Source organism: Syngnathus acus, chromosome 9 (genome assembly GCF_901709675.1).
Source record: "Syngnathus acus chromosome 9, fSynAcu1.2, whole genome shotgun sequence".
In the NCBI taxonomy this organism is placed as follows: domain Eukaryota; kingdom Metazoa; phylum Chordata; class Actinopteri; order Syngnathiformes; family Syngnathidae; genus Syngnathus; species Syngnathus acus.
Genome location: NC_051094.1, coordinates 11,716,357 through 11,823,745, shown reverse-complemented (window position 1 = coordinate 11,823,745; position 107,389 = coordinate 11,716,357). Strand labels below are relative to the sequence as shown.

Here is a 107,389-nt window from a genome sequence, read left to right as displayed (position 1 = left end):
AGGCCTATACCAATTTAGTTATAATAGCTACATCAAATCTTGACAAAGAAGCTACAGTAATTTTGCTTTCTGAACGCCCCCCCCTTTAAAAGAGCCATGTTAGGCTTGCATTATGTGATTTGGTTGTTAAACTGGATCATCATCACAGATGATTGCTTTTGTTGTCCACACACACAACAACAACTGACCACGCTTGGAACACACTGCGGTATGCTATTGATCACGCATATCATGGGTGTGAGTGTGGACTCGCTGGTACCAATTTAGATTGCTGAAATTTATTTTACCAGGGCAGGACTAGAATGTTCATAGGTTGTGGTGATTTAAATTCCACTTAAGGGGGTTGTGAATTAGTTGTGGAAAGGGGTGGCAAAACACCCTGTGGAGTGCTGCTGTTTTAAGAGAATTTTTCCAGAATAAATAGACGTGTCAGCCTAACGACGCAAGGTTGTGTAAATCTGTGCGCAAGTGTAGGTGGCAGAATGAATAGCGAGGTGTTGGCAACAGATTGATGGGTTCCTACCGACAGAAGGTTACTGACCGAGATGACATTTCTATGACCATGTGGTAAAGATGTAAATAATATAGCCACAAAACCCTAATAGATCATTATTAATGTGCATCTGGAATGAGTGCGATTTTGGTTATGTTAGCTCTGGGTCACACGCTTCATAAAATCTATCAGTTTCTCAGCTGAGCTTCATTTATGGGGCAGTTAATGTTGAGCCAGATTGGCCGAAAGACCTTTTTTTTTTCTTCTTGTCTTTCATAAACACATCATTTGAATGGTGAGCTAAAAAAATAGCACAAAACATCCTCGTGGCCACAGATTAAAAAAAAAAAAAAAACTAATGACACAAAGCTTAGGTATTAAGTACAGTCAGGAATTGGACAGTTTGTATTGTGGCTGTTTTTTTTTTTTCCCCATAGTTTGTTAGATTTTAGCATATTGAGTCCTCTTAGCTCTTAAGGTGGAAACGTTTCGGCTCATTTCCATGGCTTCAGGCATAATGGTGTTCAGTAAACAGCTTCCTGGGTGAACTGTTCTGAGTTTTACTGAGCCGCAGTGCCCTGAAGATAAATGAGGAACATTAATCGCAGTCTGGGGGTCTGATTACACCTCCCTGCTCGACTTTACTAAAGCTGTCCCTTGAGCATTAACATGGAGATGGAACTACTGGTCCGGCATCACACGCCTTGATGCTGTCACTCTATCTCCAGCTGCTCATCCTGGAAAAGTCAGCTTGTGTGGAGTGTTGCATTTAAAAGTTCCAGTCTCAAAAGTGTCTTTCCATCATGTTGGAAAAGCTGCAATTCCCTGTTTGATGTCGTTGGCAGGTGTGTTTACAAAGAAACAAGCAGTCATTTTGCTGACAGTTTGGATTCATGGATGACTAGATAACTTGCGTTTAAATTTGTTGAAGTACATTCCACGAACACACATGTCAACCAAAACAGTTTGCATAGCAAGAAGATAGAGGTTAAATCTTCAAAGCATATAATGTTTTAAATTAAAATAGATTATTAGATAGATTCAGGAAAATATCTTCAGCTGACTTCATTCTACCTGTGTTCAATAATTGAGTAGCATAGAGAAGTAATATATTTTATGATGATTTAATCAATGCTAAAGTTTGAGCTCTGAAGATTATCTCCCTGAATGTGGACCGGTGTTTTAAATAGGGCATCACAGTACTTACCTGGTCCACAAACCACCCACACATTATGGCAGCTGGCACAATATTCAATCAAGGCTTTAGAAGATTTTTTCCCATACAAAGATGAAAACACTGGTCAACATTTTTTTTTATACGTTTCTTTAATCAGAAATGAAAGTTCATCAAAATCAACCCTTGTTTTTTCTCTCTCACACTTTGTGTTTTTATGAGTATATAAATGATGACAATAACAATCATTAATCATAATCAGAATAATATAAAATAACATAATATGTAGTAGTAATATATTATACTACTGTACTGTCCTATTCATGAATTAAGGCAGTGGTCCCAATTTTTTGAGGGGGGCAGAATTCTTTGGCGAGTAAATTGTTATTACTATCACAAGCATAATATCATTTTCTCTATTTGATTTAAAATTCTTTTATGTGGCTAAATGTATTTTAGAGTGAGTTCTTTTCTGAACTGTTCTAGTCCCATGATGACAAATGAGCTTCAAGTTGTCCGAATCTAATATCAGATGTCCAGGACTTTTGAAGATATTATGAGCAGATGCCATTCGCACATCCCACTGAAGCAATTTAGGGTCACATTGAGTGAAATGTCAGCATTTTAATGGAGGTCTTTTATATAACAATAGGCTTACTTACCATGGGCTCTAACTTGCAGTACGAACAGAAAACATATAGCTGAAACAACGATCTGATTGATTTCCCCTCAAACCTTTGACGAATGTACAGAATATGAGTTAAGACTATTAATTAAGACTGCAGCTGTATGACTCTTGACTTTATAATCTTTTAAATTAGTTTATTGGATTTGGATGACAATCCAAGTGTGTTCGTAGTGCCCCCATTTTGCTTCATCTCTCATCTGTGAACCACATTGTTTCCCGCTTTATGAATTATTTACACAGCTTTTTGGTATTTTGGTCCACCTGTCATAGTGTAAACATTTGACCAGATCAAGATGATGACAGACTCAACATGGCATACGACAGATTATTGTCTCTGCGTGTTGTCTTTTATGAATGCTGTGGCACAACATCACAGTCATTCACCAGTGCTCATCAAAGATCAACACTGTTGTGTTGAAGGCGCATCAACAGACGTCTCAGTTGTGTACGTTGCATCCTGTCATCCCAGTGATTCTTTTCTCGATTGAATGTCTAATTACCAAACGGCTGTGCACACAACAGAGACTTATAAAAAAAAACTTGTGCAAGCACATTGCCATGTTGTGACGCTCTACTGAGTGTGACAGATCACGTAAATCTCAAAGATGTTTCATACGAGTTAATCCTGTTGTTTGATCAGCAGGAAAGAACAAGGCGTTAAATCATGTACAAGAACATGAGGGGTTTTGTGTTAGCACAGAATCTCTTATGACATCATGCCTCCGATGTGGGGAAGTGAATATGCCTGCTGCAATGGTGGAAATTGTGCTATGTAGTGCTTGTTGACAACAGCAAATCGATTGGCAAATCCTTGCACGACACATTTCCATGCCTATGGAATGGCTTGCTGTGATTGTGCTGCTTATGCAGCTGTTTGCTAAAATCGTTTGAACATTTATACACATAATGTAAGTGACCTACGTACAGTATGGTAATAAAATTAATATGAAACAAAAAATAAATCACAATGAGTATGTTTAATGCAAATTTTGATTCTATTTTGGTCATAAGGACACCATTTCACTACAGAACATGCTGTAAACAATTTGTTTCTGTTGAGGAATAACTATGATTGCATCAAGAGTGCCATACTATGTACCATAACGGTACATTTAAGAATTTGCCGATCGTAAGCTACTTGGACCTCCCAGTTCAAAGGGGCATTCTAATGAACTTTTCCTCGGGAGAAAAGTCTGATTTCCAACTTTGCTTGAATGCAACATTTCACTGTACTTTTGATGTAAGGTTTGATGGGTTTTTTAACCATAGGTGAGTTCCACAAATTAATGTGTTGTATTTTATTTTTATTTTAATATTTTTTTTATTTATCTATTTTTTAAGACTTTTATTTTAAGTACTTTGTTGTGTCCCATTCCCAGGGGAAAACAAGTTTCAATTTCTTTTAATAGGTATCAAAGACACCCACGTTGATCTGTATGTTCTGATTCTTCACTCATTACTTTGTTTTTGTAGCTCCAAAATGGGAGATCAACCGTATTTGTTTTTGAAAAGTGAGTTGAAATGTAAGAAGGCAGCTTGCTGAATGGTTTCTCCTGACAGTTTTGTCTTGGCTGAGACCCTCGGTACAAAACAGGATGTTGTTTGTCAAAAAAATTAACAACCTGTTGTTACGCAGCACGTCTGCAGTATTCTTTTACAACATGTAGAGTAGGGACATTGCAAGATGGCCTCTTTTGATCCTCATTTACTTTACTTGTGTCATTTTGTCAGTCATCCACTCTGTGAAAAACTATCACATACCTGAACTTGCAACAGAAGTGAAAAATAAAGACTGTCCTGTTTTCTCTCTCTGTCTCTCTAGGAAACATCAATGACTGCTCCCTGCACTACTACTTCTTTCTCCTGGCTGGGATTCAGGGTGTCACTCTTCTCATCTTCCTTATCGTCACTTTTAAATATGACAAGCAGAGGGGCCGAGCAGGAAGCCAAAGGCAAAGACACATCTCATCCTGATCCTGGTACACATGGCCTGTAATGCTCACATCCTACCAGTCCAATTACGAGTCATCTGGATGTACATACGGTACTTACTAGTCAGATCCTAAAGTTCCCCACTCACTGTTTATATTATGTTTTAAGTGTTCTGGTTTCCTTTAAAAATGTTTTTCAAAGACCGCATGGCTTGAAACACACCTCGGGAAAAATGTTGTGCCTAATGCAGGAGTTCCGTCACACATCTACTCCTATTATCTAAATATGTTGCCTTTATTTGCTCTAGACCTGCAATGGTGTCAGAAGATTTCAGTTAAATAAGTATACATACCTTTTTCAGATGCAAGTTTTGATTATGAAAATATAATCTTTTATGAATGTTATTAAAATAATGAGATGTATAATACGTAAACCTAAAAAAAAAAATACATTTTGAGAGGTTAAGTACAAATGAAAGATATAGTGTGGGTGAACAAATGTGGACATCATCGTCTTCTAAGTAGGCATGCGGGTGCTGTTAGAATTAACCAATCACATGGAATTTGGCGCATACTGCCACCATTTAAAAATGCTTTTGATTAACCCCCAAGTAAAGTTCAGATAATCTAATAGACTATTCGGGACATTTTTTACAATCTTCTTCAGATGTTGGGACTATGTGGTAGAGAGGCAAGAAGGAAGCTTCATCATACACAGAAGAAAAAGACACTCCCAAATATGTGGCAAAAAATAAACTTATATACAGTGGATTGAAAATAGTACTGATGGAATTCCCACCAAGTCAGAAGAAGCCGACTAGAATTTTGCATTGCGAGGCACTCTAAATTTTAGAATTTTAAAAATGTGTCAACAACTGTTATGATTTTGAAAGTGACAGGGTTTGCTCGCTTCTGCAGCCAGATGACCTCCGTTTTTTAAATTACTATTTTCTCAATTGAGTTCTGCAGGTTGAAGGTCACATTAATGTGGAAGAAACATTGAAGTAATTTATCTCAGTCTCATTTTTATATATCATAGAAATCTTGCTTTTTAAAAGGCACAGTTTTTGTTATTCAGTCAGCACTGCACTATTTTGTTTATCTACTTTCACCCCTGACCATGGGTTAAGCATCAACATTGTGTCAAATATTTACAATGATTTTTTATTTTTATTTTTTTTTAAATTGTAAATGTACTTTTTCTTAAACACGCTTGTATTTAGAGGGGTTATTAGAAGAGTGTCAGTTCCTGACAATATGCAGAAATGGGAGCGGATTAAAATGCAAATTCTGTTGTGCATTTTGTAATTGAGGACCTCATAAATGTTTATATTATTAAGGTTCTTGTTGGAGGAGTCACAGGAGTATAAATTGTGTTTTTAGCATTTCATTTTTATAAAAAATATTCAATCCACTGAGAGTTACATGTTGAAATGTTGATCACTCCACATGATGCCAATGAAGCCTCAATAATTATTTTTATTTTAGGTGGCGAAACTGTAATAGTCAAGGTAAAGTTTGATAAAAAGCTGGAAATACATATTGAAACTGGAAGAAAACTACTCCACCATATTGAAAGGATGCATGGCAAATGTTGGATCCAAAAATGTATCCACAAGAATTGACTGTTTTGACTCTGGTTTTTTTATGAATAGGAATGCTGTGTTGTCACTCAAAATCTGGAAAACCCGGTTCGATAGATTAAGAAAAAGTGTTTACAAACCATGTATTTAAAACTGCCTTGTGAGAACTTTGATCAGAGTTCATTGTGCCGCTAATGTGTTATATTTGTAAAATCATGGATCATTTTTATTTGTGTTTGATCCATTAAACAAGTACTCCTTGTTAGATTGCATTACCTTTTTTGCCTCAATTCTCCATTTTGGGATGCGGCATTTTTCCATTAAAATGTTTCAAATTAAATCAGTTTTGCTTAATAATTTCAAAGCTGCTTCCATGCATGATGGATGGATGGATAAATGGGTTACTTTTGGGTTATAGGAATGTAACATTTTATAAGAGCAAACATGTCAACTTGAGTAGCTATCATCATACCATTATAGGGACGAGACTTTATTGGAATTCATTTGTTTTTTTATATGACAAAAATACCCCTTGGGCAGGCTATGTCTTGGCTAAGGTTGCAACAACTGCAGCTGTAGCAAGCCCTCACATTGTGCTTGATCTGAGAATGAAAGCTATACTTGTTTTCATCAGATACAAATTGAAATAAACAGTCACAACAAATCATTCTGAAATGCAAAGCGTTACAGTGACAAGTCTCGGAGAGGGCTGTTTCCCGTTTAATACGGCCTATAAGTAGCTGTGACTGAACAGACAACCTGTTTGAAAGTCACGTTAATGCCTCAGGCTCAGAATTCAAGTGTGACAGTGTTTCTCAATGTTGAGGTGAATAACTGGACACATTGATAGTATCCTAGGCGCAGAATTGGATGAAAATATCACCCCTGTTATTCTTATTAGGAGTAGTTATGGGCTTTGTCTTCAACGCAACATTTGAACCCCTGATGGAATTCTCAGGGCATTTACTGCACCAACTATATACTTTTAAATGTTATACCAACTCTCGCCTGCCTTATGAGCGACGTACCTTCAGTAATTAGGGGATCAGTTTCACAATAAGTAAGACTACTGCAGGAGGCAGTGCTTAAGAATATAGCTGAGGAGACGTAACCATTATATGTGCTAATGACTTGCATTTACGGAGAGGCCTAATTATCTTATCAGAGTTGTCTTTGTTCATCTGCATCTCGGTGGCATTTCTGTGAGATGCATCGATCCGAGCGCTCTCTCACAGATTGATTGATTGTAGTGGTTATAAACTCCTTCATTGAGCAAATGTGCTACTTTTGTTGGCTGAAAGAGCGTTCAGATTAGAGACATGTCGTACTCCATATTTCATCTCAAAAGCCAACGTGATACGTCTCTTGATAGACTTCAATGACACAACACAGTCAACATGAAGCAGCTCCTGATTAAATATGACCCAGTTCACTCCAATTATGATATAATTTGACAGAATTTACAAATGAAAAAGTCCTCTGTAAACGTAGAGACATGATCCTTGCAATAAAGACACTGCTGGAGCTATAATTAAAGATGAATACATAAAGGAGACATTTTCTCCATATGTTATATTTCTTGAAAATTACATGAGTGTTTTCTAATTTGCTTTCCTCCTTTGGTAAATGACATGATTGGATGCAAATCGTTGTCAGGCAACGGTAATAAACATGTCTACCACACAGTTGAGAGATTCTGAGTTTGAATCTCGGTTCAGGGCTACGGTCAGTTTTTATTTTTTATTAGTTTTAGTATTTGTTTTTGTCGAATACAAGATTTAACAAATAAAAAAGAACACTAAGTATTACTTTATAATAAAGTTAACTACACTTTTTTCTTCCTCAATGAAATCCAAACGTTCATATATATAATATAATAATTATAGTTTAATAAATGTAATATATACTTTCAGTTAGTTTTTGTTACGTCATTGTTATTTTTACTTTACTTTGTTAACAAAAATGCATTTTTTCCCCCCAAGATTAGCTTTTGTTAACTATAATAAACCTGATTGAAAAACAAGTGCCCTGGGGACATAAAACATAAATATGTACTTGAAGTTTGGATGTAGTTAAACTATACACTACATATCAATAATGTTGCAAAAGACTATTTTTCTTACACCTCTACTCTGCTCTGCAGTCAGACCAGTCACCCCCTGACCCATGCTTATCATTTAAATATTCTTCCGGTGGTAAAGGACGTATTGACCGATACGTTGAAGGGGCTAAGAAAATAATTTAAATAATATATTCATTTTGCAGGCCCAGTTACACAGTAACATTTTCATAGTGGAGCTTGACCTCCATAAGAAGGTACAGGTATCAGGATAAATATATCTCATCCTCTTACCGTATCCGTGCCAGGTGACTCTTGACAACCCCCTGAACTTCTGTAGTGTTCCACTAGGCAAAAACACCCTGATTTGTCTCGGTTGATATGTTGCTACATGCACGGAGCCCTACCGATGCTTCAGGACTGATAGTGACAAAGTGGATAGTGTTCTTACCTCAGCTTCAAGAAGGGTTTGAACAACAAATGCAATTGTTTTTTTGCCTTTGGCTTTTAGAGTCAGGCCTGATATATATTTGTGGTAAGTTGTCTGCTCTTAAGCAGTCAACAGGAAAAGTTTGCGAGTCATTTGAAATATTTTCCTGGTCTGATGATATGTCCAAATCTTTTTTAGATAGTTTCTCCACTGTTCATTTCAGTCTTACTGAGCCATACAATTAAATATGTAATGTAGCAGATGCTTCGCATCTTTCGTTAATCTCTATTTGAGTCCGAACCGCATAATTCCACTCTGCTCCATTTGGCACCATTCCCTCATTGCTGCGATCATTAGTTCTATAATAGAAGGAATCTCAAATACTAAGAGCACTCACTAAAGCTGTTTTTTGCAGAGTGCGCGTTTTAATATCTTTGTAAAATATTTACCTTCAAACAAGTTTCAGGCAACTCATCAACCTTTGAGAATCCATTTTGAAATAAGTCTCTTAAGTTTGTTTTTCCAAAATAAAGTAGCTCCCTTTTGTTGTAACCTTACATAAGAAAAACAAACTGCATCAATCTAAAAATGGGACTTTGCCACCCAGAATACATCGATCCATCCATTTTCTGTACCACTATCCCAGCAGTCATCGGGGGACACCCTGAAATGGTTGCCAGCCAATCGCAGGGTACACAGGCGAACAACCATTCGCACTCACATCTATGGGCAATTTGAGTACTCAAGGCAATTTTTGGGATGTGGGAGGAAACCGGAGTGCCTGGAAAAAGCCCGCGTAGGCAAGGGGAGACTCCACACAGGGAGGTCCGGAGGTGGAATCGAACCCACACCCTCTGAACTGTGAGGCGGATGTGCTAACAAGTGCATCACCGTGCTGCCCCTAGAATACATCAATCCAGTTAATATGCCATATTTTCATAATTTATTTTGCAGATATTTAGAAATTCATAATCAATAGGCATCAAGCAATTGGCAGCACACTCTTCTCACATTTTCGCGGTTGGGGGTTTGAATCATGGCTGCGGCTTTCCTCTGATGGAATTTCCATTTTCTCCCTGTGCTCATATGGGATTTCTCATGTGTGATTCTTGCATTTGGTGTGAATGTGTTTTTGTGCTCTGTGATTGGCTGGCAACCAGTTCAAAGTGCCTGTGCATACAAATTCAACTGGGGCAGGCTGCAGCACACCCACAAACATAGTGACGGTAAGTGTTATAGAAAATACCGTAGATGGATGGATATAATTAATCATAAAGTTTATAGTCACTTTCCAGAAAAGGCATTACATCGGTGAAGAAAATGTGGACTGAAGTCTTTTTCTTTCTTTGATAAAATTGTGTTGTTGATTTTCAGTGACTTTGCCATGTTTCTGTGTAATTCCAAGTTATATTAAAGCTGCGGTGCACTTATTTAAAAAAACGTCTCTAGAGGAAAAAAAAAACTAATCAGGCTGTGAATCATTTGGAAATTGCAAACACGGACCACAGGGAGAACTGCCAAGCATTAGTGAGAGCTTGTTGTGCTCACATCATTAATTTCATTAAAAGTCCATTTAAGATGAAGGCCTCGGGGAAATCCTGCTCACTTTTATTCCAGGGTAGTCTAGACTTAGCTGAGCAAGTGTTCAGTTTCCATCCTCCAAGAATGGAATCATTATTCTCCAGTGCTGTTTTAAAGCAGAACCTGAGGGGGTAAAGATGCTGGAATGCTTTTTTTCTTACCTGAAGATGTTAACGCCACTGATTGTGGTCAGAGGAAGTCGTAGTGGGGCTTTAATTGCAGCGGGCCCCCCATCCATCACCCACTTGCGGCCAACACTTAAATCGTCCCAAACCTCACAGCGGCGCTCCTCGTCCTTCACAGTCTACTGGCTTAGCACAGCAGTCACCATCTCAACACGGCACATTTACCTCATGGGTGCTAAATTTGTGCTTCAAAGCCTCTAGTGGGGCCACAAACAGAACACGTCACATCATCTACATACCAAAGTACAAAAAGTAAAAAAAAAAGAAGCTGTATGTGTGTGATCGAGTGCAACTAATATTCTTATATGGTGATGCTTTAACTCCAAATATTTCTTTTAGCATTTTCTGTACTTAAACTTTGTTTTATCAAGTTATTCCTAATTTATCTTTTTTTTTTTTTTTTTTATGATAATGTGTTTAATTGCAAGAACACTAAATGAGATAAGCGAGAGCCAACAAGCTGCTTGAACTAATTAAACAAGTGCACAAAAGCCGCAAAACTTTCTTACAAGTGTGTTTGTGTGTGTATAGATGTGTGTGCATGCATGCATGCATGTGTGTGTGTTTATTCACAATTACACTCGAACTAATGGCTGCTGAAGTACCTCAGGTCTCCCGTCATCCGAACTATAATATTGTGAGTGTTGCTGATTAACAATCAGAGCCACACTCCAGTAACGGTTAAGAAAATGAGAACATTTCTCGGCTTGATGGAAAATAATAACACACACTCAGAACCCCCACCCCTCAGCCGCCACCCCTAAAAAAACAGTTGACACCACTGTGGCAATAATAATGTTCAGTGAGAAAACACAATTATTCAGACGATTGCCTTTGTTTGGGACATTTTTAAAAGATGATTATTTGTGCATTTGTGAAAAACAACCTTGCTCCTAACTATACCTCATTTCCTTTCAAGTGAAAGCTTGCGAACACACCCCATTTGGTCCATCAGTATGCTCTCCTGGCAGCTATGGGCAGAGGTTAACAAGACCTTAATTGGTATTTTCTTCAAAGATCCCAAAACTCAAGGGCAGCATAAGAAATGTCACATTACCACATTGTCCAGCCATTTAAAAGCCCTTCGATGCTCTCGCTGTCCTGTGAGGACTGATTTTTAAGACAGGCATGCTTTAATGGCAACTGTTTTCCTTCATTGGTCAGCAATAAAGGACTAAAGCTCTCCCCGTGTGGCTAAATTGCATCACATAAAATACTCTTAACACCAGCATTAATGTGTAATTTGGTCCCCATTCTCAACCCCTCTGCTTACAAAATAGCAGCAGTTATCCAGACAAATGAGATGTTTGAAGACGCGGCACTCAATAAAAAGCTGATACAAGCTCTTGACATCGCTGTATATTCCTTAAATGTTCTGAAAATACAATATACAGAGCAACAATACAATGCTTCATATGAGGTTGTACACTTGGCCTTGTTTGGGAGGATGATGAGGAACAAAACATTGTGCCTGTTTCTTTCCAACGACATGCACACATTTCGTTTGGTCTTTTATTTTCCTGAAACAGTTACAACTTGGTGGGAGAAATTGAGAATCAAAATGTTACACAATTCTCCCAAACATTTGTGCCTACACATTCAGAACATCCTTTTTTAAATAAAAAAAAAATCTACATGCCATCTGAATTTCACAGCTTTGTCGGCAGCAGATCACTACTGGGAAAATAACTAATCCTGTAATAATACAACAAAAACTGAGGAACAAAAGAAGAAATATATATACCACCGAGTCCTCGTTGAATAATGTCATTTTTATGTCGAATTACATTTGTGGCAAAGTAACAAGCCTTGATGTCATTGCGCCTTTGGCAGGTTGGATATGATTTTCACTCAAATGTCCGAGTTCACTTTAAATCCAAACCCACTTTTCCCTGAAAGGCAAAAGGGTGAGTTGTTACGAGTGCATCAGTGTGCAGTACTATGCCACTTCTTTTAAAGCACTGTCATTTAACCGTTCCATGTAATTGCGTAACTCCTTGGAGTCTGCGAGCGCTACGTCCTGGCACACCCACTTAATGTCCTGCTTGTGGCATCGGGTCAACGTGCTAACAGTCGGGTAGCCACTGTCCGGGGGCATGGTGTTGAATGTGGTGAACTGTACTCGCTTCCTCTTAGTTGTCGGCGATTCCCCCTTGCCTTCCTTGGCCAGGCAGCCGGCGTCGGCTGCCCGGTGCACTTGGCTCTGAACGTTCTTCTGGGCCGAGCCCCCGTTCAACAAGTGGCTGCCTTCCTCCAGTCCGCTGCCCGAGTCTATCATGGAGGTCTGCTCCTCCTGCTGGGGTGACAAGCTGATTTCGCTCTCCAGTAGCTCGACTTCGTTTCCCAGCCACACCCAGTCGTGGGCGTGGTTCATGTTCTCTTGGCCCTCGATGGACAGCTCTTTGTGGCGGTATTTCAATGTGTAGGAGATGCAGTTTATTAGAAAAACGAGGATAGCAAGGCAGAAGACCCCCAGGAGGGCGTACATGCCAATCTCCAGATCTGTCAGACCACGAGCAGTCTGTATGAGGTCGTCTTCCACGTTGCGCCCACGGGGCAGATCCACTTGAGCAGGGAAGTCAGAAAAGTCTATTGGCATTCTCTCACTCCCATCACCAGAGAGTTTGTCCCCATTGGGTCTGCGCACGATTGCACTACCAGTAGTAGTGGCCCCATTCGACACCCCTTGCTCCATGTCGGATATTGAGCTGCCATAGTAGTGGGCGTCCAGCCCAGTCCTGTCGGGTGAGGGCATCCTTCCTCTGTTCTCCATCTCCTCACCATCGGTGCCGTAATCGTTGCTGCCTCCTCTGGAACTGTCACTATAACCAAACTTCACCTTCACATTACAATTGCCCGTGGCCAGGATACTACGCCGTTTGAATTTCTGGCAAATCTCACAAACACTCATTTCCACCCTGACCAGCAGGCCTTGGCCCTCTGCCTCTGTCACAATAACAGGCCATTTCCACGAGGGGTTCTGTTGCACCGTCACCACGTCCTCATCCAGGGATGTGGCTGTCAGGATAAAAACGTCTGAGTTGTACAGGTCTAAAGGAGTCACAGAACCATCGCTGAACTGCAACCAGGCACTGATCAAGGCCTCCTGTGAAAACACCAACACACAACAAACAGTACAGAGAAAGAATTTAAGACTACTACACAATACAGTGCGGAACCTAAGCTTCATTTCAACAAACTGGGACATCATTCTCAATGTAAAAAAACAATATTAGTTGATGTCACTGCTTCTCATCAGTTTTATTTCGACTTCAAACCAGAGGACTTTGCACGTGGTGAAGAAAATATATGGTCTTTCGATATTCTCTGAAGCGGCGAGAAACGTGAAGAAGTAGTTCAGAGATGATGTTTGATGGGGAGATCAAAGCGCCCACAATGACAGTAGCTTGGGGAAATGAGAAGTGGAAGCAAAATATGATTTGAGGTCCAAGTTGGGGATATAAATCATATTTGGGTACAGAGACTGTGCTGTTGCAATCGCATGCACTAAGATTAAGCTGCTACTTCTATTAGCTGCCCAAGGAAACATATTTGGTCACACTTTCAGGTTTTGACTGAAGTGACTTAGTGATATCTGGAACAAATAAACAGACATCACTTGGTTGTTTAAAAACATTTATAGACACTTCAATTTAATTCTGCGCGATTAGAAAGGTCAAGTATGGTTTAGCTGTCAGATAAAGGCTTTGCATTTAAAGGCATCCTAACCATGATCCGTATCAAAAACAGCCTTTGAAAATATAATATTGTTCTGACAGGGCAGTTTTACTTCTAACTTTGTTCAAGTTTATTGTATCAGTGAATATTAGTCACTGGAACTATTCTTGAGAAAAAAAATCTGTCCGTCCATCCAACTGTCCATCTAACCGTCACAATGAGCCACTGGCATGAATCATTTGGCACAATCTTTAGACTGGATGCAAAATTTTGAGACAGGATGCCTTGACCCATTTTATTCATCAGGGCTTGGGATCGGCAGTGGTTGGACATTGGGGTACTGTGTGGGGAATCCAGTCCAGGTTATTCACATAAAAGGCAGCAGGATTTAACATTACCACTCTATTGTGCGTAGTATGTATTTTATGATATTACTTGTTGTGGAACTTTATCAGGACTATGTTCACTTTCTTTAGTTGTTCTGACCTGTTTGGGGCTCTGCAGAACCTCTTGTGCGGTGGTGGTAGCCAGGATGGCTCTGTTGCTTCCTGGACTGAGCTCCATGCTCATTGATAGTCCTGTGACCAACTGCACCCCCAACTCTGTGATGGTGACTTTGTCATCCACCACTGTGACGGTCCTCTCTGCCAGGATTGAGTCTGACAGAGGAGACAGCACCTGCCACGAGACAGAGACATAGTACAGCGAGTTCAAAAAATATTGGTTTTTTTGGCGTTTATTGTATATTAGTTCTCAATATATCATGAAAGTGACACGGCAAAATGGACTCAGTCTATTTTACAGCTTCTTCATGAAATCTTTTTAATTTCCTGTTGCAAACATTGTGGCTTGTGTAGGTCGTAGGAGATATAACCAGAAAGAACAAAAGCAAAAAAAAAAAGAATCCGGACAGAAATAAACCACTGTTTGATTGACGGGATTCTTTGCAATGGAATGGAATCACCAATGATCACTGTGAAAATGTCTCCGTCTTGAAAACAGCAGATTAGCGTGAGTTATCAGTGATTTAAGAAAATGTCTCTCCAAGTGTTTCATCTCACATAAAAGGCTCGCAAGCCCCTGTGCAAAATCCAAAATGATACCCCAAAACTACTTTTTATTCCATTCGCTTTCACAAGCCACATAGATCAAACGACAACTTCGCTCGGCTGCTATCCATACTCTAAAGCGCCTGCAGGTAGGAATCAATTTCTTTGATTCATACTAGTAATCTGGAGAGGAGACATAGTTTAACCCCAAAACAGAGGCAGGCAGTCACACTTTGTTTATGATGAATGCTGTGCGACTGAAGTGTAACTTTTATTTCCCCCATGCATATTGACATGCAAAAAACTCAATCTGAAGTGTGACACAGGTAATCTGTTGCGTGAACTCATCCTGCTCATTGATTGTGTCAAAAGTGGACCAAAGATAAAATCAGAAATGAGGAAGCAGATTTTATGCAGATTTTGTTTGGAGATGTAAAACAGTATCAATATGCAGGAGCCAAACGGGAAGCCAGCAAGTACTGACTACCTGTATTTGTCTATCTATCCAACTAAGTCCAAGCGAGCACAGCCCCTTTACCTTGTCCTGATTCCTTACCTTGGGTTACGAGAGCTTTGTGCTGAAACTATGACGGAATATCCAGCTCCACAAAAAAAATATATTCCCTGCGAGACTGGCAAACAGAAGCAGAGTGAAGAGACCTCAAGTAGTTCAGTAGATTAAAAAACAACGTAGAATTAGCAAACTTTATAAATGGTACCTAACTTTAGCACATTGTGGTAAATTTAATTTATCAATTCATACGTGTGTGTATGCTATTTTCCCAAATGATTGACCTGTCTAAAGTGTTGAAAATAGCTTACTCTCTTGACGATGCTATGTTAATGGTTGAAAGAACATGACATTTTTTGATATCCTGAAAAGTGATCAGCAATGGTTTTAATTTGTGTGTTGTTCCTGAAAGCTAACTAAAATGGAAATCTCACTTGTAACATTGTATGATGACTCATAGCCAACGGGACGGAGAGTTTCTTTTCTCTGTAGTACATGCCTAGTCCGTTACCAATTGAAGACAAGTATGAGGTGAAAAACAAGCATCAGGGAGCCAAAACATACCCACATTGTGCCTATGAGCAAGGAGGCAATTATTAATAACTAGTGAAGGGGGATATTGCATTGACATGTGCAGTACCTTCCTTGAGCTTTGCACATGGAAGAAGTCAAAACAATATTGATGTTAGCCATGAAGTGTACCCAACCTTGGCAAGAATTTCCAGTTAGTGGCAGAATCATTAGTATGAAACCAAGTTCCTAGTTTTGAGTTACCCATCATTTTCCATACAAATATCCCACTGCAATGAGTGAATTTGTATGTTATAGTTTACAGTATTTTATCATTCATATAACACTGCTATAATACTACATGACGTACCTGGATGGTGGTCATGCCCACACCTCGTCCCATAAGTATCCGTCTGTTCAGCAGTTTTACGATCTGAGGGTTCTCCACCTTGATAAATTCCCACACTAACTCTGTGATGTCCACTTGCCAATCGGTGCCCAACATGTAGCTGGTCTGGCTTCTGGGATCAGCAGAGTCAGCAACAAAATGAGTCAGGACTCTGACCATGGCGTGCTGGTACTGCAGAGTGCAGCCTCGTCCCCGTCTGTCTTCATCATCATCATCCTCGCTGTCCCGTGTGGACCTAGCAATTACAAAACAAGACTCAGACTCTGAAGTTGGGGTGCCAAGTTTAACTTGGACATGGTGTTGCCCTGAGATTGATGTAAACATTGACATGCTAACTTCAAATCAATTAGATAAAATTCAGTTCAATTCAATAAAAAAAACTGTATTCGTCCCTGGAGGGCAATTGAAGGCACAATTAAAAGACAGTGAACAAATACAATCAATAATAATAAAAAAACAATGAGGCTAAATTGTAAAGTACTAAAGCAGGTACAAATTAACATTAGATAGATGTGCGTGTGCAAAAACATTCAAAAAAATATTTTAGGAAAGTTACAAATTCAGGTGCTTGAGATTAACTTTTCTCATTACACGTGAATTTGAGGGTGACATTCTAGAATGATACTGTTTGATAATAAGGTGGGCGCAAAAGGAAATAAACCTGCTTCACTGCATTGCTTTTTAGACACATTTTTAATGACTACTGGCAAATATTCACGCACACAACATGCAAACAGCAGGATGATGAAGATCAAGAAATGTTTTCGAAACTGTAGGAGGATCAATGCGGTGCGCACATAGCATTGTTCTTTCATTATATCTTTCATTCACCTCTTCTTCATTGATGTTTATTCTTCGATTTTCTGGCCTTTATTTTCTCAAAAATAAAACAATGAGCTGACAGAATAACAGTTGTCACAGATCTTCAGTCTTGATTGAAAATGTTTGTGGACCTTTGTAATCCCGAAACTGCTTTGTCATTAATTTAGGAGGTCCAACATTCCCACCACTTTGAGTTTTATCAATATTGTATCTTTTGCCTCAAACGTATTTGGACAGGAACATCCATATAGACATTCACATTATGATTAAGTGAAAAAAAAAGACCTAAAATCCCGTTTTGCTGTGTGTATTATCCGCTCTGAGGCAAAGCAGGAAACTTGGTGTGGTTTGGAATTAAAGACGGAAAAGCTACACTGGACATATTTTATGTGCAAATGGATAACAGACATCCACCATGGATAATGGGAGTCGGAATAATGGCACAACCACTAAGGTTCAAGAGCAACAATACCTTCAGTAAAAAGGCAGGACGATTCACACAATGAATATAGCGGTAATTTTTATGTAGTGCAGAGATCAAGCGATTTTGAGATGAAAACCAAAAACTAATTTGACCCTAGGTTTGAAAAGAGCTTCCATGGCTGCCTGGAGTGGGAGAGCAAGGCCATAAACGGATTACCTTTTCAAGCAAAACAAGACATCTTTGTGCAATGAAATGGGATTTGCTCTGTAGTATCAATAAAACTATCAATAGAACATGAAGCAAAGGAGAAATGTATGGTCCTTAGCTATGGAGCGGCGTTGTGTTGGTGCAGTAAATTGGTTTGCAGAGCAGCTGTTTCTTCTTTGCAAAACACTTTTGAGTTGTCAGGGTAGCAATTTCTTGCACGGAATTAGGGATGCTTGTTGCTTTAGCTTAAAATAGCAGATCTGTTGTCTCTAAGCTGGCCCTGCATGACACGTTTATTGCATATTCATGAAAGGAACTCTCCTACTCATGACTTTTTCTCAAAAAATAGGAATACATTTATCCTAAATTTGAGGCAGCAGTGTCATTTGTTTTTGTCCTTTCATTACATCACATTTGGTTTTTCAACTGCAAGGGACTTTTTTAAACGAATTTACTGAATTTGGAAATAGACAACATTGGTCATTAATTTATGTCCATTTATTCTACGAACACTATCATGAGTGTTCACTCATAGATAGAAAGGGGAGACAATTTGCCATCTTAAACTAATAGAAAAACAAAACACGAAGTCTGTCCTGGTTCTTACTCATTTTCTCCTTTTAAATTCAGAGGATACTTTAAATAATAATGTAAAGGTCATCTGTTTTTCATTTTGCTCTGTCTGACAAATCAGATGTGAAGACAAGATCTAAAAAAGATTATTTGTATTGGTATAAAGGAAGGGAAAGAAACTCTATATAATAATTTGAAAGAAGTGCTATGCCTTATGCCTGAGTGCTACTCCTACACAAGTTTGTCGTTCGTGAGGGCTTATCTTGTCTCCATTTTGACAAGGATTAGGGAGGGAAGGGGTGAGGCATGCACGCAGTGCCAGTCATCAACTAAGAGAGGAGAGCTTTTGCAACAATCCGACTAACGTGCTTGATGGTGCTTATTTTCCCGCAGTGCAGCTGCAACTTCGCCAGCCTAGCTGAGAGAAGAAGTTGTCTCGAATTAGTACCGGAGCTCCTTGGCTCACTCCCGTCTAGGCTTACGGAAAGTGGACCATTGGCCTTTCACGCAAAGAGACAGAGTGCTACTTTAAAAGGTCATGTCTGCTAGCCCCTGATAAACAAAGACAGGCAAAGGACAAAGAAAACAAGCAGTTATGTTGGCATCAACAATTACAACACACCCGGGCTGTCCCTATTGATAAAGTCATCCAGTACACCTCTGGGAGTTTTTCACTTTCATTCCTCCATTCATTTTTTATATATGGGTGAGCTGAAGCCTGTCCCAGCTGATTTTGGATGAACGGCAGTGATCACACTGGACTGGTTGCCAGTCAATTGAAGGGCTTGCTCTTCATCTCACTAGAAGGGGGCACATGTAAATAGCACAACAGTGCACAGGAAGACTACAAGTTCAACACTTTCCAAATGTAATTACAGTCAAGGTAGGCTCATAGTTTTTCCATCAATTGATGCAATTTGTCAATGTTAGAGTGGAGATGTTGGCAGATGCTGCTGGTGATGAGCCCCCAGGGGAGTAATCTGACCTCGATACAGCTCTAATAATGTCTGATGACTGAGAGATGCGATGGCAGGCCACCTTAAGCCGGCTGTAATGACAAGCTGTATTGCACTGGTCAGCCATTTTCTGATCAACCTCCAAGTGTTAGTGGGCATGAAGGTGGAAAGAGGCAGCCATCATCAGTCATCCGCACCTGTCATAATTCAAACTACAGTAGAAATATCACACTTCACAAGTGATAAAAGCAATCATCACTGAAATTAAACTAGTTTTCCCACAGAGGACAATTATCCAGTGACGTGCATTGAATTTGGACGTGGGAATTTAGTGACCTAATGGTTTGTGAAACATTTGTCCATGGCCTGGTACTGGTCTGCAGTGAGAGTTTTTTTTTTCTATTTGCAGCGGAATGTACATCAGTATCCCTAAACCTCATCGTCAGTTAGCTTCCAAAAAAGCAAGATACGTCATGCTGCCCACGGCCTACGCAATGAGCCCCGCAATGGGGAACAATAGGAAATATACTGTACTGAAATATACCCGTACATCGTACCAATCTGGATATGCCACCCCAAACTACCCCCCAACATACCCTTCAACACAATGACTGGAAGCTGCACAGTCAAGACACGAGATGTGAAATGAAGATATTAAACGGGTGGAAATAAATTCATACAATTCATTCAAGTTGTAAATGTAGGTCAGAGCTTCTGATAGTGTTTGGGAAAGCAGAGAAGGTCTTGAAGGCCCAACTGCACGCTACTGCAATTACTGTGACATAAGTCTGCAAGACATAGCAGGACAGTTATTTGATTATTTTAAGGATTAGGCACAAATTCTACATAGAAAAATGTCACGGACCAAATAAAAACTGATTGGAATTGGTAAGGCTTAGACAAATAAAACTATTTTGTCCTATCCGCAAATTCTGAGGTCGTACAGCACATTAGTGTAATCTTTCAATGTCACTTCCTGTTAGTGCGGTGACTAAAATAGGCTTTTGCCTATACATTGTAGCTTCACATCATTTGTCATGCAAACAGTGATAAATGCTTAATAAATACCCCAGTGAGTACCAATAAAATAATTTTACATAATCTCTGTATAAGTGTAGTTTGCCATATATGCCTATAATGGGCATAGATCTTCATTAATTGATTAATTTATTTATTCGTTCATTCAACTTTTGAACCGCTTATGAGGGCCCGTTGGTTTATGAAAACTGTATAAATCGTTTCTTTCGACTGTTGCTGCAATAAATTTGACCAGTCATAATCTCTGTTTAACTTTTAAAAGGTGCAAACTCTTCAGTGTTAGAACGGGTGATTTTTTTTTTTAATTATTAGTGGTGACTTGCTTCATTTTTTTTTTCCACAGTAACTTGGGTCTTGCTTGGTACAACTTAAGACTTACTTGTGACTTGCGTGTACTTTACCGCTTTTGAGCACGACTAAAAAAAAAATCCATGCAGCCCACTCAGTAAGATAGAAGACACACCACGCCAAGTTTGTTTAAGGAAGGGATGTGAGCATTTGTGGGCACACACGTGTCAATTAATAAGAGCATCATGCAACACCTTACCTAGGACTGTTGGCCATGATGGGCACCCGCCACCCTTTGATCTGGCTCAGTTCTGTGTCAGTCACTTCGATTTGGAGGGGAAGCCGAGGGATCCACACGTTGAGCTCCAGCTGAGCACTCAGGTAGGTGTAGGTAAAATTCACCGCCATCTTCACTTTGCCCTTCATCTCTTTGCCATTCACAAAAACATAATCACACCTTTCGGACACCTGCAGAGGAAGAGGAGTAGGGTTTAAGAAGGATGGCGGTTATAAAGTTCAGCTTTTGCACTATTTTGAAGGATAGTCTGAGCACTGTGGTCATTCCACCCTCCAAGTTGATTGTAAGACTTTACACTGCTGAGCAATCCTGAGTGTAGCTACTTTGATCAAGATGAAAGGTACTCAATCTGCTCCACTCGTAATATAAAAAAAGCAAGATAGGAAGGACATCTTTTGAACCACAAGGGAAAAGAAATAGACTCTTCTTTTAAAGTTCAGCTTACGGCTAAAAGAGGTACCAACAGATGGGAACTGGTAAAAGGAGAGAAGTTGTCTCTTGATAAAATGACCAAACTCAAAGCCATCTGTTGTATAAATTACGAAGCAAAAAGAATGACCCGTCCAATTTTGTGCTATAGAAAGATTCAACTCTTTATCTTTTTGGCATATTATCTTTGAAAACACTATCTTGGCTTGTTTTTCACTTGCATCAGTTTAAAGGATGTCCAAAATCCCGCATACCCTCTCTTTAAAAGCTTTATGATTAAGCATTGAGCATCTATTTCTATTATATATATATTTTTTGTTTTTTTTAAGGCATGCACCCTTCGAGATATAAATCAACAAGGCAAAACCAGAATTTGCTTGTTTTCAGATTTGGATGTTTTCTCTCATCAACCTCAGCCTATGAAATGGCAAACTTCTCTGACTTGGAATTTGATGGCCGTTCCTCTCCTGTGAGGTACTGCACATAAACAGCTATTCATCACCAGATTTTTGCAAGAGCAACAGCTGTGCACATCTCTGTGACAGAGAAACAACATTTGTATTTGGAGGCTTGCTGCTTCAGACACAGACTTAGACTTAGACTTAGACAGAACTTTATTGTCATTTTGTCAACACTAGGTGTGTACAAAACGAAATTTCGTTGCATACGGCTTTCAGCAATGTAGAGGTATTTCGGCTGGTTAAAAAAAAGTGACATTCTATATAAAAATATGAGATAAGATAATTATAAAGTACAAAGTGCAGCAGTGATAAAGTATGTGAACAGTGCAGGAGACAAAAACAGTATTTACAAGTGTGCAGAGGAATGCTACGTTTGAATGTTCAGCAGTCTGACGACAGCAGGGAAAAAACTATTGCAGAACCTGGTGGACCTGCAGCGGATGCTGCGAAACCTCTTCCCAGAGGGCAGCAGGGAGAACAGTCCATGGTGGGGGTGTGATGGGTCACTGATAATATTTCGGGCTCGGGACACGCAGCGCTGGGATGACAAGTCCTGAATGGAGGGAAGAGGAGCCCCGATGATCCTCTCTGCTGTCCTCACCACTCTCCTCAGGTTCTTCCAATCGGAGGCGCTGCAACCTCCACACCACACCGAGAGACAGCTTGTCAGAATGCTCTCTATGGTGCTTCGGTAGAACGTCCTCATGATGGGTGGGGGCAGGTGGGCTCTCCTCATCCTCCGCAGGAAGTACAAGCGCTTCTGTGCCCTCTTGACCAGTGTTGTGGTGTTCACAGTCCAGGTGAGGTCGTCTGTGATGTGGACTCCCAGGAATTTAGTGCTGCTAAACAGTCACATCAGTCACAGCACCTTTACTGCAAACTGTGCCTGTCTTTGGGCGGAATACACCCTGAACTGGTTGGTACTGATCTCTAATTATATATTACATGTCTCACCGCCATCTTTCTGCTACGGATCCCCAAAAGGTACAAAGTTACATACAAAGCGGATTGCAAATTTTCTGGATCAGTGACGACAGCACGTGTAACAAATACAATGCACTTATTTCATCACTTATGGAAATACAAGAAGTTGTTTGTGACAACATTTTGCTCGCACCTCAACTGAAGACATTGGGGTACCTCAATGTATTTATTTAAAAGAAAGCAATAAGTACATAGGTCTGAGGAAATAGGACATCAACAGTAAAATGAAAGAGCCAGTTGCACTTTTTTTTTTATCTATTCCTGCCGGGCATCAATCATCTAAGCAGAAAATGTAAGAAACATGTCACCTAATACGCATTTCATAACACTTCCTACTTATATATAACTCCAAAACAGACTATCATTATATAAATATGTGGTGCCTGTTTAACTCCTCCTCAAAGCAAAGTGTGAATTAGACAGTCGCTGCCAGTCCAATTCAGAAAGAACCGTAAATGTCTGGGAGGATCCACTGGCACATTAATCAGACACATTAGGCAGCGAACGGGAGAATACTTAGAGCGCACATTAGGGCTGTCTCTGGATCCAGCCCAGGAAATTAACAACTTACCAGACAGAGACAATCCATGGCAGATATGAAACAACGGGACCAGACAGCATGAAGGTGGGCTGAGGCTGTCTTTGCCTTGACAAGCAATTAACCATTCAGCCACGTCTACGCTGACAACACTGCTCACTTGAATGCATTAGTTGTATGTTAAGTCCATGGAAATCTCTTCACACAGAACAATGGCAAATGGCCAAGTTCTTAAACAGCTAATAACAAAGGCCCTCGTGAGGAAAAGTGGGGGAGAAAATGGATGGATGAATGGAGTACAGTATTGCACCATAAACATAAAAATGTCTAAGTAAAAAAGTAGAGTTAATAAATACAAATAAGCAAAAATAATGTCAGTTGACGAAACCCGTCAGGATGGATGGATGGATGGATGGATGGATGGATGGATGGATGGATGGATGGATGGACTGACAGACGGAAAGTCACAATCAAAAGCAGTGAAATATAATTGTTAGTACCGCATACTATCACTTATCAGTAAGAGGTTAAATTAACCCCACTTGTTTCCCATAACATGACCATTATAATCCCCATTTTTCGCATGTTTATCATAATTTTCATTTCAGTTTTTATTTGAATTACCTTCCCTGTCCTGATGTCCTGTTTAACACTACATTAGAGACATCTAATGGCACTTCATCAAACAAAATTGGAAGGTAAGAAGAGAAACGTAAACATGCTGTGTCAAGTACGGTAGGCTTGAAACTAACCATCACTGTGGTGATCCATTTCAAACGTCAGACAAAAATTTTAACATGAATGTTAACATGGCAAATGTTTAATAGAGATAAATGCAAAGTCATCATTTACTTATTTGTTGTTTGTCCCTGCTTGAACACTTTTTTGCATTGTCAGCCTTGCTGTTTGATGCCTTCCACGTACTAATGTGGTCAGAGTTGAGAAGTGTGGGTCTTCTCAAACAAAAGTGCTTCTGCTCAAACAAAAGTAAAAGTCTGCTCAAACAAGAAGAAGGTGGAGTAGTGGAAAGTGGAAACTGTGAAGAAAAGAACTCAACATTCTGATCAGTGAGGTGAAAAGTTCTTCTTTTGTGCCATGAAGATCGGTTGAGAGTTCATTGTTAGAAGTTATAATAGCTACAAAACTATATTACATTAGAAATTGTCACTGTATGCAGGTCGATCTTGTGCAGCTCTGGCCACAAATTACCGATCTTTTGCCTGCGGCGTATGACATACTAATGAAAACAAACTGAAAAGATATGAAGTAAAATATGAGACTTTTGAGGCACCCGGCAAAAGCACCAGAGTACCATCTTACTGTAGATATAGGGCTGTTTATGCGAGGCACAGGCTGGATGCAGTAGTTTATACAGTCGGCCCTTGAGCTGCCAAAACTATAAATTTGGAAAGAGGAATGTTCGTGCAAAATAATGAGGCTAGAGAATTATTATTGTCTTCACGTCAGACAAGATTTGTGGAAGCAAAGCGAAACTCTACAGAGGTTAAAAGGAAAGAAAATGTGACCTTGGGTGACCTTTTCTTTTTCGAATTCACTATCATCACAAGGCCACCAGTGAGTGCATCATTTTATGGGCACAGTGATTCATTATTCAGGTTTAATGTCACTCTGTGTTTCCATTCACTGAGAGCAATGAGAGTGCAGGATGAATGCTCTGACCAAAGGTCCCACGGGTGGAGCTGTGACTTTTTCCTCTCTAACATCTTAGCCGACAGTTTAATTTCCCTGCGGAACGCCCCTTAACAATCCATATTCCCATATCAGGCAAGATGAGGTGGATCTAAGTCACAAAATAGCCGTCTTTTTGACTTTGTGTGATCATAGCTTTACTTGAACTTGACCTGTCTCAGGCTGCCCATTCTCGGACTGATAGTTTCAACTAAAGTGGAAGCAGCTTTTTGCACAGCAGGGGTGGCACATCAAGATGTTACGGTGAAACTAAGTCCCAGCACGGTTTCGGATAGATTATTTAGGAGTTTGTGGGAATCTACAGGAACAAAGTTGCTGATTCAACGCTCAACTTTCCTCAGTTATAAGGGATGCGTTGTGTTGTGTCTTGTGACCCGGGTTTGAGAGACTCTCTAAAAATATGAGACAACTGGAACAAGCTGTCAGCTGTGAATAAATATCAAACACTCTTTCATGTAGGTGCCTGGTGTTTGTTTATACTTTCCGAAAAAATTTATACTGACTTGCTAAACATAGAAATCATTGTATCTGCAACATATTTATTGATGTCAAATCATGTTCATTTCTCTGCCTTAATGCATCATCGTTGGTACTTTTAAGACAGTGAACATGTTTGTTTTTGACACTTTCTGAGTTGACTATAATCGTGACAAGCTACTTAATGTAATGTAACTAACCAGCATATTTATTCAAATAAAACCTATCGACTTATAAAAATATTGAAGCAGCTACGCCTCCTCTGCCATCATGAAAAGGTGAAAAACAAATTCAATTGTTTTTATCATAAAGTCATTTTCCTTTTAATTTCAATCGTTTTGTATCATTTTGAACCAAAATCGCTGAATTTTTATAGTCATTTTAAAACCGAAGACGATTCGCTCGGAGGAGCCAACTTCCTGCCTAATCACACGGCTGCCTATGTTGACAGGCTATGCAGTTAGACAGAACTGCTCTCTGTCTTTATGTCCCTGTTTAAGTGTGCAAACAGTGTGGCTATATTAACAAATTTCCGTAGTTAAACTGATGTATTGGGGTCAGTGCCTCCCCAGTCATGAACCTCACAGCATGTCACTTGTATTCTTATATTGTGAATGTGCAATTATTGCAATAATATTCAAAATAAGGGATGACCGATTTGAATTTAATTTTGGTTAACCCTAATCCTAATTTTAAAAAAAAATAGCAGAATTAAATCCCCCCAAAAAACTACCTAAAAAAATTAAATAAACCTACCAACCTAAATTCAATCAGACGCAATGCTAGGGATAACCATCAGGTGGTGCCCGGACGGCGTGGCGGCCATTTTGGAAAGATCATGGTACCGTGAGTGTAAGGGACACCCAAAATAAGGATCTTCAGGTAAAATAGGATACAAATAACAGATGCTGTGGAGATTGCAGGGATCCAAAGAGATCACAGCAAATGGGACACCCTGCCAATGGGATCCCCAGATGTCAAAACTAAAGTACAGTAATAAATTAAAATGATAGTTAGGTGTTAAAATAGAAGTACAATACCAATCAACAGTAATTGATAAAATGAACAGCTGAACATTAAAATCAATGAGATCAAAAGTGTAGTGGATAAAAAAAGAAGTAAGATAGTGGATGGTATGAAATGGATAAGCAACTTCTGTACTCAACAGGGACAAAGGACGCAGTCATTTTTGAAGAAACACCACTCAGGGTTGAGAATATTAAAATAGATTTTGACTAATAATCGGAAATCCAATAAAGCCACGCCCAGGGCCGCTTGAAAGTATATCCAAATTACCTGGAGTAACTGCCGGAGAATGAGAGGTAGTACACAAGGGAGCCACCAGGAACCTGAAGGAATGGGAACCGTGAGTGTAGGAACTTTCTGAAATAGTGACCCTCTGGCAACAACAACAGGTTGGACTTCCCTGGGGCCTTGCGGTGTATGAAGCACAGGGGAGTGGAAGGAATTAAATCCAGCATCTCCTTAGGTCATGCGTTGTATTGGGACAAAGGAGATGCTCAAGAACATGGCGCATACTTTTGTAGGCTGGTTTTCACTCTGAGCAGGGTGGATTGATCCTGAGCTCTTCTGCCTTGAGTGGCTTGACCTGGATACCTAGCGGTGTTAACGAAGGGTCAATGCGACTCAGGGGGTAAGTATGCGGCCCCCCTGGGTTCCGACTCTAGGAACAATGCACGCAGGGTGTGGTGGTCCAGAGCGGAAGGACCTTAATCGAGGCTCAGTCTTCTATGAGGGTTAGCCTCGCTCATGCAACAGCACATTGCACCACACACGTTAATATTGGACTCTAAATGGTGACTTGGAACAGGTTCCAAATTCTTACCCCTAATATTCACATCCCCTAGTCCAGCTTAGGTGACTAGGCCGAGGATGCACCGGGACCTAGGCGATGTAGAGTAGGGTTTCTTTTTCAGCCATTCCCTCCACAGGTATTGCAATACAGGTGAGTCCCCTCAAGGTGCTTTGACTTCCCTGGAGCCTCGCGATGGAGGGAGCACTGCAAAGTTGGAGGAATGGATCCAGCATCTCCTTAGGTCGTGCGTTGACATGGGACAAAGAAGATTGGTCAAGAAGAAAGAAGCCTTTTTTTGTAGGTACAACCGGGAGGAGAGCACTGGGGAGGCACTGCTTAGTCAGGGCTGGCTCCAGTGCTCTTGAACCCCGATCAGAGGAGAAAGGCAGCGGTTCACCGCGGCTGGTTCTCACTCTGATTGGGGAGGATTGATCCCCAGCTCTTCTGCCCTGAGTGGCTTGACCTGGATACCTAGCGGTGTTAACGAAGGGTCAATGCGACTCAGGGGGTACGTATGCGGCCCCCCTGAGTTCCGTCTCTAGGAACAATGCACGCAGGGTGTGGTGGTCCAGAGCGGAAGGACCTTAATCGAGGCTCAGTCTTCTATGAGGGTTAGCCTCGCTCATGCAACAGCACATTGCACCACACACGTTAATATTGGACTCTAAATGGTGACCTGGAACAGGTTCCAAATTCTTACCCCTAATATTCACGTCCCCTAGTCCAGCTTAGGTGACTAGGCCGAGGATGCACCGGGACCTAGGCGATGTAGAGTAGGGTTTCTTTTTCAGCCATTCCCTCCACAGGTATTGCAATACAGGTGAGTCCCCTCTAGGTGCTTTGACTTCCCTGGAGCCTCGCGATGGAGGAAGCACTGCAAAGTTGGAGGAATGGATCCAGCATCTCCTTAGGTCGTGCGTTGACATGGGACAAAGAAGATTGGTCAAGAAGAAAGAAGCCTTTTTTTGTAGGTACAACCGGGAGGAGAGCACTGGGGAGGCACTGCTTAGTCAGGGCTGGCTCCAGTGCTCTTGAACCCCGATCAGAGGAGAAAGGCAGCGGTTCACCGCGGCTGGTTCTCACTCTGATTGGGGAGGATTGATCCCCAGCTCTTCTGCCCTGAGTGGCTTGACCTGGATACCTAGCGGTGTTAACGAAGGGTCAAGGCAACTCAGGGGGTAAGTATGCGGCCCCCCTGAGTTCCGACTCTAGGAACAAAGCACGCAGGGTGTGGTGGTCCAGAGCGGAAGGACCTTAATCGAGGCTCAGACTTCTATGAGGGTTAGCCTCGCTCATGCAACAGCACATTGCACCCCACACGTTAATATTGGACTCTAAATGGCGACTTGGAACAGGTTCAAAATTCCTACCCCTAATATTCACATCCCCTAGTCCAGTTTAGGTGACTAGGTCAAGGATGCACCGGGACCTAGGAGAAGTACAATAGCTTTTCTTTTTCAGCCATTCCCTCAACAATTACTGCAATACAGGTGAGTTCCCTCTAGGTACTTTGTTGGCAGGTTTGCTTTCCCTGGAGCCTAGCGATGTATGAAGGACAGCGAAGTGGAAGGAAGGAATCCAGCATGTCCTTAGGTCGTGCGCTGTCATGGGAAAAAGAAGACTGCTTTTTGTAGGTACAGAAAAGAAGCTTTTTTTTTTTTTTGGTAAACCAAGAGGAGTGCACTGGGGAGACACTGCTTAGTCAGGGCTGGCTCCAGTGCTCTTGGACCCAAATCGGAGGAGAAAGGCAGCGGTTCACCGCAGCTGGTTCTCACTCTGATCGGCGTGGATTGATCCCCAGCTCTTCTGGCCTGAGTGTCTTGACTTGGATACCTAGCGGTGTTAACGAAGGGTCAAGGCGACTCAGGGGGTAAGTATGCGGCAGGGATGTGCGGTCAGAGGAGGCAAGGGAGGCTTGCTACGCCTCCGCAGTCATGAACCTCACCGCACGTCACTGCATCTAGAAGACCTTGCATTGTCTTCCTTATGCAAGTTCACCACTGTGTTTTGAGTGAGATTTTAAACGAGTGAACATTTTGGACTGTGTATATATATATTGTAAGACAGGTTAACTTACATTTACACTTGTCGAAAGCTCAAACCTATGCCAATACATTCACTAATACATTCGAAACTGATACCACAGTGTAACTCTGAAAATAAAGTATTAATTACATCAGTTATCAATTCCATTGCTTTTCACAAAGGAGGCTCTGCTAGATGTTTTGCAGCAGTATTTGAACATGTGACTAAGTCCTTCTGGTCATTGATCCATTTGTTTGGTTAATTGTGTTTGATGGGAGGAAACAACAGTTTTGATGGCATTTGATGAATAAAAACAATCTCTATGAAACATATGGGACGGAATAAGCATAAACTGACATGACAAAATAGCCAGAGTCAAGGAGGATCCCATTGTGCCCCGTAAATCTGACAATCCAATCTTCCAAAGTGCATGTATATATCACGATTGCAGCAGCACTAATGTAGTGTAAAAATCTCATTAATCTTTTATTCTAGCAGAAAACTAATATTTTATTATGGAAGTAATGAGTATAATATCACCTTGACCACGTCTTCATCTGTGGTGCGACACTCCACTGCTTCAGAGACATCAATAACTGAAGCGTCTATTCCGATGGTTACCACCTTCACAGGGACAGCAACAGTTTTCCCAGTCAGGACTGCTGTGTTTAAAATCTCAGTATCCTATGGAAGGAAATCAGAGAATAATCAGCGATGTAAAAGAAACAACAAAATTTTTTGGAGTTGTGAGGTTCGACTCAGGAATACTAACAGTTTATGCTTACCATTGTCATCATTTAAGAGAATGATTATGATAACCAGTTCTCCTCGTGATGACATAACTTCAGCCAGTTCATTCGTGGACATTGTTAACTTGATAGTATGACTAAGTTAATATAATTATAGATTGGACAATAACATTTTGTTGACTCATTTAGTAGCAAAATTATGTGGCTACGTAATTAATGTATTTTTTTTTAAATACTTTTCTGTGACATGGACACTCTTATAAAGCCATAAATTTGGTGGCTGTTTCCCATTAAGAGGTTTGATCCAGCTTGAATATGTGTTAAAGGAAAAAACATTTGCGGTGAAGCACCTGTAGTGGACTAAGGGACAATACTGACATTTGTTTTTGGTTACTGGAATAAAAATCCGATAGAGTATCAGTGACACTAGTACGTGATTGATAGTAAAATACCAAGTAGGAACATGGTAATAAAGAAATGGGCAAATAAATACAGTATGTAATATAGTTTTACCAAAGTCAGTTCATTACGTCTACAATTTATTTTTGCACTCAAATGATTGCCACAATAATAAATAGGAACAAAATCTGATTCCAACGCTAAGCTGTAGAGTCAATAATGGAGAATACATTTGTGGTTATACTAATTGCTTGGTAAAGAACTGCAAGGAGACATCTGTGCCAGTTTGAGGATTCAAAATGCGTGCCATTTCTGCCATGTACTGTAGCCTCTTTTCTCACAGACCTTCTGAGTAAATATTCTTCTTCCAGGCAGACTAACACCCTAATCATCCATCTTCTATAAGAGCCGTGAGCCTCACAACGTCTGTCTTGTCCCCGAAGCTATAGGCTACTAATGTAAAGCTGGAGTTGTTAAGAGCTGCAAATCGTTAAATCACAAATGGCAAAACAGACAATTTTGAATTTGACGAACAAGCAGTGCAAAGACGATGACACAAATAATAAGCCTCTCATTTTTAATTGGGGTTTCTTAAAAGCGCAAATGACAGCCTCACTTCTTTAGACGCTATCAGGACTGCCTCATCACGCTGAACACAAGTCTTAACCTTTAATTACACATGCCAACATTCACACATTGGGGTTGTCACAGAAGATAATGAGGGTCCATTAAGATATGTTTGTGGTAACATTTGCTCTCTGGAGTCACTCACAGAAGACCTATCCAGGCTCTGAGAAATTACTCCTAAATGAGGTGGCTGATGTATGGATCTCGGAGGTACAGTCATGTCTGACATTGAAGAATCCTGGCAAAAATCTCTAATGGAGTAATGTTTTCAGGATGCTCTAAAATTCACAGAGTAGCAACCACAAACTGTATTGTGGCATCACTGGCATCTTTTTCCCCACAGGGTCAAAGAAGAGTAATATGCAATCTATATGTGGATCAGTTTTAACGTTTTATACTTTTGTGTCAGTTAAAGAGCAAAAAAAAAGTGGCTTAGGTTTGAATAAAAGTATCCAGGTCATTTTGAGGCATTCGTTTAATAAAATTCACTTAGCATGGGACGGGAGATTATTCTTAACTGAGGCAACAGGTGCAAATTCATTACAAAAGGCACCACTAAAAGATTTTAATTCCACAAAGACTGCAAAGAGCATGAAAGTTCTAATTGGACATGAAAGGATGTACTGTATACCTTCCCTTCCACGCTCCCTTGAGTCAATTCTCGTTTAAACTGAGCGTTTCTTTAAATTAATTCTGTGTCTGCAAGGATTTCCAGAGGGTAGTCTATTAGAAATGTTTTGGTAAATGGTTAAGAAATGGTGGAAGCCAAGGCTGCTGCGAGATTACTGTGTTTGAAGATGACCCAGCAGGCAGAGAGCAAACTGAGAGCAGGGCACTAATAAGCCTCAGTGGGATCTCACAGTGATGCATCAATGGGCCACACAGTAAGACATGGGCAGCACAATTAACTGCAAAAATGGGGACTAATGATGCGCATTGGCAGGGTTTCTCACTCAGCACTTTCCCAATGAATATGAAATAACACGGATGCCTGTTTAGGTAGGCAGACTGTATTGACATTATTTCACTGTGAGACGGGAGTTTAAAGTTGGACAGTGAGTTGACATTTTACAGTTTACATTTTCAGTGCATCGCAAAAGAGACCACGTAATTAACTGCAAATTTTTACAATGTGCTTTGTGTTACCCCATTTCAGCACCAATGTCACTTATGAATTCTCATAGATCTAGTAGTGATTGGTCATTGTATAACAATGAAAACATGAACCAATGTTCATTTTACAAAACACAAGCAAACTCTACTGCTTGTTGGAGGCAAGGCATAAGAATGCACATACATTTAGAGTACTTAAGGCATAAAAATACTTTTCACGTAGCTTCCTTGTTTGTGCTGCTCTTCCCAGCCAATTCACCTCAGAGTATTAGAGCGATGTCTTTGTGTCCTATAATCTGGGGAGAAGTGGCTGTCTGCTTTATCAAGGATCTCTTTCTTAGCATTCAGCACACTGCGGTTGCTGGTAATGTGTTCTGGGCTGTAATTTCTGCCGTGTCTCCTCTGGATCTGAAAATAAGTGAGATTTATGGTGTCAGCCTGAGTGACATGGGCAGCATGAGAAATAGCAACATCGCCCGTTCTGGTGTCGTGATTAGCTTCTCCTCCTTGTCCGTAGTAATGCGGTTGCGCTCTGACCTGGCCATCCTGGTTACATCTGATATAAATGAGCAAACATGGTGGAGCCAGAACTTAGATTAGAACTTGTGGTAGAGCAACAACCTTGGGGATGAGAATGTGTTATATATATATATATATATATATATATATATATATATATATATATAATTTGTTATTCTTGATGGTGTATTTAAATAATGAGATCATATTTATCTGTGAGCAAAGGGCCACATCTGTGCCATAAATCTGTTATACATGCTTCACAACCCTTGATGACGTTTTATCATTTCTCATATCCTTTGACGAACAGATGCAATGAAATAAGATTTGATGAATGGTCGACTTACATGCAATAAATGAAATATTCTTACTTTCTGATCAAGTCCCATCCCTTGATGATGAATTATGAAAGTCACAAGCAAAAAGACCGTAAAATGGGAATAGGGGACAGCTGCTGATGAATTTTAGGCATTACGCACAAATCAGACAGCGTCCCAAAGCCATTAAGATGACCTTTCATCAACTTTTCCCCTCATACAGAATGTGAAATCTCAGCTGCCTTATTCCAGTGGGTGTTTAATTGGTCAGAAGTGAGACACATGGAAGAGAGTAGGAATAAAGAATATGGAGGCCCCATGCAGAGTGATACATCACTGCATGACAGTACATTGAAGTTGTAGGATGCTTGCGAATAAGCCAACACGTTGCTTTTTAATGAGTCTCCCTCTTTCTACACTATTCCCAGTTCTTCCAATTGGTGCTTCTCCAAGGATAAACCCGTTTTCAGCTCTTCCGCTCCTCCTATCACTTTCTCTGCCCAGCTCAAAGGATCTAAGTGGTAGCAGTCATTGCATGGCTTACAAAAACACCAGGCTGCCTTATAAAACAGCTTAACCTGCTATTCACTCGCACCCTGCCTCAGGTACATGCCACTGAGAGGCATGAGCTGCTCATTACTGCTGAGCAGGGTAAGGAGAAGACTGCTCAGATAGTGGTCCATTGCCAAAGGTACCCCCTAAAAAGGAGAGCTAATGAGGGATCAAGATGACCATCACATGAACAAGAAGAGCTGGCAGCTCTAAATTAGCAGATGTGTCAAGGTCCACTATGGTAAGTGTTTCAAGGAACAAAGAGCCATTGTGGAAAGGTTGCCTAATATCCTGTCCAAGTTCACAATAAAGGGTAACGACAGTATTTTGGGAAGAGGCTTGAGATGAACTAGTGTGTAAAGTTACCATTAGGTTAAGTCATTGAAAAGTTGTTTAGCTGTGCTTTGCTTTCATTTTATGATGACAGTAGGGTCTGATATAAAATAATTTCTCGTGAAATAATGCACAGTATATCAATTGAGGCCACACCTTCATAAACAGGTAAAGTACAAAAAAAAATCATCTCTCATATTGAAAAGAATGTGAACCAGTCTGAACACAAATCGGCCCTCACACCACCACCCCCAACGCCTCAGCCCCTCCCACCCCAGATCAATTATGCAAAGGCATTAACAGAATATCATAGCACCAAGCATCTGATCAACTTTCTCTGATGTCGTCCCCATATTGCTCACAACACCTCGGGGGCATTTTTAATTCTGTTTGAAGATTGTTAAGATTTTGTATGACCAGCACGATTGTAGTCAATGAATGTAGCGCGCATTGATGGCTGATAACGGTTTGGTTGTTTTGCCGCTAACTTGTGTAATAACCACCAAACTATTGAACAATGTAGATGCGTGTGAAGGGGGGTGCATTGGTAATCATGGCCAGTGAAAAGCGACATACAAAAGTTTAGTGTCGTTTTTATCTTTTGACTCCAAATCAGGTCTTCCATCATCACCAATGCCATGTGAGCACATTTTCAAAAGCCATAAAAATTGGGAGCATGCAATGGAGCCGCCTGAATCATTCTATTGTGTTGAAATCATTTCTGAAAAGAAAAAAATATATATTATTAATAATATATACGTATATTTAATGAAACAGGTTTCTCTGACTTTATTTTTCTACCAGATGTCCCTCATGTTGCTTTTACCGAAGCATCATTGTTGCAAATACTCATCTTTGCTTCTTCTCAGTTTTCCGATGACTTCCGGTGGCATTTGAGATTTGCCATATACATGACAGCCCTTTTGTGTCTTCTCGTAGACACGCATTTCTTGGAACGAGTCAGTTTTTATGAGATCTTTTATGAACAAATACAGCTTCCGCCTGGACATGGTCTTGGTCATGCTCTCCCATGTCCATTTGTGTTTTGTGTCCATCTGTTCTTGTCAGTACGATCCCTTGTGTCTTCCAAACAACTGTCTCAGTCATCTTGTTTTGTCCAGGGGTTCCTCATCTCGTCAGTTTGCTTGTATTTTATTCCCTGGTTTCTTTCTCTCTTTGTCATTCCATTATGTTTGCTGTCTTAGTGCTAATGAATAAAATCAATTGGAAACTGAAATTGCTGCCTTAATGCTCATGAATAAAATCAATTGGAAACTGAATTTTTTGTATGTATTTGGGATGTATAAGATAATAACATTGGCTTAAGGATTCAAAACATTTAAATTTCATAAATGTTCAAACAATTCTGTATCGTAATGATCAGAAATGGAAAAAATGGGGCGAAATATTTTTCTGTACTGTATACACCAGTATTGTTTTCTTACATTTGTAAACCTAAAGCTATAATATATTTCTCAATCATCTTATTCATGACATTATAATTTTATACTTCACATGTACTACTTGAGTTCATCCAGATTTTCCATGTCAGTTTATAGGACATATCCCCTGCAATCACTTTCAAATAAAATTTGTATGTAGACTGTCCTCTGCATCAGTGAGTTGTCTTTTATTGAATATTGACATTTCATGGATGCTATTGATGGTTCAGTCACACCAAACTGCTCTCTAATGTAAATGAGTTTTGAGAGGACATGATTTATGGGTAAACTTTGCAGAGAAGCATCTTGGTGACACATTGCTGACATGACAAATGCCCCTGAAATTATTAATTCCGCTCTACTTTGTAGTCTGCGTAAAGCTTGTTGATTTTGTCCTATTTTTATGCAATGTGTTTCTTAACTGTATTGGGACATTTTCATCCTGAAATGTAAACTAGGGGTGAATATACAGCATACAAGTGCACGAACAGAGTTAGAGTCTTCAAAATATAGTTTGTAGAATTGATTGCGGGTTGCTGCTGAGGCAATAAGATGCCGCTGTCTTGATCCCAGTGGCTGTGAATTGCACCCCATGCTGTGAAAATGATCCTGTGAATAAAACATGGGTCCACTTGGAAGGAGTACTTTGTCAGTTTATAGGACATATCCCCTGCAATTCTCAGGAATTCCATACCTGTAATACACATGGATCAACGTGTCAGAGGCGGGAGTGAGAGACCCTTATGAATGTCAACAACAGGCGGGCTTATCTTAGGCGGAATCAAGGTCAGACACCAGGGACATAGCCATCTCTCGTCTCACCTCGTGAGTGAGAGCGCTGCGGGGGCTCGAGGGAGGGTGCTGCCTGGAGCTTTGACGGATGCTGGCAATGGTAGAGATTTCTCAGTGGTGCTCCTGCTGTTTTGCCCAATGAGCCTGGGCTCAGAGGATGGAAAACAACCCATTCTGCTCATTCTTAGCCCAGGAACTATTTTGCTCGGTCGATCGAATAAGAGTTCTTCGCCAACAGCCAACCATGCAAGTCGGTTACGACCTCCTGATCTTTTGTCAGATTTCTCCACCCGGCTCTGATCGAGTTCTATTCTGCCAGCTTAGTTTGACTTAGCTTGGCTTATCTGTCCCCCTGGACACAGACTTCTCTGACTGGGCACAAAGGGCAGCCTCACTGTAGACTTTATTACCACTAAGAAATAGGCACATTCTTCTCAAAGCTTGGTGGGCCAGGTTATAAGTCAGAAGTGAAGAGAAGTAGCGGCAGCAGATAGGAAATATGGTAGAATGTCGCAGCATTTATTTCATACCTGTTTTTCCTACTACTGTCCAAACATTTCTCAAAAGATGAAAGGGAACAGAAAATCTACTACATTGGCAAAAACCTCATTTTGAGAAATCTATTTAAAAAGCTTATCTGAGGTTGGACATCTGAGCGCTTCTCTGTAAATTGTTGCCATGTAAACGTCTAATTTTGAAGTACGGGAAGCTGATAATTATTTGATGTCAGTGATTGCAGTAAGCACTGGAGCAGCAGAACCAATTCAGTGAATCCTGCAGTCAAATGGCAAACAAGGTTTAACATAGGTTTATTTTATAATGTAGTAAATCTAGGCTAACTTTTTGCACTCCAAAAAACATGCATGCTTCTGTGCTCTTCTGAGTGACAGTAAAAATGTGCATATTTACAATCTACTTTTCCAGGTTAAAGAAATTGGGTGCTAACAAACCAAACTTCTTACATTCACCACAATTATCATGCTGGTATACTCTCAAACAAAAACACTTGGGAGACCAAATGTCGATGTTGTTTTAAGTAGTATAACATCAGACCATGTTCCAAGTTTGTGCTGTGGTTACAATACTAAATCAATAATAGAGCCTAATACGTCATAATCACCCTCTTAACCTTGAGTGCTTGAATGCTGATAATAGCACACCTGAAGTTTATCCATCAGACACATTTTGTTTCAAACTTTTGAATCACACGTTTCCCAAAATGTTTTTTTCATCTCTGTCAAACAGCATGCGCATGCCACTTATATACCCTTAAGATAAGACTGACAGGTACGGCGTGCAGCTGCTAAAAACAGTATTGCTCAATGTATGTCATTATTGTTTCATAGGGTTCATATCTGCCGGATTAGCATATAAATACATGTTTGTTTATCTAGTCGTTTTTGACAAAGCGCTTTCACGAGTTTACTCTCCTGTGCAGACAAGATGCACACTGCAGAGTGAATAGAATCAAAGAATAAAATGAGACATTCATTAGAGAGTGTTGATTGATGACTTTACCATGGGAATGCCGTAGTGGCCACGGTCATGATATACTGTTTAAGGATGCATTGGAAGCCGCATGTGAACACCGGCTGCTTTCACACGTCCTCATCTCCAAGTGTGCCCAGCAAGAGTGAGAGAGCACAGTTTGGTGCCTGGGCTCAAACAGGAAGACCGATGCGTCCAGATATGATTTATGCCCTGTCCCCATGCTCCCTCTCCATCATCACACTTCCACAGCATGGGTAATGATGATGAGGGCAGGCTGGACAGGAGTATGTTACTCTACAATGGCAAAAGATAATGGTAAAGCCTCCTACTGTGCAGAGAAATCCGCTCAGACATCCAATTACTGCCTTTAAGATTCATCTCCTGATGACCTAAAAACACAGCTCCTTCAAGTATAATCGAATGCAGCAACACATGGGGACAAAAGGTGAGCAGGGGTGTGAGTCATCTCTAAATTGAATGTTCTCTGTTAGGACAAGAAGCTGGTTAAAATAGCACATAATTAGATATGGCAGATTAAAAGAATGTGAGACATGTATGCACCATTATAGTCATCAAAAATAAGTTTTGGGATCTGTGCCCTAACTTGACTCCAGGTTCTTGGTTTTAAATTGGTGACAAATTGAAAGCGTGTTTTGAGCTCACCCAGTTATGGTGGGTTTGTGACAACACACAGGAGGCACGCTTTAAAGTTCGTTTTTCAAAATATGCTGCTGCTCTCCCAGAGGTGTCACATGCTGGTCGAAATGCAATAAACTATGTTGTTCAAACAATCGATTCCAGTAAATCTGCCCAAAAAGTAGGAGGCATCATGAATTAAAGATCAACTGTAACCTCAAAATAAGCATCTCATTAGCAATAGGCATTAGTTGTATTGTGCTATGCTCTTTGTTTACATACTGTTGTTAGTCATGGCTCTTTATTCATTTGACAGGATTATGCCAGGTCAATACCCATCGTTTAACTTCAGCAGCAGGTTTATTATGACAAACGACTGTCTATCTTATTAGTCTAATTAGTGCTAATCACAGATAAAAGGACCTTCTAGAACAAATCACAGAAGTGATATGTCAACAGATGCTTTCAGCGAGCTCTGTGAAGTCTCAGCTCTCAACTTGATTAAAAAGATTGAGCGGTCTGTGTTTTCTCCGTCCCAATTAGCTCTGGTGAAACCAACACTCTTTCTAGTCCTTCTCCTCTGAGTACTTTCCTTTAATCTGTAACCTTTATCGAAAATCAACCTTGAGAATTGATCGTTCACCCCCCCCCTCCTCCTTAAAAATTATAAAGTTTGTGACGAGGAGAATATTTGACAATTACCTTGAAGAGCTGTCATGTGATGTGGAATATAAAGTCAAGGACATTGTTGAGGAATCTCAGATTGCAGCTTTGCCTACATTTTAAGCAAGACTACTTTCCAGGACAAAACTAGAAGATAAAACAACTGAAGATCAAGCTTGATTTCCTGTGGTGCTGAAAGGGACCCTGACATAATGTCAATATCACTTGCGCTCTGTTTCTAGATATCTAATCAATATTTCAAGCTTGCCACAATGAATCTGCGAATTTGAAGTGATTCGGAATCTTGAAATTACAAAAGGATTAAAAAGTGCAATCATTCTGTGCTTTAATCTCTGCCAGCATGAAATTGCAATGACAATAGGTTTGTCTTGATTTGTGTGATTTTTATTTTCATGACGCAAAGAAATATGAATCGCAGCAATCAGTAATATTTTTTCACTTTAGTTTGAGCATTTTATTCTCCCGTTTTTCCATTTCAGTCATTCAGGAAGTTGTTTGCTCTTCCCAAGAATTTAAAAGTGTCTGTGAAGCATAGACTAGGATTTTATTCGTAAATTTAAAACCCTGTGAGGTGAATTCAGAGATTTGTTTTGAAATACATACTACAAGTTTTAAAATTATAGCTGAAAACATGATAACTGAGAATTAATGTATATGGTACTAAATTGTGAAGATATTGCATTAAACAGTTTTTCACTACCTTAACTGTCCAGATATTTTAGGCAGGGCTAAAATTATATACTTTAGTCCCTCCCCCAATAAATAAGATTTGACTGTAAGTGCCTTTGGCCAGTGCTTTTGCAGCACAATTGTGACATTCAATTAGCTGGCTTGCTATGTTTACACTCTTGAAAAACATTTTGCATTGAATAATCTATCGATGTACCTGCTTTAGAACGCCTCGTTGTTGATTGTGAGTGTCAGGCAGAGGCAGCTGACAGTGAGAATACACACATTGTCCAGAGAATGATAGAAGAGCATGCCGGGGTGATTTGTTTGTTTGTCCTTTTTGTTTGCTTTTAATAAAAAGTGACAATCTGTGTGAAAAAAGCTTTGTCCTAGCATGGCTGCTGTAGAGTTCCTTGTTGTCATGTCGTAGAATCAATTTTCAAGGGCAGTGAGAACAGCTAACATTCTTCTTTGTAGTGTGTCAAATTTAGAAGATATTTATTTTTACTTCACAGGTATCTTAAGATTTGTGTGGCATTGCCTTATTCTTTTTATGCTTCTGATTGCATAAACAGATACTTGCTACAATGTGGCCAACATGCACTCAATGTTTAAATTAATTTGTAAATGGTTCAACCTTGTTGAAGGTCGTCCATCTATGAGTATCATTACAGTTTATCTTGTATGTGCACTTGTGTGTAAAAATACATTTCACCATGAATATTTGATTATTTCATGCGCTGGCCAATCACATTTCATACAGCACAACTCTTGGTGCCTACCTTCACTCAATTCCAATTACTTCACAAATCTGTGCAGAGTTCTGTTTTCTATTCCAATTTCTGGGCTTTGTTCTCCCTTCAGTGGGTAGAAGATGGTGATGGTGGAGGCAGACGTGTCGGTGTCTGTGTGAGGGGTTTGACGACTGCTCTTACATTAACTTCCTTTCAGCGAGGACTGTAGCAGCGGGAGGGAGTGGAAGTTATCCGTGGGCCTTTCATGCCACAGTGATCCCAAGTAATCTAATTCTGTCTTCCCTTTTCTCGCTTGTGTGCCTCTCTCATGTTGCTGCATGCAGATTGGAGAAGTCTAATGCCGCGTGTGTGTGTTTGTGTGTGCATGCGCGTGTCTGAGGGACAGACGAGGGACAAAAGAGGACAGGAGGAGATACAGATAGTTAATGAGTTCTGAATGTGTCTGCATATAGAAGTAGTTGTGTTTTGTGTTAAGTACTCTGGAGTGGATGCAGATACCGTGCACCTTGGGTAGTTCAAGTGCCGAAGAAACGCCTGAAAAAGTGTGCAGCCGCATGGAGAAGTAAAATGAAATGGAAATATCACATATCAGTGCTCATCTTGGGGCTGTAGAATGAGTCAGACTTCAGAGGCGAAAAAATCATTACAATATCTGTATTTTTTTGCTGTCGGGAGAAGTAGAGACGTTTATTTCTAGCGGATCTATCTATCTATCTATCTATCTATCTATCTATCTATCTATCTATCTATCTATCTATCTATCTATCTATCTATCTATCTATCTATCTATCTATCTATCTATCTATCTATCTATCTATCTATCTATCTATCTATCTATCTATCTATCTATCTATCTATCTATCTATCTATCTATCTATCTATCTATGACACACTCGGTGATTAATCAACTATTTGAGGACATACCGCATGAAAAAAATGAAAACAAATAGAGAACAGCATTATCATATAGCTGTGCGGCATGTTCAAATGTAGAGAGATCCTTGCCAGGGCACTTGCATTCCTTTCTTTAACCATATATTTGTATAAACAAAGACCTCTTGTAAATAAAAACAGAAGCTGATCCTCTTGATGCAGTTGTGCATATAATGCCTAAGGCAGCTACTTGAGGTTATTCATATTTTTTGTTTATCTTCATATTCTGTGTAGGACTTGGAAAACCAAATTGACGATTTCTACAGATGAGACAACAGACATAAATTTAAATTGATTTAAGAAAGCGTGTTTACACAATCCTGCAGAACAGATTATGCGACTGTATTTATTTGTATACCCTCTGGCTTCCTTCAGTTTGTCCCACCAGTGAGTCTTGAGTCGTTTGAATCTTTACAACTTGTGCTGAGTCCAGATGTTTGGGACTTTATATAGTGACTGTGTCAACATAATGAGCATTTTCATATCACCAACAAGCCAGATGGTTGCGTTTACAAGTTTGTTTCACAAATCTAGCTGGCCAAAAGCCAACAAAAACAGTTTGAACTGGAGTACGTTCAGGTGTTAGAACTTCATGCCACACAGATGTGTGAAGCAGCGCTCAGATGCAGTGATGTGTCAACAAAGTATTAGATCAGTGATTCACATGCAAAAATATATATATTTATGCTGCACCTTACATTTTTGGATTAGATAATGTTTAAACACTGCTTTATTGGCTAATGCCCAGTATTTAATATTTGGCACTTTATTTCAAGGAATAAGAAACTAGATAACATTTTTCTTCATGATTACATTTTATTTGTGTTTAAGTCAGTCAAATATTAGATGTTTTGACACCTGTAAAGGGGATCTCTGGTTTTTAGATTGTGTCATAGATGAATTGTGATTTATGCATAAATGATGGTTAGTCAGTAGAGATCCCAAAGGATGATATTTAAATCATAAACATTTTTAAATTCACTGGCTAATAATCTGGCCTGTCATCAGAAAATTTCTGTCAATTATGATAGATTTAATCAAACTTTTAATTGTTTTTATATGCTGAAATAGATGGTCAGATCATGGAACTGGACTACTGAGATGAGTGTTTGTGGAGGCCTCCTGCTGGTATTGCTATCCACAAAGGCAATGGCTTGAGTGTGCCTCTAATCACATTATTAGGGAGCATTTTCTTTCAAAGAAGAGAAAGCGCCTTGGCTGAACTTTTCTACTACTCTTTGAAATTATTTAATATAAAAATATATTACTCCTCTTTTTCAATATTTACAACAGACAAGAGCTGGGATTACCTCCAGTATAGTTCTGTGACATATTTTATTGGAAGATTTAGGGAATCCAACCAGGTATATGGATCAAAAAGAGCCGCACCGGTACTGATATTAGTGGTGATAACAAGCACCTGGATCCAAATCAAAATAGGCAAAGGGAATATCAAACTTTCAGTACATGCACATTCACAGTGCATCATCTGTTACGTATATTACGCATAAAGCACTATTCATCTTCTTGGAGATCTGCTCCCAGATTATCCTGCCCCTAATTGAGTTAGCTAGGTTTAGCAAATTGTTTGTAATATCAGATAACTAAGATGGATTATGCCACAATAATAAAAAAACGGCATGATTTATAGCCAGCCATAAAATTCCTCCTCAATGTAGAATGAGCGGAATAATAAGAGTGAAAAAGCAGACTGTTGGAATTGATTGATGACTATATAGTTGAGATGTTGCAGAGGTACGCTATCATTCAAGAATTCATTTTACACATACAATCGTGGAATTACTTCTTAGTTCTTGCACAATGGTCCCCTAAAGCAAGGTAAGGTACAGTATTATCTCTTTTAGCAGAAAATCTTGTTTTTTTCTATTACCAACCTCAAGGTGAGCCATTGCTGAAGTTAATTCAAATAATTGCTGCTTTTTTTTTTAAACCAGCAAGTGTGGGTGTATACTATATTTTTCTAGAGCAAGGCAAGCATGCAGTTGATACATCAGTGACATGAAAGGATGTGAGCGAAGCAAGTCGAACAATACAGCATTAAAAGCGCAGTTTCAATTATCCTGAGAACGCATTGGTGGTGGATTCGTCTCATTCTTTTGCATCCAAGAACAGCCACCCACAGGCGTCTATTATCTTTTACAGCCATAGGCACTACTTAGAGAATAACACAACACTGCAGTCAGGTTTGTAGTACGCGGCTCAGAAATAGAAATGGAAGCTATCTTTGTTTTCGTAATCAGTGCTGATGTTTTTGTCTTCACATGGTCAATGCTGCTTATTTTTCATCTGAATGATCCACGTCCAAATCACAAGCTACACTTCTCTTGATTGCTCAACAAAGCTCCAGTGATGCGCTAAAGAGCTTCAATCGTTGATGTACGCAGCAGACCCTGCTGAGGGAGACGCTGCTACAGGCGTACCCTCTGGCCAGAGCCACACTTGGGCCCCATCTGAGGCCTATCGGGACCGAAAGTAGAACTCTCTTTCTGTCTTGCTCCTAAACAGACTCTCAAAGCACAGGCTCAAATTATTGCTCTGTCCTCACTTTGCATTTGCCAGGGAAAAAATAAATAAATAAATAAATAAATAAATAAATATCTTGCTCGACAGAAATGAGTGGACTGTATTCCTTTTAAGTCAGAATAGTGACGATTAGATTCTGTCCAAGAATTCTTGTGAATTTTATATTTTTAACGCAATATGCATCTTAAAATGAAATCTGATAGAAATTTTCATTTGACAAATCTCATTTTCAATATATTTATTTTCTAATCAGAGTATCTTCTATCTTGGAAAATGTTCATTCTTCAAGTTTTTTTATTTCAATTCATCCGGCTACTCTCAATGCAGAGGGGCAGGGGCTCGAGTCTGAGCCCCTGCCAGAAGACTCAGGAAATTCTCAATTCTTCAGCAGCCGTAAAGCTCAACTTTGGCACTTCCACTGTATTGGTGTGTCTGTCTCAAGTGTCACCTCACCATGGCCAAGGGCACGATGCCTGCCACATCTTCTTGTGCCAGTCGAATCTCAGTGTCGGCCTCCTGCGTGGTAGAGCGGCTGGCCGGGTATTCCACCTGCCACGCCATCCAGCGACTCCCCAGCAGCTCTGGGAAACTCTCAATTTTCAGATCCACCTGCAGCACCCTCTGGGCTCCCAAGTCCTCCTCCCTAGTTGAGTGCAGAAAAGAGAGGGTAAATGATGAGCCAAGGTACGTGAGTTTGTGTGAATGTATAAAAATATGCTTGTTGAACCCACAGTCTGCCCTAATGATAACAAACAGTTGCAATCTGTGACATTTACCCAAGAGAGATTGTTCAAAATGTCAAGTCCATTCGTGTTTAGCTCTCAGGACATTGTTCTATTTTGTCTATTGTATCACCTTTCTATTTTATTCTTCTCACTCTCTACCAAGGCTGAGCTCTACTGTAAACTTCTTAAAGTTTCCGGCTGGTGCTCAGAGTTCTCCAAGGTAGTACTTTTTACCCGTCGTTCATTACCCCTAGCACAAAGATGATGCTGAACCTTGTCACAAGTGCTCATTCATCATACCAGAGAGTAAATACACAGCATGCTCCGGTACGATCTGTGACTGCTCTGAATTAAGTCAGACAAATGGAGAGCACTGATAATAAAAATCCCCACGGTACGAGAAGTCTTGGGTGGTAAATAGCCCAGAGACAGGAAAGGTCAGCTTTAAAGAAGGGTTAAGGGAGATGGTACAAGATTTCCTGCCATACATGTCAAAGGGGCATTACGTTTTATGCGTGTGGTTTTCAAATGGCTATTTGTTACAAGAAATTGAATGTGGATGCTGAGAACTGTGGTTGCAGAGCTGAAATGTCAAAAGAAATAAGCATTATGACACAGATTAATATATTACATCACTTACCATGCAAGCTCGAGCTATCAAACAAACAAGCCCCTTGGGGACATATATGGACGATATCAGACACTGAGTAAGTGCCTTGAGGTGATATCATCGTTATCATGTCATCTTTTTTCTGTATATGATTTTATCTTTGATTTGCCTTCCAGAGACGTCTTTATTTATTTACTACGAGGAATAAATCACATTGTTTGTGAAAATGTGTACCATAAAAAAAATCTTAACAATTTTTGTGTTAACTCAGCATTTACTCATTACACTGTATTAAAATAAATTCACATCATGGTGATTATTTCATAATAGGATTCTTGAAACGCTATTTTTTTTTACAAACAACTTTTATTACAACTATTATTGGAGTACTGCTTATTCATTCCTTAATAATGGTCCTTCATAACATAAGTGACTTAAGTCTTAACATACAGTATGTATAACCTAAGAATTGTAAAGGCTAAAAATGTTGTGGAAAAACAAATGTGAAACCATCTAATAAAACTCACAGCCAAAAAACAGTACAGTACTTTTGTGGTCTACTGCAGTTTCAGGGGAAAAAAAAAAATTGTAATGTCATGAAGAGAGCAAATTCATACTTTGAACAACTTGGATAGACAACAGTGCAAATGTAGTTTGTAACATCTTAAATTATTGATACAGACCCTAAAACATGAAAATGATAAATAATAGAATGTTTTGTTCTTGTAGATTCTCATACTGCAAGTTTTACACTAATTTCACATGATTCTTATATTGTTCAGGCTTATTTTAGGGGAGTGAAAGATCAGTTTGGCAATGAAGCAAGAAAAACAATCTTTCACATACAACCGGAAGTGTATAAATAATAAAGACGACATGCAAATAACGCGTCACATTTCATAACAGCATGGTGATTAAAGAATAGCGGTCCGCTGCGTGACCTCAGAGACTTATATAACTGCTCAACAATGGTGCAAAAGTGACAGATGATGCCCTCAGCTTGTAGACCAGCTAAAGCCAGAAGGTTTGTCAGGCAAAAAAATAAAACCTGAACAAAAAAACAACTATTGCATGAGCATGACAGAGTCGCTAAAACCTGGGTTAACTATCATCTTGAATGCCCTACTTTCTCCAGAACGTGTAAACACAGGCTGCTTTGGTAAATGTCGCAGTAAAGCTGACTGGGAAGAGCAAAGAGGTTTTAGTGTACTACTTGTATCCTGTATTTGTTTTTAGGTGGAAAGGTTGTTTAGTTAACACAACAATGAAATACGATGAAGTATCGACTCATTGTTGGTTTTCTTTAGGTAAGGAGAAAGCTGCAAACCGACAGCACTGCAAAAATGATGCTTTGGTTAAACACAAAATTCTTTTTTCTGGTGCTGGGAGTTATTAAAATACAAATTAGACAACATTAGTCATGACTGTGCATTGAGCAAGGGGAACAACAGCAGTCAATGCTAAATGCATACGTTTCAACATGTAAATACTGAAGTCTCACAATCCCTATTGTGTTAATGTGTTCCCTCCAGGGCATTGTGCAATTATCCCCTAGTTTGTCTTTCAAGAGAGTGCGACATGCATATGTCATTCTTTTCATTGGCAAATCAGAGAATTATGATTTTGCCCTACAAACATTTGCAAAAAACTAACAGAATGTTGAAAGTGCATAATTTTAATATAGAGTATGTACAAAATACTGAGAATGTGATTATTCTATTTATAATATAAAAATATTTTAATTAAATGAAATGTTTTTGGGATTATTTTAATTCTAATAAACAGTGTCACAGTTAAATGGTCAAAATGGGGATATTGGAAATCTCGGCTGAGCATTTTTTACAGGTAGCAATCTCTGTGATTACTCTAACAAGTTGGACTGATTTGCTATCAAAAACAAAACAAAAATTGCATTACAACTTGAAAAACTGTGATTTTACAAATGATTGCAACTAATTGACTGGCATCAACTCTCTTTGTACAAATCAGTTCAGTCCATGCAAATTAAATGAGTTCATTATAACACTTTAATTGAAGTGTCTTAAAACTCAAAGCTGTTGGCAGTGAATCTAGATTGCTAATAAGTTTGAAGCAGATGGCAAAAAGAGGAAGAGTAAATACATATAAATACTACACATAGAAAGCCTAGTAGTAATGTCTGCTGTATTTGACCCTAAATGAAATGTTTTAGTGAATAAAACTTTGCCTGAATGTTACTCATGAAGAGAGACGCCCATGTGGCATGAGCCGACATCCTCCCTCCTAGTACGCTAACTACACATCCTCCAAGGAGAAAGTGTGAATTTTGCTGTCATTGCAGTATGGGGTCTAATTCAATTAGCAACAAAGGATGCATGCCACGCATCTGGCCTCGGTCCAATAATTATCTGTGAAATAGCTGTGGTTAGACTAAAAAGAAGGCTGGGCCAACGACAGACGTTCCATGAGTTAGCTGGCTTAAAAGTTCAAATCTAATCGGGTTCATATCAAATGTGACATGTCAACAAGAATCGCATGCAAACGAAAGAATGTTGTTAACTGTCTGCCAAGACGATGGATGGATGGATGGATGCATGGATGGATGGATGGATGGATGGATGGATGGATGAATGCATGGATGGACGGACGGACGGACGGACGGCACCGGGATAGCTATAGGGCTGTCAGAATTCTGTTTAGCACCAGTTAAGCCTCTCTAGCATTTCATTTCATTTGATTGTTCACCTTCAGTAGTCACTCTTTAGCAAAGTCTAATGACCAGGAAGGAGATGATTCAAATCCATATTAACCTTGTAAAAGCCCTTCTGAATTCCAAACTAAAGAAAAGTAGATTCAAGTGCCCAAAAGAATAAACAGTCACACCAAAGAGTTATTGGAAAGGTTCCCATTGATACGATTCCGCCAGTGGAAGCAATAATTGAAAGAGCTTCTTTTGTCTCAATGATCAAAGTCATTGTGCCATTGTGACACAACTTGTTTAAACCCAACCAAAGAGACCAGAACCATCTGCCCTATGCATTGAATTGGGTTTAGAAAATAAGACAGGGTTACACACAGATCTTTTGTCTCACGAACAAAGTAAAACAAAGATTTCTTTTCTCAACTGGTGGGGGGTATTATTGCATCAAAATGAACTTTGGTGAAACATTTGAAGGTCAAGTAAGGTCCTACTTGGTATGGATCAATAATTTATAAGACTATGTGTAAATACCGCGGGGTGCCTTAAACAAGTCTCAGCAGGAAGCGCGCAACTGTGTGGATTCAGAAAAACATGAAAACAGAAATGGCAGATGAAGATGACAATGTAGAAAAACCAAAGGAGACAATGTGCAAAGCAGTGTGTGAGGACACGAGTGGGGTGTTCACAAGTAAAATCCAAATGACTTGTGGAAGAAAAAACTTATGAATTCAGTGGTGCTTGAAACGTTACTGTTGACATGCACTGTCAACTGGAACCGGCAAAAAACAGCCAGTAGAATAAAACAAGAAAACACTGCATATACACACACACTGACACAAACAAAGCAATGCATGGATTTACAATAGCAAGTACACAGCTGCTCACATGCATGAGTGGGCATCTTAAATTTGAAAACACCACAAAAATTTTCAGTAAGACACAAAGAAGCATTTTTAGGGCCAGGCTCCCGGATATGCAACCACCGGGTTGCTTTACATTTCACTCCACCAACATACCAAAATGGTGTGGGCAACTACTATTGGTAATATAAACTTCAGCCTGAATAAAATATAATATAATCAACACAACATAGTAATGAAGTATATATGTTTTTTATTGATTGATTGGTTTATTTCGGCAAGTACACAATCACCATTCATTACAACTTCATTTCATGTACTGTTTCCACCTGATTTGTCGAAAAGGGAAGCAGGTTGAAGCAATTCTGTTTATCTAGCCCCACCCCAATTCCAACCAAGGATTTACATTGCCTGACACAATAATTACACTTCCATGATGTTGAAAGAAAGATAGGAACAAAGAAAGAAAAACACAAGGGTGACATTCTAGATTAAATACAACACCTGGATAGATTCTTAAGTGATCATGAGTCTTCTTTTTTTGTAATTATGGAGTCTTAAGATTATCAGTGTCTTTAGAGTCCTGACTGTTCTTGAGGGCTATGAAGATTTGTAAGGGTTTCTCATTTCAATTGGGAGTCGAGGCCTGCGAGCACCGCTGTCACAGGTCAGCAGCACAAGACAGCTCCAGCCCCGACTGCTCACAGTTTATCATTTTTCATGTCGGCCTCACATTGTTTAGGACTTAAGACGAGTGTGGTGAAAATAATTGCAAAGCCTTTAAATATTTTTGTTGCTGGTATTATTCAAAGATTTGATTGATTCCCCCACTGTTACAAGTAACATTTTAGAATGCTGCGATCCAAATTGAAACTTTCCAGGTATGTTGCGAATGGATGTTCCAGTGTTGTAGTTTTCGAATATTCTAAACAGGTTCCATTCAAGCAAAGTGTTTCTGTGAAATGCACCTGGGGAGGCAGAAAAGAGCCAGAGGCTAGAAAATTCTGGCTTTCACAGCTGTGGAATGGAGGTGGATAAGCACCTGCAGACGCATGTTCCCAAAGGACCTTTTTGATTCAACCTTTCCAGAAAAAAACAATTATAGTGAAAGCAGGAAACGAAAGCGTAAACTTCCCTTGAAACATTGTAAAATAAAGGCAAGACAGGAATGAGAATGCTTGTGATGAATGCAGGTGCCCCGGCATTTGTGGCTTTGGAGGTCCTTGCTGATGTAGACACTTGGTGGATACCGATGAGGTTTGAAAAAAGACCAGCCATGGTAAACATGACCTTTTTAAACTCGTGTGTAAAGCAAAACTAAAGTTAATCTTGCATTTTTATCATATGAGACAGAAAGTGGAGACATGGCCTTTGTCCCAGGGTGACATTACAAGCAGCTTCTTTCACCATATTGGCTTTATTTAAATGTACCACCACAAAGAAAGACTTGTATTTGTGCAGACGCAATGATTTCCTGTAGAGTGGGTCATCTCTATCTCACCCACTTGACATACAAAGAATCTTCAGAAGCACTCACTGAGAGATGTCAGCATCAACATTTATCATCATCTTGTTGATAGTTTTTGAGTTTACATTTGATGGCCTCTGAATGCGTTGGTTTCCTGGGGCATGAAAATGCATGTGCGTGTTAGAATTACAAAGAGGATTGCTATATTTGACCATGATGATGCATTTTCCACATGAAGGCTACGCTGAGTGGCTGAAGATAAAAATCAAGCATTCATCCCTCATAGTGCTGCCATTTCCACCAACATACTAAACCAATAACATTGATTTATGACAAGGCAACTGGCATTCATTTACAGCCCTCTAAACTGGCTCAAGTAAAGAGGCGATATGACACCAGACTGTTATGAGTAACTGGTCTGCTTTGAAAGGATACATGCTTTTGGTATTTCCCTTTGTGAAGGTACCATAGGCGTCATGTGTATTTAAATACGTACATCTACTTCAATGCATACTTGGAACAAATGTATTACATTTACTGAAGAAAAACTAGCAGAAGAGTTGACTTTGTTTAATAGGGAGGTTGTCAAATATAAATGTCAAATAAAAGGAAATTACAAAGAGACATCCTTTTTCTAGCGCTTATATTAGAGTTCAGGGACTAAAAAGTAAAGAAAGACTAACAATTACATTTATCTTGGCCACAAAACGTTTAAAATATGATGTGCTTTCCATAAAGTTTTGTTGGTACAGTATATGGGTTGTAAAAACAGTGTAATATTTTATTATCTATTTTTTTCACAGCATAGTTTTTATGTTGAAGTGAAAGTGAAATTAATTGTATGACTCCAAAGTAACATCATTACATCTGTAAACTCCTAAGAGGAAAAATTACAAATAATTTCCATTTAGCATTGGACAAAAATAAAATGTTCATATAGCATGCTGTACTTGTTACACCTATGAGAAGACTGTCCTTGAAGAAGTAAATGATTTATTCCCCAAGGAAAACAGGCCACAGCCAATGTATTAGCCCATCTTAAACAATATAGCATACCAATTCCCTGAATGCAAAATCTCATTTTGGGCTTAATGAAATGCACCATGCCAACAACTCCCTAATCAAAACTAAATGCTTTTCCACAGTGCACCATTAGGGTCCATCAGTGGAAGTAAAGGCCCCAATGGTGTAATGGATCCCTAATGAGGGTAGTTATTATCGCTGGTGACCTCAGACCTGCGGCAGACACTACTTCCCAGTCCGCTGCACTCAATATTTGTCTCATTTAAAGGGAAACTATCTAAATCGCACAAGGCAATGAAATAAATTGCTAGTTGTTCCCACAGTTACACCCAATTTTCTGCCCATAGCTGGCTAATAGGCTTTGACCACTCACTATTTGAGCAACAAGCAGAGATGCTGAGCTCTCATCCATGCACACACTAGGGGGCAGCAGACACTGAGCTGTGTGCGTGTGTGTGCGCGTGCGCGCGTGTGCTTGGGTGACTGCATGTGTGCGTGTGCTTGTGCATGTCAAAAGAAAAATCATTTTCCTCCACTGGTCAGATCGCCCTAGTTGGGTTGAGGATGACATTGTTTGCCCGTGGGAATTGTTGTCCTTGCACCTGCACATGCTATGACTCTTTCCGTGCCTCCATGATGCTGTTAGATGTCTTTAAGGATTTATAAAACCTTGGTGCTTTTGGCCCTACCACAGTTGACATTGGTAAAGACTGCAAGGTCCGAGATGATGAGATCATCGGTAACGTTTTGGAAGGTATAAGCTTTGCCATCCTGTGGGAGGATAAGCGCGATGTGTGTGTGACACAAAATGGCTGGACAATTCACAGAGAAGATCTACAAGGGAAAAGCAGTCTTGGTCTACTTGTAGAAGAATGCAGGATTTGTTTATCAAAATTCAACAATTCAGGTTGACCACCAACAAAGCTTTTATGTACAATATGCCAGAGTTAACAATGGCAGCATTAAGGTAATGACTATGACAGGTGAGTCATGCAAAGGCTGTGTGGGCATGACTAACTTAATTCCACCTCGGGCTTAATTGCCTGTGAATCAAATGGGACTTGAGGAAGTGAAGCATGAAGATTCAAGACCTACCTGGCTCCTTTTTAACTATTTCATTACAAAAAAAATAGTAGGTAGTGCTTTTGTTCATTTGACACATACCTGAGAATACAACAGACTGAGCTCACTGACTGAGCATCCTGACCCATTCTCAAAAATACTCATTCGACATCTGCTGCAACAATAAAAGATTTTTTGGGTATTTCTACTGAAAATTCACTCGAATAATCGAGTATTCTGATAAAGTATATTTTTTTGCTTGGTTAAAGAAGTGAGGAAAGAAAAAGCAACACATTTCACTTCATAATGAATTGGGTCCCTTTTTTAGGTAATAGTTTTTTTCCCCTAAATTACTTGTACATTGTGGTTTTGCCTGTTTGTCAAGCTTTTTTTCTGTGTATAATCGCACAAAGCTGGCAGCCACTCATCAATTTTCTGTAAAATACAATTTATCAAATGTTTTGGATTCCTAAATTCAGAGCTGAATCCCATTATCCAGATGACCAGTTTTAAATAGTCCTTAGTTTCCATTTTATTCTTCTGGACCTATAACTGTTGTCAGCAGTAAGAATAACTTGGCATAATAACTCAGGAGTGATTTGAATCCCATCCTCAAACTACCCACTTTTTATGAACGTGGTGACATCATCAAGCTGAATGGGAAGAATTGGGATGGACCAAGCAGAGGAGTGATTCTGACTTGGAAGAGGAAATGTTTTGGTCAGAGTTTGAAAAGAAACAGTTAACATGAACAACTGGCGCCAGGGGTGGTTTTACATCTTTTTAGTGGCTGAAGTGGATTGAACTCCACTCCACAATTTTTGTGCTTTCCCAGCCCATTATTGATTCAATGAGTTGGAAAAAAAACTCTATGGCATAGCCACTGATGCATTGGCTGTGCGACATAGTGAGAAGGGTGGCCATGGTGGTACAGGGCTCCCGTCATGCCACAAATCAGGGATCCTTAACCCACACAGGGAGAGAGTTCCTGACAACCCTATGCCAATAATTGGTACCAAAGTGGCACGAAGCAGTCGGGTCCTTAGCAAAGCAGCCGCCAGCATCACTGCCAATTTTCTTTTAGAACAGAGATTCAGTCAGAACCGCCAGATGATGGTACAAAGTCCAGTTGATCTCAATGAGGTTAAAACATTTTTATCGATATTTCCTTGCTCATTGTTCACCATCCTCTTCCTTTTCAGTCTTCTTTGAGTGTTAAAAATATCTTCCAGTTGTCGCCCTTATCCAAGCTGGATTGTTGCCAAGATGCTGATTAAACAGCATGATTATTGCTCTCTACTGCAGATGTCTGATGCAAACAGCTTTGAGTCAATAATTAAAGTAACCTACCACATTTCGAGCAGTGACGGTATTGGTGATATCGTGTATGAAAAATAATTAATTTGATTATTTAATGCTAAAAATGAAAAAATAACGCTCTTTATTTTAGACGCATACCATCCATCACTGCAGTACAATCACACACTCAGTACAATAACAAAAGAAAAATGTAATTTTCGGCATTTTTGTAGTTGTGTATATAGCAGGGTGCACATCATAAGCTTTTGAGCTGACAGATCTCTAATTGATGAGCAGCTAAGAAATGTTAATGAACATGAAATTGCAGTGGCAAACTTATATGTATGCACCATTTTGTGATGAAAATGTGTGGGAGAAAAAAAAAGAAAAACTGCCTTCACATAACCAGCGGTACAGAAATGAGACATTGATCCATAATCGGAAGCAGTCAGACATGAAATTTGAAGAATAATTAAAGCAAGAGAGCTTTAACGGCTTTCATTTACATATTGAGCAAAGTGATCTAGTGGCAGTCTCCCACCAGTCCCTGCAAGAGATGGAGTGCTGATCTGGAGAGAGTTGAAGGGTTGAGTCGGATCACAAAATGATAGACTAATGACGAGTGTCTGGAATGTCGGGACAATTTAACATCAGCCACATAGATGATACTGTGACTTTGCTGCCACTGACAGAGGCATAGACAATGGAGTGGAATCTCTCTCGCTCTCGCTCTCTCTCGAAAATTACAGCATGCTGGCAAAGTTTCACAAACAATTCCATGCCAGATGTATTTTTTTTTCTTGGCAACTATTCAGTAAGAGAGTTGTCTTATCTTATGTTCACCCCGCTGGTCACAGTACATGTTTGAGAAGCCATATCAAGCTCGTTATCTTGGTTATTTTTATTTTTAGTTATAAACGGTCCTATGTATAAGGCCCCTAATTAAGATTCCAGATGGTAGCACATTGATTTCACAGATGAAAAACATTCCAGCCTTGGCACCTCTACACTCTCTGAATGCTGTTGCATAAAGAAATTGCTCCTCAACTTGCATCCATGTCATTGTGGATGGTAATGAGGCTCGCGTTATTGGCATTGTTCCGATAACGAATTCTTAGTTATGTTTTGGTTGTGACTTTCACAAAGACGACCAATACAAGAGTGCGCTTCTGTGTTTACTGTACGTAGTATGTTGTAAGAGCAAATATGTACAAAGCGTCACATCTCATCTGGCAGGAGTACACTGTCAGTCAGGCTCCAGCTCCTCGTCGCCTCTTTTGGCCCATTGAGGTGTACACAAGCTCTGATTACATGTCAGAGCTGGTAAATGTTGTTCAACAAGCAGCAGGCTGTACGAGAGGGCTGCCAAGGATGGCATCTCTGGTTTCACCGAGTGTGCGGTGTGTGTGCTAAACAGAGTTGTTGTTGCTGTTTTAAATCTGGTGGACTATGAAGTAGACTATGAATGACAAGAGTGGAAAGAAATAGGATTGCATGTCAGAGCCACCAAGCACAAGTGCTTCAGTCAAGAATGCGAGACTAGTATTGACCATGCTGTTTGTCTTTGTGGCAGATTAAATCTGTTTTGTGCTGTCTGTTTGTGTGTAAATAGTTTCTCAGCATCTTTCTTTGGGGATTAGCCCTTTATTTTGTTTCTTCTTTCCCCCCCAAATAACATTTCAGTACATTTCTCAACAAATTAACTTCACGTAATACATGATTTGTACTGAATGCATGAAGATATGCTGTTATCTGCTTGCATGCAATTATTTGGTGAATTGGATGAAATAATTTAAAGATCAGGTTTTGTTTATATGAATTAAAAAAATATAATTAAGGTTTGCTGGAGTTAAAAGTGCGCAGTGATAAACCAGAACAATTAGCAATTTATCGGAATAAGCTCTTTTGTTGTTTGCCGCTTGGCAAGTGGGACAATCAGAGTGGGCTAAAGCCGACTTCCAATGTTCCTCGAATAGGGCATAAATATTAAGTAGGAACATTTTTTTGTTGCTCCATCAGAAATTAGGGCGTAATTGGTCTTCTAAAAAATATTTGCAGTTTATTTTAGTACTTCATTTCAAAAGATCATGTATTATAATTATTTACTGCTTACAGTAAAATACTGAAATATTTCATGATTTTATCATCATAATTTTGATGATTATATATCATAGCAAATGCAAAAACAGAATTCACCGTCTAAGCAAATTTTATTTGTATACATGAGCTGTAATATGAGATCACAGTTTTTTTGTCCTGAAGTGTTTTTTAATCTATATGGAGTTCACTTTTTGAATTGAACAACTAAAATGAGAGAAGTCCCATATTCTATGACGTTCTAATTCGTTGAAATGTACCTGCAAATTCATAGCCCTCATTACTAAATTCTACAAGAACATTCCATAAAGTCGCATAAATCTGTATATTACTGTCGTCTACTACAATGGTATCATTATTGTGAAAGTGTGTTTAGTCTATTTAAAAAAAAAAATTTTTTTTTAAATATTATCAAAAATGATTCTAAAAAAATAGAATCACTTAGACACTGGCTCTCGAAACACTGGTAGCAGTAATGTAATCCCCCCCCCGAGGATTAACCTCTACCTCTGAGAGCAGGATATTCTCTCATAAACTTTAATAAAGCTAAAACACACGAACTCCTAGGGTCACATGCAAACCTCAATCTGTCTCTCCTCTGTTGCATGCGCTTAGCACATGGTCCTGAGAACATTTGTTGCACGAACACCGACAACAAACAATTGAATATTTCTTGCAATGCGCCCCCTCAAGTGGGAGTCACTTGAGGTTAACGATCACAGTTTGTCCATTGGAAATCATTGGACAGACATTGCTTGTAATGTCAAAATAACAGGGAGCAATCAGCCTCAAAATGTGAGAATCTCTACTAAGGCCCACTTGAAAATTTATGGCTGACAAAAGAGCAAGAAACGAGCAGCCTCCGTGTAGCTAAAGTATCATTCCTGTCGTGTCTGTTTTCATTCATAAGTCACCGAGATATGGAAACACAATGACGTCACGAGAGGCTTTTTGGAAGTTGAATTGTTTTGCCTATCCCAGCAGTCATCGGGCAGTAGGCGGGGGACACCCTGAACCGGTTGCCAGCCAATCGCAGGGCACACAGAGACGAACAACCATCCGCACTCGCACTTAGGGGCAATTTGGAGTGCTCAATCGGCCTACCAAGCATGTTTTTGGGATGTGGGAATGCCCGGTGAAAACCCACGCGGGCACAGGGAGAACATGCAAACTCCACACAGAGTGGGCCGGAGGTGGAATCGCACCCGCACCCTCCTAGCTGTGAGGCGGACGTGCTAACCAGTGCTCCACAAAGCCAGCCCATCACATGTGGTTCATTTCCAAAAAAGATGAGAAAGACAGTCCCCCAACCCCTCATCCTACCGCCCAAAAAGATAATCTGGTATATAGGAAGCAAATCAAAATTGGGCATTAAGGCCTTAAAGAAACATTATGAAAGAATACCTCACTTTTGCTTGAACAAACACATTCCATTTCCAGGAAGATTGATAAAACCTGCACGGATTTTATGAATCTATTTGTTGCATCACACATTTTACTTTTATATTGAACACCAGGGATGGAGACGAACACTAAAGTCCTAGCCAACCTCATTTGTTATTCCTCCCGCTACGAAATAGTTTTCACATAAATGTGATTCAAACATTTTTTCCTGCCAGCAAGAGTAATGCATTTTGGCTGAGCACACTACTGAATTGGTTACATGGTTGCCTCTGTTTGCCAATCCAAGTGAAACAGCACAAAATAGGCCACGACGCAAGAGACGAAAAACGAACCACGCGCCTCCTCTGAAATGGACAGCTCTTTCTTCTGTAATGAGCAAACCGCTGTCTCAGACCTGGTGTGTGGGCGATTAATGAAGTGGTGACTCACCAAGTATATCCATCTGCACCTTGGCACTCTTAATGAACTACTAAGAACCAGACAGGGCATGTTTACTGAAGACTCCACTTATGCCTTACAACATGCTGAAGAAGCAGGACTGCCTTTATTTTGAACGGGCCAGCCTTTAATGGTGACAAAGTGAACTCTTCAATCTACTAGAGTGCACTCTCGCCAATATGTGCACCACACAAAGGAAGTTTATCCCTTCCCATAAGGACTTATTTGGATGTTTTGATGTATTATAGAATCATCATAGAGAATTTTTTTCCCAGGGATGGGATGCCACATTCATGTAGCAAAAACTAATCCCATAATACACATCATATATTTTATATAGTTCCATGTTACAGTGCTTGGAGATGAGAGGTGACACACACCCAGGGTCCAATTAGCTGTTTCAAAACAATTATTCACCATCATTTGAGCGATTGTGTGAGTATTTTGTGTGCACACGTTTTTGTGTCTGCTAATAAATGGATCATTACTGCTGACATATACTGTATGCTTGCTGGTGTCATTAGTCCAGCCACGAACAGCTACCCACCCTGAGGCGTGCTGTTGGATGTGTAAGTAAGTTAAGCACATATCAGCTGACATTGAAGTCAAATGGCAATTTAGAGGCCAAACAGCCAAAGTTATGTTCATCGTGTAATCCTGTTTCAATGCACAATAGGTGGCCTAAACTTGCAAGTAGGCTCCCAATACGACACATTTTTAACCATAGTTCCACCGACCGGATTTAATGAGTCACATTGCAAGAGTGCAAAAGCATGTGAAAAGTAAAATCGATTTTTCACAGCACTATTGTCTGGATCTAGTACATTTCTACAAGGTTTGCTGAAATGTGACTTTAGTATGATATCTAACTAGCCAACCAACACAGTGAACAAATCAGAAAAGTAGTATGCGACTAGAGAAAATATTTTCTGGATTACAGTAAAATATTCTGTTGATTGAAAAAATAACTTTTGGCGGTAATAATGCTCAGTTTGGATTCACATGAGCACATATTTACTTTACATGTTACTTTTAGCAATTACCACTATGCTGCTCTTTCATTTACTTCTAGCCGAATTTTAACCAAGCAATGCAGTTCAGCCCAGTTCGCCATGGTTCAGTTTAGGACGGTAATCCCAAAATGGACTTGTGCTTATACTGTGGGGAGTGTGAAAAACAACCCACAAACCGTTTTGAATCCTCTCCTTGAGCTGGATTTTAGAAGCCTCTTTTGTGTTCTTTAACAGACTACACCATTTTAGCTCCACCTTTGAAATAGCCTGGGAATGCAGCTGACTCCCCAAAAGCAGGTGCCAAAAGATAATACAGAATTGACTGTTTATTTTGGTATCCTTCACATATTATGATAATAGAAACACCCAAAAATGAATTGGTCAAAGCATTACATCTTTGGATTAGTTCTAGATCGAATTCACTGCAGCTGTACCTAGTGCTATTCAACTCACAGTGGGATTTGTTGATGGATGCACATGTTAACGGCATTGTTTGGACAGAAAATAAACAACCAAGTTTGTTTGACCTACACAACAACTTACAATTTACACATAGCCAGTCCTCTTTTCATCCTTAAGGACGGAAGCGAGGCGGCTGTGTGACAGCTCGACAGATGAGATAGCCGAGCCTAATCCCTTTCTAAAAGAGTTTCATTGCAGAATGGGCTCAACGATGGAAAGTGAAGCATTGTGCTTTGTATAGCTATCACGGGACAGGTTTGGTCTTCTCTCTGCAGTAACTTTGACAGCTGTAGGGATTAAGGAGTAGTCCGCTGTAAATGGCCTACTAAATGGTTAGAAAAAGACTCCTTCCCAATCAATACAAAATAATTACATGACACAATAAAGCACACGTGTACAGTGGGTTAGAGAGGGCAAGGTCCAAACCCAGAGCACCGAGAATAATCTCTGCAAACTAGAGAATGAATGGTAATGGCTGACTGCCAAGTGGTTCCTGCTCACTTCTGCAGATTGCTGACGGCTTCTTTTTGTGTGCTTCGAGATGCTGCAGCTCCACTTTATGTCATGCACAGGCATGGTGTATTACATCCACAGGGGTGTAAAGGCCAAGAACATAACACAAATTTAGCTTGGCACAGAGAGGTTGTGACCTTTCTAGTAAAAAACATGTTTATTCTTATGTCAATATGATTTCAATCACATCTGACAAGAAGGAGTCGTGTGGTGGCCAGGCTCCTTCTAAATAGACTGTTCATTTCAAATGCGAGTCATTTTTAGGTAAGAAAGGTAGCTCCTGATTGTAACAATAACATCAATGAAATAGAGGTTTGAGATGCGTCATCCATCCATCCATCCATTCATTTTCTGTACCACTTTGTCCCCACGGGGGTTGCTGGCAAATGTGTCATACCAACCTAATTACCGTATTTTCCGCACCATAAGGCGCTTTGCGTTAAAAGGCGTAGACTCAATTGCGGGGTCTATTTTGTATTTCATCCACTCATAGGGCGTGCTGCATTATAGGGCGCATGCATGCCATAACTTACGGTAAACAAAAAAACGTCACGGGACCAAGACAATGAGTTTGGTTGGACTTAATTCTACGTTTAACCATGTACTCTACTGTACTCACATTATGTTAATCGATATTCATACGCAAATCCGTCCAAGTCCTCATCTTCTGTATCCAAATTAAACAGCTGGGCAAGTTCACCATTAAACATGTAAAGTTTCCTCTCGTCATTGTCTCGTCGTCACATTGCTCTTTTGCAATGATCCTGGCTTTCCAGAAAGCTCTAATTGTGCATCGTAAGCATGTCTCTTTGTCTATGCCATTTTAGAGGGTCCTAATACTGTTTTTTTTGCACAAATGATATTTATTTGTCAATGGTGGCGGAGGTAGGTACTCTACGTGTTATGTACTGTCATCTGATTGGTCTACCGCCCCGATCCATGTAAAATTTAGTGTCCTCTGATTGGTTCATCGGGTGCCTGTATATTACGTCTATGTGTGGCGGAAGCCACAAAAAACAATTTTACAGATTTGCACAAACGGTAGTATTTATTTATCAATGGCGGCGGAGGTACGTACTCTACATGTTACGTACAGCCCTCTGATTGTTTTTTTGGCCACGATCTACGTAAAACGTAATGTCCTCTGATTGGTTCATCAGGTCTTCATAGTACGCCTGTTTATTTCGGAAGCCACACAAAACTATTGGAATTTGGTCCACACAAAAGGTGCACCTTATTAAAAGGCGCACTTTCGTTTTTTTGAGAACATTAAAGGCTTTTAATTGCGCCCTATGGTGCGGAAAATACGGTATATTTTTCATAATTTTGTTTCAGGCCTGAATCAGTCTGTGACTTATTGGTCAGTGTCATGTGTTGTGGCTTTATAATCATTTCTGGTCAACGCAGCATGTCTAATCACATCACACAGGATGTCTACTCACATCAAGAGACCAAGACAATCAAGTTACACCCCCCGCACACTGAACCTGAGTAACTCAACACATTATCACAACTTCAATGACACATACGGATGGATGTTAAAGGGTTTTTTTTTTCCACATGACCTCAGTATAACAGTGCCTGGTCCTCTCTAACTACTCATTAAATGTGTCTTTTATCCATAAAAACTGCTGTTCTTCCTACAAATAAAGACAACAAGGGACAGACAACATTTCATTGGTCCAGTGAAAACAATTATCGTATCGGATGGACCAATAGTATGTGGAGTAGAGTCAAGCGTGTCTCATGCAACCACTTTTGAGAAACCCACTAAAACAATCCAGTGGTCTGTCATTCGTTAAATGGACAACAAAAACTTGATGCTCCAACCCTGCAAAGTCCATTCACTTTAACTTTAGAAAAGGTGTCTTGACCAGCTAGTTTGAAAGTCGGTGAGGTTTTAAATAAAACAGCCAGCCTCTCTCTCTCTCTCTCTCTTTTAAGCTTACATCTCTTTCTCCTTATTAAAAATATAAGCCTGCAAAATAATCCAATTTAAAATAATTACCTGTCTTGTTTTCTTTAACTGATTATAGTTTTGTTCTTTTTGGGGGATAGGGTATCCTGATTATATAATGCATGTATTCCATGAAACATTCATTCCGTCACTACCCTAGCTTGGTAACAAATATAATTGATCCCTATGAGAACAACTATCAAGTGTTGAGTTGTTGAAATATAAACCTCATTGTAAATTGGTCGACAGGTGAGGTTGGATAAAAAAATTACCAAAACAAAATAACAGGTAGCAAGGGAAGCACCAATAGTCAGCACTATAGTATAAATATTACTGCAACGTGATAATGAAAATGTTATTTTAAAGTATGTTTTTGCTATATGACCTAAAATGTGTAGATTAGTGAAAGTCAAAAAGAAAGTGCACAGATAAAAAAAAAATGGAAACACAAAGATAATGCACTCTAACAGAGTATAAGTGTTAATTTATTTTGTGCTGACCTCTCTAGATCGAAGCTGGACTCCTTCCTGTGGCAACGAAGTGTCACTACCCGGTGTCCTTCACTCCTCACATCCTGGCTTACTATCCACTGTGTGGGGTTGCTGGGACGGGCCCCGAGGAACGTCACTCCTTCTCTCAATTTCACTCTGTGGAAGAAGAATGACATCATTATTCATCTGTAGAGCATAATAATGGTTTACTTTGTATACCAGCAGAATTTTACATCCATGCATGGTTACTGCGTTTTCAGAACTAATTATCCTGTCAAGCAATACATTATCCCAATGATTGGTTGCCTTCAAAAGCTGTCCCAGAAGCTACATTGCCTGTATTGACATTCCATTTCATGCATGTTTGTTTTATATGTTATGTGTTGTATCAGCCTCAACACCCACCATAAGATGTGCTTTCATTGGTGTAGGTGCGATTGACACTGCAGTAAATTAAGAGTGTAAGGGGTGCTTATTTTTGCAACTCCCATTATTGAACATTAGGAACATTAGGAAATTATTATTTTTAAGCAGGACCATTATAACATGAATTTTCTTAACAAGCAAAATTAGTGAGGTTGTAATCCCAGTCAGGAGATCTGGGTTTGGGTCTCGATTATCTCTTTGTGGAGATTGCATGTCCTGTAAGTGCTTGCGAATGTTTCTTTCTCACAGCCTCACAATAAACAGGTTAGGTTAATTACTGCGAATATTGCAGACGTATGTGCGTTAGCGATGCTATCTTTTGGTATCGTTTCATTGGCAATCTGTGAAAAAGGGTAATTAAGATAGTTAGTGGATTTAAACAAATTTGCACCATGTTGTTTGCAGGGAAAGAGTAGCTGTGTGCAAGCTTAAATAAACGGCCATAGCCACAATTTTCAAACCAAAAAAGAAAATCTTGGAAAAGGCTTACAGTAATCCCTCGCTACTATATCATGGTTTACCTTTCATGGCATCGCTGCTTCACTGATTTTTTTCAGTGCATTGGCTTCAGAGGACCGGAGGCTGACAAGGACAAAACCCTTTTCCATGACAGGTTCCAGAACATTTGGATGGCAAACTCACTCGCAAGCTTGCACTCATTGACTGAACCACCTCTCACTGAATTGGCCCCCTGTCCGAGTTGCTGCCACTGGCGTTTGGTCCTCGTCAGCCTCCGGTGTCTGAAGCCCTTCGGCCACCGCACCAAGCTGTCACCCATAAGGCAGGGGTTACAACCGTCGGACCGGGACACCGCTGAGGCACTAGACTACAGCGAGGTGCATGCCGCTTGCTGAATTTTTTACCACAAGCTTCACAATTTTATCCGTCGGTACAAAGGCAATTGCAAATATGGTTAGTTATTGTTGGTAAACACAATATATGTGTACTGTAAATACTGTACTTTATTATTATTTTATGTTCCATAGTTCTTGGCCACATTGCTTAAAAAATGCCAACAACTGTCGGCCATTCAGTTGCCAGTGTCCTCACGGCTCTCCTTGATCTGCGTTCTAAAACCAGGTTTGAAGAGGTTCTTAAGAACTCTTCCAATATAACCGCACGGCATTGAATATGTGTAATGGAAAAGCAACCACATACTGCAGAACCAGTCAGCTGTGACATTAGAAAAAGGGCTTGTGTGGAATAGATGTGTACTTTTAACTTGTTCAGGTCAACTACAGTTTGTATTCCTCCCTTTTGCACTTACACATCATAGGTAAGTAACCTCCTCCAGATAAAAAGAAATTGCAATCCCAAAATACTTTAAGCCAATGTACCTGTTCTATTCAGTCTGTATATAGACCAGTTCTAAAGTTGAGCAGTCACAATCAAGGTATTCTGGATGCCAAGCACCACGTAGCCCAAGGGGAAGGAAAAGGGGGCAACGATGTTAAAAAGGTAACAGCGTTTAGCTGACAGCGTCAAGTTACACTCTATCCAAGTCTGCAAATGTGTCAGCAATCAGGGGAAAATCTTACAGGGCTTATCAGCGCTGCTGAAAGTCGGAGCCACACTGAGTTGAATAAAAAGACTGAATGTGGCTACCAAAAAGGCAATCAGAGAGCAAAGCGCTGTTCATTCTTGAATCTAATGCCCACGCATTTTATTGCGACCAGTTCTACGATAAAAAATTTTGTAGCACGTTTCATACCTGTAACTCTATCATAACTTCAACTGTCTTGCAACAACTTTAATAGCACGACTTCCTTAGAACTGATTGGAGAGGTTTACTTACTGTAATTGCACTGAAATAAGAGACTGTGCCGCTTGTCAGAGAGACACTGTGGTTTGCACCGATGTGACTTAACCTAGCAACACTACCTCAACTGTTAAGGGGTAACTGACCATTTTCTCAATTTTCTGTGATGAGTGCTCTGTTTCCCAAAGTGCATCGTCTACTATAGCTCTCCTTTGTTTCTGATGCTTGCCCATAACTTGTATTTTGTCTTGACCAAGCAAGGACTCATACTTCATAATACCGACCGCAGTATATTGAATAGTGCACATCATGCACATCACATATCCTCTCAAACCCAGCTTTTGAGGTTTTTAGAAGCCAGAAAAGTGCTGCACCATCAGGAGGATATTTTGGGTGTACCAAAAAGAAGCTGATTTCAAGTGATCATTTAACAAAGGCTGCCGGAAGGTGTGTATTTGCTCATCCTGCACTGGAGCGGGCAGTCAGCTGCAGGCTAATCTGCAGATCAGATAATAGGCAGATGCTAAGCCTTTCATTCCAAGCACAACAGCCAACACTCTGAAAACACGGCAAATACATTTGTATGTGCCAGTACATCCGACAAGATGGTCTTAAACATGCATCTGCACAGGCGCATAGGAACATTTGTCAAACTGTGACAAGGCAACTTTGGCAAAAGGGTTTTACTGCTTCACTTGGTTTACTCCTTTTCAACTGTTTTCAGTGTTGAGAAAATGGAGGGAACTAAAGCGTTGCACACCCAGAGGACTCGGGAAAGTTAGCTAGAGGCTGTGTTGCTCATGTGCCTTTATTTTTTATTTTTTTTGCAAGCAACAGTAAATGTTTTACATGGAAAATGGATAGTCAGCTACAAGAGAAAATACAAAATTGAGTTCTGTTTGGTAACAGCTAGACCAAGATTTACTTCTCCACATGTTTATGGAAAGATTGTAAATACAGCTGAACTAAACATCTTCTAATCACACAACCATCTACACTTCATAACACATTGCGACATCACAAGTGAGGAGTTACCCCTTGCAGACTAAACACATGCCAAATTTCTCAGAGTGGCTGTCCCTGCAGCTGGGTTGACATGCGGCTGTTCTGATTTTGGTGCATCAAATAAAATGTTTCCATGTACCCTCTGCAATATGCTCAAGTACTTGTTATTGCAGTTTGGTGCATTGAATGAGTTTTTCTTCTGTTTAATTATGAGATGTCCTACTCTGTGAGCGGTCATCGAACACACTTCAAGTCTACCGATGAACATGTGTGAGTAAAGCGGAGGCAGCGTTTTAATTCCGGGTTAGAACAATACCAATGAGTGTCATGCATCCACATGATCGGTACTCTGGACAGCTCATCTCTCCTTCCACTCCCGTCCCCTCAGCAGCATATACAATTATCGCCCGCACCTGCGGCCTTTTCGACACCTGACCCCAGCTCGATAGCCGCCCTATATAAACCCCGCACGCCCAACCTTCTGTCAGTTCGTTCTGTAGCCCTATCTGTTGCCCCACCAGTCTGTTGCCCCCACGTATGCTATCTGTTGGTTGCCCTGTTGTCTGTCCTTGCTGCTTCCTGTTATTCTGATTGCGGTACAAACTAAAAAGACGTCGACCATGAGGACACTTTCGGATGTTGACTCATTCCTTAGGATTTAAACATGATACCATTGCATTGGTACTGAATCAAAACAAGACCTAGCCTAACATAAAAAATGCCTGCAGGCTGCAACACTTGTTTCTCACACTGATTAACAGACTTTTGTCCCCGACAGAAATACAAGTGGCTGGTTTTAATGCCCATCCTACTACATTTAGATGAGATTGTTTTTCCTGATCGTTGTGCTCAAAGGAAAAGAAAGGAAAACAAATCTGACATAGCTTCTCTAAAAATAAAAAATAAATAGCTTGACTGTAGTAGATTGTCAAGTGCAGAGTGCAAGGCCACTTGAGCAGGCAATAAGTGAGTACAGTAGCTTAGGTGAACCCCCCAAACCCCCAAATCACCCCCAACTGCCAAGCACTCTGGGACTCCCAGCCCACGGTTGATCCTCTGATGAAAATGAGCTGTCAATCATCTGATGAACAAAATTCATCCATGACTCAATGACCTTTGTGGAGGGAGCAGCGAGAGCACATCCCGCCCACCTTGGCGACACATCAATGGACTAAGTGATAAAACAATAACATCTTTGAGAGATGACAGCAAAGAGGTGAAATAGCGGGCTGCAGGAGGTGTGCAGATGGCTATTGTTATTTGAACTAGAACAGAGCTGTGTTCCTGTAACAAAAGCAATAGAACATCAAATGGATAGCATGAGCTGAAAGCAGATGAGTGGGCCACTGCTTAACATCACTACAGCTATCTCTGGTATCAAACTGTCTTGTTACCAACTTTTTTGCAAGCTTTAAACAGCACGAGGAGGCCTTAAATATTCATTTTGAAGACTCACATGATAAAAGGCATTAAACCCAGCCAGTGATGTCAAGTGAAGTGGAGCTGCTTATTGTACAGCAGCGGCCGCCTGATCTTTCCGTAGAGTGGTTGTGCTGGCACCTTTTCCACAAGTCAAATGAGATTTGAAAGCGACACTAGCTGCTAATGTACCACCACAACACTTCAAACCATGCACAGCCACAGAAAGCCACACACAGCCTGATAAAGCGTTGAGAGTAAATATGACAGGCTATTAAGGAATCAAATCATATCTGCAGGACTGACACTTAATTGCAGGGACTGCGCTTGCTGGCTCTTGTTTACACAATGAATTAGAGAATGACTTCTTGCTACTGCTGCAACTTTGACAAAAAAAAAAAAAAACAAGCCTGGAATCTATCCCTGCTGACTCCTGACTGTTGAATTGGAAAAACAATGATCAGCATTTTTGCCTGTTTTCCAATATGTTAAGGACCAAAACAGTAACTGAATCATATTTTTTTTTCATATCGTTAGTGCAGAAAACATAAATTCCTGTTTTCTAATGAAGGTATTCTGGCTAACTTATACTGACAGAAATGTTCATTAATAATCTCTGTGATGAATAAATAAACTAAAAAATATCTTAAATTGTGTTTTTCTAAAACGATTCATGAATGAATCAACAAAACAATCCGCAGAATAATACATACATAATAAATAATCGTTATTTGGAGCCCTATTTGTGACACTTTAATTGTGCCATATTATTGTCATATCCTTTTATAAGTGTTTGATTAACAGTTGCTGAATGAGTATCATGAAAGTAGAAGGCTGCTTTACAAGTGTGCATTTTTTTGTATTTACCATTATTTGTTGTATTCTTTTGTACTCTGCTTGTAGCACCCCCAACACGATTCAATCATTGCTTCCTGTAGCCGCATTCCTTCTCTTAGCGGGATTTCACTGAGAGTCCCTTCCCGAGACTCCAACCTCCCCTTGGTTTCCACTTCAACCATAGCCAGTTTCCACTCAACTCTGGTCCACTCTCAGCCAACCCCACAGTGAAGCAATTTTTCTCATCTTGGATAGATAAAACACTTTTTATCATTGATTCCGTTTCTGTGCTATTCGACCCTTTGCCTGCTGTGCTAAAATGATGTTGCTTGGAGCTCAACAAAAGAATGCAGTTGCTGTTAGTCTGATATGTCCAGAAGTCTACGCAGTCACTGTCAACTTTTCTACCTTCCTGTGGTGACATGGTATCGGTACGATTGTCAGTTTTTCAATGGTGGAGGTAGAATTTTGATGATACCTCAAACAGTTGATAACTTTTGAGGAAGCACAAAAAAAATTATCAGTCATAAAAAGGCAAAAAATTTCTGATTCTACAATCAGAGCTGACAATTATTTGACCCAATGTAATGGACTGAGTTCATTATCACCACAGCTCAAGGCGACCTTTGCCTGTGCACTTCACAATGCACTAATCAAATGGGATTGAAAAGTGTCAGATGCTATGACAGGACAGGATGCATTGCATTGAAGTGGGCAGTGGAAGTTCTGTCCTTGTCCTGTGCACAAAGTCAAAGAGCAGAGGACAGCCGATAGACTCACCGATCAGAACTCAGCCTGCAGCTCTCCGAGCACAAAGCTCTTTGTCATTCCACCAGGACAGCGTCCTTCCTACGAGGACATAGGGCTGTATGCGCGGACATGCATTGGTGTGCGCGTGTGTGTGTGTGTGTCATCTTGAAGTCCAAGAAAAGTGTATGCATTTGCATGTGCATTATTACTTTTACATTACATTTGACGCGATTATTTTACATTTTAATCAGATAGTGTTTTTTGGATGACTTGTTCAATTTCTATCCACACTGCTATGATAAGCACTAATGTTTGAGGCGTAGCTCTGCAGATTATTGCTGCTGGTTTTGAAGAGCATATTGCCTGAGGGTTTGGTAAAGTAGTCCTTGTGGAGAGGTGATCAAAAAAATCCATAATCTCTTTTCTTTGCCTTCAAGGTGATGTCTGTTTTAAAGGGAATTCTTATCTGTGCTAATATAAAAGGACGCTCGAAGAGCCATTTTACTGGCTTTTGTTGCGTACGTGTGCACAAGTGTGCAATTTTTTGTGCGCGTGGAAACGCATCCTCCGTTTCACTTAGAAAAGTACAGTGAAAGGTTCATCTGAAAGCTCCACACTGAAAAAGCTGGCTATTCAGCCATAAAAAAATTACCTTTTATCCAGACAAGTAACCAAAATAGTCTGATGTACATATGAGAGCTTCATTCCTAATCGCCATTTGTTCCCTTCTTTTTTACTGACAGTTACTGTATTTCACTTTCATCCCCTTGGGGGTTATAGATAATCAAATAAAAGCATTGCATTTTTTGTTTGGCTATTTTGACTTGCTGACATTATTCAATTATTTCTGAGTGCAGAAAAGACAGCCTCATCGCTACCTCAATCAGTCCTTGCCTTTGTGCCCAGCCCCAGCCAGTAGTCACCTCACCTGTACTGCTCCTTTGGACCCTCCCATCACCATGGGACAACTATCTCCCAGTATCAGCAGGGGGTATGATGGATAACAGGTGGAGGGAGAGGTAACAGGCTTCCTAGGAGCATGTCACGCTCACTCCCACTTCCCATTAGTCTTCCATTTAGCCCCACAGCGAGCCGGCCGCTGTGATCACGCACTCACACGTGACTATCTGGTCTGTGATGGATCCCTAAGCTTTCTGTAGCTGGGGAGGCCCATGGGGATCTGGGAATAAGGCCACTATGGTTCATCTCCTTCAGTCTTTAGCCACTCAGACCAACCACTTTGCTCTGTTTCCCCTTGCCCAATGTCAGATGAAGTGTATTCCCATACCATCGTAATATTCATCTCTGCCACAGACCGCAAAGTAAACTGCAGTGGAACAAAAGAAACTTGCATTAAACTGCAGCACAAAATGGAAGCAGTCACATCTTATCTTGAAGATGCATCTACAAGAAAGGACTGTGGTCACAAACACATCCATCTAAATATCTATTGGCGCTGGAGTGGTGAAACCTGTTAGCTTAACTGAAGCAGCATTGATTAAATAGATAAAAAGGAGGAAGTAACAGAGGGAAAAGATCTTAACAAATAATTGGCTGCCACTGTTGATCAGTCCCTTGTGCAGAACCAAGAAGGCTCTGACCTCTGACAAATGCTCTGAAAAGCAATGCTGGTAATACAGTGTGTGTGGAGAATGAGACACGTGAGGTAGTCAAATCCCAGGTGCTGAGTAAATGTGAGCCTGTTGACTACCTTCAGAAGACCAAAATGCTGAGCACTCCAATCTCCATTCTTTGCTTGATAAAATAATGAAGCTTCCGCACGATTCAATTATTATGTGATACAGCATTTTCCTTGAATTAGTTGTTGAAATTAGATTTCAAAGTGCAGGCCAAATATTACATTACTCCTTCCTAACTTCCTGGCCTAAAATGTAATCTTTAAATAGTTTCACATTCTTGCTTCTTATATGGGAATGGGGTCGCATCAGGTTAATAACAGTTTCATCCACAAATTATTACTGGAAAAAGAGGACGTAATATTAAGAGGGGAGCTGCAATATGATAATGCAGAGTTGTGCTCTAATTTCTAGTTTAGGAGCAAGCAGATATTAAAATGATCCATCAAAATAACAAACGTGGCAAAGATCAATAAGCAGTATTTCATGGACAAATCTTGTTTGTTTCAAACTCAGGAAAATATTTACATCATTCATATATTTCATAAGGGCTCACAACCGATAGAACACACATTCTAAGCATGTATACAAATTTGCTGGTGTTCTACAAATCTGCGTAACATCAGCGTGGCGGTGTATGTGACAGTTAAATCAATATGTCGGATCATGGGAGGATAATCATTATTGGTGTGGTAGGTAATAATTAACGGAGGGTTAGGGTGCATTACATAAATGACAAAACGCAAGAGGAGGGACAATATTTATAGTGACAAGTTAAAGGTGCAGATTAACAGAACATATATCAGAATCACAGTCTGCATCGGGTTCACATGGTTCAGTCCCCCTGACCTAGAGAATAATTCATAAGTAAGGATATAGGACTTGACAATACAGTAAATGGAAAAAAAATGTGATCGATTATACCCTCAACGATACTTGTGAATTTTAAGATGGGCAGTTCTAAACCCATCATCTTCAAACCTTTGTGAATCATTAAATGATTCTTTGTTTACTTAATTCGATCCATGGTTAAGGATTTGACTAGTAGGGCGGAGAAATCATCAGGATGAAATCTTATCCTAAAACCATAAAGAATTCAAAAGCAATAAGCAATAAAATGTTCAACATGACTAAATATTCATATTAAAAGTGCAGGGAGTCTGGAGGTGTAAAGTCATATTCGGAGACTTTTAAAATCAGTGTGATGGTGATAGTGGCCCCATCTGGCTGGTTCACTGATGAGCAGGTGAACCACTCTACCAACAAAGGACACAGGTGTTTCGGCCTTGAAAAGGACTGCACCTGATTTCTGTTTTATAATGGGTATGAATAAATTGTTTTCTAAAATGGCAACAAATTTAAATACCGTATTTTCCGGACTATGAGTCGCAGTTATTTTTCATAGTTTGACTGGGCGTGCGACTTATAATCAGGAGCGACTTGTATATGTATATATATGTAAATATGCACAGTTTATTTTTTAAATCTAATGTTCGTATATTTCTTTGTCAGTTCAACAATGTCAAGTTAGGGTCAGTCATTTTTCTGCCATAGAAAGGAGCAAAACAGCTCACTCTGATCTCTGATCAATGCGAGAGGAATTTGGTTTCCAGTTGAACAATCTAGCCTGGAGGTGTTAATGTGTTAAGTTTTAAAAATTCAAACATTCAAATATGTTTACATAACATTTGTGTACTATCAATTTAATGCAAACAGACAGAGTGTGTGAATAAGCTGTTGCTTTTCCATGATGAACATCATATTTTTTGGCTACTAGATAAATGTGCAAAAGTGCCACCATGAGGTTAGAATAGCATTATACTATTTACAATTTATCAAACTCCATACAGAACCCCCTCCTCGCCATTTAGTGCATGTCGTGTGTTGTGATGCACCAAGAAGGGCGTAGCAGAGCAATTCACAAACAAAACGTAAACAGGATCAACATAAATATGCACATCATTACAGCATGTTAGGAAAATAATAATTGTTACAAAATAATTTATAATCCCTAAATTAGTACCGTAATTTTCGGACTATAAGTCGCGGTTTTTTTTCATAGTTTGGGTGGGGGGGCGACTTATACTCAGGAGCGACTTATATACATATATATGGGTTTTTTTCACTTTTTTGGGCATTTTATGGCTGGTGCGACTTATACTCCGGTGCGACTTATAGTCCGAAAATTACGGTACACAAAAATCAAAATACCAATTGGCTACTAAATCATGTGTTACAGTAGCTCTGATATTTAATGGGGAAAAAATGAACACCATATTCGAAAAACCCCTTAGGGCAATAAAGAATTGGTCCGGTTGTTTCATACATTGAAATAACAGTTCACAGCAATGAATATAAATAAAAGGACAGCAATTGTAATGGAAATAAAAGTGTGTATTTTTGTTGATTTAAATTTTTTGATATAATTCCTGAATAAATTGAACTGAATACATTTAGCAAAGGGATTGCGATTGCTATGAAGTCTGAATTCAAACATGACTAATGTCTTTGTTCAATTTTCACAGTTAAGGTTTTATACTAAGCCAAACTGGCAGGTCCAAATAGTCTTGGCAAAGAACAGTGTATGGATATGAATGGTTTCCTAAACAATATATATTTGCATTCACTGACTTTGTACTTCCATTCCTTTTCCTCTAGCAATTACATTTGGGCCAGGCATTCATTCCCTGCTCATTCCCATGACTAGTAATCACATTTCCATGCAGCGCCATCGTTCAGTTCTATTTTAAAGCCATACATTAGAATACAAGCTGCTGTCAGCTGCACTCAAAATCTCTGCAATTATCAAATGTTCAAATGTGAAAAGTCCAAACTGTGATGGATAAAATTGTAGCACTTTCTGCTTGTTGGTCATTTCACTGTCAGCACTTTGTATGCAATATCCTGCTGAGTCGATAGAGTGCAGTAAAGCAAATTCAGACACGCATCACTTTCATTTGCACGTCCCCCGGTTACAATGTAAATAAATCCTAAAGAAATTAACCTTGGGCAATGTCCAGCATTCATCTCCAGACAGGAAATTAAGATGGTACCACATACAATGTAGACAATGTTGTCTCATTACGTTGATGAACAGACGGATAATAAACAGAACAAATTGCAAGCAGCTGGAACATTTAATCGTCATTAATTATACTATAAATTTGGGACTGAATTATAGACAAACTAGATATCCTGTTATGGAATATTCCAATTAGTAATATATTTTAGTTTTAATGGGATGCTTACCTGGCAAAAGGTCATGTCATGCAGCTCTGACTGCATTTATTTGCTACTCTATTCTTACCGGTTACAGGCCAAGGTCATGGCTAAACCTTAAAGGTGGACAAAATATTTTAAAAAAATGGAAAAGGATGCCCTCATATGATCATTGGAATAAGACCTATCACATTACGTGAAATCGGCATATCATGTTTACAGTCAGTGCACATTGACAGCTTTCATTTCAACCAGCATCAGTGCAATTAGCCTCCTGCAACGAGGTCCCACTGTGTTTGTTTTCCTCAAACCCATTATCATTATCCTTATTTACCTTTTGAAATGAAGGTTTATGTCGCAACTATCTACTTTTGACAAATTTAATTCAAGACAGAGTCGTAATATTTGGAACAGATGGAAGAATTTGTTAAAGGTACATACTTGAATGACACTGAAACATTAAGACCTGCCAATGACTTAATAATTATTAGATGGAAACTGACCATCTTGGAAATGAAGGTAAGCCAAAGACAGCCAACTGAAGAAATTGGCCCATTTAACTGCTGTGATGTTTTAATTCTGTGCTTACACGATGAAAAGACTACAGCTACCTTCATGATATAGAATACCAATCTCTGAGGTTCTGTTCTTCTGACAATATATTCAGCACTATCATTTATTATCCCTCCAGCAGAGTATTTGACGGTGCGGTTCAAATATTGGTCAGCATTCACATGCCGTACCAATCTTAATCAAATCATTGGATGAAACACAGACCTACAGTAAATAGTCTTTATGCCTGAACAGACTGAGACAAATTCTTTAAAATGAAAGGGTAATGACCTATTCCCCTTCGATCTTTTTCTGAGCTGCAGAAAATATTAGAATACGGACTTCAAGGGCTCCATTCGACACACATTGGATTCCCACATTGCGAACTCGACAGTATAAGCTTCCACCTCCACTTCGGTACATGAAAATACAAACAGCAGATGAAAGTACAACCACGGACATATCTGAAGTGAAAGCATGCTTTTATATTTAATGGCAGCAACAATTTCCACCAAGCATGATGGACATTATAACCACCCGCTGGACTATGTTTATTTCAGATAGCAAGATAGTGTTCCACGAAACCATTTCATTGCAAACCTTTCATCGCTCAATATCGCCTTCCGTCTAATGTCCATTTATGGGTAATGGGGAGGTCAATTAGGACCAATTTAAATGGGCATCGAGTTGTTTGCACAAATTAATAAAATGACTAAAGTCATAAAGTTAGATTAATTATTGATTGAGAAGCAAATAAGTTCATGGACGGAATCTGAATCTTGCCTAGGCAGGTACTCTGGTCTTTGGACAAGATTTCCTTGTGACGAGAAAAAAAAAAAATGCTGGGAAACATTTTCCGAACATTTGCGACCTTGAACGAACTCTGATGAGAACGCAACATTCATTCAAACAACTTGCAATTGTTTGCCACCCAGTGGGATTGGGGCTTTAGAATGAACACTGAATTTAGAGTGTCCTAATCTTCCAATAACAGACCTCCTTTTGGTGTAGTATATTTCACAGCTTTTTCCTTAATTTATGGAGCATTCTTTTTGGGGCCCACAGACCTCTCATCTTTAACTTGAGGTGAATGTGTGACAGTTTGTTCCAATAAGGTGGACGACAAGTAACAAAGGGGCATTTTTTAATACCGGGCAATATCCAATTTTTTCTCTCAACCTACTGCAGCGGACCACAAGGGGAATGAAATGTAGTTAAATTCAATCTCCTTCCTTGCGTTGAATTTGCATATGAACTACCTAACACTCAAAAATATAATAAATTATCAATACCTTTTGCAGCTAGGCTGCTTACATAGTTATACCAGGAAAAAAAATCAAATTATGATAATTACTTTTAAATCACTTGCAATATTTAATGACCACAATGTCCAAAGTGCTTTTTCAGGATATTTTCCTCCATTACAGTTTCTTGAACTGAATATGCTGATGTGCAAAACTGTCTTTCCTGATTGAAGACATTAAAACTTTCTAAAGTAGAGAACATCCTGGACTTTATAACCCAGGGGCGTATATGCTACACAACAAATTGATGAATAACTAGTTTTGAAATCAGGGACTAGTAAAAACTCTTCAAATATTTTATAAAGATAAATGGTAATGAGAATTGCCAGCAATATATTATATTTACTAAGTAAATACAATCGTGACATCATCAAACACCGGTCCGTTAAAATATTTTCTGACAGTAATCCGGTCCGTGGTGCTGGAAAGTTTGGGGACTACTGTCCTAGAGCATCTAAATACAATTTTGGAGTTTGTGTACAGTACATTCAACACAATGTATTTTTTCTTTGTGTTTCGTTTAAATTCTTTGATTTAGTGGTTAACAGAGGCTCCAGTGTAAAGAATGCTCAACAATCTTGCATCAACAATTTAAAATGATTTTAACACACGGATGATTAACCTGCCTACGATACTAGGTCCATTAAACCCCTCCACTTAGAGCCAGTCACTGGATTTTGGATTTACTGCCATAATGCATGATTAAAGGTGGAAAATGTATTACGTAATCTGCTTTTAAATACACAGCCTTTCTCTAAATGAGTAGAAAGCATAGCACAGAAAGGCCAAGCATATGAAAAGCGAAACACAGACCGTTTTTGAAGGTCTTCAAAGATGGTCATTCACTGAAGGTCAAGCATGTGTTCATACAAAGGGATAGTCAGGGATAATATGTCTGACGAGAACAAGACCATCAGTTGCAATTCCTAAGTCCCACCACAGAGAGAAACGTTGCAAGATGCTAAGCCCGTTTTTTCAATAGGTTCAGTAGTAGTTTATTCAGACGAGGGTACGACAGTTGCTTGATGTCCCAGAGAGATGATGGGCCTAAAACAGGGGTGTCAAACTCATTTTTTTCACGGGCCGCATTGTAGTCATAGCTTCTTCCGGAAGGCCATTATGACTGTCAACCCAAATAAATGTATGAGCACCTAACATTATATACAGTAAAAGCTGCAAAACAAACTGACAAATAACTCGTTTTCAAATCAGATGAGTAAAAACTGGTCAAATACTAAAAAAAAAGATATTAAAAGTGAAGACAATTTGCAATTCTAGTAATGACACACGAATTTGATGCACAATTTGTGTTCGCGGGCCACATAAAATGATGTGGCGGGCCGTATCTGGGCCCCCGGACCTTGAGTTTGACACCTGTGGCCTAAAAGGTCAAAAGCATGTTTCTAATTCTTATACTTGGATACATATTGCCATAATATTGTTTTGGTGAACTGATCCCATTTACTGTATACCATATTGCCCAGCCCTAAAAGCATCACACTTTTGCTTTTTCACCCAAATAATTTGAGTGCACCGAAATCCACCAAAATCAATCAAGCCATTTTACTGTACTGCAATAATGTGCTTATTCCTTCAGAAAAAAAACACAAAAAGCAACAGAAATAATATTTTGAGAAATCATGATCTTGTGTGACACTAAAAGCAAATGATACCAGAATTTTAGGTCAAGAATTTACTTTCAACTCTTATACTTAGTGATGCTTTTACTTTAGTATGCCTAAGAGAAACAATAATGGCCTTTAATTTTGTTAACAATGTGTCAAACCTGTAATCGAATGAACATTTTGAGACTAGCAGAAGGTCTGACTGATTGGTTCCAGCAATCCAGGGCTGCCCAGCTAACAATGGCTGTCACAGAGCTGTGTAGTACACAGGCGATAATAATGTTGTGAATGCGCAGATCAAAGTCTCTACGCTCTGGTGATTAAGTTTCCTAACGAACACATACACAAGGACAGCCCTTATCAACGACGCCCACACAGGCCTTTGCATATCTGTCACTCTCAGACGGCCGACCTGTGCCCGCTATGTTGTATGCTGCCAAATAAAAACACCACAGGCATTCCCTCAGTGGCCAGCCTTCTCATTTGACTCATGGATAAATAATTCACGTCCTCTCGGAGTTAGTTAACCTTTTTGCAAAGTTCTTTTCTACTGCATCATTTATTTTTTAATAAAATGTTAATAATCACATGAACGCAATGCTGTCCTAAAAATTAGTATGGCTCACTCATTCAAGACGTTTGACGTTTACCTTTACTTGAATACTAAACCAAAGGCAATATTTCCTCTTTTTAAATCAATACATTTTCTTTGGCAATGCAAAAGGAGAATACACAGCTTCAGCCGCAAAACATACTGAAAGTCCGTGCTTTTCAATTTACCAATGCAGACACCCTAAGCTTGTTTAGCTTTCTGCAGGATAACAAATTGGCTTGACCCTTCACTACAGCGTCTCCGCTGGGTTATAAATGTTCTAAACCGGTGTGATTAAAATCAGCTTCAGTCATTACACTAATGGACATGTATTTTAATTAATGACATCCTCATTTCTGTCACGTTAATTATCCAGATAATTCTGACTCCTCTGTGCCCTGCAATTACCCCCCCTTAAAGCCGTCTGCAGCACATAACCAGACAACCTCCTATTTCACCATGGAGTTAGCATTTAATTGAAAAGATAAGAAGCAAGAGCACCACTAGGTTATGCTGAAGTTACTGAGAAAACATTTGCAACTAAATTACTTCCACAAGCTAACGAATTCCAGCACTATCTCAAAAATCGGCCTCACAATGATGATAAACTCAGTTTGATCAACACATTTAAGAAATATTTGATTGCAGCCATTCCACTGATAATCAGAGATGCAATAAAAACTGACGAGAAGTTTAGAAACACGTGTATTGTGAGTAACCAAGATTCCATGAACACATACAGACACTTCAAAAATACTGTATATAAAACTCGTGGTTAGGGTTGTTATTATCACGATATGGCGATAATCACAATAATCGATACATTTTCTAAAATAATACTCACGAAATATCATATGTTTTGAAAAAGAAAGGCTTTTTTTTTTTAAATTACTACCAGTTTAATGTTTGTTACAGTGTCTTTTCAACAGCAACATTTCAAGTACGAGTTGTAAAGCTTATTAATAATTCACAAAATGTCTTCATAATAATTTTCAGTTTTTTTTACGTAAACAGTAACATCCTTAAGTGCAAAATTGCTGAACTGTTTTTAATACTAAACCAGCTGATTAGGCTGTAGTGTACTTTCAACTGCAACCAAAAACAAACATTTCAGCCTGAAGTAATGAACAGTTTTGTTCATCTGTTCATGTTTTTCTTGAGGAAGAGCAGTTGATGACCAGCAATTCTTGCATATAGCATAGTCTTTCTGTGGCCCTGTCCCATCCTCAATGCTGTAAAACCCAAAGTGATTCCAGATTTTGGATATAAATGGGGTCGACATATCTTTAAGTTTTCTTTCAGACGTCTTTTCCTCGCTGGGCTACGCCATGTTCTGCTTTGTGTGTATGTGGTTTGTGTTGGTGTAAACCCTTGTCTGTCTCCAATGGAATGACCCAGCAATGGAAATTGAATGGAGGCGTTGATAGAGGCATAATATTGATTTAAAAGAGCGATACTTAACAGGCGGGCATAGAGAATTAATCGGGTGATGAAATATTGCCATTTATCACCATATTGGTGCACCCACTAGTGTAAATTGTGTTTTACTTAATTTTCAGCTTTCTTGCCACCCACATTCAATATTTGTTAGAGGGTAGAATAATATTTATCTTTCTTCGCAGGCGCCAATTATGACCTGAGCTATGATCTGCTTGGATTTGGAATGGGGAAATAAAAAAAACCCGCTGAGCGAATGAAAGCCTGTGTCTAATAATTTATTACGCACAACACGCTAAGATACAACACACACCTGTCTCAGATAGTGGGGAACATTAGGACGAACTAAGACTTTTTATAGCACAAAAAAACGTTCCTCCTTACCTGAGAGTGAAAGTCTCCACAGCAGAATATGATGACACGGTGACATAGGCCGAGACAGTTTCCCTCTGACTGACTGGTGTGGCGGGCAGCAAAACCATAAAGTTATGATCCAGTCTGTGTTCAGCCAATTGGAGTGGAATGGGATTCTGGTAGAGCCTCACACCGCCGATCCTTCTTAAAGGCGTGGAAGTATAGGAACCAAACAGGCCTTCCTGGCTTGAGCGGAGGAAGTTTTCCTTCTTGGCTTCCTCTGAATGGCACTCACCTCCCTCTGTGGATTGCAGAATGTAGTAGAGCTCCACTGGGGTGCCTTCAGATGCCTCCAGGTTCTTTTGGCGTCCTGGAACGACACTCGGGGGGCTGAACCAGCTGGCCAAGGGTTCCAGTTCAGCCACACAAAGCCCCAGCTCCCCCTTCAGCTGGCAGGTGCCGTGCACCTCTTCGGTCTCATGAAACGCAAACATGTGCACACAGGGAAGCTTGTTGATGGCACTGTAGTCATCCCAGTCCCTGCCTGCAATGTAAAATAGAACCTGGACTTTGGGCTTGGCCAAGTGGATCTTGGTATTCATGATAAAAGTCTGAACCTTCCAATTAACTGTAAAAAGTGAAGAGGCGGGAAAGGAGCCTGGATTCTGGAGAAGTTCTATGGGGACCGGCTGCTCAACAGAGAGGGGCCCATAGCTGGAGTTGATTGAGGGCAAACTCCTGGCCTGGTAGATGAAGAAAGACTCCGTGCGTGACATCAGGCTAGAATTCTTCATGAAGTCTTGATTGCTTTCCTTTAGAAAGAATGCCAAGTCACTGTTGAGCACCTGGTAGGTGACCGGTAGGTAGGTGGGGATCGAACTATATCTTTGCAACCCCTCTGCGACTCGGCTGTCAACAACTGCAGGAGAGAAGAGAATAGTTGAGTCAAAGCTATTAAAGGCAGCCGTGTTAAGCAGAGAATGAGGTTTGGTTGAAGTGGATTTCAAATACTTTGGTTACTACCGGAAATTGAACATATTCAAAAAGTGCCCCGAGCCATAAATGCGCTGCTAGTGAAGATTACCACCGTGTCTCCGTCGAAGGGGAAAAGCTCCTGAAAAGGTATAAGTTTGTAAAAATGTTTTATGTTAGTTTTCAAATAGAGTTCAACTTTTACTTCACTAAAGATAACTTAGAGAATGTATATACGAAGTTAGTCAATACAACCCTTAAAAACTTATAAAAAGAAAAATGTGTTGAACATCAAAATATTTACTAAATCCAAAGAGTTAGAGGATATTAAAACCTGTTTATAGAACAGCAACCAACAAATCTCCATTGAGCTTAAAGATGAGTTCAATATTAATTATATTTTGACCTAAATGTTCAAGAAAAAAAAGTATTTTCTGTGGTTAAAAGAGATTGTGCCAGGACTTCCTGGTTGGGAACCTGTAAAATGTACATCAGAAAAGGTCAAATTGATTTTCCTCGAGTCCAATCAGCTCCCTATACTTTTACACTACATCCCTATTATCTTCCACATTATTTATTTCCACCGATCACTCCGGTCATTAAATGTTGTGACAAAATGCATCTTTTGACCCTAACCGCAAATGTCGAGATGTTCCGACTTCCGGCATCACCTCATTGTTTCAGATCTACACTGCCGCTGAGGGGAAAAAATTAGCTCGGAGCAACGGCGTAACAAGCAAGCAGCAGGTTAGAGGTGTTTGTTGACAAGAAGATTTGTTGTAGGCGTTATGTTACATCGCTAACAAATGTGCAGCAAGCGCAAACCCAGATAGGAACAAAGACTTGTCTCAGCGTCCCAGGGTAACAACATCACCAGGCTTATGTGTGAGCCTTCAAGTTGAAGCAAAGCAAAAGGCCCCTGGTATGAAGACCTCACTGCCTTTGCAGTAATTCACTGTCTTCACAGCAGATGTTAATTCTGTGCGCACACTCTAAGTAAAGAAAAAAAGAATACACAAGATGAGCCTACCTGAGTTCTAGTATTATCTAATAAACATTTCAGAAACATTGTGTTGCAATCAAAAATGATTATTTTTAGAATTAAAAAAAAATCCAATCGCTTTAAATCTATTGTAACTTAAATCTTGACTTTTCAGCATGTGCTAAAAAAACATCATTATGAAAACAGACATGAAATTCTTGAGGCTTTGGACCATTTTTTAAACTCTCTGGTGCCGCTACAAGATGAATCATCTTCCAAACGAATTACAGCACAGTTGTCAATAGAAGAACTGCTGAAAAAATGTGAGCTTATTACAAGAATGTAATCATTTGCTCAAACTGCTCAGCCTACTTATTTGATGTCAAACATATTCTATATAGGTATGCATTCGGAGGAAACGCGAGGATGGAAAAGGTCTGGCCACATATAGTAAAATGTAAGCCTGTGCAGTAGTCAAACAATTCAAAATTAAGCATTTTTATTTTATTTATTTTCTGTTATAAAATTTGCAAATAGTAGTCTATAACAGAAAACTTTGCCAACACGACATCAATATGAGTTGCTGTTACCTTGGAACTATAATTCAATTTAATATGACATTTTAATAATAACTATAAAATCAAACACAAATAACACTATATGATGGCTGTTGACTTTCTCCAACTCAAGAATTTTGAATGCAGAAAGTGAACGGTGCAATATTGATGGCACTAGTTGGGGAAACAGTTGTATTAATTATACATATTAGAAGATCCCACATTTGCTATTCATATTTCTAAAGCAAAGAAGGTTTGGAATAATAAGGTTTGGAATAATAGCGATATAGCGGAATAGAAATAAAGAGAGAAAGATATCTTATTCAGCATACAAATTGTAATCCACAGCATGCATAATTAAATTAACCTATCCTATGGAATTTGACTGTAAAATAATAGTTGGCATAATGCTGAGCCAGGAAAAAAATCAAACGTTAATATCTGCTCAACTCATTCTCTTTATGTTAAAATAAAAGGACTCGCTACCCCACACATCAGTATTTGGAAAAGCATATTTGCTGACCATGTTGAAAATGTTTCTCTAAAATTTGGCACAGCATTGTGAAAGCATTGTATATTCTATACATAAGCAATCCATCCAGAATAGAAGTCACTCTAGGAATTACAATGTCTGTGGAGCATCATTAGATAGGAGTGCTTCGGAGCTGTTGAAAAGATTTTCAAGTTCCCCATAGTATGGGCAAGAGCTACACACTCAGAAAATAAAGTGTTTCAAATCCGCTGAGAACTACAAACTGATTTTCGCAATGAAAATATATCGTAGCAAAATTAGGTTTAATTTTAAAAATATGTGGACTATGGTCGGCAGTCATTCATCGTTTAGGAATTAAATAAGACTTAATATTTAGGCCAGCCTTGGAGAATGACGTGAGGTTATGCCGTGCTAAAATGGGACTGGTGGAGCAAAAGTAAAAGTAAAGGAACATCCAACTATGGAGCACACCAGGGATAGAGGGGACATGTTCCTCCTTTCAACTTCTAAACTAATGTAGGAGGGCACACTAGAATAGTTGGCTGCGTGATTATATGGTCAGTTTCTGCTTCATCAAACGTGTCAAGACTTACAAAAGGAAAGGCTTGGAAGCTTAACAGAAATTAGCAGAAGCAAATTTGATGAGAGGTGTAAAGAGAAAAGACTGGATATGTTACATTACTGGCTTGGTTTTGGTTTCTAATGCTCATCACAAGTCAAAAAGTTTTTTCTTTTTACCTGCTTGTCTGAATGTAATTTCTGATGAATTACACTCCGCGTGTATTGGCAGCTAAAGAAAACAGTTTTAGAAAACTCGTTCCATAGAATCACCTACATCATATTTCTCACCATTTCAATTAATAAAGACTATTGAATTTGTGACTGTGTGCGTCGAGAATAATAACTACAATATTTCCTTCAGGTATCATTTTGGGGCTGATTTATGCTTTTGAGCCGCTGAGAAGTTCAAGAAAAGAGGAATGGGGGGCAGCGAATCAATACGTGACACAGTATGGTATTACTCCTTGCCAGCCTCCATAGAAAAATAATTATTCAGGCAGAAAGAAGTCTGTGGAGTCTGCCAAGCTGATAAGTACAAGGTATCGAGGGGGAAGGTAACACCATAATGAGAAGTTTTGAAAGGAGAACGTGCTTCCTAATGTTTGACATGATCAGAATTAAATGTGCACTTATTGCTCCTGCCTAACGTTAATCTTAGATGAGGCTGTGTGTGCGTAGATGCTGGCAGGCTGCAAAAGGAACTGGAGGGGGGTGCGTAGCTCCTAATGGATAGCCACATTTAAGATGCTAAGAGCTAATAAAGAGTAATGGGCTTTTGCCTTCTCTTGGGGGGGTGGAAGAGCTATTTTGAGTTCATGAGAGAAAGCATCATCCCGGGGATTAAAGAGTATCGACCGATGAAGGGTAAATACTGCAACACTGAGCCACTGGCCTATTTGGGGGAAATTGGATGAAAAAAGAGCAACCGAAAAATTCCATCACTGTTAGTGGCTGCTCTGGTCAGTGGGGGTGTCATTAAGGGTTTTATGAAAAGGACCTCCAGGTGCTGTGATATGTTCGGAACAGTGTTATCACAACAGTGGACGGCAGAGTCGGAGGCGAAAGCCCAGAGCGTCCTAGGAACAACACATCCTTTGAGCCATCCTGTGCACATGGCCGGGAGCCAAAGGCGCTGAAAGTATTTGGCTTGCATGGTCGAGACAAGCAAATATCTGTGTAGCAATCAGTATTCCTGCGGCTAGACCTGACTCCTAAACATAAACTCTGCCCTGGAATTAATCTCTACTTCCCCTCGCACGGGCTTTGATTGCACAGCGATATTGCAAATCAGGATGAATAAAGAGGCAGTTGCAAGTCATCTGGCCTTTTTGTGGGTGCATTTTGACTATATAAGCTGTGCTAGGAAAGCACATGGACACAAATCCTGTTAATTTTAGCTCCTAAAATTTAATGCAGCTCAAGAATATACTGGAATTTTGCAAATGGTATTATAGGAGAGGATTACATCACTTTAAGTCACTATGTCACGTAAGGATGTATACATACATTTACATTACGAATTCTGCTATAAACGCAAAGAATTGCACAGATTCTATCCAAGTCCGATATCTGGGATCTTTATCGAGGCCCAATGCCCGCAACTGCAGCCACTGCACAAAATAATGTCACAGCAAAGTCTTTGACAGCAGATACTGACTTCCCAAAAATAAGTGTTCTAATTCTACTGGCAAAAGATCCAAAGATACAAAGGCAAAAGGAGATAAGTGCTTCTTATTGAGGTTAAATCAGAGAGAGAAGCGGAGCGCTTTCACTTACCAGTGACGAAATAAAAAACTTTTTTTCTGCAAGGTTCCTGTCCAGTTTCCAAGATGAACTTTCATTATGTGATTGACAGTAGCTTACTATTCAGCTTATGTCTTCAGTAACGATCCAAGAGGACAAAGGGATTCCTCTTCAGCAAAGACAAGAAAAGCACTTCAATGTGTTAGTGGAAAAAAAAACTCCCGTGGAAATGGAAGATGCTAATTTCATGGATGCTGTGTATGCTACTCTGGCGAAACAATCGAAACCCCCCTCTCTGAGTTTATTCTCAGTAGGCCAAACTAAAACATTAGGATTTTTCCAGGAAGACTAATGCGTGATTGAAAAACAAGCAGGGAGCGAGCTGCATTATCAATACTATGATGCATCTTAATGAATTGCTTGCTGTGAACATAAACTGGTGAAACCTACCCATATTAAATGATCCATATTCACTAATGCACCTAACCTACTCATTTCTAGGCGATAAAACAAATCAGGTTGGTAAGTTTTCTTTTAGAAATACACACTAAGAGCAAATCCACAACACCATCACTCATTGCTCTCTTATATGCAAATCCACTGCAGAAACCAAGACATTAGAAAACATATTTTGGAGGAAAAACAGTCCAGATCCGTGTGCTGTGCAGTAATCTTGTTTTATTTGTGACAAGCACAAACTGCCAGCCTTCGTCGCCACATATTGCACACTCTGTCATTTCTTTGCTTTGGGAAACATTAAATATTATTGTGTGACAGCAAGTTATCGTCTATCTCTTATCATCGTTTTATTGCGCCAGTGGAGTCATTCAGCTCAGGTTTAAGAACTTCCTGTGTAAAATATGTCTGGCTGTATAGCTTTGACATAGCTTCTTTCTAAATTAGTCAGGGGACCGTAAAATGAAAAATGTTGCCAAAAAATTGAATGCTTATAGTGTGCACAGGAAGATTCGGATCTCTTTTTAAAATTTACTCGGCAGCATTTAGAAAACGTAGCATGCTTCTTGTTACTATCATAATTTCTTTGAGTTGCATCAGCTACACTGATTTCAATTTCGTTGACCAAAATGGAGTTAATTCATAGTGGGAAAAAAATCTGGTCTTATTAGGGTGGTTGATATATTGTAAATTCATACATATGCTGCAAAAATCTCCTCACGGCAGACGCTATATTTTCAGTTTTAATTTTCAGTTTTACAAGAAGCAGCTGGTAAAAACTGAAAAGTAAAAATGTTTTGCTGCTGCCATCATTTGGTGTAGGGGAACATTCATCTGACTTAAGTGCGGCCAGGGTGGGATTGATTACACTCAAAGTCAAGTCACCTTAGTAACTGACCGTTAACAAGGTTCCCCAAATCTCAAGATTCATAAACTTAGATATTTCTGGAATGAGCGAGCATACAGTATTTCCAGGATTTCTGTCAGGTCAGTTTCAGAAGTTTTGAAATAAACTCCACTGGCTCCCATCTGCAAAAACACGAGATAAGTACAGCAACTGACAAGCTTAGCAATTTTATATGTCCTTTATGCTTTTCTGTCTCTGTCCTTGGCAAGGGTATTGCTGAAAGAATCATGCCGCTCTGTCAAAGCAACAAAGATCATACTTCTGTTAATCCCAGAGAGGATGGCAAAAGTATATTGTTAAAGATGTCAACTATAGACAGTCTAAGATGACATAAAATACTAAATACAAATTGCAGTCCTGGATAGAGTGGATTACATCAGTGTGAATTTCAGAAGTTGCCACAGCAGCTAAATAAATATCTTATTCAAAGTTCTTCACTCCACGCTACTGCCTCCTTGTAGAATGTGCAGAAACAGCATGAAAGAGACAGCCAACCCAGTCACAAACTGCACACCAGGCCAAATAATCACTTTTCGGTTTCTTATTCACACTTATCTTGTGCGAGGGAACAATTTGCATGTCATCTGAGAAAAGCATATCAAGATCTGCAGTTTTGTCAAATGATCTTCACCAGGAGCGTTGGGGCTGACGAGAGATTAAAGATACTGTTTGTGTCAGAATCATCTTGTGATGGTAAATTGGATATGAAAAACATTTCTAGAATTGTAAGATAATCACTTTATCAAGTTTCTGCACGGAAACTCTACAGGAGGAAATGTTGACCTGAAAATGGATGTTGAGATGCTGCCATGCTATACTGTATGTTTCATTTTAATAATCTACCTTCAATATTCATGTGAAACTGTCAATTGTAGCCTACATTACATTAAAGAGAGTTGGAACCGGTTAATAGTATGTCTCGCAGTGTGCGCCTTTTGAACGGTGACCAGTCGAGGGTGTAGTCTATTGACTTTCGATGTGGGTCAACAGCCGGAACATGTTTTCTGAGAACTACCAGCCTCCTTTTCAGCATTCCAAATAATAAAACAGTTCTCAACTCAGTTATTGGGTTAAACAAAGTAAAAAAATATATATATATATATTATTATACAATAAATTGCATGGTTCAGACACTTCAAGAATACTGACCGGTCAGTAAAAGTACAATGTATTGCATTGTTAAAATCCAAATTCTGTTGTATGAGAATGCTAATTTGAATAACAAAGTCCAAAACTAACATTTTAACATATTTTGGACAATCAATCAACCACACAGCAAAGAAGTCAATGGTCCTTGACAATGTGTACCTGTCACTTCATTAGTCTCTAATACCTCCGCTAGAATGCGGCAGCTCTGCTTTGTCCTCTCAGATGCCAGATGTCTGAAACCACTAAAATCAAGACTCCATAGCAAATTAGAGTGGAAGATGCATTTTTTTAAGGTTGGGAGGAAGCATGAGCAATCTAAGCCACAATATTATGGTCCTTTGCACGAAATAAAAACATCAATCCATCTATTTTCCATACCTCATCTTATCATGTCATTAAGGCTACCCAGCTAACTTTGGGCAACTGCGGTGGCATAAAACTTTCCTGCATCATCTGAGTTGTGTCTGATATTTTGTTTGCTATACTATACCGTTATATTTCTTGTTTAGTTTTTTGCAAAATTCTTCTTATGTTCTCATATAAATGCCTGTGAGGGGAAATATGTTTTGTGTATACTCCTTTTGTCTGAGTATGAATGCAGCTTGTTTTATGTGTTTTATTCGGTTGGCTCGACATGTAGTAGTTAGGATAAGAATATTTTCTTACAATAAAGAAAACGAGTATGGAAATAAGCTACATTATGACAATAAAAGCATGAGGGGATATTTTGCAGGAGCCACTGCATCATAACATACAACTGTGAAGAAATTCGGTTTATTACCAAAGGAAAATTGCAATGAACAGCCAAAAAGAAAGTAAGATAAAGTGAAAACAAAAAGGAATTTAAAAAAATGTTGATTTGAACTTTTTGTTATGAACTAATGTTATTAGTTGCACCAGAAATATGCAAATGATCATGAAAATCAAGCCAATTTAACATTTTTTAAAGTAATGCAACTGTCATGTAATTTTTTTTATTACCAAATGCACTGAGGGTGAAAAAGAAAAGACAAAAAGAAAAGAAAGAAAAGCATATTCAAGTCAATAAGAAAATGTTTCTTTCAATTTTTTTCAGCATTAATTTTAATTAACGTTAGAAGTAGTATCAGACAAATACAATTAAAATCTGGCCGATTTAAATAGAAAGGAATGCAACTTATATGTGCCACCGCTGATATTTTTATCGTTTTTAATGGAGGAATGGATGTATTTTGTTTTGTTGTTGTAATGAAGTCGATGAGGTCATTGCATTTTAATGAAAGATGGCAAATTTACAAATCCAAATGTTTGGTTTATTTTTGTGAGTTTTTCAAAGTATAGTAGAAGGCAATGCATCCCAGCGGATACTATTGAACAAAAGTCTCTTTGTGTTAAAATCTTTTTGCACCATGACTGTCAAAGGAATCAACAAATTGAAGGTGCCGCCTACTGCTTGTATAAAGTTAGAAAATAGGACAGCACCAGAGGAAATACTCCCCCTTGTCAGATTTGTAAATTTAGGACAGATATAATATTTTTGCCCTCAGTCATTATACCAGTTACAATCAAATTAACTTGGTTCAGGCTAGCATTGATTCTCATTGTGGGATTCATTCTGTAGTGTGGGCACCACACCAGCAAAAAAAAGCATGTAATGTGCTGATTGATCAAATCTTAAAAAATGCAAGATAAAAAACAAAAAAAGCAGGGTACTGAAAGCAAACTTGTTCATGGTGTCACGGTTTTGCTAAAATGGTTGAAAAATGGTCATTCCCACAATTTTAATTAAAAATGTGCGCACTGGGAATTGGAATGTTCTAGGAAGCTGATTTTTAAGCACAGTCTTTGTACTGCCTTTCCTTATACCTTGCCAAGTTGAATCTGGCTCTTAACTCATGTACAGATTTATTGGAACGACCTTTCCTGAGACATAACTCGTCACTGAAGAATACACACAACACTGCATCAGCATGTTTGATTATTTCAATGACCCTCATTCCTCTCTAAAAAGCACACAGGGTACATTAATGACCACGACACACACACACACACGCACGCACGCACGCACGCACACACACACACACACACACACACATGCACACGCGCACAACACACAGACTGATTTCCCTGAAAAAAAATCCTAGCCCCTGCTGATTAATTCATTCACTGAGTTCATGGCTGTAATAACGACCCAATTAGCATAGGGCAAATAGATCTAGTGGAAATAGTGTAGGTCTTTATAACGATGACATGATTCTAAGGAGGGAAAAAAACATTGGACTCGGTGGATAGAAAGCAACAATGTCGGCTTCCCACGCCCACTTTAAGGATAATGACAGTACAAGAGATTGAGCTGAGTGTCCACCTACTCAATGTGCTTCACAAAATCGTTAAGGCAAAGCGTGCAGATTGACATTTAATCCTGAAGCAATTGTGAGGGCTTGTAATGGTGGGTGGCGCAGATTTATCCATAAAGACCCGGTTCAGGAAATGCAAGACAAAGGACAAATATTTGCCATTGATACAAAAACAAATAAATTCTTTGGGGCTAAGTAATGTGGAGGCTAAAGTGGTTGTTGGAGAGATGCTGAAATTGTAATAAAGATGGCCATCCATTGATAGATGAAAACTTTCATACTTTCAATTGTTCATAGTTAAGGATTGTCTTGTTAGGAATATCTTAAACTGTGCTTCAGCTGACTTTGTCAAGGAAAAAAAACACAATTTTACATAAACTACTGTATGATATCATCTGTCTTATTGTTCTGTTTTCTTAATTGAAGCTGAGGTTGTTCCATCAGTGAGGTACAGGACCACTGAGGTGGCTTTTACTGGGACTGTAAATAAAAACCTTCCACGAAGAGAGTCCCCGTGGCTACATAAACTGCCGGTGTCTTCTGGAAAATCCTAAAGGATAAACCACCTCCAGATGTGCAAGGACCGACAGCATGGGATGTGCACCGAGTACTTAGAGATGTTGAATGACAGATATCCTTCCTTGATCCCTTTTTGGATCTTGTTAAGCTCGTGGATAAGACGAAGTGACACAAGATTGGATATTTCACTGAGGAATACCACCAAGTCTACTCAGTGGAACATTTGTCTATTGAATAGAAGAGATGAGCATTTCTTTGAATCTACCAGTGTTTTGAAGACTCAAAAGGGACAATCATTGCTTTACTATGCAATGTTTTCTCATGTTTTTCTAAACACACCGTCAAAGTCGAAGTACAATACCAGAGAACCGTCCTTCCGAATTACTGTCGATGCTGTGAGGCATTCTTCTCATATAGATTTGATGCTCTATCTCCTGGGACAATGTTATCAATTTTCATCACTATCTAGTGAGAAGTGGTGTCTTGCAGCTTTATGGCACACCATGTCAATTAGGATCATACTGAGCGGTTACTGAGAAGGCCTTGGACTGGCAAACATCATTAATAAACACTGAGTCAGCTCCCATCATACTAGAGCTGTCAAATCAGTCTTCAACTATGAAACATTCTCAAGGGTCGAGCAGACATTTGACATGTCAGATGCTAATAGATTATTTAGCATTGACCACAGCTAAATTTAAAAAAAAAAAAAAAAAATGTTGGTGTTAAAGCATTTGCACATGTGAAAAAATTGTTCATTCAGGTAGGAGTCGGCATCTGGGATCAATTTGCTGTAAAGAAATAAGCAGCGGCATCTAAAAATAGTTGCAATATTGAACAAAGCAAATGCTCCAATTAATTGTGCGATTAAACTCTGCACAGATGACATGACTTGATTTGCCCTTAGATCTGCTTCTGCTTTCAGCTTGTTGAAATGTGCTCTCCCCATTGGGGCATCATGTAATTAAATCATGGTCATTGAAAAGAAATTTGCATAGTCAGCAAGAACTGCACTGGGACACACTCCAACATTAATATTCTTTCCCCCCCCCCCATTCAGTTGATTTATGCTGAAGTTCTCTAACCCTGAAAGTACCGGTAACCTTTTCCAACACTCTTTAAGCTCCTGGGTTGAAATAAACCCAATTTGGGTTACAAACTGAACCGACACAGAAAGTTGGGTTATTTTCTTCACAAAACGACCCATTTTTGTACAAAACAATCTAAATAAAACGATCCAAGTTCCTGGGTCGGTCTAATTTTTAGCCCAGCATTTTAAGGGTGAAGACCATGTGGAATTCAGAAATCATAGTAAATGCACTCAAGCCTAAAACTTGTGTAACGATCAGTAGCGCAGTCAAATCAAAATATTCATGAGACGAATAATATGTACAATAGTCCCGGAGCTTTTGGGGGGGCAGACAGGTGCAAATGTATTGGGATGTCGCGCTGTCGCTATTGGGCAGAACGGCAAGGATAAATTATTAAAAACACTACTATTAAGCCAAATTTGCCAAATTTGAGAAGTCGTACAGTATGTTGAAAGTGTGCATTTAAAATCAATGGGGGGGGGGGGGGGGGGGGGGGGGTTTCTTACCTCTCAAAAGTAACACCACCGACAGCGGCACAAGGATGTGCAACATGTTTCTTGATGTGAAGTGAAGGGAACTCATCCCACAATAAAATCAAGGCAAAATGTCCTAATTCAAAGGACAGAAGTGAAATTGCGGCATCCTTCTTTAAATACCGGCAAAAAAAAAAAGGGAAAAAAAACTGAAGATGAGGCAAACTTGTTCCAGGTACACACAAATGCTAGACAGACAATTCTAAAATAAACCTTTATAAAAGGTGCCTTTGTTGTTGGGTTGTTTGTCGTCTTCTTTGACTTGAATATGAAAAGCAGGAACATGCGCGCATTTTTGTGCCTCTTTCAATCATTTTGGGAAAAGAGAATGGATTAAATGTTTGCTCCGTGTCTAAGATCCCGTCAGCAATGTGTCCCAAAGAAGCAAAAGATGAGAAATGTGTTGAATGGCGTCTCCTCAAAGCATCACTTTGTCTTTTGCGTGGTAGAAGCCTCTGCCGTAAAAATTGCACACCCCCAAAAAAGAACAGTTCAAGTCCAAACACCACACATCATACCGCTCCGATGAAAGCTTTCATCAAGTCCGGATGAGAACTCCAGCTGCTCCCACTGCACTAGACGCAAAGATGAATAAAATTGCAGCTTCCAACCCACTTTGGCATCAGGTGCCTCAAATACAGTATTCTACGAAAGTCCGACTTCAATCCAACGTCGAGTGCGTGCGCTGCGTGCGTGCGTAGGCATCTTATTGGCTCCAGCCACAAAAACGTGTCGGGGTTGGGGGGGGGGGGGGGGTGAAGAAGGATGCCAATAACGGGATAGTAAGTTGCAGTGACACACAACACATCAGGGGGGAGAGCTCGACAAATACAAGTCCCCACACACCCGTACACGGGCGTCAGGTCGTCCGATGAACAATGACGCGCTCATCATCTCATTGAATTCAAATGCAATGCTGGACGTAGAATTATCGTCTGTGATAATTGAATAATGTTGCCCTTTTGCAGTAGTGTAGGATGACCCCCTGTGTCTTTTAAGAAGAGAATGCAAACTTGTCCCGCAAAGTGCATGAACTTGCACTTCATGGAGAGTACCAGCGACCCCTTGTGCTCTTAATGCTCAACTGACAATTGAGGCGTTCATGTATTATGGCTGATAACATCGTGGTTATCATCACAGAGGTGAAGAAGTCAACAGATTAGACCTCTGAGCGAGATAGAAATCCATTGCATTCATTTGAATAGACGCTGGTTTTATTCGATGTATTAATTATAATGCAGTCGAGGATTAAATGCTCAGTTGCATCGTCTTTCTCCTGCAATATGATCTGTGAGACTACTGAGAAAACTACTGATAATTTAAAATTTAGGATATACACGTTTTTTTTTTTTATAGAAATCCATAAATCATAATTGCAATTAATGCCTAGTGAGGATAAGGGGGTGAGATGGGCGGATAGATAGCACTTTTTATAAACTACAAGATCAGACTCATTGTGCATCTTCTTGTGACCTTACTTTTAACATATTTTAACATATGTTTGATGACTTTTCATTCAATTAGTTGCAAGGAAAAAACAGGCATTTATTTCCGCCAAGATGTGTGCAATTTGATGCTGGAAGCTGTCTGTGAAAAGCATTAGAAGTGGGGGTAGCATAAAGTGTTGATGGAGAGAAGTCCCCTTGCTCCTTTAAATGGTGAGCTGGTGGGCCAAAATAATCATACGAAAGGAGTTCTTTCTGACACTCCAATAAATCCCTTGAAACTGAAGCCATACTGAAGTCCATTGAGCAGCTGGAAAGCAGATAGAGCAACATGCACTACCCTAGTGACTTGGGTTACGTCTTCTGTAGCTGAAAGTCATTAAAACATGTCTGGACTCCTTGAGGCTCTCCATATGGAAATTACATTTTGCTGGCCAAATTACTGAAGTGTTGGCTGCTGTAAAAACGCGCACATCATCCATCTCCTGTGCGGGTAGGACCAGCACAAAGAGTGCATACTCTTCGAGCGGTACAACATGAAAGTATGACATCAAGTAGATTGTGCGTGAACAGATGTGGCATTTAGATCGGGAGACTGAATGACGACTTTGATGTTCAGAAAAAGGTCTCAAGTCTGTGATGCCTTAGAAGTTCTCATGCCTTGGACATCGATCCAGAGAATGAAATGCCACACATGTAAGGATGAACAAAAATACCTTTACATCCTTATCTGGGAAGTCTGACTTTGGAGCAAGTGCATTTTTGGGAACTTTCTAAAAATGACATCTGTAAAAATAGCATGCATATCTGTAGGAGCGTGCGTGAGTGCATGTTATTGTTATTGGTGAAAAGCTGATGTTTGAGGTGGTTCGATATGATCTCTGAAAGGAAGCAGAATTCAAATTTGAGGCGATGTCTCCAAACATCTGGAATTTGGTGCTTGGGATGGAGAGCAGGCCAGCATCAAATGAGTGCAGGGGTGTCGGGATGATATGGTGGAGCCAAGCCAATGTGTGGAGGGATTTATAGGTCATTAGTAGAACGTTGAAGACTAGTGAAGGTGTATGAGGGTGGAAGTGATGAGCTGCCAGGGCTTTGAGTGGGTGATAACTCTGGCCGTGGAGTTCGGGACATTCTGGAGCCTCTCCAGGACTTTCTTGCAGTAATCCAGATGAGGAGTGATCAGTGAGTAATGGGTGGAGTCTGAATTTTTTTCTTTTTGACTTGGTGATGGATTTGATGCAGAATAGGAATGACTGACTACAATAATCCATAATTTGCAGGCTTTGAAAAAATGAAAGCAGCGGCAGTTATTTCAACTCAAGTCGGCCTTAACAAAAGCAAGAAAATCCAAAATCAACCCATCTATTTCCATGAAGATGACTGGAAGTGCTGAATCCACCCTACACAATAACAGACTGCAATAAGAGTCTTTAAGTCCAACATAACAATTTACAATTTAAGTAGAACGACAAAAGCTTCAATGCAAAAAGTACAAACCTTTATTGACCACTGTTGTACATATTTCAAATTCCAACCCTGAATAGAAAAAGTGGTACATATAACATTTTATTTTGATGTATGACCTGACAGGACATAAAGTTAATCGAAGATATCTTTTTTGTAGTTGCTCTTTTTCACCCTATAACCTTCAGTAACTCCCTGGGCCATACATTCCTCCTGTTCTTTGTATTGAGTCTAAGGAATCATTCCATAAGTCTTTTGGGAAGGTATCCTTCATCCCTGACCTTAACCAGCCACAGTAGCCTTTCCTCGTGTCAGTTGGGGACAGGAGGCCCAGATTCATCACAACCTTTTATTCTCCTCTCCTGGTCTATCTGATCTATGATAGCATTAATAATAGCTGCCGCGGAATACCTTGTCGCCCTCTGTGCCTTGCCCACCTCCAGGCCTGTGCAGATCTCTACCAGCCATTCGAAGGCCATTAAAAAAGTATTTACTTATCAGCCTCTCTGGGTCTGTCACTTTATTTTCAAGCCTGATGCCCAGAAGGGAGAAAACGAGTGACCTTCGTCTGGCCTACTGTGCAGTGAGTCACAACTCTGAATTGTCTGTCCTTCCATTTGCTGCTTTGCTTTTCCAAGAAATCTTTTCAAACGACAATGATGGAGGCTACCATTAAATGAGGATATGATTCAACTTTTCTTTAGAACATCAATTCTTATAACTATTTTGACTTGGAAAGGTACTTTTTAAGACATGACGTAAGAATTGAACTCCATTCATCCGTCAATTTTCTACACCGCTTATCCTATTCCCATGATACTGGAACATATAACAACTGACTTTGGGCAAAAGGCAGACTATGTACATCCTGGACTGGTCAATCACAAGCACATTTAACTACAGACAACCTTGAACCTTTCATCCTGACCTACATACTGCTACTGAGTGACAATTGGACCTATGCTGGCTACACAGAAGTTAGGTGAATGAACCGTTACAGTGTCTGGTGTTGCTCTCAAAAGCAAAAATAAGACTACGGGCACATTTTTCATGCCCAGTGGAAGTCTAGTGCAAATCACAGTTTAACTGTGTGTATAGATCAGGTTTGCTTTCTTTATTTTCATAGACAGACAAAGGGGTGTTTGCACTGTTGTGGGAGTGAACACAAACAGCTTCTTTCCCCCCATGGGTGGATAATCTCAGATCACCGCTGTGAAGTGGGCACTTTTCACTGCTTTTCACTCTGATTGTTTGAGTCTATTTGTAGCAACCAGCACCACCACCAAAAACGAATAAAGAGAATAATAATGCATTCAATTAAAATATTCCTTCCAATAATCAGAAGGTTCAATGCAGGCTGTTGTCATATTAATGAATGAAATAAGATGACATTCCACCAACAGGGCGCAGAATCTGTCCGCCTGTGCTACGATCAAATCCACCAGAATTACATTCCACCACCTGCGCCACAGTTTTCACACGGAGCAAAAGCATGCCTGTCTACAAAAACTAAGCACTAGATGTTGACCTTGTGGATACAAAGACAAATAACTACAAATGTTACTGTGAATCAGCATGTTTGCTTGCTTTTGTTTTATGTACCATATATATAAAATAATATATTCCCACTAGTTATTGTTTCCGCCTTCCAGTCAGCCAATTATGTTTTAGTTATTTAGTTATTTGATTTATCCAATGTGTTCAGCACACATTCTAACTCCTGGCAAAATAATGATTGAGTTTTACTGTAAATGTTCGATACATATCTTGCTAGTGTTGATGGCAATACTACATAGCTCCATAATTGCTGCTTTCACTTTATTTCATGAGTGGCGTGGCTCAGGTGGTAGATTGGCCATCTTCCAACCACAAGGTTGTGTGTTGTGTGTCCTTGTGCAAAATACTTAACCCCCAGTTGTTAAAGGTACCGCAAAAAGTGCTACACAAGTACAAGCCCATTTGTTCATATTATATGACTTAATTCCTTTCGCTTTCATATTGATTTATTCCAACAGTTGCAATACAACCATACAAAAATCATGTCGTTGTCTAAATCAGTGATTTCCAACCACTGTGCTGCAACACGTAAGTTTGCCTTAAGAGCCAATGTATTTTGCTGTTACCCGGCCATCCATTTTCCTCATTAAGGTCACGGGTGAACTGGGGCCTATCCCAGCTAACTTAACGCGACAGACAGGGTACATCCTTAACGGGTCGCCAGCCAATCATTCCAATGATACATTGGCCATTATTTTCACTGCACCCTCATTTTGATTATTCTCATTGCCCAACAGAAAATAACTCATGAGAGACAGTGAAGTCTCCTCCCAGAGACACTTATGTCTTATCAGCCACAGCCATGGTCTACTTTATGTGTCCTTAACTTCCACTGACCTTTAAAAGGGCTGATTATTTCCAGCCACAATCTTCACTCAGCAATATGCTCCCAACACAAAAGGATATTAGGCCTGGACTTGCTGGTCTGATAATTCAAAATCTGGTCACAGCACTGAGCAGAAACAGAATTCCCTCCTATTCTATTATCATTTCTCTGCCACCACCTTCACCTTATCATGGCTTTTCTACTCCCATTCACCCAAGTGCGCCACTATTTGAAGCGCTACTGTGGGTGTTTATCGTATTGTAAAAGTACTTTGGATTTTTATTTGCAACAATTAAAATCCGATATTTGCATCTGCCTCTCAGGACAAATTACACATTGAGCGGAATGCTTTGCACTTTTAGAAATCTCTGCATTAAGGTTATCCCACGCCTGTAGCTCCCCCAAAAGCACCATTTGATTACAACACACAAGAAACCAAATGGGACTGAAAGTTCTAGGCTAAAAAAAAAAAAAAAATCTCATTTTACCTGTGGTAATCTGATAATTGAAGGTTAGAGTGCGTCATATCGTTCACCTAGAGAACAAATAATAGTCTGATGTCACGCTCTCTTCACCCCCAAGCCGAAATGTTAACCAGGTACGTGATGACTGTTTTTCGACAGAGGCTCTTACCAACCAATTGTGGCCAACAAAGTAATTTTGGGATTTATTTTTTTATTTTTTATTGCATTGGTAGATGAGACTTTAATAAACAGCAATAAAGGTTGTCATTTTTTGGTTTAACTCTATTACCAAAGTTTCTTTGTAGGCAAAAGATCAATGACAAAAGACATTTAATGATTGATTTTAATCTTTTTTAAGGAAAATCTTAATAACCATACCAATTGATTTCTGCTGAGAATAAAATTGATGTGCAGTGAAATGTGAATGAAACAGTGGGAGGACTATAGATTGAAGCATCCTCAGTTACTGTGGTATATAGAATAATGAAGTACTAAAAGAAGCCCCTTTGTCTTTTCTTTGACAAATATGTGCAGTGTCACCTTCTGTTGGGCTACGTGTGACCACATCAGTAGAAAGATCAACTCAAGAAGGGGAAAGAAATGGTACTTCACCAGATTTCTTTGGCAGATGTGCCCGCGAAAGCTTAAAAGAATATCTGGAACTGATTTAGAAAAATGAAATCTGATATATTCATATAAACAAATTTATTTTTCTCTTCATAATCCCCAAAGATGAAATTTAACTCACATTCTGATGTACATTTATGGACAGGTATGCAAAAAGAAATTGAGCAACGAGGAACAGATGCCACTAAGGAATTCAGAAAGTTGTTTTTATCACACATTGGTCCACTGCATGCAGTTGCTGCTTACACATTTTTTTTCTTTTCTTTTTTTAACCTAGACTAAGAAGAAGAACTTTAAACTGCAGTCTTCAGCTTTTCTACAGTGTAGAGCATTGCTGCCATCTAGGGGGTTTGTATGCCTTCTCAAGGGAGATGGCAACTGAATTTTAGCTGATTTCAGTATGATTGATGAGTTACTGTAAATTTCATTCTAACACGGTTGCTTGATGTCATCGTTATATCATTATAAAATTTACTCTAGCCTGACCTAAAACCTAGTCCAATATTATCAGAACATTATCAGGTGTAGTTAAGGTGATTACAATAATTTACTAAATGTTTTGTTGGCACGGTGTGGAAAACAATACATTGACATTTAATGTTCTGTGCTTTTTGTGCTAGCTACCTCTTTACAACTGTGATTTGTTTGATCGGGTGGACCACAATTAGTAAAAGTTTTCAAATGTTTCTTTTGCAGAGGCTTCATCTTTGTCACTCAAGCTGTCTTTGCCTTTAATGCTACTTTAAGAGCCGCATACTGTTGTTGCAATACATCAGAGGGATCTGTGCACTTAGGTGTGAATGCCAGCCATTTGGCATTCACACAGGAGAGGACAGCCAAATAAATTGAGATACTCTATGTATACTTTTGTGAAAGTGTCACAACTCTTGCATGTCTTTACCCCTATTATGCATAATAGTGCAATGGGTAGAGTAATGAGTTGAGTTAGAATCATTCATGCACTAGTATCTGCAGAAGTATCTGCAGAATTAAGGGGCAACATATGTTAATTGTTGAAAAAAGTGGTTTGTCTTTATAATTATGCACTTTTTCTTTACCGTTATTCAAGAAGTTTATTTCAGTGAGCCACCAGCATTTGCTCTGTCTGTTGGTTCTATCAACAAAGTTATTAAAATGTATGATTATGATTGTTTGACCTCACGCATGCACACACACAATACCACTAAATTGTTTAAGATGTGTCATTTTTCCTATTACATTTTCATGACATTCTTGTTTTTCTTTACTGTAATGACCAAAAATTAACAATAATTAAAAAATAACATTTTGGAAATGGGAAGTCATTTTCATATGTAAAACCACAGCGGTATTACATAAATAGATTAAATGATAAAGCACCCCCCCCCCCCACACACACACACACAACTGTATTTACCTTTATTATTAGAATTACTGTAGGCAATATGAAAGCGGTCCATAATTTGTATAATAAGGGCAACGCGGAACCATTCTTTTGCAGTATTGTTTCTCTGGGGAACCAAACGTCCATGGAGAGATGAAGATTTCCTGTTTTCAAACCCGGGGCGACAATAACACGGACCAAGTTGATTGTACATTTCTTTTTAATGTTTCATTAAGACACACAACGCCGTTGTTACAACGGGAAAGAAAACACAAAACGAGGCAAGATTTTACTCATATTTGATAGAAGTTTGCAGCATACAACAAAGATATGGAATGTTGAAATTAATGTAGTTTAGCAGTGAAGTTGGGAAGGGCTTCTCTGCAACCAAGATCGTATCTGGACACAGTAACGTTTTAAATGTATTTTGGGAATTTGCCAGAAGAACTTTCAGATAGTTATGCTATTGGATGCGATTGCAGCCCCCTTGAAATGCCACTTTTCCAACTATATACAAGTACTGATGCTAGATTTTGTGTCATTAATATTCTACCCTCCCGTAAATTTGCGAATAATTTAAATCGATATTATCATTATTTGTATATTATTTTGTGTGACGACCAATTTCTTTGGTAGTGTGTCGTGACTCGTCAGCATTTTCTAATGTCAACCTTGTGGCATGGCCAGATAAAGATTGGGAGGTATTGCCTTAAAACGATTTGATGAGACATGCCTTACCTCCACGGCTTTCGAAGGATCATATATGAGTATCAACCATTGGTGGATGCTATCACGAGTGTGGTCGGACTGGAAGAAGGAGACAGTGGTCACGAGAGCAGGTTAGCAGACCTTGCAAAACTGAGTTTCTTGTCGGTACATCATTTCACACAGTTAAAATGTGCCGTCTTTTTTTGTTTCCTGACACAGACGTCCAGAAGATGAGACACGTCTGTGCAGTTCTTTAATGGAGCTGCTGGAACGAGAGTCCCATTCTGAAGTGTTTATGAACGGCATCAGCTATGCTCTGTTTAAAATGGCTGAGCGGGGACAGGTGGAGGCTGCTGAAGTCCTTCTACAGTACGGAGCAGATCTTAATTTTGAAGGTGAGTGTATATACTACTGCCCTTTCAGTATTTTTCTTCTGAGCTTCCCTGAAGCAGAAACTTCAAATGTAGATTGAAAGTAAGTTTATTATCCACATACATTTGGTACTCTCATACCATAAGACTCCTGTCAATGAACTACAGTGCACGGCAGGACTCAGCAAACGTTACCTGTACAAGCCATCTTTCCTCAGGGGCACTCTGTGAACGAAAGAAAATGCTTTATCTTTCACATGTCTTTCTCTCTCCCTCTTCATGTCCTTTCCACAATAGTAATTCTCATAATTTTTCCCTGTAGAGCATCTGCAAATTTCCTTTTCTGTCTCCCAAATATGTATTTGTGTTACTTTCCTGTGTGAGAGTTTAATGATCAAACCATTGAGGTCAACTAACTGAAAGTAATGTTTTTTAATCAGTCTGTCACTAGTTAAAAATGCTCAGCGGATGCAGAGCAGGGTTAGCTGGGGTCCTCTGTAACACTGTTACAGAAACCCGCACTAAGTCTTGTACAGTCATTGCGTTCTTAAATGTAATATGTTTTTCTCTTCAATTCCCAAGATCCAGTGTCGTTCTACAGTCCCCTGCATATAGCGGTTCTGAGAAACAGACCAAACATGGTGAAATTGCTCGTCGAGCACAAAGCTCAAATTGAACAAAGAGACAGGGTGAGTCAAATGAAATTACCATGGTTTATGGTCAGAGCTGTATAAAATGTCTTTGTTTATCATCAAGTGCATTACAGTGGCATGGTACTCCAATGCAATATACTGAGTGTTGTATCTAATATTTGCTTTACAATATTTAATACATGGCAGCTCAGTGGTGTATGTGACAAGCATGTCTACCTCACAGTCAAAGGCTGCGGTGTTGCTTGTTCTCACACTTCTCGTGTTGTGTTCATTGAAACATCTAAATTGCTCATAGGGATTGATTGCAACCAGTTCAGGGTATACCTTGACTCTCGTCAAGAGTCACTGGTTCTACCAAGTGCTGTTTGCGTTGTTTTTCAATTGTTCATTTTGCAGAAGTAACAATTTATCACTCTTTAGATTCATGAGAGCAGCCCCTTGGATCTTGCCAGTGAGGACTCGGACCGTTTGCCCTGCCTGCTTGCGTTGCTTGACCTGGGTGCCGATGTGAACGCAGGCGATAAACGAGGTGCGTTCATCTTAACCCTGTTTTCAATAGTATTCATTTTATTCACTAAAACACGCTTGTGTTAAAGGGGGGGGCTAAACAGAAACATTATTTTTAAAAATCTTGTTGTCAAGTCACTTTATTGACTTGACTTAACTTGACTTAAAAAACCTTGTCGTGTAAACAGGGTTTAATAATTATAGATACACTTTGTTTACACGTGATGTTATTGATGTTGTCTAAAGGAAAAACCCCTTTGCTTCATGCCTTGGCAAGCAGTGATGGGTTCACTGTGAACAACACAGAGAACATCCAGCTTCTCCTTCAGAGAGGTATTGACCACACACATTGCTGTTGCTCACTTCCCCATCTTGTTTATTCATTTAAGAACATTGAACATCACTGATACATCCAGAAGATTATGCTTAGGGAGATCAAAAATTTTTCATTAGACCAGGGGTGCCCAGGTCCGGTCCTCGCGTGTGATAAAATAAATACAGGGTCCGGCAAAATGATCTGTAGGTTTAATAAAATGCAAATAAATTAAAGAAACAAAAATGTTTTATTTTATTTTGGAAAAGTACATATTATGCCATTTTGTTTCATTTAATTTTCATTTTGTTTTTGAACAACGTTATTTTGTTTCGTTTCAGTTGCCAACGAAAACCAAATGAAAATGAAATGAAACGAAACAAAACAAAATTGCATTATATGTACTTTTCGAGGGAAAACAAAAATTTTTATCTTTAATTTATTTGCATTTTATTAAACCTACAAATGTGTCAGATCATTTTGCCGGAACCTGTAAATAATAGTGTCTATCACCACAAATGTCCATTTTATGCTTTACGTTTCAAGCGGGATTAAAGTAAAGTCAAATATGAAGTCAATACTGGAATTCAAAAAGATTCGTGAAAAATCAAAACAGTCGGTCAGTTTCCCAAACAATCTTGTGTGCTCCTAATGATGACGTCCAGGTCGGATATGCTTGACCTAGCTGTTCAGACTGCGGTTGCTTTGCAAATAATCAGATACGTAATGAATCTAGAAGTAGGCCCAGCGCGGATTTTAAAAAAAATATTGGTATTGAGCCATTCAGACTGTCCCATATTGGCAAAAACATCATAAATGAGCTGCAGTGTGAACATAGTCTTGGATTCAAGTGCACCTCTTGCTCAGGTGCTGACGTCCAAGCTGTTACTGAAGATGGTGAAACAGTTGCGTCCTTGTTGGTGTTTCTGGTCAAGGAGGCATTTGACGCCAATGCTGAGGAAGCTGCTGAGATGGGAAAATTCTGCCTAAAAACCATGCAGTTACTGCTGGCCCATGGCGTGGACCCTAGCTGTGACGTGAATGACAGCGAGTCCTCCCTGACCCAAACAAGCCTGGAGCACTTTGACTTGCTTTTCCCCTTGGCCGTGCTCATAGTTCAGAGCGGAGCCTCTTTATTTTGTGCCCACAGTGACTCCTGCTGGAACGCTTCCACAATTATTTTCCAGCGGCTTCAGACAGCCCTGCGGCAGTGCTCGGATCCAAATTATGCCTCTGAGCTCCTTGAGCAAGCTGAGATTTTGCTGGATCTAGTGAAAGTAAACTACCCCACAGTGAGCCTGCATTCCAGGCTGGGACCTCTTACACTTGGACAAGGCCCTCACCCATATGCTCAAGAGCTACAAAATCTACACAGCCGAGTAGTCATGCATGATACTTCCCCTGCTGCTCTCAAGTGCCTTTGCAGGGCGTTGATTAGGGGCCACCTCCAGCCCTGGCCATTGGAAGAAAAAATCAATGCTTTGCCGCTACCAGACAGACTGAAAGGATTCCTTCTTCCTGAGCGTACATATAAGCCAAAGCCTGGTTGGGACTGTTTTAAGCCCCAGCAAAGACAGCTCTGATCGTCTGCTATGTCCCAATTCTTTTTAAGTACTTTACAGAACATGCATAAATCAACTACAACAGAAAACCTACAAACGATTGAGGCATGCTGTGCAGATCTAATCATCTGTGCTTTTCATTTTGTTTTTTTTATTTGTTAACTTCAAGACCCAAAACACAAATTTGATTGCAGCATGACATTTGTGACGCGGTGAGACGTTCAAAACGTTCTGATGTGAGGCTGCGTCAGGAGTACTGCAAATCTTTGTAATTGTCACTAGATGGCAGTATTTCTCTTTGAGGGATTTACACTGCAGCCTCTTAAAAGTTGTTCTAACAGTTGCATTGACTTAGCTCCCCAAAGTGGTTGTGATGTGATTTTTTTTCTTCCCACTTGGAATAAAGTTTGACTAATAAAAAGAAAAAGACTGGTGAAAAAGAATTGATGTTGGTCAACTTTCCATGCAAAAATCCGCCACAGTAATTTCTTAATGATGCGGCCAGAATGCAATATAACTACGTTCACTGACCCTAAAGACAAGAGTGTGCATGTTTCTTTCCCACATTAATAGCCCAAACCTTGTCATTAATGGTAACACCAACCATGTTAACTGCAAAGGTGCAACCAAAGTGACCCATAGGTGCTCATACTTGAACTAGCTTCACAATGACCATGTAGCTGCAGGAGCTCCTTGCATGTAAAGTTTGCCCAAGCATCCTTAATGCATATCTATAAATTTAGATGCGTTTAGGGATGATTTTTTCCCCTCCTCAAATTCACTCCCTCATTATTTCAGAACACGTCTTCTCTTTGACAGCGGCACGTATGATGAGAATGAGAGCATACATAGGTTCCATACGCTATATGGTGCTTGCATCCCTGTGTGTGTCAAGCAAACTAAATAGGACATTGTGTTACACAACTAACCCTTTCCTGACATTGCTGAGGCTGGAGTGGCTCCAAGGCTTGCAGGCGCTCCAGCTCCTCTTGGTTATCTAGGTCACAGCCTCTGAGGAGAAGAGCCTCAGCAGCAGCAGCGGCAGCAGCAGCAGCAGCCCTGCACGACACACGCTTCACTCTCTCCTGTCTGCCTCAATCTCCCTGCATACTCTTGACAAAACCTCAACACTGGCCCTGGCCGAACGGGAGGAAGGGAGGGGGATTGCAGGAAGCACAATCTTTTAAAGATACAGAGGTGACATATGTGGAGCACACATGGAAATAGCAAAGCTTGTGCACATTGCACACAATATCAAGCCGTGGAAGCATCATCCACGTATGCAGTCACGTATCTGTTTTAAAACAGGATGAAGTAGCCTCCTTCCACAGTCTCCAAGCCAGCTTGAAGAAGGTGATAGAATCGAGGTAGTGGGGTGGGGTGTGGCGGGGGGCTAAGTCTGTACTCTCCATCCAGCATTTATTGGAAAACAGTGCGGGTGAAGCTTGGTGCTGAAATTAGTTATTGATCTATTCTCTCCCTGAAGCCCATGGGTCTTTCCACCACACCTGCTTATTCTCTCACAGTCTTTTCTTACACTGCAGCCCAGGACGTACAACCTTTTGATTCAAGCCCCACCATGCGTTTTTTTACGTATCACATTATACTCAATATAGACAGTCTGCTCTACACAATTAATCATAATGTAAAAAACGTATTAATTTAAAAGTTAACATCTTAGCACTCAATGCAAGACTTTGGGGGGGGGTATGAAAACCTTTCATACTTTATTGCTCATAATTTATTTTTAATCATGCCAAGGTAATCTTTTTAAACAAAATATTTCTCTCAACGATTCTCTGAGAGAAACTTGTGTTCTCAAGATATGTAATGAATAATAAAAAAGTGATCTGATTCCTAAAAGTTTTCCTGAAACCTCAGTTTTCCTGTGGTACTGAATATGTGATTTGTGACACTCAACAAGCTGCTATCAACAATTGTGTCCTAGCAGTTTGCAGGGGTACTGCATTGCATCATGCCAGAGGTATTTACAATCATTATTGTTGATTAAAGGACTCAGTTACCCGAATCCTTTAGAATGAGGTAACATATTGTGTTTTGGTGAAGATGGAGAATGTTTTTCATCACTATCTCCAATTTGCCCTTTGTACTTTCTAGACAGATTATACTCATTTAATAAATCAAAAGCACTAATTCCAAAGTTGGCAAGGGAATTAATTATTGTTTACTTATATCGACTGAATTTTTGAAAATTATTCTTGACATCAATGGAATCTTGTGACTTATTGTAATTCGGGAGGACATAATAAATTGCTTTGCCAACAAAGAAAATCACCGCTACAAATTCACAATCTGTTAAAGATATTGGTCTTGGTGAAATTTTAGGATGAACCTAAAATGCACTAAGCGGCTCCCAGGTGAACTTTATTTGACTGTCTCTAAACTTTTAAAGGCACGTGTTGATTATTCCAAGTTTCAGTACTTTTTGCACAACTTGCTCTTCTCTAAATCTAAGTTCATGTTGCATTTCCTGAAATGCCACCCGAGTACTGAATACGCACAACTTCTTGTGAGTAGTCTAAATAAGCTTTCTGTATCAAACTATTTGATGATGTACAATTCTGCAGCATGGTGAGAGCACTCCCTCTCCCTTGCATTCCAAACCTGTGGGTTTGAATCTGGGTTCAGGCTTTTCAATGTGGAGTTTTTACGTATTCTCCCCGTACTTTTGTGGGTTTTCTCCAGTTGCCCACAGTTTGCGATGATTTCCGGGGAATTTGTCTTCGCGAGACGTCACCTGGTGAGAATAGTGCAAGTAATAATTTGGTCTCCTGAGTCGCTATGATGAATCAGTCACGACAGTCGCAACCAGTGAGATAGGCCCCTTTACCTTTCTATCTTTTTTATGCCACAAGGAAAGATTCTGTATTTTGCACCAAGGGCAAATAACAGTCATTTGGTGTCTTCTACATTTAAAATGGTGTGCATCGCCTTTTAATATTATTTTTGTAACCCTTTTAGGCTTTGCAAGTCAACACAATTGTGCCTGACATCTTTTGACAGCTTTGCAGTCTTGCCCATAGAGAGTGGGAGGTTAGAAGTGTATTTCTAGCATACTACGTGCGCTTAAAACATGAATAGGAGAGATTTGAGAGCACCTGATTTTTTGCTGGTAATTGGTTGATTACGTGGAGCTGCATGCCAAATGGGCACCAGCTAATATTTCCGAGCCCAAGTTCTGGCTCGATTCCCTTTTTTTTCCCACACAATAAAATGCACACCATTTCATATTGCATGCTTTTTGGATACATTTTGACTGACATTCTGTCTATTACCAATTAATCCGTAGAAAATGGAAGTTAAATAAATAATTTTCCACACAATAAATTGCACACTATACACATCATATTGCATGTTTTTTTCATGCATTCTGTCTATTACCAATTAATCTGTAGAAAATGTAGAAAAGTTAAATAAAACATTTCATTAACTTCCTAAAAATTCACAATACATTAGCATGAAAGACGTTGCATTTGTATTTAACTCAACAAACATCAGCAGCTTTTTCTTTGAGACTCACTAAAGAACTCAAATTTGGATCCTTCTTTCTTCCTACTACTATAGCCTGCTGCTGACCTTTTTAGTATGTGCCACTGCGTCACCAGCTGAAAGATATTCTATGTGTTCCAGCCCTGTGCATCAGTAGACGTTGTCTAGACACGGGATAATTGCAGACATCACTGAACACTCAGCTGCTGCCTCAAACCTCCCGGGACTTGAGGTGGACTTGAGAGCAGCAGCAGTCAGTTAGGAGCTCACACCGCTCATGCCCCTTCAGACTGAGTGCTTATTTGTTTGCTCGTGTGAACTAGGTGTTTGCTAGTATGGAAGCAAGCAACGCTTCATCGTCATGCGGGAGATGCGGAAAGAAACAAGGCAAAGAGAGAGCAGGAGTTGAAGCACAGAGCACTTAGTGTTCATAACCGCAGATGTGGTGACTTCATCAGTAGAAAATGTACCCTGTCCTATTGCTCTTCTGGTGTTGATGGAGCACACGAGAATGATGGTTGCTAAAAGTAAGATGAAACCATGAAGTTCTTTCTGGATCCCAGCATGCTGTTTGCCTTTACATTATGTGTTGTAATTAGTATGTTGCGAGCAGAGCCTCTGACTGTGTATGCAAGCTGTGGGGGATGTTGCTTGGTCTCTCAGCATTGAAAGATGGCTGCAGGTCGGCGGGTTCAGCTAGGGCCCAGGACTAATTTCATTGGGGGTGGACAGGTTGCAGGATAACTGAAGCCTGTTGGGACAGAACACCTTTTTATTCAACTGAAGGTGTTGGCCCTTGACATGCATTTTTTTTATT

General features: G+C 39.6%; 2 protein-coding genes across 2 annotated transcripts; one reads left to right on the top strand and one right to left on the bottom strand.

The window, feature by feature from the left end:
- Positions 1-11,463: 11,463 nt before the first annotated feature.
- On the bottom strand, positions 11,464-91,951 carry si:dkeyp-14d3.1 (transmembrane protein 132C). The gene is made up of 9 exons (XM_037259279.1): positions 91,173-91,951; positions 78,931-79,819; positions 61,994-62,140; positions 44,336-44,525; positions 29,868-30,011; positions 20,849-21,057; positions 16,243-16,516; positions 14,289-14,480; positions 11,464-13,230 (listed from the first exon to the last, which is right to left on the bottom strand). Exons 1-9 carry the CDS (start codon positions 91,246-91,248, stop codon positions 12,064-12,066), a joined length of 3,288 nt encoding a protein of 1,095 aa, XP_037115174.1. The 5' UTR covers positions 91,249-91,951; the 3' UTR covers positions 11,464-12,063.
- A 7,139-nt stretch (positions 91,952-99,090) lies between these two features.
- asb6 (ankyrin repeat and SOCS box containing 6) lies at positions 99,091-103,505 on the top strand. Its single transcript, XM_037259396.1, has 7 exons — positions 99,091-99,229; positions 99,636-99,787; positions 99,876-100,051; positions 100,610-100,716; positions 101,101-101,209; positions 101,434-101,520; positions 102,368-103,505. Exons 2-7 carry the CDS (start codon positions 99,678-99,680, stop codon positions 103,081-103,083), a joined length of 1,305 nt encoding a protein of 434 aa, XP_037115291.1. The 5' UTR covers positions 99,091-99,229; positions 99,636-99,677; the 3' UTR covers positions 103,084-103,505.
- The last annotated feature ends 3,884 nt before the right edge of the window (positions 103,506-107,389 follow it).

What these genes read in the sequence shown, in the direction of transcription:
- si:dkeyp-14d3.1 (XM_037259279.1), bottom strand. Translation starts at nt 91,248, where the DNA reads ATGAGTTCCCTTCACTTCACATCAAGAAACATGTTGCACATCCTTGTG. An exon ending in CAGATGAAGACGTGGTCAAG is followed by an intron (nt 21,058 to 29,867) that starts GTGATATTATAC and finishes CTTCCTCTGCAG; the next exon opens with GTGTCCGAAAGGTGTGATTA. An exon ending in TTCTGCAGAGCCCCAAACAG is followed by an intron (nt 13,231 to 14,288) that starts GTCAGAACAACT and finishes GTGTTTTCACAG; the next exon opens with GAGGCCTTGATCAGTGCCTG.
- asb6 (XM_037259396.1), top strand. Translation starts at nt 99,678, where the DNA reads ATGCCTTACCTCCACGGCTTTCGAAGGATCATATATGAGTATCAACCA. An exon ending in GACAGTGGTCACGAGAGCAG is followed by an intron (nt 99,788 to 99,875) that starts GTTAGCAGACCT and finishes TTCCTGACACAG; the next exon opens with ACGTCCAGAAGATGAGACAC. An exon ending in AAATTGAACAAAGAGACAGG is followed by an intron (nt 100,717 to 101,100) that starts GTGAGTCAAATG and finishes ATCACTCTTTAG; the next exon opens with ATTCATGAGAGCAGCCCCTT.